This window comes from Brassica napus, chromosome A1, assembly GCF_020379485.1.
Source record: "Brassica napus cultivar Da-Ae chromosome A1, Da-Ae, whole genome shotgun sequence".
Taxonomy (NCBI): domain Eukaryota; kingdom Viridiplantae; phylum Streptophyta; class Magnoliopsida; order Brassicales; family Brassicaceae; genus Brassica; species Brassica napus.
Window position 1 is genome coordinate 22,549,794 of NC_063434.1, and position 121,896 is coordinate 22,671,689.

The following is a 121,896-nucleotide window of genomic DNA, read 5'->3' on the forward strand; positions in this document are numbered from 1 at the left end:
TTATATTTATTTAAATTTTTAAAATTTTTAAAGTATTTTTTATTTATTAAAACTTTTTTTATTAATTATTAAACTATTTATATTTTTGTGATTAAAAACTATGTTTTTAAACTATTTTTAATTTAAACTGTTTTTTTTAATTAAAATTATTAGAACTAATTTTTAAATATGTTTTTTTTTAATTTACAGGTCTAATGATGATCAGATCCGGCCTCGCCAGCGTCGTAGCCGGGGTGGTATGGGGAGCCAGTCTCGGGGTTCTTCCAGCCATGTTCAGGATTCCGTTTCGCCCCACAGCTCATACCAAACATCTCCCTCTCCATTACTCGCTCCTGCTGCTCCCTCTCCCGCTGCTGCACCCGCTCCTGGTCCCGCTGCTGCACCTGGTCCTCTGGGAGTGATGAGGGTTGCGGAGTTGGTTCGACAGCCCGGTCGTGACCATCTTCCCTATCTCACTGAGTATCCACATGGACATGGTCAAACATGGTAATTTAAACTTTTATTTTTTAAACTATTTTTAATTTTTAAACTATTTTTTTATTAATAATTTATTTTTTTTGTTAGGTTCAACCGATCCGGGAACGGGATCAGCGCATGGATCAACCGTATGATGTACTCGGCCCTCGACAGCGGACATCCGACTTTCACTCACTTCCCTGTCGAGAAGCAGCATCTGTGGTTTCAGCAGTTTGCGGTAAGTATTCTAATTTTTAAATTATATTTTTTATATTATTAAAACTATTTTTTGTAATTATTAAACTATTTTCTATATTTATTAGACATTTTAAATATTATTAAAACTTATTTTTGTAATTATTAAACTAATTTATATATTTATTAGACATTTTAAATATTATTAAAACTTATTTTTGTAATTATTAAATTATTTTTTTAATTATTAAACTATTTTTTATTTATTAAAACGACGATTTTTGTAATTTTTAAACTATTATATTTTTGTGCTTAAAAACTATTTTTAAACTATTTCAGCAAGAATTCAACTGGAATGCCGATGATACGCTCTCTATCTATCACCATTTTGTCCATAAAGTTATGGACAACTATGGGAAGCAGATGTACGAGTGGAAGAAGAAGTGGGAAGTAAACAAGGTAGTTTTTAATTTATTAACAATTTTTAATTTATTAAACTATTTTTAAAATTATTAAACTTTTTTTTTTTAAATTAAAAGGTCCCAAAGTCGATGAACAGCACGGTCTGGAAGGAGTTGTGTGCGCATTGGGATAAAGAAGAGACGAAAGAAACTTCTTCCACCAACTCCAACAACCGCAGGAGCGACCGTAAAGGAAAGGGCATCTACAAGCATAACTTGGGTGCTCAATCTATTGCCACTCTGGCGGATCGCATGGTAAGCTCAACCGCTTTTTCTTCAATTATTTAAGTTTCAGAATTTTATTTTTTTTGCATTTTCAAATCTCTAATGTTTGTCTAATTTATTTTTTTTCAAGGCGGAAGAAAATGAAGGCCACCCAGTTGATGATCTCGCCCTTATGAAAAGGGCGTATACCAACAAGAAGACCGGCCAGATTGATGATGGTCTTGTGAGGGACGTGGTCGACCTGGTCCAGACTCAGGTGTATGACGAAGTGTCTCAGCTTCAAACCGATGATGACGATTCGACGGCCTCGACCAACTTGTCTCGGGTTCGAATCAACGAAATCGTTGAATCGGTAAGTTTTTTTTTTTAAAAGTTCAATTTAATTATTTCTTGATTTTTATTTTATCATCAATTTAAATTATCTTAACTTCGTTTTATTTATATTTCAGTCGGTTCCAAAGAAAAAGGGACGTTTGGTCGGTTTGGGTCGTCGCTCCCGGTCGGCTGCTCCTTCTTCTGCACCACATGCGTATGTTGATCCAGAAGTTCTTACGGCTCAGCTGAAGGACAAGGATGATCGGATATCTGCGTTGGAGGCTCAGATGGCAGCTCAACAGGCGGGCTATGAGACCCAGAAGAGGCTGAACGAGCAGATGATGGACATGATGAAGAGGATGTACCCGAACGAGACGTTCCCGAACATTCAAGACCCGTAGTTTTTTTTTTTCCAAAAACTCTGAATGTTTTATTTAAATTTGAATATTATCTACTATGTTTTATTTTATGTTTTATTCAATTTTAATTTTAAATTTTAAAAATTTTAATTTTTTTCCAAAAAAAAATAATTTTTAAAAAAATAAATTTTTAAAAAAAATAATTTTTTTCAAAATTCCGAGGGAATGGAGGTCCTCGGATAATTCCGAGGAACTTTTATCCCTCGGTAAATTCCGACGAACATTAAGTTCCTCGGAATTGTCTGAGGGAAAGGATTCCTCGGAATTTTCCGAGAAACTCAATTCCCTCGGAAAATTCCGAGGGAAGAAAGTTCCTCGGAATTTTCCGAGGAACAAATGTTCCTCGGAATTTTCCGAGGAACAAATGTTCCTCGGAATTTTCCGAGGAACTTTCTTCCCTCGGAATTTTCCGATAAATATTCCGAGAAATATTTCGTCGAAACTTCCGAGGATTGGACCATCGGAATTCCTTCGGTATTTTCCGAGGAACCTTCCGACGAACATTGTGTCCTCGGAGTTTCCTCGGAATTTTGTTTCCTCGGAATTCCGTCGGAAAATTCCGACGGAATTCCGAGGAATTATGAATTTCCGAGGAGTTATTTCCGAGGACTTTTTTCGTCGGTATGTCCTCGGAATAACGTTATTCCGACGACATACCGACGATTTTTTCCCTCAGTATCCCGATGTTTTCTTGTAGTGGGCTAGCTTTTGCAAATTAGTTAGAAGATTTTAAAATCCCGAGAGAAAATTTCCTCCGATCAGAGATCATCTATGTACCAAGGACGCAAAGTTCAAAGGCGGATAGCCTAGCACACAGTGTAAAAAAGCAATTGTTTTTCGTCGTTCACATGAATGCATATCAGCTAGTTTGGTTCACAAAGTCAGTATGAATTTGTATTAGTTGATGACAAAAAAAATAGAAATTTATAATTTTTTCTCTATTTATAAAGGAAAAGATAACATTCTTTTATTTTTTAATCTATATGTAGAGATTGTTATTATAAAAAAAATACATTGAAGCATATCTCACCTCTATTATAGAGTTCTTCTATTTTAGAGGTGAAAATAACAAAATACATTGGAGATGGTCTAAGTATAAACCAAATTAACCATGGAGCAAGTTTATTTAAGGAAAAATTGGAAAAATGAGACACTTTGAACTTTTATTTGTCACAATAGGACTTCTGATATTTTGTGCAATTCTAGACAATTTTTACCCTTCTTTTATGGGAAATGAGAGACTTGTAAGATTTGTAAGATTTCTTCTTCTCCCAATATATATTGGGAGAGGCATGAGAGACTTGTAAGATTTCTTCTTCTCCCAATATCTATGTACTTTCAACTCCACTTCGACCCCGCCTTTCTTCGTCCTTTCTTTGTCTAGCTGCAGTGAAGAGTGGCGTTTTGTGGTAGACAAAGAAAGGCGGGGTCGAATGGTAACATTAGAAACTACTACTCCATTGGAAAAGCTTAAGATGATGGTGTGTGAGGATAATGGGATGGACCATAATGTTGTTAGTGCCGAGTTCAGTTATTCATTGTTAAACTCTCCAACAAGCTAGTCATTAACAGTCAGAGGCTAAAACTCACATGAGGAAGATCTCATGTCCCAAAACATGGTCAAGATGGCTGGAAGTACCAACAAGGCAATGTGGCTCAGAGTGTTTTACTAACTCCACCAATGCAGCAGCAATATTATATGCACCCAGCACCACTTAACCAAGACAAACTTTATTACCCATCAATGGACCCACAATGGGTGGTTCAAGCACCAGCGAGAACAACAGAGCTTACGTGATGCCACCACGACAGCCATAACACTCCACCACCATATTGACAAAACATATGTTGTTTATCATACTTAAATGTTTTTTTTGGCGTTGAAATATCAGTTTAAACAAAGAAGATCAATCATACCATTTGATTAGTTTCACTTTCAACAAGTTTCACTTTTTATTTGCAGTAATAAGAAACAAAAACAAACAAAAAATGTGATTTTGCTCTATACTAAAGTTGTTACAGCTTACATGACTGTTTTTCCTTACTTGGAAGATAAGAAACCAGAAACCAAGTTAACATCATCATCCTCCTCAGAATCCATATCAGAAACCTGATCCAAAAATCTATGGTGATGATGAGATGCAAGCTCCAATCAGGTGGTAACATCTTCTGTAATGTTTCTGTGAGCTCACCACCAGAACATTCGATCTTGCACAGACATTTAGACAAGTGAACCGCAGTTCCCATATCAACGGTCAAGCCTGCTTCCACCATTTACTTACTCGGCGTTTCCCGCTTTAGAGAATTCTCCAACGATAACACTATAAGTAACCAAACTCATCTCAGTTCCTTCTTCTACCAACTGCATAAGCATGAATAAGGCTGCATGAAACAAATACTTTTGATTCAAGCAATGATAATTGACTAAAGCAGAACCTGAAGAAGAAATACAACATATTTTGTAAAATAAAGAAGGAGATACCTAGTGTATGATCCAGAGGTGATAGTAACGATTGTCCTCGGTAAGCTTAGCCATAATAAAATTACTTGCCCGAATCTGCTTCTCCAAGGTTCCAGACTCAACCCATAGTAGGTATTGTATTATCCAGAGGTGATATTATCTTAATCCCAGCTTTAGACGCCTCAATGAATGACCTGTCTCAAAAGAAAGGAATGTCTTAACGGTTGGTCACAGCTGAAGTCAGTATCCCCAAAACCAAAACCAAAAGATGCAATGCCATATATATATTCTAGAACATGACAAAAAATTAGATGTCCCAGACTAACACTAATACTTCAAACTGAGTCATCGCTAATATTAAGAAACCTCTTTGCACCTGTTGAGCATGTAAACAATGCACGAACATGTAAAATAACTTGCTCTCTTAAATTTAATCAGAAAAAAGTTGAGCATGTAAACAATGCACGAACATGATCAGATACATATTAGATGTTAGTGTTTCAGTGTGCTACAGTAAATAGTGTTAAGGAATCAGGCCATCGAAGCTCTTAGTCTCTAACAACCTCATAGAGTTTACTGTGAAAAATACAGAATAAAAAAAACTTAATTGATGGTGGCACCACAATCGATCCCGCACAGAACTATAAACTTGAGATTTTGATGAAATTGATGATACATAGTGTGAAGGGACCCTTAGACGAAACTCCTTGAGAACGAAGAAGACTGTCTGACGAAACCCGTAGAGGAAGAACAAATCATCAATTTTTTGAGATTCGTGTCTGAGAACAAAGAGGAGAAAGACAAAAACTAGATTAGATACGAAAATAACGATGATTTCCGATGAAAAAAACAAAAACTCTCCACTCACCCTAAATCACGATTGCCATTGATACAGGTCGAAGGTATGACGGAGAAGAAGAGTAACGTCAGAAAAAAAAATTAGGGAAAACGACATGAATTTTTTTACCTCTTTGGATTTTTTTTTTCTGTTTTTACTTTTTTTTTTATTTATAAAAACTTAAATCAATTACGAAATATTAAAATTAATTTGGTTAATTGAAGGGTGTAATGGTATTAAAGAAAATATAAATCTTATTTATCTAAATAATCATCTACAAGTTTTATTGTGACAAATTTAAGATGAAAGTGTCTCATTTTTCCAATTTTCCCTTTATTTAAACTTGTAAAGATAACACCTTCTTGAACATGCAGTTATTATTTTTGTTTCCTACGGTCAAAATCACCTAATTTACACGCATTACGAAACAGACTAATCCATATTTTACATGATTCAGTACAAATATGTTGATTCAAATAAGCTTTGAAACTTGAAAAACAGTAATAACAAACTTTTGACACAATCCCCCAATCTGAGATTTAAAGAAAGATTTTTAAAACCAATACATTCAAACCCAGTGCTGACCGTATCATTTTTCCCCCTTAATTGCATTGATTACACCAATTAACATAAGAAAGGAAATCTCCGTTGAAGCTTGAATTTCTGACCCTAATTAATTCTCTGATATTAATAAATCACATATTCAAACGTTGCATTTTCCAAAATAAACCCCATTCATATACATACAGGCATACATAATTCGTAAAAAAAAAAAAAAAAAAAAATTCAAAGAAAGCAAAAAAGATTTTTTTTTGTGCGACAGAAAGCAAAAAAGATAAAACTACAGTGTGCGTCAAATCATTCCCATCTTTTATTTTTGTCGCACAAAAAGACTTCCGAATCTGAAACAAAAAAAAAATATAATTGCAGACAGTGAGAGAGAGAGAGAAAGAGCTGTTGAGTGTAAAATAGAGAAGATAATGGGATGACTTTCACCATTACTTCCCACCTCTTGCTTCTTGGTATCTTCTTCTTCTTCTTCTTCTTCTTCTTCTTCTTCTTCTTCTTCTTCTTCTTCTTCTTCTTCTTCTTCTTCTTCTTCTTCTTCATCTCTGTTATCTTCTTCTTTTTTTTGTTTCTGCTCTCAAAGTCTTAACCTTTATTGATTTCTCAGAGTGTTAATTGGATTAAGTTTCACTGCTTTGTATATAAGCTACATTGTTATTGTTGGCCTTAAATACTCTCAGTAGAAAGATTCTCTCTTGTGTGTAAAGTAATTTAGGTTTGGTTTCTCTGTCTTTTCTTCAGGGGGATTCAATATTTTATCTTCCCAAAGACCAGACGAGAAGTTAGAGAGATCCAGCGTTTGACATATTACTCCAGAGGTTTGTCTTTCTTCTGTTTAGGCTTTAAACACACTGTTCCTCTAAATTGAATAGACAGAACACTGCTTCAACTCTGAACAAGTTTGATTTGTAGATTTGCTTATAGTGTGGCTTTGTCTCAGTTTTGTAGGTGAAGAAAGCCTAACACTGAGAGAGGTGGTTGATTCTTAAATCTAGACCACTCTTTGAGATGGCTACCGTGTTGCACTCCGAGTCCAGGCGCTTATACTCATGGTGGTGGGATAGTCACATCCCCAAAAACTCTAAATGGATCCACCAGAATCTTGCAGGTAACGTGCTGCTGCTGTTTGTGTTCCTTTGTGTTGGTTATATTTAACTGAGTAATGTTGTGTGCAGATATGGATTCTAAAGTCAAGGCCATGATTAAACTCATCGAAGAAGACGCAGATTCCTTTGCGAGAAGGGCAGAGATGTACTACAAGAAACGTCCAGAGCTTATGAAACTGGTTGAAGAATTCTACAGAGCTTACCGTGCGTTAGCAGAGAGGTACGATCACGCGACTGTGGAGCTTCGCCACGCGCATAAAACCATGGCCGAGGCGTTTCCTAACCAAGTGCCGTTCGACTTGATTGAAGATTCTGCTTCTTCCTCTTGTTCTGAGCCACGTACTCCTGAGAAAACTCCTCCTGGAATCCAGCCTTTTTATGACTCGGACAGTGCCGCCACGAGTAGAAGAGGGTTAAGTCATGTTGGAAGTTCTGAAACAGAAGTTGAGAGTTTGAAGAGAACGTTGGTTGAGCTTGGGGCTGAGAAGGAAGCCTTGAGTCATCAGTATCAGCTGAGCTTGAACAAATTATCCAGACTAGAGAAAGACCTTAAAGATGCTCAAAAGGATGTTAATGGTCTTGATGAGCGTGCTAGCAAAGCTGAGATTGAGAGTAGGATACTTGCAGAAGGCCTTGAAAAGCTTGAAGCCGAGAGGGATAATGCGCTTCTTCGTTATAATCAGTCCATGAGGAAGATAGCAGATCTGGAGGAATCATATGCTCATGCGCAAGAAGATGTGATGGGGCTTACCAACCGAGCAACTGAAGCAGAGACAGAAGCGGAGACTCTTAAGCAAGTGCAAAGTAGATTGCAATCCGAGAAGGAGGCTGGCTTAGCCAGATACAATCAATGCCTTGTGATGATATCTACTCTAGAGAAGAAGGTTAAAGACGCTGAGGAGAATGCTCTGATGCTAAGCAATCAATCTCTAAAAGCAGAAGATGAGATTAAAGCATTGAGACAAGAACTTCTGAAAGTAAATGAAGTAAAGGAAGGTCTGAGTCTTCGGTACCAGCAGTGTTTGGAAACTATATCAAAGCTAGAGAGAGAAGTTATTAATGCGCAAGAGAATGCTAAAAGACTGAGTAGCGAAGTCGTAGCTGGAGCTGCAAAGCTGAAGACTGTGGAGGAGCAGTGTACTGTTTTGGAGAGCTCAAATGAAACTTTAAAGCTAGAAGCAGATGGTCTAACACACAGATTAGCAGCTAAGGATCAAGAACTTATCCAGAAGCAAAACGAGCTTCAGAAGTTTCAAGCTCTGATCCAAGATGAGCACTCTCGGTTCTTGGAAATCGAAACCAGCCTTAGAAGTTTGAAACGTTTGCATTCTCAGTCCCAAGAGGAGCAGAAGGTTCTCACTTCTGAAATTCAAAGCAGAGTTGACATATTGAGGGAGTTAGAGACTCGTAATCATGAGTTGGAAGGCGAGATCAGCTCAGTTAAAGAAGAAAACCGAAACTTAAGCGACTCTTCTATGATCTCCCTAGAGACTCAGAGATGCGAGATCTCCACCTTGAAAGAGGTGAAAGGAAAACTCGAGGAAGAAGTTGCTAGACAAATAAACCAAAGCAGTGCCCTTCAAGAAGAGATCCATCGTCTGAAGGATGAAATAAACAGCTTGAACAGAAGGTATCAAACGATAATGGAGCAAGTGAAACTCGCAGGATTGGATCCTGAATCCCTCGCCTGCTCTGTGAGGAATCTACAAGACGAGAACTCAAAGCTTACCGAGCTGTGGAGCCACCAGAGAGGTGATAAAGATGCTCTTACGGAGAAGCTGCTTGAAATGGATAACATTCTTAGAAAGAATGTTGGTCTAGAGAAACTACTGCTGGAATCAAACACCAAGCTAGATGGTTCTAGGGAGAAGACAAAGGATCTGCAAGAAAGATGTGAGTCTTTACGAGGAGAGAAGTCTGAGTTTACTGCCGAGAGAGCTAATCTGTTTTCTCAATTGCAAATCATGACTGAGAATATGCAGAAGCTCTTGGAGAAGAACTCGTCACTGGAGGCATCACTTTCTGGTGCAAACATTGAGCTTCAGTGTGCAAGGGAGAAGTCCAAATGCTTTGAAGAGTTTTTCCAGTTGCTCAAAAAAGATAAGGCCGAGCTTACAAAGGAAAGAGAAACTCTCATCTCTCAGCTAAATAGTAATAAGGAGAAGCTAGGAGTTTTGGAGAAGAACTTCACAGAGTTGCAAGGAAGATATGCCGATCTACAGAGGGATAAACAGTACAAGAATCTTCAAGTGGAAGAGCTAAGAGTCTCACTCGCCACTGAGAAGCAAGAGCGTGCTAGCTACGAAAGGTCGACTGACACAAGATTGGCAGATCTTCAGAGCAACGTGAGCTTTCTTCGAGAAGAGTGTCGCTCCAGGAAAAAGGAGTTTGAAGAAGAGCTTGACAAAGCAGTAGATGCACAAGTAGAGATCTTCATCTTGCAAAAGTTTATAGAAGACTTGGAGCAGAAGAACTTTTCCCTCCTGGTTGAGTGCCAGAAACACGCGGAGGCATCAACATTTTCTGAGAAACTCATTACTGAGCTTGAAAGCGAGAATCTTGAGCAACAGATGGAAACAGAGTTCTTGCTGCATGAGGTTGATAACTGCAGGGGCGCAATCTATCAAGTGTTCAAGGCACTTCAGCTTGAAGCAGCTGACCAGAAAACTGCAAAAGAGCGAGTTCCAGTTTCACGCATCTTGGGTGGAATCAGTGAACTAAAACGCTCACTTTCCATCTCTGAATATGAGAAGCAGCGGCTTGTCATTGAGAACTCTGTGCTCTTATCTCTACTTGGAGAGTTCCAATCAGATGGCATGAAGGTGGAATCAGAGAAACAAAATGCAGAGAAAGATCTGGAGACGATAGTACACCGCTATGGAATGCTGAAGAAGGACATGCTCGAGCTATTGGAGATGAACCGGAAGTTGAAATCAGAACTGATCGACAGAGAGAAGCGGGAGCTGGATCTAAGAGCTGAACTACAAACTGAGCATTTAAAGTTTGAGAGTTTGCATGAGTCATACACGGCTCTGAATCAAGAATACTCCAAAGCTCTCGACGAAAACAAAACTTTGGATCTGACATTCTCAGAGATTAAAGGTGAAATGCATAAACTACTGGGGGAGAACGATGCAATTCTTCAGGAAGCTGTTTCCTTGAACAACATGTCTGTGGTTTACAAGTCATTTGGGTTTGAAAAGGCTGAACAGGTTGAAGCTTTTGCTGAAAACTTGAGAAGATTACAAGATGTTAATAGGAACCTGAAGCAGAAGGTTGAGAGATTGGAAGAGAAGTTAAGAGGGAAAGAGGTGGACAGTCAGGATCTTAACAGAAAGCTTGAAAAGTTAGAGGAAACCAATGAGCTAAACGATCTCTTAGAACATCAGATTTCAGATAAAGAGGCAATCTTGAGACAGAAGGAGATGGACCTACTAGAAGCAGAAGACATGCTCAAGGCTACACGTAACGCAAATGCGGAACTGTGCCAAGAAGTTGAAGAGCTGAAGAAAGACTGTAAAGAATCAAGACAACTGAGGGGAAACTTAGAGAGGCGTATCTTTGAACTGTCTGACTTTAGTGGAAGACAAGATGAAGAGATTAAAGAGCTTAGCAGTTTGAAGGAGAATTTGGAGTCAGAGGTAGAGTTGCTACACAAGGAAATCCAAGAACATCGAGTTCGAGAGGAGTTCCTGAGTTCGGAGCTGCAGGAGAGAAGCAATGAGTTTGAACTTTGGGATGCGGAAGCAACATCGTTTTACTTTGATCTACAGATCTCAGCTGTCCGTGAAGTCTTGCTTGAGAACAAAGTTAAGGAACTCACTGGAGTTTGTGAAAGCCTCAAAGATGAAGCTGTTTCAAAGACCACAGAGATAAAACGGATTAAAGAAACTGTTGGATTCTTGGAATATGAAGTGACTGAGCTAAAGAATCAATTGTCTGTATATGATCCTGTGGTAGCATCTCTAGCAGATGATGTAAAATCCCTAGAGAAAAATGCCCTGGTGCTGATGAAACTCCCTACGCTATCTGATCGTTGCAGAGAGGTAAACACATTCGTGTTCTTCTAAATGACATGTTACCTCTAGTGATTAACTTATATGCTTTTATGTTCCTCATTAATTAAATCTTCTAATTTCCTCAGGATGATGAGTATCCAGAAGCGGTAGTCTCTCAAGAACCTAAAGGACATAGCAGTACCGACCAAGAAAATGGAATTGTGCTATTGCATGACATGAAGAAAAGAATTAAAATCATCGAGCAAGCAGTTGTTGGGGAGAAGAAGAGGCTTGGGAAGCAGAGAAGACGAAGCTCTTCGCACAGAAGCAAAGACCGTAAGCTCTTTGAAGAGATTGAACTTGAAGACAAATTCTCTGGCGAAAGCAGACGCCAGCCTAGATCACCTGCAATGACTGATGCTAGAAATGGTTCAATGATGAAAGACATTCCTCTTGATCATGTTGCTAACTCTCCCTTCTATGGAAGGAGCCGGAGGGGTAGTCGTGGCTCCAGTGACCAGATGCTTGAGCTATGGGAAGAACCTGCTGAACCAGAGTCTACCATCAAGTCTCTGATGAACAATAAAACCTCGAAAAAGCCGATGATTCCGCGTCTTCATCGCAGAAGCAGGAATCCGTCTATTGAATCTGAGAAAGCTGTTGACAAGTTAGAGTTATCTAGAAACACTGAGGACAATGCAAAAATCATGGAGAGGCTTTTGTCTGATTCCAGAAGATTGGCAAGCCTTAGAATCAGTCTAAGAGATCTGAAAAGCAAGCTGGATGTGAATGAGAAACAAGGCAACAAGTTCACTAACCCCGATTTTGCTAGAGTGAGGAAACAGCTGAAAGAGATAGAAGAAGCCATCCTTCAGCTTGTGAACACAAACGAGATTCTTTCCAAGGAAATTGAGGAGACGGGAGACGCCAGAGATATCTACAGAAAGGTTGTAATGGAGAAGTCGAGAGTTGGATCGGAGAAGATAGAGCAGATGCAGCAAGAAATGCAGAGCATTGAGCGAACAGTGCTGAAGCTTGAAGACCGAGTAGCCAAAAGTAAAGGAAAGACAAAGTTCTCAGAGAGTAGGACAGTGATACTCTTGAGAGACATTATCCACAAGGGCGGGAAAAGGACAGCGAGAAAGAAGAAAAACCGTTTCTGTGGCTGCATGAGATCTTCTTCGGCAAAGGAAGACTAGGGTGGACGATAACGTAACATCATCTAAGTTTACTATCTTTTTTCACTTTGATCATCGAACTGACTCTAGAAGAACTTTGTGACAAGGGTTCTGAAATAATAGAGTAAAACTTGTAGCTTATGCTTAACTGTATGTACCTGGTTTGACTCCTATGTTTCCAACTTAGCATTTCTCAGTCCATTCTTGGATGCTTTATAAACTACAATGTAATAAGTATCTTACAAGAACATGTTGCTCATGTTATGAAACAGTGATCGGCTTGAAATCATCTAGAACCCATTACAAAGATACAAACAGTTGGTTGATAGAATGGTTTTTATTTCACTGATGTGGGTTAAGAGAAGGAAAAGCTGGAATAGACCGTACTATCAGCTTCCTGCCATTACTTCTCTTCACTAGCATTGAACCTGATTCCGAGGAGCCGAGCTGAGGAGGAGAGACTCTCTTACTGTTGGGAGAGATGGCTTTGATGGTAGTTATAGGGGTATTACTAAGAATCTCAGGTATAACCTCTGGTTCCTCTTCGGTCACAGTTTCAACAGGCTTCTTCTCATTCTTTGACTGTGTTAAATCATTGTCTGCGCCAAGGAAAAACTGTGTCCGAGGCAGCCTGTTCTTAGACAAAAATGGCTGCAAATAAAAAAAACAGTAAATCAGGAGCTGTCTTGTTTGTTTGTATGTTGTTTGAAACTTTACTAAACTTACCTGTACGGTGGCAGTGGTGTTGAAGGTTGATCCGAACTTGGGTTCTGCTCGATTTCTTGGATGTTTGCTGTTCTTTATTCATATGTCTCGTGATCCGCCTCTTGTTTGCTCTCCATGATAGCATGCAAATACACTGAGATTGTAATCATGTCAAATCATGAAACTTCCGGATAATAATTTTTTACAGAAAATGAAGCCGAAGAAGAAGCTAACCATCCTTTCTTCCGAATGCATTCTTACATCCTTCGCATCTACAGTTTATGGAACAGCCAACTCCACTCTATAAGATCATCAGGGACAAAGTATCTGAATCAGACCATGGAAGATAACCTACGCAGATGAATAGATGATGAAAGAAAAACCTGGAAGCATTCACAGTATTTCTTGAGACAGTTTGATTTCTTGCAGTTACAGCCTCGTTTGTGTCGTGCAGAAGCTCGAGTCTTACTTGCATCGTCCTGCCTAAGAATACAGTTTCATACCTCAGATAAATAGAAGACAGAGTTAGAAGAGGAATAGGAAGATGGAAATGAGAGCTCTTACACTAGTCTCCATGATGGAGTCTGAGATTCTGATGACTTTAGGAGCAAATGCAAGGGGATTTCTGGATTCAATCTGTTTACGAGTAGCCAAGACAGTGTCTTCATGGATAGGTTTATTGAAGCAATCTATGCATGAACATGGCTCTATGCAATACACTCCAGCAGCAAAGCATTCACAGTAACTGGCAGAGAGAAAAGAGTCTCGAACAATATTGAATAATCATAGAAGAAAAGCAGAAAACAAAAATTCAGATGATATATCGGATTTTGATTGTCTTATACTGAAAATGAAACTACAAGAATTTTTAATGATTTAGAGTGGTGTCTTTTTCAGCCTTATTACATCATATACTAATATTTATTTTAATATTTAGTCAATGCAAATTTTTATTACAAGTTATGCTTTCTTATAAAATACTGTGCACACAACCAAGATTCGTAGACATGTTTTCGTTATGCACATATATTTTTATGGCTACAATAATCAAAAGAAAATCCAAAAGCATAAAATATTGATAACTTTATTACTTATAAATTACATGATGAAAAGATCTATCTAGAACGTTTTATATTAACTGAACAACTAAAGATATATAGACCATGAAAACCAAAATAGATAGATGATAACAAATGCAAACCAAGATATATAGAAGGCAACAAATGCACAAAATCCTATAATGACTATAAAAGTATCACTAAATGACCATAAAACATTTAAATACGACAAAAATAACATAGCAATCAATACAAACATTAAAAGATGAGCATAAGAAAGTGTATGAAGTTGTTATTGATTTGATTGGCTTGGTTCAATTTTAATTTTTTTTGTATTTTCTTCTACTTTTTTTTTTGTTATGTTCAGTTTAGATATTAAAATCTGGATATTTTATCTAAACTTATGTACAAAGTAGATAATAACTTTACATCAAAAAAAAGTAGATAATAACTCGCATATGCACTTTGATTATTAAAATATAAGGCAAATCAAAACTTATGTGGCAAACAAATTCTTATTCATAAAATAAATCTCATGCACAATGTATCTAAAAAATCATAATATATAATTAAAAAAAAAAATCCATTTTTTAATGTTTTCATAAACTGAAATATCAAGCAAAATCCAGCACGGGCCCATGTCTAGTTAATGTAATAAGTAAAACTATATGAGGTTATGTTGGAATATACTGATAATAACGGTTAATCTAAGTAATTTTCTAAAGATCCATCTTTACTTTAACCTAATAAGGGATAAAATACCATCTCTCTTTCTTTCTTTTTCCGTACCTCTTCCTCCCGTCTTTCTTCTAAAACAATACGAACTCAGCCAGCGCCAAGCCATGACATCACGACGCACTGCTTCACGATCGATGACGTCAAATCATCGAAACTCATTGCCTATACCTGATGACCTCGCTGTGGAGATATTCTCGAGGCTGCCTTCGAAGGCGATAGGGAGATGTCGTTGCGCATGCAAGCTCTTGTCCTCCATGCTTCGACGTCAAGATTTCACAGACTTGTTCTTGACAAAATCTTCTGCTCGCCCTCAGATTCTCTTTGCATGCCAAGATTACCATAGTAACTATATCTTCTTCTCCTCATCACCTCATCCGGAAGAAGAGAACTCCTCGTATGTTGTAGCCGCCAAATCATCTTGCAAGTTTCCACAGTTCCTACAAGTTATTTGGTTGTACGAATGGCTTCTTGTATTATGGAGCTAAGCCGGTTTGGAAGGGGAGGATAAATCCAGTGATATATAACCCCCTCACGGGACAGTCTTTGACCTTTCCACGATTGAAGTTGAGTAAAAGGTTCGCAGTAGTGGAAAGCTATCTTGGATATGACCCCCTTTCTAAAGAGTTCAAGGTATTGTCAATGGAACGCTCGTGGATCTCTGTGAACCACCAAGTTCTGACATTAGGAACCAAGAAATTGTCATGGAGGTCGGTCCAGTGTTCCACTCCACACATGTCTTCAAGTAAATGGATATCCATCAGTGGTGTTCTTTACTACGCAGCTTCAGCCAACAGCTCTTACGCGGATTCCATGGTAGCTTGTTTTGATTTGAGGGATGAGAAGTTCAGCTTTGTGAATTTCAGTAGAGCAATGCATGGTTCAACAGTTCTGGTTAATTACAATGGGAAACTGGGTTTGCTTATGTCTGGAGATCCTCCTGGTGTTAATATTAGTCGAGCAAGTGAAAGTTTTGAGCTGTGGGTTCTACAAGACGCTGAATGGTCCAAGCATGTATATGTATTACCTCCTTCGTGGAAGGATGTAGTTACGGAAACCATGCGCATTGCTGGAATAATAGTTGGTACAAATGAAATCGTCTTGGTACCTGGGCTCCAAAATGTGCCTTCCTATGTCCTCTACTTTAATGTGGAGAGAAATACAATAACAAAAGTTAGAATCCAAGGAATGGAAACGTTTCAGGGTAAGAGATTCAACACCTATCTCAACTATGTTGAGAATGTGAAGCTTCTTTAAGTACGAATTCAACAACTATTTTCAAGCTTTATGAAAATTTTAACGGCTTTGTAATTTGAGTAAAGAATCATGGCATCTTTCTTGGATTTTTTATGGTTAGATAAATCGAGTTTCTTAAAAATAATCTTTTTTTTGAGAAAAAAAATATATCAATAGAGAAAATATAATATAAAAATGAAGACAAAACTTTGACATTTTTCTCCTATGTGTCCACCAAAGTGTTAGACAATGGAAGGGTACAAACAAACAAGAACGTCTCAAATAATGGCTCACGAATACAAGTGAAATCTTAATCAGTCTTTGATTCTTGCTTCGATTCAATGTTCAGAAAATCCGACAAGAATGCAATTTTTTTGATGATAAGTGGTGTTTCTAATAAGTGTGTGGTTTTTTGGGTAACGAACCAGTTTTGAGATTCTCCGAATAACGCAAATATCTTTTGTTCAGCTGATTTATCAGTTACAGAGTGATGGACACTAGTATACAATCATGTGAACAAAAGAGAGTCGATACCTACTACAACTACTTCATCAGAAAAAAAATCAAGAGACAATAATAAGAAGCAGACATTCAGAAGAGGTCGTTGTCATAGTTTTCTTTGAGAGTGAACTCAGCTGAATCGAACCACCAAGCCAGAGCATAGAGCCATGCCGGATTGGGGAGCGCCATGGAATTGTTGAGCTCTTCAGGCAATCAGTCGGGCGATGAAATCTCTTCTGGTTCTTCACAAGTGAAATTCTCCTTAGCATCCATCTAGAACCAAAGAAAACACAAAAATATATTCAGTCTGATTCATGGAAGCAGAATCTCTCATGACACAAGAAATCTATGCATTCTGTTTGTTTAATAAACTATGTGTTTGGCCTAGCGCATGGGGGCATAAATATTAAAAGATATTTTCTGTTTTTGAATTTTTAGTTTTTCATTAAAATATATTTTTCTGATAACAACACAGTGTATATATATATGTATATATATATATATATATATATATATATATATATATGTTTGTGACACAAGAAATCTATGCATTCTGTTTGTTTAATAAACTATGTGTTTGGCCTAGCGCATGGGGGCATAAATATTAAAAGATATTTTCTGTTTTTGAATTTTTAGTTTTTTATTAAAAGATATTTTTCTGATAACAACACATTATATATATATATATATATGAACTACATTTTTATTTTTAAATATTTTTTTTAGATTTTAGATAATTTTTATTGTTATTAATTTTAATAACTTATCCAATCAAATAGGTTTTAAATTCGTTTTTAGTTTTTGGCTAATTTATATATTTTATTAAGTAAGGGTATAAACGATATTAACCGCTCTAACTTTTAACGTGAGAGATTGGATGCAAAAATTTATTTTGCAAATAATAGTATAGATAGCTTTAAAAAAAAAGTTTATTCGCTTAAACTTTCAAAATTTTAATATCTAATTATAGATGATAAAGCCAATTGAAATGAAGATTAGGAAAGCTTAATAGTCGAACTCTATAAAGTGAGTAACAATAGAGAAAACATATGTATTTTATTGATTTCATTAATAATGTGTGACTAGGATAAGATCTGCACTTTGCGCAGAGTGAGTTTATTTGTATATATTATCAATAATTTTTTTATATTTGATCATCTTATTTATACATATACAATATTATTTATTGTTATTATATAATTTCTTTCTGATGGACCGGATCAATTTTTATTAAATATTGTGGAACTAAAGTATAATTAATATATCATGGGTTGATCGAATTGGACATTAAACAAATTATAACACAAAAATTTTATTTTTTTCACCGAACACATTTTTGAAAAAAAAATGAAAAGTACTGTTTCCATAGTTGAATTATTTTGTTTTTTATCTTCCATATGGTTTTGAAAGGTTTCAGATCAACCATCGAATTGATACATGTCATTTTAATGTTTTTATTTGTATGCTTAAGGAAAACTTACATTTTGTAATTTAAAATCATTTTAAAAAATTTAAAATCTAACATATAAGAAAAAAAATATAACATATAAGAAAAATATAACATATTGTATAAGATTTCCTCACTTTTGTAATTTCAAGTCGTTTTAATTTTTTTAAAAAAATATAACATATAAGGTTTCCTCGTTTTTGTAATTTAAAGTCATTTAAAAAAAATTCAAAATATAACATATAAAAAAAATTTAATTTTTTTATTATATGGTTAATGTTATTATTTAATTTTTTAATAATATAAAATTAAACAAAAATGAATAAGTATGCAAAAATTGTTATCAAATATTTATTATTCATAGTCATTAATTGCATATATATCTTAATCATATTAGGTAATTTTGTAGCTTTTATTTAAGGAACGAATACACATTTTTATATTTTGGGTTAATATAATATTCCATAGTAATTGGATTTGGATCAATATTTTTTTAATTGATTCTTAAGATGTCACGTAAGCTAAATTGTCATCCTAATTAAGTGATACAGTAGGGTCTCTTTTTAATTAGTAAAAACTTAAGGTTACAATTTTTTTAATGATTTTCGATTAATATATAGGAGATTCCTTAGTTTCATAATCTAAGACCAGACTAAAAATTGCTAAATCTACCTTTTATTTCCAGCGCTCTAGTCTCTAGAGTAGTTAGACGCCTAGTTAAAGCCTAAAAGCTCTCTTAAATATCTTATGCACAAGAATTACGAACTTGTGTGTATTTTTAGTGCTTTAGCCCTCCACATATTTTCTGTAAGTTGGGTGAAAATTTGGCTACAAATTGTGTGTATATTACGCTAGAAAGGTTGTATATGTTGACTAACATTCTTATTACACACAACCAAGGTGAAACACAAACGCAAACAAAAACAGTTGTGGTGTAGACCAACTAGAAGTTGACATCAAAACAATTCAAATATTCAATTAAAAAAAATTTAGTGGTGCGGAGTGAGGGAAGGAAAAGTTGGAATTGAAGACAGTAAGAGCTTCCTTCCACCGTTTCTTCTCCAAGGAGTCGTCTCTGTTGAATCCATATGTGGCAGAGAAACCCTTTTGCTGTTTGGAGATAAGGCATTAATGTTGGTTACTGGAGAGTGGATAAAATTCTCAATATCCTCTGCTCTTTCCTCTGCAATTGTCTCAATCCTTGAATGAGACATCAAACCCATGTCCTGTTTTCTGAAAGATTGGCTATTGTACAAGGAAGCTCCATGCAGATGTTGCTGAGACTGTTGAGAAGGCAGCATGTTGTTGGATGAGATTGGAAGTTGAGCCAATGGTTGTCTGAACAAGAAACAAAGGTTAATAGAAGAGCCAAGATCATGAGGAGCTTTCTTAATTGGTTTTCTTACCTTAATGGCATTGGTGTTGAAGGTGGAAGTGGTATTGTTGTTCCGCTTTTGCCAGATGTTTCATTTTCTTGATCTTGTTCTGTATCCATACCAGCAAATGAAGACCCTGCAGATATTGTGTAAGTTGTATTCATGTCAAATCAAAAGACCAAGTGACTTGACTTGAGATATACATATAGTGAATTATGAGAAAGATGGCATAGAAACACTAACCATCTTTTCTGCCAAATGCATTCTTACATCCTTCACATCTACAATTAATGGAACAGCCAACTCCACTCTATATGAACATCAGAGAGACAAGTATATAAGAATCGTACACACATATGTAGGCGTGTTCAATTTTAGGTTCGGTTTTTTCGGTTTATAAATATTAGCTGCCATATTGGAACCATATCTAATATGATTTCATGCAGGTTAAAGATGATGTAAGAAAAAAAGTACCTGATAACATTCACAATACTTCTTCAGACAGTTTGATTTCTTGCAGTTACAACCTCTTTTGTGTCGCGCGGAGGCCGGAGTTTTACTTGCATCTTCTCCAACTTCAATTGTAGAATCAGAGTTTCTGATGACTTTAGGAGCAAATGCAAGGGGATTTCTAGATTCAATCTGTTTGCGAGTAGCCAAAACAGTGTCTTCATGGATAGGTTTGTTGAAGCAATCTATGCATGAACATGGCTCTATGCAATACACTCCAGCAGCAAAGCATTCACAGTAACTGCAGCAGAGAACCATTCAAAAGAGACTCAACCAAAAAAAAGATTTTAGCAAAGCAAAAAAAAAGATTAAAGAGATAAAAATTTAGCTTACAGCTTCAAACACTTTGATTTTTTGCAGTTGCACCGTTTACATGATGACTCTCCTTCTCCTGCCTGTTCAGACTTGCGCCTGCACATTCTAATGCACATAGATTGTTAAGAAAATGGAATGTGATTTTGACTTGTGGCAAGTCTCTCAGGATAACAACTTGCCTTTTCTTCTTGGGGCTGCTTTGACTCACTTCTACCAAAGCTAAAGACACTGGAGCCTCTTCTAAGCCTTCTTCACCTGCAGCTTCTTCCCTGGTCTCATTTTCTCTGACAATGTCGTCAGAGGGAAGAACAGGAGTCTTCGTAGAACTTTGCAAACCAACTTTAACGTTTCCGGTAAATGAGTATTCTTTACTAACATTGTTGTTGTCCTTAGAAGACATTGCAATAGCGTTAAGATGGAGACCAATGCTAGGCACTACACATCTCGGTGTTTGATTATTGTTCCGCGGCATCTCAAAGTCCAGACAGCGTCTTCTCACGCCACGATGCAAGATCGAAAGAGCCTGTCACACACACACATAGAGAATAATCTCAGAGACAAAAGATTAATCAAGAACTAAAGATAATAATTTCAAAAGCTTTTTTACTCACATCAGAGGACTCAGGTTCATTGCTTTGTGAAACAGGCGGCAATGCAGGCTTTGAACCGCTACATAAACGCGTTTTGGAGTCTGATGATCGCTGCAAGAAGCATCTGAAAGCCTCTGAATCATTAGGTGAGCCATAAATCAACATGTCAGAAGAATCAGAGATCAGAGTTTCCCAATCTGGAGTATCACTCTTCCGCTTGACGTTGTCGTCACACATCTTCTGCAGATCCGTTTCACCATCTTCACAAGAACCATCATTGGTAACTCTAGGTGTAGTAGTAGTAAGGCAGTCATTATTGAGGATTTGTGGCGGTTCCTTTTCAGGTAAAGCTTCTTCTACAACTTTGTTGGAAGGATCAGAGGAGTTACTATGACTGCAAACGAAAAACATTCCAAATAAGAAGAGATTTATTTTTTAAGTAAAGAAGAACAAGAAGAAGGAGAGGAGAGTTAACCTTCTGAAACGAGATCCTTTGTGAGAAGCCACGTGAGGGGTAGTGAACACAGGAGGAGGAGATGTGAAACTCAGAGAGCTAAACGTCTGAGCATTGGAGATTGATTTGACTGTTGTGATTGGAGACAAACTGTTTATGTAATTGAACACTGGAGAGTTCTGCATTCCGACAAACAAACAAAAAACAACTTTGATCGATCAGTGATGAACACAATTCAACTCAATTATTATAAAAGAACAGTTACATCATCAGATCCATCAAAACTCTGGAAATTCCAAAAAGACAGAACCCAAAATGGGAAAGTTGAGATTACTGAAATCAATCTTATGAATCAGAAATAAATTTAAATTGAATCTTTGAGTAGAATTAAACTAATTGAGAGATGGGTATTGCACAGATTTAGAAAATGAAAACACTTTCCTCAAATAAACAAAAACTGCATCACAGAGTAAGAAAGAAACAAGGGATGATGAGTGTTGGAGAAAAAGACCTCGACTTTGAGTTTAGAAACCGGAGTCTCGATCTGGGTTACTGTCTTTTGAGGTGTATCCATTTTCTAAACAGTCTGCACTTTCTCTCTCTCTACTTAGGGTTGAATAAGAAGACGAAGAAGGATGAGATTTCAAAGAAGGAGAGAGAAGCGGGAAGATGAGAGGATTTTTCTCGTGAGGGAGGATAGTCCAAACCAAATCCAACAAAGGCTAACCACAACTACAACAAAAGGGTCACTATTTGACCCCAACAACACTTGTCTACGTATCTCTTTTATTGACTCACTTACTTTCTGTCTGTAAAAACATACGTTGTAAATATCGTAATCTTTGCTTTTAATAAAGTAACGGACATCAACCTTGATCTTTTTTTTGGAGAAGAAGATACACACACAAAAAAAGTAACTACACTAGAGTTCCTTCCTTCGCTGCTTCTGTTTTGTCTGCATTCAAAAAGGTTATTTAAGAGAGAAAAAAAAAGAAAAAAATCTTTTTCTTTTTCTTTAATTCTGTTTTTTTTATCTATGTGGTTTACTGACTATGTTGACTACTTGTCACGCTTGATCTACGAGTTTTTCTCTACCTTACTTTTGTTTGACCATATCAACAGTGATTTGTTAAGATAGAATGGAGAATTAGGATGTGAAAAAAAAAAGCTCAAATAACAAAATAAAAACGAATTAATAGATTTGATTTTTTGATATCATGCAAAAAATTATGCAGACATAAAGAGAGAATGCAATTACTTTTTTGTCAACAAAGAGAGAATGAAATAAAATTATCTATTCATTGATTTCACAATAATTTATATATTTATAAAGATAATATTAACTGTTAAAGATCTATAAAATGATTAGACTCCATGAAAAAGAGGGAAGAGACTTGTAAAAAATTATCATCATTTGACTTTGTCACTTTATGTTATTTTAAGTTGATTTCAAAAAAGAATGTAACTATATCAACATCCCACAATTAACATTTCAATTGTGAAATTCAGTTCATCCAGACTGCTCCATAAATAATTAATGGATGAAAAAAAACATTTTATATTTATAATCAACAAAAAAGTCATCGGATACCATAATACTAATAATTATAAAAAAAAATTATAATGATAAACATTGGAAACTGCATGGAAGAGAACACGTTACGAATTACAACTTACAATGCTTTTAGCCTGGAGATTTGTAATTAATACACTAAATCTGCTAATCACGAGAAAGCACTTATGAGTAATCATGGCACTATTAAATTGAAATTAATTGGTCAATTATTCGTAGTAATAATGATAAATTGATAATCATGTACTAGTATGATTTTAGTAGCAGTAATTTGTTAATGTAACGTTCGGAGAAAATCAAGCCTCTTAAACTGCATGGAATGACAATACATCTCTCCCGTATTTTAATCCATATTTCAATTTAGAATCTCTTATATATTAATAAATATTTCTTCTGTTTCATATTAAATGTCGTTTTAGCTTTTAAATTTTGTTTCATTATAAGTGTCGTTTTACATTTTCAATGTAAATATTAAATGTTTTTTTCCATTTTCTATCCTTACTCTTAGCTCATTAATTAATAAAATCATACAAAATCATACTCCCTCCGTTTTTTAATATAAGTCGTTTTACAGCTATGCACGTAGATTAAGAAAACCATTAATTTCTTATATTTTCTAAACAAAAACATCATTAATTATTTACCTAACCACAATTCAACCAATAGAAAAATATAAGATATATTACCATTGGTCATACAACATTAATTATTAATAAATTTTACATAGAAAACCGAAAACGACATATAATTTGGAACAAAAAAGTTTCTCTAAAACGACTTATAATAAAAAACGGAGGGAGTATATTAAATAGAGGTAAAACAGAACATTTAATCATTTTCTTAATTCTTGTGCAAAAACCTTAAATGACACTTATAATGAAACGGAAGGATAAATATATATTACTCCTTACGTTCCTTAAAGATAGATTTTTTTAACTTTTTATATACGCAACTATACGTTTTCACTTGGTAATGAAGAATTCTCAAGTGAAAACGTATAGCTGCGTAGAATTTTATCTCAAATGATTATAAAATTCTTCATTACCAAGTGAAAACGTATAGTTGCGTAGAATTTTATCTCAATTGATTATCTCAAATGTAGTTTTTCATTATCATTTTTTATGTTTTAGAACTACATAGATAAAATTCTTCACTACCAAGTGAAAACGTAAAATTTTATCTCAAATGATTATAATATCTATGTAGTTCTAAAACATAAAAAAAATCAAAATTGATCTATGTGTTTTTCTTATTCAATTGTGCTAAGTTAGTATTTGGAGGTTATTTATGTACATTGACAAAATTTATTTCAAAATATATAGTGACTGAATACCAAAGTACATTTACTAAAAATATGTTATTATTAGGAGTTCTGGCCCTTTTTGGGCCGAAAGCTCAAGAATTTGAAAGTAACAAAATGTAGTGAAAATAATTTGAGAGGATTGATCCTGTAACCTCTCCAAATATCGGTAAGCCATTAACCAATTGAGCTATAAGAAACTTTGTTAAAAATGAACAAAAATTTAGTTGTCCTAAACAAGACCTAAAGCACATATTTTCATAGTTTCCCCTCAGAACGGATACTGATTATTAGGAACAATTTTGTTTTTATCCCTTTCTTATTATTTGAGGAGCATTTTTATTAATTAACCTCATTCTCATGTGTGATTAACACAATTGCCATTACTTAGGTGTCATCATGATAACTCTCCTCACACTATTTTTTAAAAAAGCCTTCATTGCCTAGATAAATTACATGTAATGCCATTGGACATTATTTCATATATTTTGCACATTAAACTTTTAATGAAAGTTTGTTACATTACAACAAATGGTGTTATTATGATGTACAGACTAGGAAGTATTGTTTTTAGAAACAAATCATATGAATATGCAACTTCTATGTCTATATGAAAGGCTAGAAAATTGATCCATGTATTTTATATTTAGTATTTAACGTTTTATATTATAAATCTAAAAATTATATTTACTTTGTAGCTACATCTATATGAATATGTAGAGTCTGATTGGTAATGGCTGTACCTTTAAAATTTTTGTTGTAGAAAAAAATCTGTAGATTTTTTGCTGTGGCATTAGATTTTATTGCTGTAGAATTTTATAGAAAGCACTGAAAAATTGCTTTAGATATTTGGCTCTGCAGAGCACTTGTACAGCTGTAAGTTATTTCAAGAGTTGTGGTTTCAAAAAAAAAATTAAAGTTTGATTGCTCTGAATTTAGTGCTTTAGAAATAAATATGACTCTGGACAGCACCTACAGCAACTACCAATCACCCCTGTAACTTCTACGTTTATATGAAAAACTAAACTATAACATGAGTTTTGTATGCATGCATATTTATATAGGAATAGCAACATATATCGGAGACAACATATTCATTAATTTTTTGTGCATATTAATCCTGAAGTTTTGGTATTAAACGTTTTATATTATAAATCAAAAGAATATATTTACCTTGTATCTACTTTTATATGAATATAAAAATTCTACTTCTATAATTTTTTTAGGAATGAGTAAATTATTTCCATTAATATCAATGATTCGATTATTCAAAAGTTACATAATTCAAGTAAATAAATAGGGAATCAACCCAAGAATTTAAATTTCAGTAAATAAGTAGAGAATCAACCCAAGATATTAAATAATTACGGTTTTGATGGCATTTGAATATCAAATCCAATAGATCTTGATTTCTATATTTAATTGATTCTTTTTGCTAATTTAAATTTGACCGTAATTTATGCAATAGCCAAAAAATAGAAAACTGATATCTGCAATCTTCATAACGCATTTTGGTTTCGGTTAATATAGGAAAGTTACTATAAATTTATTTTAAATTCTCATGGCTAATTAAAAATCACACGCGAAATTTTAGGGATTTACTTAAGAAACATTATTAAACAAGTTTTTTTAAAAAAATTTAAAAAATCTAACCAATTACACAAGTTTTAAATTACTCATATAGATTTACTTCCACAAAATTTACTTCAATTACACCTAACCAATTACACAAGTTTTTTTTAAAAAAAAAATCAAAGCTTATCTTCTATAAACATGCACAATGTCTTTCAATCTTTCGTTATATAACATGAAATATTTGTGACTATAAATTTTGCCTTTCTAATATTCATAGACTAAAAGTTTTAATCTCTATTTAGTCCGCAATTTATTTAAATGCTTGGCTTGGTTTCCTATTTATTTACTTGAATTTAAATTCTTCGATTGATTCCTATTTATTTACTTGAATTATATAACTTTTGAATAATCGAATCGCTAATTAATGAAAATAACTTACTAATTTAATTTATTTCTTTCGCTAATTTAAATTTGACCGTAATTTATGCAATAGCCAATAAATAGAAAACTGATATATGCAAACACATTTTATTTCGATTAATATAGGAAAGTTACTATAAATTTATTTAAATTCACATGGCTAATTAAAAATCACACATGAAATTTGAGGGATTTACTTGAGAAACATTATTAAACAAGTTAAAAAAAAAATCTAACCAATTACACAAGTTGTAAATTATTATTATAGATTTACTTTCATAAAATTTACTCCAATTACACAAGTTAAAAAAAAATCAAAATTTATCTTCTATAAACATGCACAATGTCCTTCAATCTTTCATTATATAACATGAAATATTTGTGATTATAACTTTTACCTTTCTAATATTTATAGATTAAAAATTATAATCTCTATTTAATCTATTCACTCCGCGCATGGCGCGGGTACCACCTAATTCTGACTATTTGAAGTGGTATTAAGTCCGTTTTAAACATATTAGGAAACTCAAAGATTGGACTGCTACAATACATTCACTTTAGATAGTTGGATTTTGGTTCAGAACTCAGAATATCCTATTTAGCCTAAATATATAACTCTTGAATTATACTACAGGATTATAAATAGTTGACTGAATGTTAACTAGTTGATGTTAGATGCATATATGACCCGATCGAGGTATTTTTACTTTGTCGATGTTAAATAAATAAAAATGTATTTATTTTCTCATTGTGGAAGGATACTTTGTAAAATGAGATTACAACTGGTTGTGGTTTTCAAAAAGAAAATCAGGGTTAATAAACCATTCGGAGGAAATTTTACCACTAACAATCAAAATCATGAAATACAAATTCTATTTTTCCCTCTAGAAAAAAACAATCTAATATCAAAACAAAATAGGGAAATCTGTTTTTTTTAGAGCAAAAAAAAGGAAACTATGTCCCTTTAGACTAATCTGTACTACTTTATGTCCTATTAGACTAATTTTTTCGAAAATGGCAGTAATGCCCTTAAAATTGTAATTTTTTAAAAAAGATAAATAATGAGTTCGACAATCGGGATCGATCGATCCAGATTTACAAGTTACAGTGGATCGATCGATCCCGATAATTATTCAGAACAAAAAAAAACGCGAAATATATACTGATCGACCTGGTCCATTTCACTCGATCGGCGAAGGTCGATTCCGTACAGATCGACCGATCCACTAAGAATAGATCGATCGATCCCGTGCCCAGGAAAGAATCCCAAATCGATTTTTTTGGTTTTGTATGATTATATCCGGGTTGATTCCCACTTGATTTGAACCGACCAAGCATGATTTCAACTTTTTAAGCTCGATTTCTCTGGGACAAAACCCTTAATTTCCCATTCACGAACAAAGGGAGAGAAAATCAAATTCTCACCCAAAGTTCATTAACCCTAACTCACTCAATTCTCTGATTTGGACGATTATTTGGCCTAACTCATACGATTTCGTGAGCTTTTTACGAATCTATCACTCTTTAGTTCGTTCTGCAAAGGTATGAAACTCTATCTCCACTTCTTTTTAGAGTTTGAAAATAGAAAGGTAAAAGGTAAATTTTTTGAGTTAGTTAAGATATTTAGACTTCAATCATGTGTTAAGGTGATGATTAGAGAAGATTTTGTACACAATCATGGTTTAAATCATATTTTTGGGATAGATTTAGGGATTTTAGGTTTTTGTTATTAATAGATATATGTTGTATTGTTTTCAAATTTCAGGTATGGAGTTGGAGTTGCCTAATCGTTTATACGGTGAGGGATTGGAACCTCAGGTTAAGAAGATTAATAACAGCTGCCGACTAAAACTTCTCGAGTTGCTAAAAGAAAAAATGGAACCAGAATTCGATGAAGTTATGAAAGATCCCATTTTTTCACAGATTATGGTTATCCAGAAGAATGATCTGAAGTTTTCGGCGAGGTTGGTACACTCTTTCTTGTGTAAGGAGTTGATGACAAGCAAGAGACATGAGAAGTGGTTCACTTTCGCTAGGAGACCTCTGCGTTTTGGATTGCAAGAGTATCATGCTGTCACTGGTCTGAAAGTGAAGCGAGAGAATAACAGTGGGCTAGTGACATGGAAAGACGATAATGGTTTTTGGAGCAAGCAGATAAAGACGAATGGAAAAATAAATTTGCAGATCATAAAAAAGAAGCATTTGGAAGAGAGCAATACCTGGACTTGGGTTGATAGGGTGAGACTGATATATCTTTGCGTTATTATGGGTGTGGTGATGGGAAAGGATGAGAAGGTGAATATCCCGCATCTGTACATGAAGTTGGTGATGGATTTGGAGAAGCTTCGGAATTACCCATGGGGTCTGTATTCGTTTGATTTCCTTCTGAAGCAAATTGATAAAACAAGGCATAAATTAGAGCAGAAAGAGGGGTATCTGATGGAAGGATTCTTGTTTGGTTTCTAAATTTGGATAATGGAAGCTGTTCCTGCTTTAGGAGAGATTTGTGGCACAAAAGTCAGTAAAAATTTTACAGGTCCACTGTGTGGTAATTGGAGAGGATGTGCAAAATGTTCTTATGAAGATATCATTGGCGTTGAGAACTTATTCCCAGAAAACGTATGCAAATTTATTTTCAAATTAAAGTATTTATTGTCTTGTTCACTTTACTAATGATTTGATTGATGTAGGGGATTTTGCATTCATTCATGGAATCCCACATAGATGGAGTGGTCCTTTTGGCAACTGATTTTGTACAGAAGGATGAGAAGAAAGATGAAAGAGTAGATCGTATTTTAGATATGATCAATAGTAAACATGATTGGAACAATCATGTTTGGGGAGTAAAAGAAGCTACGAACTCTGAATTTGAGGAATCTGGCGAAGAGAAAGGAGAGGATCAAACAGCTGATACTGAGAGAGGTGAAAATAGTCATGTTGCAGGGAATGTTGATGGCACAGCTGATGTTTCGGGAAGAAACAAGAGAAAGCATGCAGACCGAGGAGCAGAGTCAAGGAAAAAGAATGTTTTGTGCCACCTAGCTGCTTCATCAAAAGGAAATATTGACACAGATATGAAAAATTTCTTGGAGGATCTGGTACAAGCTTCTTTTACTGCTTTTGGGGAGAAATTCTGTCAGCAGTTCTCGGACAGGTTGGGTAAGATTGAGACTGAGGTTACACAACTCAGGACAGCTTCAGAGAGAACTGAGCAATTTGAGACCGTTGTAACCGACAGATTGGGGAAAATTGAGGCTGAGGTTACACAGCTCAGGACAAGTTTAGTGGTGACTGAATTGGTGGGAATGAGTGATCAAGCAAGCGGTCCTAGCTTGACCAAAATCAACAGTGGTCCTAGCACCAGCAAAAAAGGCACTGCTCCAACAAAGAAAAAGGTAACTACTAAGAGAAAGAGTTAAAAGATGTTGAAAGCTTGGAACTAGGCGATGGAATGTAGGTCTTTGAAGCTAGGTTGTTAGAACTTGGAATGAGGCGGTAATATGTATTTGAAACTTGTCGTTTATGTAATCACTATATTTAATGTAATATGTATTTGGAAGTTTGTATGTTTATTATGGATTTCAAACTTGGCGTTTATGTCTATTCTCTATTTTGAACATGAAACTTGTATGTGTAATTTGTAATTGTACGTGTTTGTCAACAGGCTGTAAAAAACCAAGAGTTAAAGACTGCTGATTCGTGTGTCAATTTACCTCGTGCAAAAGTTACTCAATCATCAGCTAGTGATCTTCGTATGGGTACACAAGAGTTTTTGGAAAGTTGCATGAAGAACCTTCCATTAGACACATTTGTGAAAGGTTTGAATCCTTCTCAAGCTAAAGTCGAAGATTCATTGGATTGGTTGGAACTTCCTAAATCATTGAAGAAGCCAACAGATTCATTGGAACTTCAAAAATCATTGAAGAAGCCAGCGGTCCGATTAGATGACCGAGATATAGAGCTAGACGGCGAAAATTTCCCTGATCGCTGCTTGGTGTTTGTGCATCCTTCAGATTTTAAGAAGATGCAGGACTGGCAAGATACACGAACGTATGTTATTCCTTTGTATATATCATTCGGTTGATTTTCTTAATAATTGACATCTCTACCATTGTATTTTGTTTACAGAGCTATACAGATTGGTCCTTCTATGTTAGACGGTGATCTAGCCAGACGTATTATGTCTGCCAGCAGTTGGCTTAAAAACTACGTAAGCATTCGACTGGTTATTTCTATAAAATGTTACCTATTATATTACTGTATACATTACAGATTTGTCTTCGTTTTTGTAGGAAATTGATGCTATAATGTATGTTTTCCGGGAAAGAACAACATTGAAACGATGGAACGTAGATCGTGTTGCTTTCATGACATGCGTCTTCAGCGACCTCATTGCTAAGGATTACCAGAATTTCTGTAAGGGAATTAAAAAATACACTATGGATCCATTACTACTGCAATACGGTAAAGGTGAACTGCCTTCCCATGGAAGAACACAAATGTTGTGGAATGTCGATGTGGATCGGATGTACGTTCCTGTCTGGGTCAATTGCAACCATTGGATTGCTTTATGCATCAGTTTTGTGACTAGGAATATCCAGGTGTTTGACTGCGGGGGTAAAAAAAAAATCAAGGAAGTGGAAGCTTTCGCGCAGCTTATTCCTCGGATTGTCAAGGCCGTGCAGTCATTGACAATACAGAAGCATCTCCACATCACTCCGTACAATGTTTCCTATGTACCTATGAGTGGTCTTAACCGACTTCAATGTCATTGTGGTGTGTACACTATAAAACACATCGAATGCCACGTGCTTGGGTTGGACATATTTATGGTGAATGATGAGAACATCTGGGGAGCTCGGATAAAGATTATGTGGGATCTATGGGAAGCAGCTAATGATCTAGAACTGATTGAGAGGATGTCAAAGTATGAACCTATTAAGTGTAGTAAGCCTGCCGAGTATGTTGAGATTGATGATTTATGATTTATTGTTGGTTATGCTTTTTTAAACTTATTTTGTAATGATTTTAGGAGTTTGTGTTTTAATGGTTTTTTTCTATATACAGTACTTGATCTTACAAAATGAAAGACAACATTAACAATTGCGAATCCGGTAAATCTAAGTAGATCGATCGATCTGTTCCATTACGCTCGTTCGGCAAAGCTCGATCACATTCGGATCGATCGATCTGTCTCTCGAATCGATCGATCCCGAACCCTGAGCATTATGCAGAACAAACAAAAAACGCGCAGCATCTTTTGATCGACCTGTTCCAGTACGCTCGTTCGGCAAAGCTCGATGGCTTTCAGATCGATCGATCTGTATTTTGGATCGATCGATCCCGCACCCTGATAAGTCTATTTTATGGTTTTCATCGGTTAAATCCGGTTTAATACCCACTTAAATTGAACCGGAATAACACGATTTTACTCATAAAATCGTGATTGTGAGATCAAAACCTCACTTTTATCTTCTTTCCCAATTTTTTCTTGAGAGAATGGAATCAAAACCCCCTTCATAAATCATATCTCTCTCGATTTAACTCCGATTTGGACGATTCTTGAGCCTAACCCACACGATTTCGTGAGATAATTCCGAATCTACCACTCTTTCGGTCGATCTGTGAAGGTATGAAACTCTATCTCCACTTTTAGGGTTACTTATTTTATAAAAAAATTCCGAAAATTGGGAATTAATAGAGTGAGATTACTGATGCTGTAATGTTAGTTGTTGAGTTGCATAGGTGTTGAATCATTGTCCATGTCAATTTACTCAGTTTTACATTTGAGAACTCATTTGTTAAGGTTTGTGTGCAGAAAATGGTGAAAAAAGGAATACCGAAAAAGACCAAGGAAACAGCTGCTTCGACCTCAGCGCAGCCCGAAAGTGATGAGCCTCGGGAAGCAGCCCCTTGGCCTCGTGACCCATTGACTCCATTCTCTAAACTCCCTACAATTCATAACCGACAAATCTCAAGTAAGAAGGAGTTGAGAGAACTTGCATCCTACGCACACCGCGATTACTATGCTGGTTGGAGTGATTACCACTGCATTCTCTACAATGGTTTGCAGCGGATGAGATTTAAACCAACAAAGTTCATCTGCGATTACACTACAAAGGAGTTGGGAATTGTGCGGGATGTCAAAAAGATGTGGAAAAACATGGGACTTGGGACTCTTGGCTACAATCCACAACCATTATATCCAGACTTGGTTATACAGTTTCTCTCTTCAGTTGAGTTGCACTACAAGTCCGAGGTAAACAAAGTTGCTAGCGAAGGTAAACTTACATTCCTATGTAGAGGACTGCTTTATGAGATGTTTATACACGAGCTGTGTATACTATTCGGATTTGAGACCCGACATGAGGCATGCTCTTTACCCAAGTTCCCTTGTGCTTACTTGTTGTGGAGCCAGATTGCAGACAGTTCTTATGTATCTCGGGAAGCTAAACTTGCAATGCTCAGAAACCCGGTCTTGCGAGTGGTAGCAAAATATCTGGGTCATCTTCTACTAGGAAAATCAGAAGCAGGATCAGTTACTGAAGATGAAGCGCAGCTTATTCACTACGGGCTGCCATTAGCTCTCAGGCCGACGTATGGTGTTGTAGATGAACCTCCAGCAGAGCTTTCGGTAAACATGGGAGCATTGTTTGCTCAGATGTTGTTTGAAAGGAAGTTTAGGGGTCTTCGTCCTCTTGACAGGAAGCCTTTGGATGAGTCTATTGGCAGTCTACTTACTCGGATCTTCATGCACCATGGTATTGATCTTTCGGATACTCCTTGTGTGGATACGGTTGACAGATTTGATGCCCAGTTCTTCCTAAACACCAAGATCCTTCATTCTGGTACAATTTACCGTTTTACCATGCCTGATGGGACAATCCTTCACTGCAAGCTTCCACAACCCGCTATCACATCTCTGACGTCTGTGGAGAACATGGAATTCATGCCTCCTGCTGAAGTTCTTTACACGCCTCCTCCACCAGCTTCAAAACGTCGTCGTGGTTCTTCTTCTTCTGGTCCTGCACAGACACAATGTGAGGATGACACCATTCCGGATATCTCAGTCGATCATACTCCAAACCCTTCTATGGAGTATTTGTTACCACCATATACTGGTCAGTTTGATTCTGGAGCACCACCATTAGATGGTACACAGCAGCAGCAGTTCGCATGGACTGCCGATACATTAATCAAGCTCTCAACGATGATGCAGACTGTGTGGGGTGCACTCGCAAAGATTAGATGTCCACCTACTCCTTCCTGCTGCCGCGCTCCAAAGACTTCAGAGGCAGCTGATATGACTAGAGACGACGCAGAAAATGAACCATCTGATGAAGCAACCGATGAAGAGCGAGGTTCACGCCTCCATAGGAGCAGACGAGCACCAGGACAGAGTAGGAGCTGCAGTCCTGACGACCACCAATGATCAGTATCAGTTATATCTTTCCATTGTATTCCACCGGTTTTTTAAGTTTTCTGCGCATTTCGAATTCGGATCTCGATTGTTTGCATGTTTTATTAGTCCAGTTTGGATTATAACTTTGATTAATTATATAACCTATGGTAAGTTATCATTCTATTAAGTATAGTCATGTAGGAGAGGATAAATGGAGGTTTTTATCATATTCTCTCTATTTTGCTGAGTTAAATTCGGTTCAAATAAGATGTATCAGAGTATGGGATCGATCGTTCCAAACAGGCAACCGATCGATTCATATTGCCGATCGATCGGTCCATATTTTCGATCGATCGGTCGGGACGAGATCGAGCTTTGCCGATCGAGAGAACTATACCAGGTCGATCAAAAGATTGTCCGTGTTTTTGTTTGTTTTGCATATTGATCAGGATCGACCAATGGATCGACCGTTCAATATACAGATCGATCGATCCACACTTAGTGGACATCACAGTTTGTTTAAGGGATTGATTGAATCAGATCTCCTAACCAAGTTAATACGGCATGAAGATTAAACAAAGTCCTCCCAAACTGAAACAAAGTTACTAATATTCAAGCAAATATAATCTGAAAAACTGAAACAAAGTTGTCACAAACAGAAACAAAGTTACTAGAAATCAAGCAAAAGAAGTTTGTTAAAATTTCACTAAATTGTGAAGAACACAGCAAACAAATCCACTATATTGGCATCTTGCAAGTTGCTCTATTATGACCACCAAGACCACATCTACTGCACTTACGAGACTGACCCCCCTGTGATCCTTGTGATGATCGGATTTTGTCTTCAACAGTTTCATATCTGCGTTTTCTATTTCTTCCAAGAGATCTTCTTGTCTCAGGCGGTAGCACTTCAGAATTTTCCACAACTTGTGGGACAGACCAACCATCTTCAGGAACTGAAATGGGATTTATGCTTTCTTGATAAGCTTCTCTCCAAGCTCCCGTGGTATACAAAAAATCAGTCAATGTATATGGTTCTCTACCAACAAAGAAACCAGCTTTTATTGCGTGTCTACAAGGGATTTTCGAGAGGTCGTACTTCCCACAAGAACAAGTCCGTTTGTCCAAATCAACAAAGCAGTCAATTGTATCGCCTTTAACAAGCAGCTGGCTATCGGTTACAGGGTAAACTGCGAAAGTTTTCCCCTTTCCAATTCTCCTATCAATCTTTTCCTCCACATCTATGGTCAAACGGTGGGTGTGCTTTGAAATCAACTTCTTACGCTTAAAAAACCAACGTGTCAGCATTTCTCTAATACTGTCCAACAAAGGAATTACGGGAAACTCTCTCGGCGAACGCAACGCAGAATTTATCGACTCTGCAGGATTGTTTGTCCTAATGTCATACCTGTATCCATGAAATTGACATCTAGCCCACTTTCTGACATCTGCTTCCATAAGATACGTTCCAATTGCTGGACTGATATTGCAAACATGAGCAAACGTCTTCTTGAAATCAACCACTCTATAAGCCTTTGAAGCCTTAGAAATCAACCCAGCTAATGCCTTCCCCTTGAAATATGATATCACATTATTCAACAAATGATGAATACAGATACCATGTCTCGCTAGGGGATACACTTTCTCCACTGCCTTCGCTATTGACACTTGTCTATCCGAAATAAAAGCCAAACCATTATCATCAGCAACAACAACTTTTAATTCTCTCATAAACCATTCCCAAGACTGCTCATTCTCAGAGTCTACTATCCCAAATGCAATAGGATATAAATTTGAATTTCCATCTATAGCAGTTGCAACCAGTAGCACCCCTTTGAATTTACTCTTCAAGAATGTTCCATCGACAACAATGACACGCCTCATGACTGTGTTAAAGCCTCTGATCGATTGACCAAACGCTATAAACAGATATCGAAATCTACCATCGACGTCAGTCTTGTAAGAGGAATGTGTACCCGGATTGGCCTCTCGCAGCATGTGCAAATATTTTGGTATTTTCCCATAACTTTCCTCTGGAATACCTCTAACAGCGTTGACTGCATATTCACGGGAATCCCATGCTAAAGATTCAGAGATCTCACATCCATAATCATTGCGCATAATCTGAACAATATCTTTCGCTTTAGGCCCTTCCTTGATACCTTCATATTTATGCATTATCAGATTGCCTATCGTTTTCGCTGAAGCTGTCCTTCCGGCACTGGTTTTGTTTGAAGGTGCGCAGGAATGTACACCGACATACTTCTTAATAATAAAATATGTGGAGCCCTTCAAACACTCAGCTCGAGCACCCCAAAAGCACACCTTATCAGCGCATCTAATACACCAAACTGATTTATTGGAGTTGGTAACTGTGTAGTGAAAGTTATGCTTCATTGCACATAACTCAAACCTCGCTTTCAAAACTGTTTTGTTGAGGAAAAGATCTCCCGTCTTAACCAATTCGACCACCTGACTCTTTGCCAATTTTTCTCTGTTTTCTTTTTCAGCATTGATCTTCTCAGCATCATCATCATCTCCTTCAACCTCGTCTTGCTTCATTTTTCCTTTCTTCTTCTCGTTATGCTTGTCAGCATCATAATCATCTCCATCAACTTCACTTTGCTTCATCTTCCCTTTCTTCTTCTCGTTATGCTTAGCCCCCTTAACAGTATTTGAAGCGGTCCCAATGTCACAAGGATTTCGCTTGTTCTCTTCACTAGTACTTGCATCAGTTGGCATCTTATTAAGATCAATGTCGATCTTATTTGGATTTCCTTGCTTTGCTTTATAGCTGACACACAATTGAGTTGACTGATGCTTCTTACAAAACCCTAGAAAATTTTGAACTTGCCTTGAGTTTCCAATGATCACTGGTGGACAATTTGATGAATTGATCAATCCAATAGGAAGGTAACTCAACTCCAAATCAGCATCTGTTTCTTCAAAACCAAAATCCTCTATAACAATTTTCTGTAACTCTTCCAGAGAAGACTTCAATTCCAAAGCAAGTAACCTTCCCCCTTTCTTTTTATCAACATTAAAACTCCAACCTGAAGATACAACCAATTCCCAAACACCACATGAAGCATAGACATGAATCATGGTAGAAATAATGTGAAAATTTTGTGAAAATTTTGTGAACAATCAATGGAATATAGAAGACGGCTAAGAAGGTTGCCAAGGTATTTTTTGTCGTTTTTTTTTTGTTCTTTTTCGTTTTTTTTTTTTTTTTTAAAAATCGATTTTTAAAAAAAAAAATAAAAGTGAATATTCTCAAATATTTTGTTTCCATATTTTTAGGAACTGATTTCTTATCCGTAGAATACAACTAATATGTAGAAATCAATTTCTACAGTTTTTTAGAATTATAGTAATGTTTAGAATTTGATTTCTACATGTTTTAGATTTATAGTAAATCTGTAGAAGTCGATTTCTACATGTTTTAGAATTAGATTAATGTGTAGATTTTGATTTCTAAGAATTTTAGAATGGTAGGTTAAGCGCGGAATGTGTATTCTACATATTTGTAGAATACTCCTATTTACGTAGATCACGTATTCTAAACATTGTAGATTCAATGAAAAAAGTAGATTTCGTTTTCTACTTCGTAGAATGTCATTTCTACTTTTTTTAGAACATAATCTGAAATTTATAATTATAACTTTTTTATAACTGGAAAATATACCATTAAGTTCATATAGGTATTTTAACAAATGTTACTATTTTTCCAAATTTTTTTTGTTTGTAAAACTATTTATTAAAATTATTTTCATAAATATTAAAGGGTATTATAGGAAAATATGACACAAAATATAGATTAGTCTAAAGGGACATAGTTACTATTTTTTTGCTCTAAAAAAACAGTTTTCCCAACAAAATATTGCACCAGGAAAAAAAAAATCCACTAGGAATAACAAATTTATTTAATTTTCATATTACAGTCATCTCTGTCTCATTCATCTTCATCCCATATCTCATTTATTACTTTTGTGTTTACTATTTGGAGCCACTATAGTTGGTTCTATTCAGTAAGTTTTTAAGTTAATAATTTCGACGTAAGTTTATAACTAATAAGAGAATTTCTAATTCAACATTTTTTTCTTTTTTTTTTTGTGTTCACCCAACTTTATTTTTACTTTAAAATAAAGTTTAGAGTAGAAAAATGCTTTAATCTCATTCCACACTTTATTTTATAATAGAGTAAAAATAAATTTGTATATATTTTTTTTTAATTATATTTTTCACTTCAAAATGAAATTGGATTAGAACAAAACATATTTTATTATGAAGTTACTACATTTTGAAAGAAAATGTAGAATTTTACATTAGAGATGATCAAACAACTTGCAAAGGTGCAAACTATATCATTTTCACGGACGCATAGGTGTAAAAGAGTAGTTGAAATGTTAATGTCACATTCACTAATTATGAGCATACATGTTGACTCGTGAATACAATTATTACGCACCTACTGTGAATAAGTGCGTATATGCTGAAATATATTGCAAAGAAAACATATTAGCTATTTGCTGTAAAGAAAACATATTAGCATTGTTGTAAAGGAAACATATTAGCTATTTATCTCTTCTAGCCAGAAAAAAATGTCTTACCCGTGACGCCATAAAGTGAATGCTCCAAATATTCGTTGCAGTGGTTCCTTTCATTGCCACATAATTACGTGAACGTGGTATAAAGAAAAGGAAATATAAGACACAAGTGATACTTTGTTGGAATTTAAATCGTAAACTGGAATCTCATATCAACAACAAAAGCAAGAGATCTATTGATACAAGAAGCGATTAACTGTTTTTTTTTGCTTAGAACATCTCCAAAAACGAACTCTATTTTGAAAATTTACAAAACTTTATATTTGAAGTTTAAATGTGTTATTCTCCAAAAGCAAAACTTCAAACATAATTTCAAAATTATTTTTATTTTCTAATATGATCCTTATATTTCTCATAACTAATTTAAATTCATAAAACTTATGTAAATAACTAGCACATATATAAACATATTACAAAAATATTAATTAATAAAATATTATATTAAAATATAACATTTTAAGCAAAATAACTTAATTAATATTAAACTTCAAGCAAAATATCATATTATTCCATAAAGTGATTTTCGTAATGCATATAAGATCTACTAGTGCATTTCGAAGTAAAAATGGCTCTCCTCATTTTTAATTTGTAGATTAGAGATTAAAAAAGAGTTTTTTTTGTTGAGTTTTTTTTGTATATTTTTGTTATCTAAATCTAGTTTTAAATATTTTAAATCTTATTTTAAAGTTTTATTTAATTTTATGTGTAAATCTTAGATTTTGTAAACAAAACTTAAGATATTTATGAGATATAATTTTTATAAGGATTAAAACAATATACAAAAAAATATTTATATGAATCATAAATGTTATGTGTAGTTTGTAGGGACCAAAATGAAAATAAAAATATGAAGTTTTGAGTAGTGAAACTTCAAATATAGAGTTTCACTCTTCAAATTTGAAGTTTTGAAGTTCTTTTTTGGAAAGCAAAAACTTCATATTTGAAGTTATAGAGTGTCTTTTAGAAATGTTCTTAATGAAGCACAGGACCGTCTCAAATTAATTTTAGACCATGTTCAAAAAATTATTAATCGTACATTTTATCAAATAATTTTAAAATTTAATAACTTTATCTAATTTTTTTAATTATAAGTTCTAAATTTAGTATTATATCTAAAATTTAAAGTTTTTTACCATAATTTATCTATACATTTTTTGAAAAAAATAAACATTTTATTTTTATATTTTGCGTCATGTTCGATCGCTCCACTTGAGCATATTTTTTTGTTTGACTATACAGTATCAATGATACTTTAATATTTTTCCTCGCAACTTAACTATACGAAGTCGATTGGAAAATTATAACCAAAATAGTGATATTCATATGAAAGAGGAAAAAAGCCTATTAAAGTTTATATTTATTGTGGGGCTAATTTGCGTACTAACCATAAATCAAGACTAAATTAAATAAGTAACCTTGATTTTGACGTTATTTAGCGTCAGACCTTTCATACATACATTATCCGGTTTTGACCTTTACTTTAACAGGTAACCAGTTACAAGTGATAGTACATGACGTTTTGTGTTGTGTGTTGTGATGAGAACCACATACTGAAACATAAAAAAAAAATTAACAAGAATGGAAGGGAAATGTTTTTACAGTTTACATTTTTGATAGTAAATAATTTTAATGGTAATATTTTTGAATTTCTATGATGACATCGAAGTGTGTACTTCTTACCCAACCTAAACCTGAAACCAACATAAACTAAACTGAAAAAACAGTATTTTTCATTCCATTTGTATAGTATAAAAACAAATAAAGCCATTCTATACAGAATAGCCGACATATTCTATTCCATATTACAAATTTGTTTAGGGAATACTAAACCCTAACTGGAAATACTAAACCCTAACCTCTGATTTGTAAACCATACACACATTTTAATGATGTAGGTTAATGATTAGAAATGTGTGTTATAGAGTTACATACATATTTGCACATTACGAGAACACTTCTAGACTATATACAATGTACTATTTAAAATGATACTATGTGTATACTAGAGCCAAAATTGAGCAACATGAAATACAAAGTTAATAGGGATGGTAATAGAACACTTAGCAGTAAACACTAAATCCAAGTTAAGAAAATATAAATCCAATCCATAGGCAAACCCAAATCTTCAGAAAATTAAATCCACATGCTATAATACTGGAGACATGTATTTACATTCCGCATGAACCACATAAAATACAAAGCTAATGAGGATGGTAATAGAAAACTTGATAGTAAACACTAAACCCAAGTTAGAGAAATATAAACCCCAATACATAGGCAACCCAAATCTTTGTGAAATTAAATCCACCTGCCATAATACTAGAGACATGTATTTACATTTCTCATGAGCAACATGAAATACAAAGCTAATGGGGCTGATAATTAAACACTAAACCCAAGTTAGGAAAATATAAACCCCAATCCACCATAGGCAACCCAAATCTTTAGGAAACTAAATCCACTTGACATCAAAGCCTGTCTCAAACAATCTACTTGGAAGGTCTAATTTTTCCATACCAAGCCTGAAGAATGAAAAATAAGAGAGGCGAAGAGTGAGGACAGTTCACACTGTAATATTAAATATAGAATTATGAGTCAAATCGAATAACAATGACAAACGAATGGAAAGGTATATGATGTAAAAGTATGATTCCATGTAAAATGGAATAATGCAAACCTTATACTATTCCACTTGACATGACATATATCAACGAGATATACTGATACGGACATATGATGAAACATCTATGTATTGTTGATGCTATTCCACAAAATAATAGATATTTCTACACCATGAACAATGCACCGCAGAGACGAAAACCCCAATTCAAGCAGAACATCAGAGAGGATCCCAAAATAAAATCAGATAAGCAGAGAAGAAGTTTTAGTAACCAAAATCGACGGAAAAACACTGAGAACTTACAGGACTGTCAAAGATCTCAGAAGAATCGAGTTGGTGAAGTTGGAGAGGTCGGCTGTGTTACTACCCGCCGCCGAAACCGTAATGCAAAACCCAACCGCCGAACCCTAACGGCGAACACGATTAAAAGGGAGGACGACCGAGATGAAAATTGGATTGCATGCAGAGGCGAGGCGTTGGAGCAGATCGGAGGCCTTTCGACTTCGAGAAATTGCCGAAGAAAGTGAGAAGAAGAAGATGTGATTCGGATGAAGACACGATTTACATTTGTGCAGTTAAATTTTTTTTAATTAATTTTTGTAGCAGGTGCAGCCGGTTAATTAAAAAGGTAATACTGTATTATTATGTATATATGACACTGTGTATCTGTTCATTAGATAAAATAGTTACTTTGTTAATTATCGTTTTTTTCGTTGCCATACACCCCAATTTCCTTTTATTGTATATCCTCCATGGAGATTTGATGGGAATTGATACGGATAGAACCAAAAGCAATTCTTCTGGCTAAAGGTGCCCCCATGCGAGAATCATAATGTCGACCATTCTACATTCATGTTGCTGCTTCTCTGTCACGTGCCACATGACACATCACGTGACATCAAAAACATAAACTATGCATCTTTCATGAGTCTTTCTTTTTATAATACGCCATAACATTATTATTAATATTTTTGTTACTTGTGTACCTATTATTGTCAGTCCTTTTAAATATTATTTCGAGTCCATTGTATACTGTAGTACTATACTAAATCAGGTCTGTATTAATAAGAAATTGGGATATTGAAAAGCTGTTCCCTGAACTGTTTGTGCATGTCAGGTTGTTTATTAACGGAATATTCAGAATTTAGTTAGGAAAATAAATGCTAATCTATCTTATTAAAACTCAAGTACAAAATTGGAGTGTTTGGAGACTTGAATAGGACTTTTAAAAATTTTTGAGTGTTTGGAAACATGGATTGCAGTCTTTTAAAAAAAAATATTTTTGTTTGAAAACAAGAATAGTAGTATTAAGAAAAAAAGTAATGGGCTTATGTTTTTTTAAAAAATTGAAAGTTATCTAGGCCACTTTTAAAATATACCAAAATGGGTCAATCTAATTCCCTAAAAAAAATTTTCTAAACTAACCATAAAACAAAATTTAAACTTTATATACATATTTCAAATCAAAATAATAATTCAAATTTGATTTATATCAAAAATTGATTCAAAAATATACATATATTCAAAAATGGATTTTTACTAAACTATTTTTCAATAACCATTATAAAAAAATATTGTCAATATATATAAGAAAAATATAATACAAAGCCCAATTTGAAATACCAACTCAAATTATGGTTTTCATATTTCATATTAAGTTTTAAAAATATAATATATGTAATTATTTATATGATGGTATGTATAAAATACTATTAATTATATGATTACTTATATGATGGTACATATAAAATACGATTAATTATATGATGATAAAATACGATATATAATAATGACTAGGGATGGGCTTTTGGATACCCATACGAGTTTAGTTCTGATCGGTTTGTATTTTGGGTTTTCGGGGTCAAAGATTTCAGCCTTATTAGAATGTTTCTAAATTTTGGTTTGAGTTCGATTTGGATCTTTGCGGGTTTGGTTTGGGTTTGGATAACTAATTTAAATTATTTTTAAAGTCTTAAATCATTATATATTTTAAATTTCTCAAAATGTATAAATAAAATAATATATTACGTATAAATTTGAATAACATATGTCATAATACTTAAACTTAACATATCAATTGGCTTGATTTAAAATTTTGGATACGAAATCAATAATTATTTTAAGTATTTTTGGTGATTTGAGTATACTTTAACTATTTCAGATATTTACTTTTGACTATCTATATATATTTTCAAGTATTTAAACCAATTTAAAAGTATCATTTTTGATGTTTTATATACGTTAAATCTAAAAATAATTAATATATATAAGTATATAAATCTATTTTTAGATAAATTCGGATACCTAAATACTTCGGTTCGGATCAGATTCGGTTCTCTAAATAACAAAATTTTGAATAATTAGAATATTTAATCAATTTATGTTTGGGTTTGGTACTATATCTTTGGATCGGTATCGGTTATGTTCTTCGGATTCATTTTTCCAAATCTTAATAATTACATGAAAAACAAATATCAACATATTTTTCAAAATATACACCCGCGCGCCTGCGCGGATCAAAATCTAGTTAATTAATTAAAGATCCTGTTGCTTACTACAAATGGCCACAAGAAAAGCCAACGTACCAAAGTCATCATTTAGCCTTTGCTTTTGTACCATAGAATCTCCATTATTTTTGCTATCTGTCATCCATTTATACATTTAATTTGTTTACATCCAAACATTATGTAATTTAAATGAAGAAGCTGTACCTTTTTTAATAATCACTTTTTCGAAAATTTTCAAAATCAGGACTAACCTATAACTTCTTTGTAATGAAAATCACTTCACTACTGGAGATTCTATGGTACAAACCTGCTTCTATCAGTTTGTTAAAATCAGTAAATTACATAATCGCTTTAAATGAGCGTTTGCTTTCTGAACCAAGAGCTTTTTAAGAACTTGATAAACATGTTTTAGTAATGCCATTGCTATATGCAATGTGCAAAGTCACATACTACAAGTACAAGGGTTGTTGTTTGGGATCATTAATTAATTTAAACCCTATTTGCTAGAATAATTTTACTACTATTATTCCATATATATGTCAACTCGTTTGCTAGGTTAACCCTTTACCATTACATAATGATTTCTGACCAAAATAGCTATATAGAAAAATATATTTTCCAATTATATATCTATATCATTCATATTTGAAATCTAAGCATTTTGTAGAATGTCAACAACGAATATTTCAAGAAGAAAGTGCACAACTCAGAACAAACGTTTAAAACAAATTTTTTTTTAAAATAAAGAAAACTCAGAACAAACGGTGTTCTGATTCTATCGATTTTGCGCTCTTGTTGTTTGGCGTTTCTTGAGCCATAATGATCTGACTGAACAAGTATGAAACGACAAATGCATTTCTTTCATCTTATTGTATATACATTATTGCTTGTCCATATCTTTATTTATTTATATATATATGCATTTTTTTCCCGAATATTGACTATTTTGTAATTGACTTTGGACGTTGCAACTCTCTGCTGGTTAAACAATTGAAATGGATGTCTTAAATCCTTTGACTTGTATATTCTTTTTAACGACTTGACTTTTGTGTATATCAATTATACTCAAACTAGATCAAGATAAAACATACTCCCTCCGTTTTTTAATATAAGTCGTTTTAGAGAAACTTTTTTGTTCCAAATTATATGTCGTTTTCGGTTTTCTATGTAAAATTTATTAATAATTAATGGTATATGACCAATGATAATATATCTTCTATTTTTCTGTTGGTTGAATTGTGGTTAGGTAAATAATTAATGATGTTTTTGTTTAGAAAATATAAGAAATTAATGGTTTTCTTAATCTACGTGCATAAATGTAAAACGACTTATATTAAAAAACAGAGGGAGTATTAAACAAAATATATTTAATTTGTAACTGAATATTAAATAAATAGATTCTTATATTACATAATCTAACAATTGTGAAATTATATATGAAAAAAATATGTTTTTAATTTGTAAAATTGTTTGTTTTTAATTTGTAAAAGAAAATTATGAACAAAAATATATAAAAAGGAGTTAGAAAGAAAACATTTAAATGGCTGTAAACAGTTTTATAATTTATGTGACTCAACACATGAAAATAGTTACTCCACCCATCACAAATCTTTGAGCTACAATAACTTCACTTGTATATGTATATAATCAAAAGCCTATATAAAAACTATAGACTCAAAACTATATAGGGAAATATGAAGATGTAAGATGTTCGCCCTGAATTAGTCGCTGACCTAGTTGATGAAGCATACGTTGTGGTGAGTGGTGAAGACCATGTGGAGTCAAGGTGATGAGCTGGAGTCATGTAGACTTGGAGAGCAAGAGAGTACCATGGAGATATGGAAAGAAGAATAAACTTGAGGAGTAAGTTTATGACTTAAAGAAAGATGAATAAGTGCATTTCAAGAAAAAGAAAATTGCACTTATTGTTATGGAAGATGTCCATACATGTTGCCTCGGAGACTAGAGTTTCGGGAACATAGAAAATAATTATAAGATATCTATGGGGTCGTCTATATAGAGAGAGAGAGAGACAAAGACTGATCTTATAGAGAAAGAGAGAAGCTCTTTGAAGTGTTATGGGTCGTGCTGAAGCAGTGGCTGAAGTACTTGACGGTAGAAAGACATAAGCGGGTAGTTTAGGAATCTTTCAGTAGCGTGTGTTAGAGTGATAACACTAGACGTGTAAAAGCTGAATTAAGCAGATCTTGTAATAGATTGTTTAAGGAGATTCGAATAAAGCATTGGTGTTTGCTTGTGTATTTTGTCGTTTAATTTACCTTCTGTATTACTCAATTGTGGTGTCATCTTGTACTAACAAACTATAAGAAAAAACTATAACAAAAAATAATGATAGTGGATCATTAGCTTGTCAAAGGTCTATTTGTATAATAAGATGCCCTTATGCATACAGTCTATAACCTTTTTGGTCTAAAAGAAAAAATATTAGAGATTATAAATAAAAAAGAGAAATAAGAATTCATCGATTCCAGATTTCTGATCTAAGTTTTTCAGAAAAAATAGTTTCTACATAGATAAATTTTACAGTTTTTTGCATGTCCCTATTCGTTTATGTTTGGATGCAAACTGCAAGAAAGATGTTTGGTAGCACTATATCTCCATACTGGACGGACACCGTAGTGTCTTTACTGCAGCTTGCTCGGATTCAGCTGGACTCTGTGCTACAAAAGATGGTGTTTCAGACAGTTATCTATTCTATCTGGAGAGAACGGAATTCAAGAAGGCATGGAGGTGTATGAGTCACAACGGCTAAGATCTCTCAAAGTATCGACAAGCTACTTAGGAACCGGATTTCATCTCTTCGCTACAACTGTGACCATCCATTGAAAGGGCTAATGGAAAGATGGTTTGAAGTCACTTAAATTTAGTTGGAAAGAGACTATTCATTTTTTAATTTGTTCCTAGTAGTTTAGATCGTATACTCTTACTACTTGTAAATGTGGTAGTTTGATCAATAAATTTGATATTTAATTAAAAAAAGAAGAATTTTACACTAATTCTCATCTCATCTAGTAATTTTGTTTTCATGCGTATCTCTAGTTACATCCTTAGATTTTTTTTTTTTATGTTTGAACTCGAAATAACTAAAATCTAATTTTGTAAGAAAAAGAGTACAAAGTCTCATATTTAATCCATTAATATTCATGAACATATTTTATTTCCAATATTAAACAGAGTTACAAAGTTCGAAAAATTAAAAGTAAACATAATTATTAAGCTATTATTGGTAACTTGTAAATCTGATTTTTCATTTCAAATACAACATTAAGTGTTTGACGAAATGCATATAGTCAGGTCCTGCGTTTACTCTTGTACCTATAGTCATTTCATTAATCCATAATATATTATACATCTACTAATGGCTTATATTGTAATTGTTCTAGCAAATGTTGGTCTATTAAAAAAACGAATGAAGAAACATGTGGTGATGACACCTTGTCAATAATGGCAAACTTGTAAATATGGTACAAAATAAATGTTATTTTCTTAAAATATTTCCCTATTAATAAGTAAAGGATAGCAAATAAAGCTAATTTTAACTTTACCTATATTCATATTTTTTGCATGTGTCATACATATACAAATAATTAAAAACCATTAAGCAATTATAATTATTTTACATTACAAAAATAAATTCGTAATTATTTAAAAATAATATCCGCATGGATATACAAATCAAAGTCGAGTTATATTTAAATAAAATATTTATATAGTAGAGTTAAATATTATTCTATTTCCAATTCATTTTGGACTAAAAAACGAAGGAATGAATCAAATGAATTCACTACTCATATTTGGAGTAGTTTTACTTTTATTTTGTTATGAAGTGAAAATATAACAGAATTAAAAAGAAGTTTTGATTTCAAAATTAATTTTGAAAGGATAAATAAAATGGGGCTGGAATACTCTGTAGGATATTTGTCATATCTTCACTTACCCGTTAATATTCGTGTACAAATAAGATCCATTTAATAATTTGGGCTTTAAGAAAACATCACATGGGGTACAACAAAGTTGGAATCAAATTATATGGGCCTCTAGATTCTCAACGTATGGACAAACATGCCAGATGTGTATTGATAATAATACATATTAACCATACATTAATTTGGAACAAAACTTGGGTTCACCCCTATGGTGAATCCTTTAAATTCACCTCACTATTGATTACTAATCAAATTGTCATGTAGGATTATTTAAAAAAGGTATTAAAAGTAAAGAAAAAACAAAGAAAATAGTTTTAATAAGAAACGGAAGACGTCGACTTAACGACGTTCATCAAAACACACCTCGCCAGCTGCTGCTTCTTCAAACTCAGAGCCTTCTTCACAATCCCTAAAACATACAGATTGTAGTGTTTATGTTCGAGATCTGTGTTTTGCGTCGGTATGTTGCGTTACTCTCTTTTATTCTTTTTCAAATTTTAGAATCATGTTTTTACATCAGGTCAATTCCCTAAAACAACATAATTAACCTCAAGTATAAAGAAGATGGAGAAGAAGAGCATCTAGTTAGAAGATATGTTTTTATTGGAATTGAAATTTTGATTAAATGTACAGACGAAGTGGATCTAAGAGAAGTTCCCAAGAAGAAGAACAAAGAAGAGTAGCAGAGAACAAGCTACAAAGAAGGTAGAAGAAGAAGAGACTTGAGGCGCAAGAAACGGAAGAGTGAAGAAGAAGATTACTCTCTTTCTCTCTCTACAAGAACAAGAAAAGAAACGAGGGAGTAAAGAGACTGTGTCTGCTTGCTTAATAATGAAACACAAGACAAAACAGAGTGAGTGTGAGAAGAAAAACAGAGACTGAGTGAACAAGAGAAAAACAGTGAGCGTACAGCTAGAATTAAGAAGAATGCTTTCACATCTCTGTTTATAAGACATTATAAATGTGTACTGTATTTTTTATAAGGCAATATAATGTATTTTATAGAAGTTTCACATCAAGATGTAAGGATTCATCGAGGAAGAAGGTGAGAGAGAATAGCTATTTCTGGTTTGGTATTCATGGCGACGCACTACAAAGATAAGGACCAGGATCACGGCTATAAGTGATTCAACGTCGACAAAGTGAAGAGCAGTAAGCCAGTGCTTCATTGTGAGGGGAGAATAATTTTTTTTTTTTTGCTCTGGTTTGTTCTTCGTTGGTCACTAGAGGAAGAGAACATCTATGAAAGAAAAGGGAGAACATATAGAGTTAAGAAAATTGCAGCTAAAAAGAAAAGGGAGAACTAATATATTCAATACAAGAACAGAGCAGTCTATGAAGTGTTGGGGCATTGTGTGTGCTTTGCTAAAGGTTCAGCAGAGACGTTGAAGCTGAATATGACCTTGATTTTTGAAGATAATAATAAGTGTAAAAACAAGAATATGCTAGAAACACCAAAAGTAAGAACGGAAACAAAACATAATTAATATCTGCTTTCATATTTAAAATAACAGAGTTTTACGGTGATCCACCACAACTCTTGTCAAATCCCTACAAAATATGAGACATACACAAATTAAAAAATGATAGATAATTCAAATATAAATGGTATAGAGAATGAAGTATTAACCTGGAGCAGTTGTGAAAAAGAAGTTTCATTGTCTAAGGTGAGACTAGTGGCAGCAACAGGTAACTGAGTATCAAGAGGAAGACTTGAATTCTGAAATATGTAGATTGACTAAGTCCCAAAATTCGATGAAGATTAGACAAACAAACAAAAACTATATATCAAATACCTGAAATGACAACTTTTTTTTGGCTGTAGCATTATTGGATGATTTTGATATACCACGATTTTTTGTTTCAAGCACACTCATATATCGATCATGGCGTCCGACTTTTTGGTTCTTTGGTCGTCCAGGAGGCTTTTTTCTTTTTATTCCACGTGCGTTTAGAACTTCTTCTTCATCTTCTTCTTCCACAAGTCCAAAATCTGAAGAGTGGACCATCCATTTATTAGCTTTCACAAGTTCCTTTTTCTTTTCCACCAACTTTTCAAGCAACTGAGAGGCAGCTTCATCTGCACACAACGTCAGGTCTACATGTTCAGCAGCAACAGACGCAATCTCACGGAAAGTACGACATATATGACTATATCGCTTTCCGATCAATTGCTTCACTGTATCATTAGGTGTCGCTGAATGATAAAAGGATATGGTTCGTGCTTTAGCCTCTTTACTCCATCGATTCAGAATGTAAGTAGGTGGAATTCTCCTAACATCCTTCTTGGCCAACACTTTTAATGCATGACGACATAAGATTCCACCAAAAGAAAACTTCATGCAACTACAATGTATCGTTTCGTTTGCAGCAAGATAGTTAACCAAATGATTTCTTCCAACACCACGAAAAGATACATTGTATTCAGCACTCACCATCTCAGACTTATTAACCCTTTTGGCAACATAATCACCTATTGCTATGTATTCCTTCTGGAACAAGGTAAAGACTTCTGGTGTATACACGTCCAATGCATGTTGTAACATTTCTACAGGAGCTGATAATACCGGCGAGGTATGCATCATACTGAAGTCAGCAGTTAATTATTTAAAGCGCCGATCATCCAACACTCTCTCATAGTGTTTAAAGAAGCGCAACAAGTTATAACCGCTCTTCAAGTAATTTTTCAAAATATTATTCATACTTTCACTACGCTGTGTGCTCATCATATCGGCTGTAAAAGTTTGACGACCATATACCCTTGCCCATTTTTTCTCTCAGCTCAAACAAATCCTTCAGCCATTTATTCTCTGTCAATCCATGCTTCTCGAGCATTTCACTCCATGCCGATAACCATTCTACTTCATTCTCATGGTCATATACACATTTTCCAAAGTCTGTGGCAAAATTGTTTGGTCCATGAAATACACAACTCAACCTCTTTACAGCATTTTGGTAAATATGCCAAACACATAACCTATGTTTTCTTTCAGGGAAGACTTTTCCTATTGCATCTGCCATTGCTGCACATTGGTCAGTAAGAATGGTTTGCGGCTGTTTTCCAGACATTGCTCCAAGAAAAGTCTGAAAAAGCCACTCAAAAGATTCGGTCGTTTCATCATATAAGAGAGCAGCACCAAACACAATAGTTTGCTTATGATGATTGACCCCGACAAATGGAGCAAACGGTCTATCATATTTGTTGGTCTTGTAAGTTGTATCAAAGCAAACGACATCTCCAAAAAAATTGTAATCACTAATTGACCGATCATATGCCCATAAAATATTAGTGATCATATCGTCTTAATCAAGTTGCATTGAGTAAAAAAAAGATGAATCATCCTCTTTCTTTTTCTGAAAGTACTCCAAAACCGCTCCAGCATCTTCCTTTTCCATTGCTGCCATTCGCTTACGGTATATGTAATTGCGCATGTCTTTATCTATAAAACCCAGATTTGCTTGCCCCCCAACTTCTCTGCTCATCATTTCAATGGTTGCTTTTGCTGAAATTCCTGACATATCGGCATCATCGGCATGTTGTTTTTGAGAGATAGAGATTGCTCGGTTACTCTTCATCAAATGCTTCATAGGTGTCCTCACTAAATCATGGTTATGATTCGGCTCAAAAGTCATATCTTATATCTTCCGTTACTCTGAAGGTAGCAAGACATGCGAGCTTTACAACCACACCTTGTGGTTGGTCGTGAATATGATTTCCTGACCTTAGGTTCCTATCTAAGCCCCTCTTTTGAGCATACATAAACCATCCTTACTAGCTTTTTGTTTTTTCTCGTAGTCCGTTGTCTCCTTACGTCAAAACCATGATTGCCTCCGTACTTTCTATAAGCATTATATGCAGACTCATCAGAACTAAAATCCATTCCACTACAGAGTTCATATTTATTTTGATTTTCATTGTTTGCCTCTAAAGCATCAGCATCTTCAGTCTGAATATAATCATCCTTGTTGCCTATGCCCGTTTCTTCATCGAAATCACCGACTGAAACATCGTCATCACTGAATGAGGCATCTTCCTCAGCTAAAAAATCATCCAAATTCTGACTTAAGAAACTGGTTTCACCTGAGATTTGAGTACTAAATTCATCTTGAGTAGCGGAAACAGTTTCTTGATCACTTGAATGACTATTCTCCATTGCAACTATATAGCAAAATACAAACACCAGTCAGAGATTATCTTAGATAACATAGAAAAATTAAAATTTATTTTAATGGAGATTCTAAATAATTGATGTTTTAAAACATATCAATTTAATGCCAATCATCAAGTTTTATCATATATCACGACCTGGCCTTATTTCAATCATAAACCACATCAATTTAATGTCTTCCCACGACCATAATGTGTACAAGAGCAATGTATTCCTAAAAAGTAAGAGAATCAGTAGCTACAATTTAGTATATTAGTTCCAATTTGTCAACCTAGTATGTTTAGTTCTTTTTCCTTTCAAAGCTAAATAGTTAAATAAGTTTGAATAATGCTTAACTCCAATTTTTTTTAACAAATATCACAAAATACAAACACACTGGCAGTAAGCTACAAAGCATCCGTGACCTCCTATATTCCTTTTTTTTTTCTCCTATTGCCATGATCATACATAGATTTGATTAAAAAAGACATAACAACTCTAAGCTTAAAACTATATGATCCTGAGATATATAACAACCAATAACTATACTTGAGGTTAATTATGTTGTTTTAGGGAATTGACCTAATCGAAAAGCATCGATTCTGAAATTTGAATAAGGATAAAAGAGAGTAACGCGACGTACGGTTCAAAACACAGATCGTGAACCTTTGTTTGAAAGCTACAATCTGTGTTTTTTTAGGGACTGAGAATTGAGTTTGAAGAAGCAGCAGCCGGCAAGGTGGGTTTTGATGAATGTCGTTAAGTCGACGTTTTTCTTTTTTTTTTAAGCTATTTTCTTTTTTTTTCTTTACTTTTAATACCTTTTTTTAAATAATCCTACATGGCAATTTGATTGGTAATCAATAGTGAAGTGAATTTAGAGGATTCACCATAGGGGTGAACCCAAGTTTTATTCTCTTGTGTTGGATCTTCCATCAAATTCTTCGTCAGAATCAATTGTCCTTTTCACGTGGTTATATCCGATTCGTGTACACATTAGGAGTTGCAAAGTGATTTAACCTAATATATATAAAACACATGAATCAAATTATTAACTGTAAAATGAATTTAAATTAAATATCTATATATACATTATACGTAAAATAGTATGGAATTTATCTGGATGAATAGTTATCATCTTGAGATATATTGTTAAGTTCATATTGAAAATGAGAATGAACCGACTACTATAAAAAATACTTTGTACTTTGACCTCTTTATTTATGGTTAGGAAAAAACATTTATAGGCGTATTAGTTATTAAATCAAAAAGTTGAAAATGAATTTGTAAAACATGAAGCTAATTCGGGGAAAAAGATTAAAAAAAAAATGTCGCATAAAATCAGAGCCTCCGGTAGCACAGCCGAAGCAACAATAGGTTTTTTCTTCCCACGCCCGCCGCCGCCTAGTTGACATCTTTCAATTTGTGTAAGACGAAACTGATTCGTGGAAAATGGTATAAGTAGTGGAAATGGAAAAGAAACAATAAGTAGAACTGGAAACATTCATACACCGATTTCGCTCGACAATTTATTTACTGAATCTCATACTTTGCTGTTTACGAGAAAGAAATCATATCTCTCAAAAAGCAGTACAATACAAATAAAAGTGGTTTTAATCGAACAAAAAATCGTCTAATACCATTAAAAGACAATATTCTATTGCAGTGAACAGTCCAAGCTAAAACAAGCCATACATCTACTATCTTAGCAAATTTTGTATCTTACACAACTGAAAAAGTCATTCCATGAAATAATGTTAACCCGTATTAAAAGATAAAAAACAAAAAAATGAAAAAAATTTCAAAAAAGAAATTGTAGTAACCCTAAAGAAAATCTTCAAAACGAAAAAGGTACAACAAAAGAAATTGAGAAGTCAAGAAGAATCGCCGAGTTCTCCTCCACCAGCCCCTAAAAATTGATATGGTCATCTGGGGGAGCACGTCAGTGCAGGTGGAGCCCGAAAATGCCAAAGAGCTCTTAAATTGCATTTATCTTCAAGAATTAGAGTAAGTTGTGCTACGGTTGTTTCCCGAAAAAAAGAGAGATGTGGAAAACATAATAGATCCGTACTTAGACCGCGACAAGCCTGTTTAAAGAATTAGGGATAATTGTTGGACTCAAATACCGAATACACTAAGGGCATGATTAACCCGGTTTCTTAGCCAGAGTTCTTAACTCATGATTTGACATTTTTTTGTTTTTTTTCACTTTTCGGCTAAAAGACAATTCTTATATCTCTTATTTAATAGACCGTTTTTAGCTTTTCTTAGTTAAAATCTAAGAAAAGCTAAGAACCGTCTATTAGGCGAATCTAAAAATCCCAGTCAAGAGATCGGAGTTAATCATGGTCTAAGAATATTTCTAAAAGCATGAGAGGACAAGCACATAGGAGGTCAGCTTCGGTGTCGACTTAACCGGGTTTGGATGCTGATGACCTTCGAGGTCGCGTCGAACTAATGCAAGATGATAAGACCAAATCAATGGAATATGCCTTGTAGATCTCAAATAATTACGGTAACAGAAAGCACCCTAAGATCATTGGAATCGTACTGAATAGATAAAGAAGAAGATTTTGGTGCAACAATATTTATAAAAAGATGAGAAAATGGGAGAAGAAGACATCCGTATTCCAGCATACACACATACATTCGACCCAGGGGCGGATCTATGGTGTGATGAACGGGGGCACGTGCCCCCGACTACTTTATAATATTTATTCAACAACCAAGGGAACAACTCTTTTTTGTAGACTAGTTGGTGAAGAAGCCCCACCAATGACTTATTCTTCCAAGGTTCGATACCATTCATCTTAATAATTATTTTTTTGTTTTCTCCACTTTGTTGTACAGTTAATTTGCTGTTTGACACGTTTACAGTCTACTTTTACTGTATCTTTCTTTACAAGTTATAACTTATATGCGGCATTTTTCCTTCTTCCTTTTGTTTATTTGTTTTTCATAGTTTGTATATTATATTTTATATATTCATCTTTAGATTTCAAGTCTGGCGCCACATTTTAAGTATATTTTTATAATAACAAACATTCACAACTGCTAGTAAATAAATAAAACCAATTAATACTAAAATAATAAATTTATCTATTCATTTTTATTTCATATTTTAGAGTTTAGTTTATATAAATATGATGATAAAATAGTTTATTTACAATTTTGACATATTGTTATATATATATATATATATATGTAAACTTCATGATTACTTTTCTATATATTTTCAAATTATTTTTGTGTAAGAGAATTATTATGATTAATACCATTTGTGAAGAAGTGTAAGAATTATTAAAGTTACTTTATAAAAAAGTTCATGTGTTCAAAAAGTTAGTGTAAATTATTTTCACAGATTATAGTTAGCTTACAATATTTTTAACATATTATTATTTAATTGTACTATATATAAAATAATTTAAAATATATTGATTAATTATGTGCCCCCGTCAAATATCCGGTCTGGATCCGCCACTGATTCGACCTCGAGTTCTCTGACTAAAAACACTTTGACCTAGTTTTGTTAACTTGTTCTTAATTTAAGGTTCACCCTTGTTTCGATCATTATTGTTGTGATCTAATATCATAAATACAACTAGATTTTAACCCGCACACCCGTGCGGATAACATTTCATTTATAAATATAAAATTTTATATTATTTTATATATAATAATTTATGATAATATATTGCTGTCATTTTTAAAATAACTAAATAGATGATATATAGTTCTAAATATTAAAATTTAACATATGTTAACAATTTTATTTTTTGTAAAAATTATTACATAATTTATGAATATTAATCATTTTAAAAGGTGAATGATATTTTAGTTATTTTAAACGGTGAATAATATTTTATTTATTTATCTTACTGAAAGTTTTTTCTTCAAAATATATTGGTTTAACAATTCAACATAATTTTAATATGTTTGCAAAAAAACAATATAATTTTAATATGTAATTCATTAATTACTTCTATTTTAATATAATGTAAAATATACTTATAAAATTTATATTATTAGCAAAAAATTCATTATTTTGTTTATAATAAAAATTTAATTTATAATAATATTATACTACTAATTTCGAAATTAATCAGTGCATTAATTAAAAAAATATTTAAATTTAAAAAAAAAAGTTTGTTAGATTTTTTCTCAACAAATTTTGTATTCCTAAAACTAAATTTAAATTTATAGTTAACATGAATTTGTTATTAATATCCTTAAAATTATCTAGAAATGTTATACCTTAAATAAACTAATGTAAACAATAAAAAAAATTATTTGAATATATGGACCTAGACTTCTAGTATGACTATTTTGTAGTAGATAAAAATGGTATTTTTATTTTAATAGAAAAGAATTATTTTAGGGAAAATCGTATTTTAAACCCTCAGAATGTCACATTCTCGCACTTTAAACACTAAACGTTTTTGACTAGCACTTTAAACTTTAAAAGTGACATTTTTATTATAACAAACCTCCAATGAGGTTTACTTGTTTACCAAGTCAACGAGATGACATGTACTATTCATTTTGTGATGACGTGTCGTTTTTTAAAAAATAAAAAATAAATAAAATACATAGAAATTTGAAAAAATCGACTTTTTTCAAAAATTCAAAAATTCAAAAATATAAAAATAACATTTCAAAATTAAAAATGAAATAAAATATTTTTAAAAAAATTAATCCAATTATAAACCAACAAATATATATAACATAATAACTTGAATGGTGATACTAGATTCAGTTTTTTTGGTTTATGATTTTTTTTGAATTTTTTATTTATTAATACTTAACTTATTAAATTTTTGTGAAACTAGAAAATATCTCATAGACCACTTAAAATGTTTTTGACCTTAACTAAAATACTGTAAGTTAGTTTGAAATATAATTAAGAGATAGAGAGGTATGCATTTAGATTTGTATATGTTAGGTTTTGGTATGAGTGGAGCTTCTTAGATAAGTAACATACATTTTAGTTTCTTTAAAGTTTGATTAGTTATTTATTTAATTTCAAAGTTATTTACTATTTTAAGAACTTCACTTATAAGTTAATTTCTTTTTAAACAAACTTAAAATTACTAAAAGAAATATCATTTTAATAAATAATACCAATAATAGGATTAATTTTGAAAATTTAACAAGTTAAGTATTAATAAATCAAAAAATTTAAAAAAAAATCAAAAACCAAAAATCAGAATCTAGAATCACCATTCAAGGTATTATATTATATATACTTATTGGTTTATAATTGGATTAATTTTTAAAAATATTTATTTTATTTTTAATTTTGAAACTTTATTTTTTTATAGTTTTTTTAATTTTAGATTTTTTGATTTTTTTTGATTTTTTTTTTGATTTTTTTTATTTTTTTTTAAATTTTCAATGTATTTTATTTTTTTATTTAAAAAAAAAACTGACATGTCATCTCAAAATGAACAGTACATGTCAGCTAGTTGACTTGGAGATTTGTTATGATAAAAATGTCACTTTCAAAGTTTAAACTACTAATCAAAAACGTTCAGTGCGAGAATGTGACACTCTCAGAGTTTAAAATGCGATTTTCCCATTTATTTTTGTCAATTTGAATCTGATTTCATTATTTTATCATAAAGATATTGTATATCAGTTGATTTTTTCTAAATTTACAAATATAAACACTGCCAAATTTTAAGTATGCATTTTGAGATCTACATCTTATAAGAAACATGCATCCTTTATAGGGTCCTTTTAGAGCCCATTTTAATATTTAGGTGTTTCTTAAAAAAAAGTTAAAAATTCATCTACCTGAGGCAGGTGCTCTTAGTACATCTGTCATGACTCATTACTATATGAATTATTAGTAATCATCATCGTGATTGCGAATAAAAATCTATAAAGAGAATCCATTGAGTGTTGTTGTTTTAAATTGAAATCTTATCTGTAAAGCATAGTAAATGGAAGACGCGACAAAGTCATAAATTCGAAAATAGGCATGAGAAAGATGTCAACCTTATCTCTTTCTTTTCACGACAAACACACAACGAAGTGACGAACCAGCGAATACTAGATGGTACCTAACCTTGTACGTATCGTACTCTTTTACTTCTTCTCTATACTTCTTTCTTTGTTTATTTTCATTAATTAAATTATTATACGCGAAGCAAACGTGGACCTACATATCTTTTTTTTTTTTTGATAACTCTGGTATTTGGGCAGCTACATTCCCAACTATTCCTCCGAAACGGGTCCAGCGCCCCAACGGAAAGGAAGTTAAATCTGTTGTGCCCAAGACTCGAATCCAGGTGGCGGGCAGTACAGCTGTACCTCCTTTACCACCAAGCTACGAGCGCTTGATTACAACTTTGAATTCTCCACAAATCCTTCAATCATGCTTTTTTATCTTTTTGATTAAATTATTAAGTAATACCTTTAAGTTTACTAATACATACTAATAGACTACAAGGTGTTTTTCCACGATGCGTGATTAAACATTTTCATAATTTTTGAAAAGTTCTGTGTACATTATATTCATTATACTAAAATAAATCGTAAAATAATTTAATATTATATTTTTAATTCTATAATTAAGAAAAATTATTTGATTAATATTTAATGATGTAATTTATGTTTTTAACTTTTTACTAAAATACTTTTTCAGATAATAATACAATATATATATATACATAGAAATTATCTTTTTTTTATTATATTTTTAGATTTTAGATGATTCAATATTCTATTTTTAATTATATAATTAAGAATTTTATTTGATTAATATTTAGTTATATAATTTATGTTTTTAAATTTTTACAAAAAGGCTTTTTGAGATAACAATACAATATATACAAAAATTATCTCCTTTTTAAATTATATTTTCAGATTTTGGATAACTCTTACTATCATTAATTTTTATCAATTATCTAATCAAATAAATTAAAATTTCGTTTTTATTTTTAATTTAGTTATACATTTTATTTGATTAATATTTAGTTATATACTTCATGTTTTTAAATTTATACTAAAAGACATTTTCAGATAACAATACAATATATACAGAAATTATCTCTTTTTTAAAATTATATTTTCAGATTTTGGATAATTCTTGCAATTATTAATTTTAATAAATTATCTAATCAAATAAATTAAAATTTCGTTTTTATTTTTTAATTTTGTTATACATTTTATTTGATTAATATTTAGTTATATAATTCATGTTTTTAAATTTTTACAAAAAAACTTTTTCAGATAACAATACAATATATAGAAAAATTCTCCTTTTTAAATTATATTTTTAGATTTTGGATAACTCTTGTTATTATTAATTTTAATCAATTATCTAATCAAATAAATTAAAATTTTGTTTTTATTTTTAATTTAGTTATACATTTTATTTGATTAATATTTAGTTATATAGTTCATGTTTTTAAATTTTTACTAAAAGATTTTTTCAGATAACAATACAATATATACATAAATTATCTCTTTTTTAAAATTATATTTTCTGATTTTGGATAATTCTTACTATTATTAATTTTAATCAATTATCTAATCAAATAAATTAAAATTTCGTTTTTATTTTTTAATTTAGTTATACATTTTATTTGATTAATATTTAGTTATATATATAATTCATGTTTTAACTTTTTACTAAAAGACTTTTTCAGATAAGAATACAATATATACTAGATAATTCTTACTATAATTAATTTTAATCAATTATCTAATCAAATAAATTCAAATTCCGTTTTTATTTTTTAATTTATTTATACATTTTATTCATTAAGGATATAAACGTTATTAACCGCTCTAACTTTAATGTAAGAGCTCCGTTCCGAAAATTTACTTCGCAAATAATAGTATAGATAGTTTACCAAAATTTGTTATATCGTATATAATTAAAATACGTATATGATTCTACAGATTTAAATTATAACATAACGGGTAGTATAACACATGTATTAATCAGAAAATGCATCTAAAACAAATCAATGACGGCAGGGAAAATGAAAATAATTCTCGTTTCGTCCAAAAAATATTAGTAGCACGGTATTACGGAATTTACTTTTATAAGGGCATCTCCAACTCTACTCCATTTTCAACTTCAAACATCATTATGGAGTAAAATCTTCTTCATCCCCACTCCATTTTCAACTCCAAAATAGAGTAATGGCTAGGGTTACTCCATTTATGGAGTAATCTTAGAGCATCTCCAATGTATTACTCCATTTTTTACTCCAAAATGGTGCAACACCAAAATGGAGTAAGGTTTTACTCCAATGTATTACTCCATTTTCTACTCCAAAAATAATATTTCTTAAATAATTTCATTTTTATTTTATTAATAATTACAAATAAAATCTTATACTTATAAAAATTTACCAATTAACCCCAATTATTTTATGTTTACGATAATAATTAAAATATAAATTATTTGAATTAAATATTTATTATTAAAAAGTACAAGAAATCATTAAAAAAGACAACATATATATAGGTTCAACAATGAGCATTAGAATATTTTTCCCACAAATGATCAACTAATGCATTTCGTAATGAAAAATGAGCTTCTTTATTTTTGATATTCCTAAATCGAGCAAGAAAATTTTGAAATCGGACATTTTCATCTTCTGCAATTTCGATATCTGGAGGTGGAGCTTCTCTTCCAAGTTCAATTGGTGCATCAAGTTCACGCTCATCTTCAATTATCATGTTATGTAAAATTATACATGTAGTCATAATGTCATGTAACACATTTTTTTTCCAAAAACGAACAGGTCCTTTGACAATAGCAAAGCGCGACTGTAGAACTCCAAATGCACGTTCAACATCTTTCCTGCATGCTTCTTGTTGCGTTGCAAAATATTTATTTTTAGGACTCCCTGGCTCTTGAATAGTTTGTACTATGGTCGACCATTTTGGATAAATACCATCCGCTAAATAGTAACCCATATAATATTCTTTGTCTTGAATAAAATAATGAGCAGGAGGAGCAATACCTTGAGCAAGATTGGAAAAAAGATGAGAAGAGTCCAACACGTTGATATCGTTATTAGTGCCTGGCATTCCGAAATATGCATGCCATATCCAAAGATCATAATCTGCGACAGCTTCAAGAATTATAGTTGGTGATCCACTACGACCCGCATATTGTCCCGCCCAACCGGTAGGACAATTCTTCCACTTCCAGTGCATGCAATCTAAACTGCCAAGCATTCCAGGAAATCCTCGTTTTTCACCAATATAAAGAAGTCTGGCAATATCACTAGACGTTGGTGACCGTAGGTATTTTTTCCGAAAATATATTGACGATGGCTCGACAAAATCTTTTCATACTTTCAATTGCCGTTGATTCGCCTATCTTGACGTATTCGTCTGTGGCATCAGCAGGAAGACCATAAGCTAGCATCCGGAACACTGCCGTTACTTTTTGAAGAGAAGATAATCCAAGTCTACCCATTGTATCTCTCCGTTGTATGAAATAGTTGTCATAACTTTCAACAGCATCAACAATACGAAGGAATAAAGATCGTGACATACGATATCTCCTGCGAAACATATCGTCGTTGTAGGTTGGAGTCTCCGAAAAATAATCACTAAATAGTCGAAAGTGTGCGCTTTCTCGATCACGGTAAATGAAAGAACGCCCCGGGACTGAACCACCGTGAGTAACCGAATTGTCTTGTTGGTTGAGAAGAAACTGAATGGCTGAATTGTTGTTTGATATAGCAAGACATATGGCTTCTTCTTCGTCGTCGATGCTATTAATGATCTCCATACTTTCATCATCATCGGAAGAGGACGACGAACCAAGAAGATTTGCTATATTTTTAAAATTAAGATTCATTTTGAGAAAGAATATTTAGAGAAAACCGTATGAATTGTTGGTGCTTACTAGTATTATTTGTGTTGGTATTTATAGAGTTTTCGTTACATCGTTAAAGATGTTTTAAATTTATTTATTTAATTTTGGTTGATTTTGCATGGCATAGAAACCATGTTTTAGTGATTAATATATTTTGACTTACTTTGCATGGCATGGAAACCATGTTTTGTATGACATTTTTGACCGACTGACTTTGAATAAATCTTTTGACCTTTGCATGTTAAAGAAACCATATTTTGAAAAACCAACAAAATTTATTCACGAATTTGTAAACTTGTGCATGGCACAGAAAAAGAAAGTTTTACCTTTGCATGGCATAGAAAAAGAAAGTTTGACGTTTGCATAACATATAAATCACATTTTGAAAACTAACAAAAATTTGTCACGATTGCATAACATAGAAAAAGATATTTTGACCACAAATAAATCACATTTTGGAAACTGGCAAAATTTATTTACGTTAGCATGGCTTAGAGATCTTTTTCATCTATAAATATTGGTGGCTTCTTGCACCATATACAATATTTTAAAATATATACACTACTAATAAAATGTCTATTCGATCTTCTGGATATTCTCAAGAAGAAGATAAACTTTTATGTGAAGTTTGTATGGAAATTTCTCAAGATCCAATTAAAGGTGCATACCAGTCATCTGATGTGTTTTGGTCCCGTGTGATGAAAGGTTACGAAAATGGAAGGAAGACAACTTGGTGTGAGCGTACAAAAAGATCTGTGCAATCTCGAATTCAAACTATTGAGAAAGCAACAAAAAAATTGCATGCATGCATCAGACAATGCGAAAATCGACGTCCTAGTGGTGCTTCGAATAATGATATTGTAAGTATTACTATATCATTTATAATTTTGTTAATGATTTTTAAATTATTGATTTTTGTTCTTAATGATATGCAGTTTAATCAAGCAAAGATAATGTTAAGTGAAGATCCACAATTCAAAACGGGTTGGAAATTTGATCATGTTTGGAATATGATTAAAAACTTTGAAAAATTTATGGATGGTGCCACCTCTCCTAATGATCATGTCATTAATTCTCCAACACAAGTATCTCCAGGTTTATCTTCGTTTTCTCCAAACTTAGACGATGACGATGAAATTATGAGTGGATCTTCCTCTCAACGTCCAAGTGGAGTGAAAAAGTCAAAAATGAAAAGGAAGCTTGATGATCAATCGTCAACTGTTATAAAAACTTTAGAAGAAGGAAATAAACAACTCTTGGAACAATTAAAGAAGACAAGTGCAGAGAGGATTTACCATATGGAGACTCAAAAGCAAAATCTTGCAGTCAAAGAAGAAAACAAAGTTTTGCTTTGTGATTTGAGTTCCATACAAGATCCAAATGTTCGTGCGTATATTCAAGCTCAACAAATACAAATAATATCAAAGCGAAATGCTGAATCACAAGATCAACAAGCTCTTTCTCAGACTTCTCCGTTTGGGCAATATTTCACCGACCTTAGCGGATCCGGAACGGATTTTCCAGATTATTAAATTACTTATTTTATGTTATTTTTATTTTTATTTTAATTATTTATGTTTTCTGTTATTTTATGCATTTATTTAAAATTATTAAATAATCTTTTGTGGAATATACTATTTTCATGTTATTGTATCATTTTAAATATTATTTAAGTAAAAAATAGAAACATTAAAGATTCAAAGGACCATTTTATAAATAAAAAAAGTTCAACTCCAAAATGGAGTAATAGGTAAGATTACTCCATAAATGGAGTAACCCTAGCCATTACTCCATTTTCAACTCCAAAATGGAGTGGGGTTGGAGAAGATTTTACTCCATAATGATGTTTGGAGTTGAAAATGGAGTAGGGTTGGAGATGCTCCTACTACTCCATATCTCACTTCATAATGAAATTTACTCTATAAATGGAGTAATCTTTTTTTTGGTTGTTCATCACTCCATTATGGAGTGGAAAATGGAGTAGGGTTGGAGCAATTTTACTCCATTTTCACTTTTACTCCATTTTGGAGAAAAAAATGGAGTTATACATTGGAGATGCTCTTACCCATTACTCCATTTTGGAGTTGAACTTTTTTTATTTATAAAATGGTCTTTTGAATCTTTAATGTTTTTATTTCTTACTTAAATAATATTTAAAATGATACAATAACATAAAAATAGTATATTCCACAAAGGATTATTTAATAATTTTAAATAAATGCATAAAATAACAGAAAACCTAAATAATTAAATAAAAATAAAAAAAAACATAAAATAAGTAATTTAATAATCTGGAAAATCCATTCCGGATCCGCTAAGGTCGGTGAAATATTGCCCAAACAGAGAAGTCTGAGAAAGAGCTTGTTGATCTTGTGATTCAACATTTCACTTTGATATTATTTGTATTTGTTGAGCTTGAATATACGCATGAACATTTGGATCTTGTATGGATGAGCGTGAACTCGATGCACCAATTGAATTTGGAAGAGAAGCTCCACCTCCGGGTATCAAAATTGCAGAAGATGAAAATGTCCGATTTCAAAATTTTCTTGCTTGATTTAGAAATATCAAAGATAAAGAAGCTCATTTTTCATTACAAAATGCATTAGTTGATCATTTATGGAAAAACTATTCTAATGCTCATTGTTAAACCCACATATATGTTGTCTTTTTTAATGATTTCTTGTACTTTTTAATAATAAATATTTGATTCAAATAATTTATATTTTAATTATTTATCGTAAATATAAAATAGTTGGGGTTAATTGGTAAATTTTTATAAGTATAAGATTTTATTTGCAATTATTAATAAAATAAAAATGAAATCATTTAAGAAATATTATTTTTTGAGTAGAAAATGGAGTAATACATTGGAGTAAAATCTTACTCCATTTTGGTGTTGCACCATTTTGGAGTAAAAAATAGGGTAATACATTGGAGATGCTCGAACACGTGTGTTCTGTTCTGAATTTAAGAATCCTCAAACATCTCGGTTAGGTACCGCGAAAATTCATCGATACAGATTATCTAGTGTAACTAGTTAACTCTAACATGAATTAAGTATGTCTATCAATCTTTTCACATGTATATTTTTTTTTTGCAAACCATGCATAATTAGAAGAGAAGATCCAAATTTTTTTGTTTTGTTTTATTTTATTTTTGAATTCAAGAAGTTCTCCGCACAAACCTATAATTTTTTTCGGCCATGAACAAGAGCCGGTTGTTTAATCTCCTCCCCGTAGCTTCCGAGACTCAAACATAATATATCTACCTTTAGAAAAGAAAGATTTACCAGTTGAATTAGCAACTCCGAATTCCATTTTTTTATTACTTGTAAATCATGCTTATATGTCAATTTCATTTCTGTCGGATTAGAACCACAAATGGAAATTAAAATTGAGTTGATTACTAAATTTTTCTAAAATATTAGTTTTTCTTATTGATTTATCTACATAGAAAAGCAAAAATATATCAATTACAAAGAAACAATTTGTTTTTAATTGCATCAATAGCCATTTTTATTTTGTGACTGTAATTGTTTAATGCCAAATTTAGACATTACTCAGAAAAAAAACAATAAATAGACTTTAGTAGTTTCGAATTAGTTTTTTTTACCACACAACTGTTAAAATATTCTTTTTACATTAGAATATTAAATGAAAATTGTATATTTTTGTTGGAATTTACGTACTGTTAAAATCTGAATGTGTTAAAAAGATATAAAATATATAAATTGAATATAAATGATGTTCAATGTTGTATGACTTGTAAATTCTGTTATTTATATGTTTTACTCTACTGGAAACGATCTGCTCATAAAATTATTCAAAATTTAATTAAAAAGTTGGGTTCAAACATTTAAGGAAGATCCGTTTAATGAATATTTCACAAGAGTGATAGTTAATATATATTTGTTTCTGTAAAAATGTTTATATATATATATATATATATATATATTAATTCTTTCGTTTTTTTCAGAAACATGCTGAAAAATCAGAGGATGATGAAAATCTTAATCGGAACCAAAAGAGAGATAAAATCGAAGACGACTACCGCCAAAGTGAACTCGTCAACTATGGATTCATTATTCGCGTTATCATTACGCAAATCATTATACTAATTAAATTTCTCTTCATTTGCGTCATCCGTTATAACATCATAATGATCATCATATTCATGGTTATGCAGGTCATATAAAGGCGTCATCGGTAGGTTGTTCAGATACCCCGACTTCATTTATACATGAATCTTATTACAATTTGGTTCTTCTCAACCGATTATTCAACCCCTAGATGTAACTTTAATAGAAAATAACCAAACTATTCCAGAAGCTTTGATCAAAAGTAATGGATAAAGTTAACTTGGTATGTTTGAGATGCTAATAAAGGTTCGAAAATTTTGTACTTTCATGTATCATTGACATCAACAAATACAAATTTGTTATACCGAACACCTCTATAGACGACGGGTTTGAACCAATCACATTTAAAGATTAACTCATTTCATCCTCACTAATCCAAAAAATTCTACTTCGATAATCACTTGCAAGATCTCATAGAAATCTATTTCACTTTTCTCACATATTTTGTAGCCAATTGTTACCCAACGTCTCTTATACTTGTAAGCATGAAAATTAAAACCTCTTGTTGATCTTTGCAATCGGATCTTGAACCAATTCATGAAACCATAGAGGATAAAATAGATTGTCCTAATCAACCTTCAAATTATAAAAAATTCTTGGATTTACATTATTATTACATTTTTTTGGTAAAATTTGCTATGAGGTCAAAATTTTACCAAAATTACATGGGTATTTAACCACTTAATAATGTGTTGATCTTTTTGTTTGTTGAGCTAAACAGTGGATATTCATTCAATATCTTTTTCAACTTTGATAACAAATGAGCTGCATAATAACATTAGTTTACTGTATGCAATGTTACGTGAAATTTTTTAACAAATAAATATTTTACATTTCAAATTAACGCATTTTCTCACAATTAATAGAATAAATGTGTGGGCGCTGTGACAATTTTGGGGACTCGGCCACCAAAAAAAATGTTAAGTTCTCACTTAAACATCTAATTTGAGAGAAGAGGTTTGGAAAACCTTCAAATGCATATGGTTTCGTGATAGCACCATCATCATATTTTCAAGGAGCTATTTTTTGTGTACATGTCTTTGGTCTAATGTAGTATGATATAAAATGAGATATTTCCTCTTTTAAACTTTCAGCATGATTGAGTCTTTCACCTCTGCAAGATTTTTGTTTTTCTTTTCAAATGTTTATGAAGCGCCCAAATAGATACATTTATCAAAATTGAAAATGTCTACATAGTAATGCCTTGTGGGTGGTGATGGATCGGGAGATGTCCCATGACGTTAAAAAACCTGAGAAATATTGTTATGAGTATTGTTACATAATATAATCAGAATATTGAATATTGTTACGAATTGTTACATAATTTGTTGTATGATATTTTTGGTTTGTACATATATTCATGTAGTAAAATCTTTGAAAAACACACTAATGTCTTGTATAGAAAAATTAAACAGATTAGTTGTTAGTAAGTTAAGATAATAAGTAAATAGTGATATCACATTACAATATAAAATTATCTACCTGCAATTGTTTCATGGATATTTGTTGGAAGCAGCTCTGTAAATGTAAATGAAAGTTGTTGTTGCATAAAAACATGAAAATCATCACTCTTTATTCGTAAATTTTTTGGACATAATTCAACAAATCTTGAGAGATTTGAAACATACTATCATGAAACTTCGCTTCAGATGCCACTTAGTTGAACAACACTACCTTTGCTTCTGATGACTATTTAAAAATATGAACTAGATTTTTTTCGTTGTTTTTGACATGTATCTCACACTTTGAACAAATAGCAGGTAAGTCTAACCTTAACTTTTTGCTATCATTTGTCTTTCTTTGGACATTCAATTTGTATGCATGAAGTTATCAAAAATATTATTTTTTATATGCATCATATCCAAATTGTATCGCAAAAGAAGATTTTTCAGCATTGAAGTTCCCAAAACATATTCTTATTGTGTTAGTTGTGATGATCCCCAAACCAGTAAGCATATTTTCAGAAATATGCTGATTACCCTCACGACGAACTTTTTAAGCATCATAGCAATCAATTATCTTTTCAAATTTTCCTCCACTTAAATATGCATGAAGAGTGTCTCTTCCAATTACTTTGTACCTAAACAATGTTTTTTTTCTTTGGTAAGTGGTTAAGGGGAGGAAATCGACGATAACAATCAAAACAACATGTATTTCTATTGTACTTCAATTAAAAAGCATATGACTTCTAAGACAATATGTATGAGATAAATGTATTGTCCATCATGATATCATCTTGACAATTTTTGATGTACACATTTATCATTTCCAAAAGTAACCCGAGAGTATAAACCAACTATTAAATCTTATAGTAAAAACATCACACAAATTGCTCTGTTTCAAATACTCTTTAAACAACTCAATTCGTGCATCCATGCAAATTTTAGGTAAATTATGATCAATTTTAATATTCATCATCCTAGTTGCTAAAGAAAATCTAGAAAGAATTTCTCAACAACCGACATAGATAGACCGATTCACAACATCAAACTTTTCATAAAAAAATTTGGCATCCAAACTAGGTTCTTCAACATTACCAACTTCATTAGCTTCTAAAAATACATTTGTAGCCATGTCGTAAACTATGTCATGATCTGCCCTCTCTTTTTTATGATGATAACTACTTTTTATTATGCAAGTCGATTCTTCAATATTACCAACAACCTCAAAATTAATATTAATACTACTAATTCCATTCTCACCATAATTCTCATTATATCCAAGAAAACATAGTATTTGGCGGGGTAAAATCCTACATTTACTAAATAATTCAACATAATATCATTACGGATAAATTTTGTATTTTTACAATTTTAATAAATATATAATATTAACGGGTTTTTATGTGACTTATATATTTTTAGCCTGATATATGAATATTTTTATTGGTAACAATAAAGAATCGATAGAATTGAAATAAATGGAATGATAAGAATGAAATGCAATAAAAAATGAAATGAAATTCATTCCATTCATTCATAACCAAATTTGTTTTGGAATCATTCCTCTTCATTGTATTTATCTATTTTTTTTTGTAGAATTGATGGAATGAATGACTATTTCATTTTATTCATGTCAATTGAAAAATTTTGTTTTGGAATTAATGAAATAATGCATTCCACGTCATTCCATTCTAAAAATCAACAATTTAGTTACAGTTTTAGATTATTGAGATACCAACACCACAAAAGGTACATGTCAAGAGAGATTAAAGAAAAAATGAGTATTTTCTCACAGTAAAAATGGTCGAAACCAACCACCAAAAAAGCAATACGAAGAACACGAGAAATCATTTACAAGTAGAAAGAATGAAGATAGGCGGGACAAAAAAATGCTGCTAATATAAAATTTTCTTCTAGATTCGTACAAATAAGAAGAAATTCTCATTTGAAAAAGCTACAAAGAAAAATATCTTATCATTCATGATAATATATATTACCTTCCACTACATGACTTATCTGGACTAAAAAATCAATAATTTTCAAAAAAAAAAACAAATAAATATATATTTCCACAAAAGTGGTCTACTCTACACGTACATGTAATTGTCTTTGTATTTTGTCTTTCAAAGTAAAGGTAATATTTTTGCCTTATGGGGCCAATATATTTCTCTGAGTAGAAACAAATAGCAAATACATACGTCTCCTTAAAACCAGCTTTGTCATCAAATCAAAAGCCATTCTTTCTTTCCGTCTTTCACGCTCCGCCTCTCCTTCATCGTTTCATAGATTCTTTTTCCTTTTTTTTTCTCCTTCCTCAGATCTCTTTTCCTTCAAAACAATCCTCTGTTTTGATCTCTCTGAGGTTGTTTTCTTTGGAGGAAGAAAGAAATCTCTTCTTCTAGCGATCTCGTCGATGTTTTTTTTTCTTCTTTGCATGGTCTAGTGGATGATTGATAACGTTTGATCGCTGAAATTTTGGTGACGTTTCTGGGTTTATGATATTGTAGAAAATTTAGTTAAAAAAATATATATATCTTCTGGGTCAATGATAATAGTGGTCGACGAGTCGGTTTCTTAGGGTTTACTTTTTTCTAATTGTCTTTGTAGAATTGTTGTTTTATTCATTTCTAATTGAATTTTCAACGCTATTATTGAAGAGAATTTCAGCTTGTGGAATTTATTATCGATTGAGAAAAAAAGTCTTTTCAAATATATATTAGAATCTAGATGTCAGAAGAACATGTCCAGAAACTTGAGGTTGGTGTAATAGTTTAAACAGATTCTTTCAAAAAAATAAATTAGTTCAGGTTTTCTGCACAATACTATTGTTTAACATATTTGCGAAATTCTCTAAAATAAAAAAAACAATTTGATAATGATGAAAATTTTCTGTCAGAATCTTGTTTGGTGATTGTTTGAGTTGTGCTGTGTGTGTCTCATTATCTGTGTGTCTGAGATTACTTTAGAAGAAAGTAAACGAAAAAAAAAATGGAACCACCAACAAATGAGACAGAAGCTACACCGGAAAACAACCTCAGAAGCAGAGGAGGAGGAGCTGCTGTTGGGAACAACAGCAAGAAAGACATGATTTTCCGAGCCGACAAGATCGATCTGAAGAATCTAGACATTCAGCTGGAGAAACATCTGAGTAGGGTTTGGTCAAGAAACATCGAGAAGAACCCAAAGCCCAAGGAAGAGTGGGAGATCGACTTGGCTAAACTGGAGATGAGGAATGTCATTGCTCGTGGTGCATATGGTATTGTCTACAAAGGCATCTACGATGGTCAAGACGTTGCAGTGAAGGTGCTTGATTGGGGAGAAGATGGTTACGCGACTGCTGCTGAGACTTCAGCTCTACGTGCTTCATTCCGACAAGAAGTTGCGGTTTGGCACAAACTTGACCATCCCAATGTCACAAAGTTTGTTGGAGCATCGATGGGGACAACGAATCTGAAGATACCATCGTCAGCTGAGAATGAGAACTCGTTGCCTCAGAGAGCATGTTGTGTGGTTGTGGAGTATCTTCCTGGAGGAACTCTTAAACAGTTCTTGTTCCGTAACAGGAGAAGGAAACTCGCTTTTAAAGTTGTTGTTCAGCTCGCTCTTGATCTCTCCCGAGGGTAATAATGTACTTAAACACACACACAACTCTTTTTTTTTTCAATTCTTTTCATGAGTCTGATTTAAAGAATGTTCTTATGCACAGGCTAAGTTATTTGCATTCAGAGAGAATCGTTCATCGCGATGTGAAAACAGAGAACATGCTATTGGATTATCAGAGGAATTTAAAGATAGCTGATTTTGGAGTGGCTAGAGTTGAAGCTCAGAATCCAAAGGACATGACTGGGGAGACTGGTACTCTTGGATACATGGCTCCAGAGGTATAATACAAAACAGAAAGAAACATTACATCTTCTTTCTCTTTTGGGTTTTTCTTGAATCTGATTGTGTGATTGTGGGGTTAGGTTCTTGATGGTAAGCCATACAACAGAAGATGCGATGTATACAGCTTTGGGATATGCTTGTGGGAGATTTACTGTTGTGATATGCCTTATCCTGATCTCAGCTTTGCTGATGTTTCTTCTGCTGTTGTTCGTCAGGTTAGTGAAACTTCATACAAATCCGGTTATGGTTTGATTTTTATGGTTTTCTATCGGAGTTTACTGGTTTTTGGTTTAATCGGTTTAATTACCCATATGTAAGTCGGTTTCGGGGTTTAGTGGTTTTTGGTTTAATCGGTTTAGAGTTGGATTAAAGTCGGTTAACGTACAGATTATACAAATATACATGTTTCTAATATAATACAAAAATTCTGGTTTTATTTATTCGGTTTAGTGTGTGTGTGTTTGGTTAACCTACGCTAAAATCTTTATTCGGTTTTTTGGATTTCAAAATTATAAAATTAATTTGGTTTGGTTCGGGTTTTTAGTCTAAGATGATTTGGTTTTTGAAACAGAATCTGAGACCGGACATACCGAGATGTTGCCCAACATCATTATCAAGCATCATGAAGAAATGCTGGGAAGCGAATCCGGAGAAACGACCGGAGATGGAGGAAGTCGTGAAGATGCTTGAAGGTGTCGATACTTCCAAAGGCGGCGGAATGATCCCCGAAGATCAGAGACCTGGCTGTTTCTGTTTTGTCTCCGGTCGTGGTCCCTAAATTTACCGTTTCACCCCTCTCTTCTTTACTTTTCACATTGAATTTTGGAGCAGTGCTCTGTTTTCTTCTTCTTTGATTTGTCAGGATTTAAAAAAAAAGGGTTTTCGTTATCAAAAATAATATATACTTTCTGTCATTGTGAATACTAATAGTGGCGTTTGCTTTCAATATACAAATGGAAATATCAAATAACATTTTTTCATAAGACGTTGATAACTTTTGTGTCCCTCAAATCCTATCTCCGACGAGGAGGAAGACTTCGTTATCCCTTCGTTGGCAGGTTGGGTCCAGACCCACAACTGGGCGACGTCTCAACCACGTTATAAGCATTCACCTCAGAGCTACAACGCAATGGTTGACGTCTTGGGGAAGTGCAGAAACTTATGTGGAGAGTGCTCGGCGAGATGAAGGGAAAGTCATCATCATCATCGCTTGTCACGCTCGATACGATGAGTAAAGTTATGAGGAGATTAGCGAAAGCAGGCAAGTAAGTATACCGAAGCTGTTGATGTATATTCTATCTAAGACTGGTAGGTTTAAGGATGCAGCTGAGATATTTGAGGACATGACAGAATCAAGGAGTTAGTCGTGATGTTTTTGGTCTACAATACAATGATTTCAGCTGCGGTTCATCACTCGCGAGATGAGACGGCTCTGCGTTTGCTTAAAAGAATGGAAGAAGAGGAGGAGGAGGAGGAGGAGGAGGAGGAGGGGGGATCATGTAGTCCAAACGTTGAGACGTATGCTCCGTTGCCAGAAGAAAAAGATGAAGCTACTTGGAGTTGTGCTGCAGCACATGGTGAGAAACGATGTTAGTACCATGTGGCGACCAGGGCAGGCTTATTCTCAATGGTGTTATGGACCCTGGAGCAAAAAAAAAAATTCATTTTCTAAACTATTATTTAAAAAAAAATCTGATAGATATATGTTTTTTTCAAAATACCAGAAATATTTTTAAAATAAATTTATGGAAAGAAAAAAAATACTTTCATATAAAAAAATTTGTGCTATTTTCTTATTTTTAATATAAACATATATGTATTTTTTTTTAAAATCGGATCCTTATGTATTAAGAAATAGGAAGACAACAGATTGGCGCCCATGACAATCGCTCCGCTCGTCCCCTATCTAAGCCGGCCCTGGTGGCGACTACTTGTCATTAGAGGGTTGTGTATGAGCGAGAAAGTGGAAGTAGCTTGCGTGTTCTTTGAGGAAAGGTATGGTTCCTAGAGATAGCACTTGCAAAATGTTGGTGGAGAAGAATGGTATGGGAGAAGCAAAACTCAAGATTCAGAGTTTGGTTCAGTTCAAAGTGATATGACCAAGCCACAAAGTCCTTCACCTGTTTCCTAGGATTTAGAGTACGGCTCAAAAGTTTTGTTTCTCATATATACTCTGTTTAAAATGTTTACATTTTATTGAAAATGAAATGAAATCAAAGAATCGTTTCTGGCATAAAAATATATATATATAGTTTAGCCTTTAAAATGAAATTTCGATAGTCAGAGGTGTTTCTTGCAAATATTTTGTTCTGTATTTCAAGTAATTATTAAATAAAATATTTTGTTTTTAGAATAAAGCAGAAAAGGGTTAAATTAAACCCTTTGTTTCTTCTTCTTCTACTTAGCGCCGTCGTTCAATCTCTCTAAAACCCCTTCTCAAGCGAGAAGTTCTTCAATCTTCTTCGTGTGGCGTCCTTATTAAACCGTAAGTGATTTTTCTCTTACTTGAAAGCTTTATGTCAATCTAGGAGTATAGCGTCTTAGTAAAATCTCAAAATTGACGATGTTCTACTGTAATAGACCTTACCTCCTAGGTTAAGAGAAGAGTAAAGCTACAATCTTTCTTCCTCAGTTTGTGTGATATTCAAAGGTTATGGAGTCTTTTCTTCGATGACATAGAAACCCTAGTTTCAGAAACTCTAATTTAATTGGTTTTTGTTCTTGTTGTTCCTGTAATGATTAATTTTGGAGCAGATGTCATTTGAAGATGATTTTGTGGAAGATGATGAGATGAACATGATTGATGAAGACCAAGCATCTGACTCCGAAGCTGAATCTCTTTCCGATTCAGATGACAACGACACCACTGAGAAGTTATCCGAGCCGACAAAGACAGCTGTATACAACAGAGACGGGCTTCTTGATAAGCTTCAAGACATTAGCTGGCCAGAAGACGTTGACTGGACTCACAAGCTCACCGTCGAGATCGAGCAAGGACAAGCCGTCGACGTGAACGACGACCTCGCTAGAGAGATGGCTTTCTACACTCAAGCCCTCGAAGGAACGAGGCAGGCCTTTGAGAAGCTCCAGGAGATGGGACTACCCTTTCTAAGGCCGGCTGATTACTACGCGGAGATGGTGAAGTCAGACACGCACATGGAGAAGGTGAAGTCTAAGCTTCTGTACGAGAAGAAGCAGATGGAGGAGGCGGAAGAGAGGAGGAAAGCTAGGGATAACAAGAAGATGGCTAAAGAAGTGCAGTCTCAGAAGATGAAGGAGAGGGCCAAGCAGAAGAAGGATGAGATTGAGTCTGTTAAGAAGTGGAGGAAACAGAGGCAGCAGAGTGGGTTTAGTGAGAAAGGTGGGGCGGGGGAGCTTGATCTTGAGTTTGGGAATGGGAAGAGTTTCCAGAGAGGAGGTGGTGGTAAGAAGAGGCCTGGTGTGTCTCCTGGTGATAGGTCAGGAGGGAAAGGGAAGGCTACTTCGAGGATGAACAATAAGAAGAGGGAGTTTAGGGACTCCAAGTTTGGTCATGGTGGTAGGAAAGGGTTGAGCAAGCAGAACACTGCAGAGACGACTAATGATTTCAAAGGCGGGTTTCGTGGAGGCAAAGCTGGTGGAAACAAGAGACAGAAGAGATAGAACAAGGTTTGTTCATCTATAAACCCATAAACTATTTTGTTCATCTTTGGATTATTATGTATTGAGAGAATGTTTTTTTTTCTTGGTTTGTAAGACGGGTTTTAGGACCAATATCTTTAGTGGCAATGTTGTACTAATGATTACTATTAACAAAGGTCCATTTGTTTCAAAGATAACAAGATGTTTCTTCTTTGAATCAATCTTTTAAATTTATCATCCAACAATAATAAGACTTTGTAAGTACTCCACAAGTGATTTTAAAAGGTTCAAGTACCAATGGATTAAAAGTTTACTCAAGCAATCTCTTAGAAAAATCCTTCTCTCGTTCATTGGGCATGATAAATTCTGTTTTGTAATCTCTTTCACCAAACATGGTTTGCTTGGTAATGTCCTACGCACTGTAGTCCAATTATGGGAGACTGAAACACATGATTTGGAGGAGAACTTGGAAGATTAAGGTTCTTTCTTTTAGTGTCTGTCTTCTCTGTTTTAAGTTTTTTTCATAGCTTCTCAAACTAAAAAGTAAGCATATATACGCAACCCTCTTCCTCTACCATTTGTATGAATCTTGGGAAGTTTATAACCATAGGGTTTCTAAATAATATTCAAACCTAAAGAAAATTGCAACAAGAACTTTAAAACTTTTCTTAAAGGAACACATTTAAACATTATCACTAGTTTTTGCAATAAATTACTGACAAGTTTCCCCCCTTTTCGTGGTGTTTGATTTGAGATTTATATTGGAAAAGGATTTACATGCAATACATGAGGTGGAACTGTAATGTAAATAGTTGTTTTAGGGAATTTGAAAATACGTTATACTACTAATATATAATTTAACTGATAACTAACAGATTTAAATTGTTATTGAAACATACGTTATGACTTCTGAGCATAGAAGCATGACGCACACACTTAAAAGATAAAATAAAATAAAATGCGAGTGTCTTAGTCATGCTATTCGAAGTGCAACAAAACCTGGTGACAAGACACGTAGTAACATCATAGAGAATCCTTGTGGTTGTGGTACTTATCTCCCGTACCACGTTCCACCCAAGTGTTATCCATATCTTCTAATGTTTGTATTTTTCTTAAACATCAAATTGTAACATTAACTTGTAAACACATTTTTAACACACAAAAAAAAAACTTGATGAACACATAACTATAAGAAGCAGACTGTAAATTAAAATTGATTATCATCTTAGATGTTTAAAACATGCATGTTTCGCAACATCCAAACCAATTCTATAAAATTTGTATATGCTAATAAAATCCATTTTGTATCTCTTCACAAACTTATAGTTTTATGTTTTCACCCATTTTTTTAGTGTTTGGATAAACGTCTGAGTGTGCCCAATCATGGTTTTGGTGCATAGGAACACTCGTCACCATGCATGTCAATCTCTCTTTCCTATATAAACCAAAACCATCCATCCTTTTCTTTCAAGAAGAAATACATCAACAACAAAAAAATGGCGATCAACAAATTAACCATAACACTTTTCCTTCTTATATCCTTAGCTGTTTTCCACTGCTTGGCCTTCCGTGTGGAGGTCCAAGAGTTCGAACCACCACGACAAGAGGGACAAGAAGGTCCCGGTGGGGGCTCCGGCGAGGGATGGGATGAAGAGGCGACAAAGAATCCTTACCACTTTGGGCAGTGGAGTTTCAAGAATTTCTTTCAGTCGAAGGATGGTTTTGTGAAAATGTTACCCAAGTTCACTAAACGCTCATCGACTCTCTTCCGTGGAATAGAAAACTATCGCTTCTTGTTCCAGGAGATGCAACCTAACACTTTCCTTGTTCCTCACCATTTAGATGCCGATTACGTGTTTCTAGTCGTACAAGGTTATATCCATTCTTTTCAATCTTGAAACACTTTCATTTTTTTGGTACATACACTTCTAGTAGTACTAACGTTATACTAAAAATAACTTAATTTGATTAAAATCATATTAGGGAAGGGAGTGATTGGTTTTGTGACGGATACGGCAAATGAATCCTTTCAGATTACGAAAGGTGATGTAGTGAGAGTCCCATCCAGCGTCACACACTTTTTCGCGAACACCAACGGCACCGTTCCTCTCCGTCTCGCCAAGATCGCCGTCCCCGCCAACGTTCCTGGACACTTCCAGGTCCTTTATTTAATTTTGTTACATCTTAATTATACTCTTCTTTTTGGCACTTAATTAATTTTAGTATGTTATTCGTTAACGTCGTTTAACCTCGATATTATTATTTTTCAGGTTTTCTTCCCTGCTCATTCCGGCTTTCACCAATCCTATTTTAATGGGTTTAGTAAAGATGTACTCACGGCCAGTTTCAACGTACTCTTCTTAACTTCCTTTCATCTCTTAATATGTTATATAACATATATATGAATGAGTCTAGGGAAGTTTTGTGAATTTCACGAGATGATGAGATATATGATTACAAGTTTTGTATTATGGAATCTATAGATACCGGAAGAATTGCTAGGAAGATTGATTAGGGGACCACAACAAGAAGTGGGACAAGGGATTATACGTAGAGTTTCCCCAGAACAGATCAAGGAACTTACCGAACACGAACACGCTACTTCTCCTTCAAACAAACACAAAGACAAAAAGGATAAGCACAAAGACAAAGACAGGAGCACGTTCGGGAGCCCTTTCAATCTCCTTACACAAGATGCAATCTACTCCAACAACTTTGGCCGTTACCACGAGGCACATCCCAAAAGGTTTAGTCAACTCCAAGACCTTGACATCGCTGTCGGTTGGGTTAACATGACACAGGTTTTGCACTCAATAATTTTCATATATAGATCCCACGTTTTGATTGATCAGCCACTAATCTAATAATTGGGTCGTGTAAATATGCAGGGGTCATTGTTCCTTCCTCAATATAATTCAGAGACAACCTTTGTAACGTTTGTTGAGAATGGTTGCGCCCGCTACGAGATGGCTAGTCCTTACACATTCCAAGGAGAGCAACAACAGCCCTGGTTTGGACCAGGACAAGAAGAAGAAGTAGAAGAAGAAATGAGTGGACAAGTACACAAGATTGTATCACGCGTGTGTAAAGGCGAAGTTTTTATCCTTCCGGCAGGTCATCCATTCGCTATACTCTCACAGGATGAAAACTTTGTCGCGGTAGGGTTTGGTATTCATGCGTCCAACAGCACAAGAACGTTCCTTGCAGGTCAAGAAATAGAGTTTTTAATTGATATTTTTTTCTACAGTTCGTAGTGTCTCACTCTGAAAGACCACTGTTTGTTTGGGTTTTATAGGGCAAGATAATATGCTGAGCAATATCAACACGGTGGCGACGAGGCTGAGCTTTGGTCTGGGAAGCAAATTGGCGGAGAAGTTGTTCACGAGCCAAAACTATTCCCACTTTGCACCTACGACTCCTAGCCATCAGTTTCCAGAGAAACCCAAGCCATCCTTTCAATCAATCTTCAACCTAGCCGGTTTTTGAGAATGCAAAAAAAAAAGGTCAAGTGCATGTCTGACGGTGTAATAAAATACGGTGGCGTTCTGTAACTTCTGTCTTACAGAGTTTCTAGAGTTGTACGTACATGTTTGTAACGGATTTCCTCTGTTTTATCAATAAATAAAACCTCCGTATCTGTGTTGATTGTTGGTTGGGTGGATCTTTTCTATAAGAACTCCAGATTGAGAATTTATTTTATGAAAACCAATAATCTGAAAATGTTACTTGGTAAAATATATGACTGAGAGACTAAATTATGCGCTACTAAGCAAGTTAAGCACTGAATGCCAATCTTTGCATAAAGACGATAAAATGAAAAGGTTGGACAAAAGAGGTGGCGGGTCTACTACAGTGAATGCCCATTTTATATGGAGGTTACTTTTCTTGTGATATGAACTATAATATCCTCTGACGGCTAATTGAACGTATTGAATTTACCCGATTAGTAAAAAGATCAACAATACAAGTAGGCATGCGGGTTAACCAGGTCGGTTACCGAAGTTATGGTTCGTTTTCGGCTAATTCAGTTTCTTAATTTTGTTAACCAGACTGAAATGAAGTTTTGGTTTTGTTGTTAAATTTTGGATCAAGATCTGGTTACCAGTTCAGTTTTGTTAACCGAAGTTATGGTTCGGTTTCGATTAATTTTCATCTTCACTTCAGGATATACCATTTGTTTGTTTTTAATATTTACAAATATTATAAATACTGCTTACTTTAATTTTTTTGATAATTATAATTTTTTTTATAACTTCTTCATTTAATCTAGCTTACATAATTACACAATTTTTATATCATTTTTTTCTTCTTAATTTTATATAAGTGAATTTAATATATTTTAACAAAAATAAATAGATAAAAAATTATCTAAAAGAATAATTTCAAATATATACATATTATGCTTAAATATAATTTAAAATATCATCATAATTTTATGTTTAATTAAACCAAATCTATATTAAAATATTGGTAAGAGGATAATAAATTCTAAAACATTAACTAAAAATATTTTTAAATATAATTTAAAATTAAAATTTTATTATTGTACATGGTATTAAAAAATATCGTTAAAAAGATCTCCAGTCTGACGTAGGCAACATCTTTGTTGAGAAATTTAAAGAAAAAAAGACTAAATATGTCAATGTTCTTTCATAGGAAAAATGATCGATTTTTGAGTTTCTCAAACTTAAAAGTCCAACTAGATTTTGACCCGCGCTTTCAAGCGCGGGTTCTTTTGTTATAAAATTTTTTGATATGAATTAGTATTTTGTGATTATTTTATATTATTATGTTATAAAGTCGAATTATATAAAATAATTATTTTAATATATATATATAATTCATGAATTATTTTATTTAGAATTCTGTATAAATCTTACGTAATTCTCTCTTATGCATGGGCATTTTACATGAACCCCGAAAAATCAAACCAAAATCAACTCGAAAATACTAATTCACATCGGGTCCATAAAAAATACATATTTTTTTGGAAATGTGGTTCTCTGTTCGCGTCTGAGACATACCCGAAACCCGTTTGAGAGCCAAAGTACCCAAAATGTTTGTGTATATTAGATATATTTGTGTATTTTGGATATGTTTTTGGTATACATATATTTTTTGAGTTTTTGGTTTGAATTTCCAGTTATAGTTTTGGATTTCGAGTAAAAATTCAAAATTTAAAAATATATTTCTGGATATTCAGATACAATTTTGGGTATTATTTGGTTTCTTGGGTCAGATTTTGGGTAAAATTTTAGGTCTTTTGAGTATTTTTTAAATTTTCGGGTTTTTGTTTAGATTTTTGGATATTTTTCGTGTTTCGAGTATTTTTATGTTTATTGAGTATAATTTGAGTCTTAAATATCTGAACATATTCATACCCGTTACGTACAAAAAAATAACAAATATTTTATAGGTATTTGAATTATGTAGCCAAAACCATCCAGATCCGAAAGAAATCGATCTGACCCAAATATGTTTCTTCTAAATACTTTATTAGGTCCAAGAACTACAGACCTAGCAAAATTCATTGATTCGTTTTATAAAATTTTGGGTGGAAAATATTCTTGAGGTTTGATCAATAATGTTTAATAAGACATGGTTCATTTATATTTCAAAAGTTTATCTCGTAAGAAAATTTTGATCTAATGGAAGATGATGGTATATATGATAATGACCTTTACGTATTGAAACTTCGGTGCTGTACATATCAAATGTATATACGTTAAATTGAAGGAAGATGATTTAAGCAAAATAACCATTTGAAACATTCCATATATTATAGTCATGATCTTATTAAACTGGGTGAGATTTATTTAAACGTTAGAGGATATTATATGGTTGCTATATAATAGGGGTTAGTTTAAAATATTTTAGTTGTATATTATAGGTTGGACTAAAAAATAAATAGGTGCAACAAGCTTTTGTAAGTAAACTCCTTCCCTTTTAATAGTATTGATAGTTCCTATATTAACTCGTTTGACACTAAATAGAACTCAGACCATCTTTATCGGTGTCCTTAGACAGAGTCCTAAGCTATATTGGGCTGAGAAATAAATGAAAAATGCAGAAATTACAAAGAAACGGAAGTCATTTGTCCTTAATTAAGAAGTTTTTTGAGATGGTCCTTAGTGACAGCTGGCGAGTTTTTTTCTTCCTCCTCCTCTGATGATTGAACAATGGCGTTCTATCTACCCATTTTTTGAAACCCTTAAACCCTTCTAAAATCATTTAGTGAAACAGAAGTAAGAGAGAATCATCTTATTCCACGAAAAGATTCGATTCAGGTATTAAACTCTCTTACGGAACCAAGCCATAGGGTTGATGAATTGCATTCTGCTTTGCTTAAGAACAGTAGCTCACAACTTCTAGTCAATGATTCATACGATATTGGTGTTTGGAGTGCTCCAAAGGTTGAACAAGCATACATTTTAGATATGGATTTGGTGGAGAAGTTGGCTCAAAAGTCAGTGGGGGCTATTAATTTAGTTGCACACCAGCTGTTTGATCAAATGTGTTTAAGAGGAAGAAGAGAGAATCAGCAGAAGATCGTGAGTAAAATGCTAAAGACATTGGAGAATGCAAAAGGTGTTGATGGGAAAGGGACTCGGGTTTATCTCTTTGTGTTAGAGTGTGGGAACCGGGTGGTGTCTTCGTTAAGCTAGCTAAGTGGAATAGATTGGAGACTTGTCATGTATATGGTTGGCTGATGAGAGTGATAGGTGTTGGTGATGTCAAGTTTGTCAAGAACCAGAATGCAAGCTTGCTATCTGTTGTGGGTGTGATGAACCTTGCTGGTCACGAAGTGCTAGAAATGCAGGAATGTTTTTATAAAACATGGAAGGATAAGTACAAGAAGATAGAGCACAAGGAATGTTCCAAGAGTTGGTTCGTTTTATTTTCAAAATCAAATGTAATACAAGTTCTGCTTCTTCACAAATTTCACTTTCTTCAACAAATGAATTTCACCTTCTTCAACAAATGAATTTACCCTAGGGACCAACATTAAGTCCCACCAATAATCTTAATTTTCATTAAAAGTCCTTAACATTGTCCTAAGCTAAAAATAATAATAAAAAACACCAAGGACCAAAAAAATAGGGACATGGATAATCATGCTCTCATTAACTCGTTTGACTAATAAAAAGCCATCTCAAAATATTATTAAGATCTTTTCCAAAAAAAATATATATTATTAAGAATAATACAATAATTATAGAATGAAACAAGGAAAAAAAAAAGACAAAGAAGGCAAGCGGCCAATTAGGGTTCAAAATAAAGAAACTTCTCCATCACTACTGGTGCTACCGTTCCATATACCTATCTCAATGACCTCATACTCATCCTCGCCTCTAATCACGACGGTGTGCAACGCATTCACTGGGGAATTGTTGGGAGCAGTAAACTCATCCGCAGGAACACTTGAGTCACAAGAAAACCTAGTTTGGCACAGAGGGCAACTGACATTTTTTGGGTCGACGCAATCTACATGAAACAAATGAAAACAGTGTGGTATAACCCTCACAGTCTCATTTACGTGAAACTCATTCAAACAGGCAGAGCATTGTTGAGAGATGTTCTCTTCTTCTTCTCCTTCTTCGCTGGTTCTGAACTCTGGTGAGTAAAACATGAAATGGGCATCATCATAGTCGTTGCTTAACCCTCCAGATGAGGAGACTCCGTCATGAATGTCGTTTCTGCGCCAACATTTGTCAACGACAACGTAACAGGTTGCAAGTGAGAAAGCTGCTGCCAAGAATCCTATCACACCGGCGGCTACAATCTGAAAGTCCATAACTATACAAACAAACAAGCTTTGGTGGAGGGAGGGAGGGAGAATAATGAATGAATATTTTTATTTCAGAGGATGTTTACATTTATAGTAAACGATAATTGACAGAAACGGGAATAAAATATTTCAGAGAAGCAATTAGAATAACAGATTTGAGTGATTTGTGTAAGTTAGATCATTCTATACATATTGACATTCCTCAAGCGTAAATAAATTTTAATTTCATGTACAGAATTGAAGGATGGAACATAAACTAATTTGACTTTAAATTCAAAATCCGAAAGGGGAAGGGGGGGGGGGGGGGGGGGGGGGGGGGGGGGGGACTTGGGAATTGGTTTAGAACCATAACCGAAGATAACCGAAAACCAGAAAGATCGGTTCGGTTAGGCGTGCTCCTTGTTGTGCAAGACATGATGTCTTTGATCAAAATCCGTATTCCTCTCTCTCTCTCTGCTCTGCTCTTATTGATGGCGAAAAATCTAAGATATGTCCTTGTTTTTGTTTTGGGTTTGCTGTCTTTGATCAGAATCCGTATTCCGTGAATATCCTGATGGCTGGCTACGACAACGAGAGTGGCGCATCCCTTTACTACATCGACTACATTGCAACCCTTCACAAAGTTGACAAGGGAGCTTTCGGTTACGGCTCCTACTTCTCCCTCTCCACCATGGACAGGCACTACCGCAGCGACATGTCTGTTGAAGAAGCCATTGAGCTGGTCGACAAATGCATACTTGAGATCCGATCAAGACTGGTCGTTGCGCCTCCAAACTTTGTGATCAAGATTGTTGACAAAGACGGAGCTCGTGACTACGCTTGGCGTCAGTCCGTTCAGGACGTCACAACTGCTGCTGTCTAAGTTAGTTTGATTTATGCTGTGTGGTGACATTTGCTTTTTATTGGGATACTGTTTTTGACTTCTTTATTTAGTTTGAAAATCAACATTAAGCATCAAGCAAATGATATATTTCTTCAGACAGTACAAAGTATTATCCAACTCAAAACAATGACAATGTCTCGAAACAAATATACACCAAGCATAAATCAAATCACATGCGGAATACAAAAAGGGAAGCAAATGAACAACGGAATCAGTAGAACTTGAGAGCTACGAGGCTGATGCCGAAGAAGAGAAGAGATGGTGAGAGAGCATAGGCGGATGAAGGAGTGACAGAAGGCCGACTGGTGCTTCCTCCGTTGTCAGCCGTAGGAGCAGCACCGTCCGCGGTTGGTGTAAAAGGTCTGGTTGTATCGGACTGTGGCGTCTGAGCTGCCGGAGTCGGCTCTGGAACTAGCGGAGTTGTTGCTGGACCTGGAGACATCGCTGGTCCAAATGTACTAGCAGGTCCTGTCCCAAACAAAAGCTCTAATCTGTTAATCTTCCAAGCAAACTAATCATGTGATTTAATCGAGATGATGATGTAAATAATTGTTTTTACCAGGAGCAGCAGCTGGAGCAATATTGGCTGTTCCAAAAATATAAGAAAATCAGAAATAAAATATTAGATAATTGATTTAATCAGGTACATGAAAATGTAATGTTATAGAGATGAATTATTGTATATGCCTTTGCATTGAAGAGGGACTCTAGGCATGTTACAAGCACGTGGAAGAGAGACGGCGGTTGTACGGTTAATCGGAATATTAAAAGGAACGCTTCCGGTGACAATAAGACAGAGACATCCCATTCCTCCGGTAGTTAAAGACCTCAATGAGTTACAACAATCAGACGAAGGTGAAGTTCCATTAGTACTGCTGTTGGTTAAAATGCTCATACAAGGACCTACGGTCGTCATCATAGACGGAGTACATTGGCTAAGCGGCGGTTGCTGGCTGCGAACCGGAAAAGCTAGCACCGCGATTAAGGCCACTAACACAATCGTTATTCCTGAGATCTTGGACATTGTAGATCAATTAAAGCTTGTTTGTTGTTCTTGTGTTTGAAGGAGTGTTGCTATGAAGTAGTAAGCAATTGTGGTTTTATAGGTAGACAAAAGTGGAGGGAACGAGGCAAGTGTGTATAGGTCAACTACTATAACTAATTGTGTTCTTTTTTCGTTACTAGGGTCGTTTGTGGTAGTGACTTGCCAATGAGGTGCATACACGTGCATAGAGAATTGTGGTAAATAGCTATCTAATTACTTAATTGGTGTTTGATTGTGTTAGATGAACCACTAATCCATGGTTGGTTCTGTTTTTGTAACTAATCAAGAGATTCCATTTTAACTTATGCCCATTAATTTATTGTTGAATAATGACAAAATGATCCTAAGTCTCAACTGAGATTTATCGACACGTGTTAGTCAAGTCAAACAAATGGGTCAATCTAAAAAAAAACCTCTATATTGTTTATTGTAATAAGCAGAACTCTTAAAACCTCAATCAAGAAGTAGTTCAACAACCCAGCCAAAGACCACCGTCACAAAGGCGACCGATCCCAAAACAAACTGAATGAGTTCTGTTCACTAACACAACACACTTCGTGTCCGAACAGAGCAAAATAAACTGTTAGAAAAGTAGGGGAAAAAGTTGGTCACCAATATTAAAGCCACATTTTATCATTTTTAACTTCTTCAGAACTTATTTATATCCTTCATGTAATCCCCCAAAGAATCCATAAATCAAATATAACAAACACAACAAAACAAAACTCAAAAAGGATTATATTCTCTCCAAACACGAGGAAACATGAAAATGGGAAGAGTTCTAGTGTTGCTTACAGTTTTTATGGCTGTGATGTCTTCTACAAGAGTCTCTGCTCAGTCCAGTTGCACAACCGCGTTGATCAGTATGTCTCCCTGCCTCAACTACATAACCGGAAACACTACTTCTCCTTCTCAGCAATGCTGTAGTCAGCTAGGTAATGTAGTCAGGTCTTCTCCTGACTGTTTGTGTCAAGCCCTCAACGGTGGAGGCTCTCAGCTTGGGATCAACGTTAACCAAACACAGGCTCTTGCCTTGCCTCGGGTTTGTAATGTTCAAACTCCTCCTGTCAGTGGCTGTAGCAACGGTACGAAAATTTCAAGAAAATCAAGATTGTTCCAAATCCCCAAAAGTTTTGAATCTTATGAAGTATTATAACATTTTTTAGGTGGTGGTTCTACTGCTGACTCTCCTACAGATTCACCAAACTCTTCAGGTAAATGAAATTAAAAAAAAAAACATGCAATGAAGACACACCAATCTCCGTATATACTATGTTATCTAATGCACTCATTTTGGGAATAGGACCAGTAAATGGATCAAAAACTGTGCCAGTAGGAGAAGGAGATGGATCATCTTCAGATGGAAGCTCTATCAAGATCTCATATCGTCTTCTTACCTTCCTTTCCGTGGCTTCCTACATCGCAATCTTCTTGAAATACTGATTTCTTCTCATCCATGTTTTTCCTGAAACCGATGAAGCTTTTATGCCCCACTCAGATTGCATTTTTTATTTCCCTATTTATTCACATTTCGTTGAGATGTGTAATGTATTCTATCCTCTATGAATTCCTGCTTTAAGGGTATCATGCTCGATCTCTTTACCTTTAATAATAAGCATTATTTTCCAAAACACAAATTTGAAAAACAGAACATTAACTCTCGAGATGTAATCAAAATGTTTTGGGTTCAAAACTCAAGAGCCAGAGATAGTAGATGGTAAAAGTAACTAAAAAGTATCCCAAATGAACGAAGAATTTGTTTCAACTTTCGTATGAATTATAGCATCCCCAACTCAACCATATTCTATTTATGCCTTTAAAATATAGTTCGAATAAAAGAACTCTAACTATATTCTATTTTTTACTTTATAATAAAGTAAAAAATAAGTTTACTCTATAAATAAAATATTTTATTTATTTTTATTTATTATTCTATATTTTATTCAAAATAGAGTAGGGATAGGCGTTCGGATACCCATTTGAGGTTCGGTTCCGGTTTAGTCGGGTTTTGGATTTTCAGGTTTAAAGATTTCAACTCTATTCGGGTATTTCTAAATTCGGGTTCGGGTTTGATCCGAATCTTTGCGGGTTCAGATAACCCATTTAATTTTTTTTTTAAAATTTAAATTCATTGTATACTTTAAATTTCTCAAAATCTATAAACAAAATAATATATCATATATATATTTGAATTGCATATGTCAAAATACATGAAATCAACATATAAATTGGTTTAGTTTGAATATTTGGATTAAAAATCAATATATATTTTAAGTATTTTTGGTGTTTTTAAGTATACTTTAGCTTTTTTATACACGTACTTTTGACTATTTGTATATATTTTGAAGTATTTTGGACAAGTTAAAAATATCTTATATATTTTGAATGTTTTTAATATACATTAAATCTAAAAGAAAATTAATATATATATAGGGAAATAAATCTATTTCGGATATATTCTGGTATCCGAAATACTTCGGTTCGGTCAAGTTCGGTTTCAGTTTTTTAAATACCAAAATTTTGAACCGATTCGGATATTTAATAAATTTCGGTTCGGATTCGGTTCGGTTTTTCAGTTCCGGGTTTTTTGTCCAACCTTAAAATAGAGTATCATTAGAGTAAATATCAATTCTATTATAGAATTATTAAAAAGTAAAATAATCTTTGAAAATGTTTTAGAGATCTTATAATAAGTTTGAACAGAAATAGGCCCAAATAATTAATGGGTATTTATGGCCTATTAGAATCATCTCTTGTTTATTCATATCGTCGTATAGTTAGATTATTTAAAAACAAATTAAACCGTTATTAACTGACAATACAAGTTACATAACCATATAACCATGGAATCACCGAAATTATTCCTTCGGTCGTGTAATCTCTCAGACGCCGAAGACGTTCTTAAATGGGCCGGTGACGATGACGTCACACGTTACCTCCGTTGGGACTCCGTTAAATCTATAGAAGAAGCCCAACAACACATCGTCCAGAAGGCTATATGACTATATCACACCCATGGCGCCGTTCCATCTCTTTGCTTGAGGACGGTCGTCCAATCGGTTGTGTCTCCATCAGGCCTGATTCCGGAGATGGTAGTTGCCGGGCTAACCTCGAATAGGCAGTCTCCAAAGAGTTTTGGGGGCGGGGGATAGCCACTGCAGCGGTAAGGATGGCAGTGGACCAATCTTTCGAGGTTTTTTCCGGCGGTGGTGAGGATACAAGCGGTGGTGGAAGTGGAGAATATAGCATCTCAGAAGGTTTTGGAGAAAGTTGGGTTTGAAAAAGAGGGTTTGCTTAAAAAGTATGGTTTTTGCAAAGGAGTCGTTAGAGATATGTTTTTGTATAGTTTTGTTAAGTATGATAAGTAATATAATAATTAAAGGGAAATAATGGGAATTAATTTGAGCATAAGATCTTGTTTTAGTTGAAATGATATTTTAAGTTTGCAAAGAAAAAGATGATGGAGACAGGTTTACGAGTGATGTTACGGCGAACTTCACCATGTCTCAGGAAGTGGAAGGCTAATAAAACCACTTCAAAAATTCCATGATAAGGATTCGAAAACAGTAAGAGGAAGGGGTCGTCAAAGCCGCGGATACTACCATCCATCTTTTTAGTAATTTCATCTTTCTCTTGTTTCACTAAGCTTATGTATCACAGATCTCCTCTTTTGTAACCTAATGCTTGGTTGATTATGAGACATGTCTCATCGTATTTTTTCAAATTTTCTGGTTGAAAAACTATACAATGTATGTTTCTTTTGTTTTAAATTTGAAAGCTTTTTTACAAAAAAAAAAGAAAAAGATGTTTACGGCAACGAGTGATGGTCCCGTCTGTCTATATGTCCTTATCATGTCATAAGTTGTTTTAAGTCGTGCCATATGAATTATGATCTATGGTGACTCTTCTCTTTAGTTCATTGTACTGAAGAAACTAATATACGAAGATATATAATCTATTACAGAATAGAAAGTGTTTGGCTTATATTATAGATGGGTGTTATGGATTAAAACAAGACGTCGTCATCGTAGTCAGTCGATATGTATATAAATATTTAGGAAGAATACGGAAAAAAGAGTGTGTGAAAAATCTTTGAGAAGTATCAGAGATCACGCATGCGACTTGAACAGAAGCCATGCATAGTGTCGTCAAAATGATAAATGTAATACTACATTTCTTGTCTTATCAAATCTTAAATGTGTCAACTTCTTATTCAACCACTTTCGTATATACATATTATTAGAACATTTTCCATCTACTATCTAGTACATCATCTTTAAACTTTGCATAAACTTGTTGATCAAACAAAACAAAAAACTTTGCATAAACTCGAATTGTTTTTTACATATTCGTTTGCTAGTATCTCTGACTTGAGGTTTGTACTAAGTGATCAGCTGCTATGCATATTATTAGCATCATGTAGGGATTATATGATTCAAGGTTTTAATTGGAAATGGAACAAGTCTTTATAGATTGGTCGCCAATTGTTTTTTATTTAAATCTTTTTATGACTTTCTCAGTTTCATAACAATAGTTGGTACTTAACATCCCTGCAATATCTGAAATTGAACAAAACAGCTAGTCACTCTTCTTGATTTGTGCTTGTCATCAATTCTAAACACCGATATTGAAGCATCGTGAGACATCATCACATCGATATTAAATTGTTAATGGACACGCACACATACATCACGACTTAATTTTGTTACAAACGCATTTTTCAAAGAGAAAATGATAAACACGATTTGAATAAATCCTGGCCAAGGAACCCAACAAAACCACTTCTCGGCTGAAATAGTATTGAGAGAGTTAATGAACGAGGAAGTCCAAATGTATTCGCCTTGTGTGCTCGCTCATCTTCCACAAATATTATGATTTCACTCTTCTCTTATTAAAATTTATTTTTACTTTCTGCGTAAAAGATAGATGATGCGACAGAGAAGCAGTGAATGCTGATGTTAGTTTATGTGGTCCCCGTTTAGTCCACGTGGAAGAACCTCTCTTGGTGCTTTCGGAGGGTTATTTGCTGGGACCTATCTATAATTCTTAAAAGAGTGGACCCTGTCCTGACAACAACAGAAAGATTAGATTCTGATCTCACGGACGGTCACGATGATATATATGATGGATTGTGTTCACAAGTCATGACACGACTCATGAGGCTTCATTAGTTCTCACTTCTCTATTGTGAATTTACACTATTAAAGTCAAATTGATGATTATCATGTTTTTGCAAAAACAAAAACAATGCTTAAATCCATTCATGATTTCTTGTCCCTGTTTTTGATTGGCAATTCAGTTATTTTATTAATTTTGTTATATCAAGTTATATAATGGAGAACACGACATGTATACTAGCAACAGTAATCAATCCGAAAAGATAATATAAACATGTAAGCATATGCGGCAATGTTTCTAATTAATAGAAGTATTGATATTGTAGACTGTAGACACTTCTGACATGGTTTTTTTAAAAACTAACTACACTCTCTCTTAATATTTTTACCAATCATGAAATCATAATCGCTTAAGGATCTGTGATTTAAAAAAGGTATGTTTCTTGAAATTGATATACTAATATGTCCATGAACTTCATGTAAAGTTCGACAAAGGAATAATGTCAAAACGTTTCCGTGTCATAGCAAGTGTGTGATAAAACTATAAATTATTTATCAGTGTGTACAAATGTCCACCTTGCAAAGAGGCTAGCCAGCTAGGAAAGCAAAAGAGATCACTTAAGATTGTGAAATATATTCGTACGTATGATCGTATCTCATTCCATTCCGATGCTGAGTGACCAAGTCCACCCACATTCCCATGCTAACAATATCACCATCATAATCATCACCTAAAAGGTACCAAAAATCATTACACGAAAGGAAAATTTGCATCAAAGATTTTGATTTACAAGATGAAACATCATCTCGATTTGTCTCCCGTTGAGAAAACCACTTGCTTGTTTCATTGATATAATTACTCCTTTCCTGGTTTCGATTTTGTTTGATTTTACTAAAACCCCATACATATTCTTAAGTTATACAACTAACGTTTTGTACCAATGGAACCTAAACACATCGTAATGTAGCGGCCGGTGAAACAAAACCATATATCCATTTCTATTCACTATGTGATTCTTTAGGTTTAATAATAACAAATATATGCAGTTTTAATCAATATAGCATGTTGCTAGTTACATTGTTTGAAATCATCTCAAAATCAAAAGGCCTTGATTAATAGGAAGGAGGTAACACCTATCTGGTTATACTGCGCTCAGACCTGTTTTTATATTTTATATATAAAAGAAAAAAACAATTCCGAAGGGGATCTGATCAACTCGCCGCTGGCTTACCGGAAAACGACGGTGGTGATAGTTTTTTTTTTGGACAAATGATGCTAGGTTACAAGCATGTTTTTAATTAAACAAGTAAATGAAATATGCAAGTAATGAAGTGCAAAACGAGAGTTGCCAACTTCTTCTTTTTTATTTAATTGATAAAGTTCTCTTTTCCACCAATAAGCAGAAAAGATTATGAAAAGAAAACTAAAAAGAAAAAAATCCAAAGGAAATAATGAAAGACGAAAGGGCCAGTAGAAAACGACGTGAGTGGTACCTTGGCACACCAAAAAGCAGAAAATAGATTCATAAATAATGGCAGACAAAATAATAATAATGTAATAAATTAATAAAATTAATGGTGCGAATTTGGGAAACTGCACGAAGTTAAAAGCTTCGAGTGGTTTTCATCTTAATTTCCTCACCCACTGATTTCCATTGTACCTCCCTCTCTATATACTTAGCTTATATATACATTATACATGCTACACAGACTTAGCTATACAAAATAAATACTGATAGATGCATAAAGAGAGTATATATTACTCATACAGGCGTTAGTAAGTGGTGTGTGTGCGTGTCTTAGTGCTCTGTTTCTGGTATGCAACTTCATGGCGAGTTTTGAGGGTTTTTAGATACGGGAGAGAATCAGTGGGGCTGTTTTGTTCTCTTCTTTTCCCTCAGGCCATCGAAACTATAACCCACTAAAGTCACAAACATTAAAAAAAGCAAAAGCAAACGGATCATTTTCTCTCTTTTTATTTATTTTTATTATATTTTCCTGTTTTTGTTTGCTTCTTCTTCCTCCAAACTCTAGCTGAACGTTTCACGTTTACATGCGAGAAAGTCGGGAGTGAAAAAATCCTTTTTTTTTGTTTTCCTTCAAATAACAAAGCTCTCATCTTTTCAGTTACTTTCATTTTGTTTTCTCTTGTACTCTACTTTTCTCTTCACTGTACACTTCATTTTTTTCTCAGCATCATGGAGGCAACAGAACTGCATCACCTTTATTTTCTCTGAAACTTTTCTGATCGTTGAGGTTAGTTTTCATGAAAATATTCTCTTTTTGCAAATTACTAAGACAACTCAGTTCAAAGTTTTGATTTTTTTCTTCTTGAGCAGTGAATTATGCTAAAGAAGAGATCGAGAAGCAAGCAAGCATTAATGGCGGATACGAACCAGAAACAGAGCAAACCCACGCCCAAAACGTTTCCACGCCTCTTCACAGCTTTCACCAGCTTCAAAAGCTTCACTGAAAACGACGCCGTCGCGAGCCCAACCTCAATCCTCGACACCAAACCTTTCTCTGCTTTGAAAAACCCTTTTGTATCCGATAACCCGAAAACCCACGAACCCGAGACCCGACTCAAGCTCGAACCCACAAGAATCGGACTCGCCATTGTCCAAGATGAAAACCCGGTACCCGAATTATTCTCCCGACCAAGATCCGGAACAGTTCTATTCGGGTCACAACTCAGGATCCGGGTCCCGGACTCTCCACGATCCTCGTCGGATTTCGGGACCAAAACGAAAAATTCTCCGGTTTCTCCTCCGCCGGAAGAGACAAAGAAAGCGGGTATCGGGTCGACCCGAATCTTCACGGGCTACTTCTCGACCAGCGAGATGGAACTATCGGAGGACTACACGTGCGTGACGTGTCACGGGCCTAACCCGAAAACGATCCATATATTCGATAACTGTATCGTTGAGAGTCAACCCGGCGTCGTTTTCTTTCGAAGCTCCGACCCGGTTAACGATTCGGATTGTATACCACCCGACAGCTTTCTCAGCAGCTGCTGTAACTGTAAGAAGAATCTTGGACCTCGTGATGACATTTTCATGTACAGGTAAAACTCATATTTTTTACACTTCTTTCATAGTATTACATAAAAATGAATTTAAACTATATAATATTTTTGTATTTGAATTTTACAAAGGTAATTAACAAATTTGTGGTGACTTAATTTTGCAGGGGAGATAGAGCCTTCTGTAGCAGCGAATGCAGGTCTTTGGAGATGATGTCGGAAGAAACTGACAATTAAATAAGCTTACTGATATTAAAAAGATGTCATGATAATGACTAAAATAAATAAGAAATTGTAGTGTTAAGAAAATAATTATGTTTAGATATAAATTTTGTTTAATTGCTTTTCTTGTTTGCTCCGGGCAGAGTTGGTATCTGTATCTATCAGTCAATATATGTGTATTATGTATTATGCGTCTACATGATGCATAGTCATATATATCTTTTACTTTAATCGTTACTTTTAAACATGCAATAATAGTAGAGAGCACAATAAACTAATGCAGCAGTTCAGTAGGCGATGTTCATGACAGAGATGTAATGTAAACATATTTCCTTATGAAAAAACCCATTTCATGTTTCAAACTCTATGTTAAATCTTCTTAGAGCATCTCCAATGGTGCATCAAAATAAGGGAAAACATCAAAAAATGAGGGAAACTCATCTTCAATAGTATATCATTTTGAGGGGAAAAATGAGTATATGAACAGTATTTCATCAAATTTGAGGAAACACTATTCACAACCTCATTTTGATGTCAAACTTTTTTTATTTACATAATGATCCTTTATTTTATGACAATCTTTATTTTATCATAAACAAAACATTAACACTAAACATAACTTTTATAACTTTATACCCAATATGTATATACTGATTAAACTTCTTAAAGTAGAATTACCAATAATTAATTATTAAAGTATAAATTATAATTTATAATTTTATAAATTATACTATATAATTTAAAAAATAAAATAGAAAACAATACCATTGAGATACATAACTAATACAAAGTTAAAAAAAGCACAACAAACTTAATACAACATTTAACAACTCTAAACATAAGACAAACTTAATACAATATTGATGAAAATAACTTAATAATCAGGTAGGTTATTTCCAGATCCACCAAGATCAATAAAATATTGACTGAATGTGGTAGATGCATGAGGAGTTCCTTGATCTTGGTGTTGTGTAGCTCTTTTCTGTAAAATCCGTGTTTGTTCAGCTTGAACATATGCACGAATATTTAAATCTTGAATGGAAGCTAAATCTCGAAGATCAGCATTTTGTTATTGTGCGGTCATGAGGCCACATCCAATCTAACATCATTTTCTATTCCAAACATCATTTCAGAATAAAATATATTTCAATTTCATTCTATTTTGAGATTACTCCATAAAAGAAGTAACTCTAACCATTACTTCATTTTAGAGTTAAACTTTTTTATTTATATGATAGTCTTTTGATTTTTGAATATTTTATTTCATACTTACATATTTAAAAATAATACAATAACATGAAAAGAAATATGATTTTAATAAATGATTATTTAATAATTTTACATAAAAAAGCATAAAATAATAAAAATACCAAAACTAAACATAAAAATATAAAATATAAAATAAATAAACATAAGTGATCTAATAATCCAGTAAATCATTTATGGAACAGAAAAAAATCGGTGAAGTATTATCCAAATGATGAAAATGACCGTTTTAATTTTTTGCTCGATTTAAAAAAAACAAAGATAAAAAAGCTCACTATTCATTATGAATGCATTAGTTGATCATTTTGCAAAAATAATATTCCAGTGCTCATTATTGAACCAAAATATGCTATCTTATATATATATATATGATTATTATAATTTAAATTTTATTGTTTAAGTTAAATAAATTATATTTTTTTTATGATAGTTGTATAAACATAAGATATTTGGGGTTAATTGATAATTTTTATTAGTAAAAAGAGTTACTAATAATTATTAATTAAATAAAAGTGAAATCATTTTGGAATATTCTTTTGAAATAAAAAAATATAGCAATACATTGGATTAAAACCCAATTTCATTTTGGTGTTGCACCATTTTGAGAGAAAAAAATAGAGTAATACATTAAAGATGCTTTAAGACCATCTCAAATCAACATCTATAGTTTACTAGGTGATTTTCTAGTGCTCATGCACGGATATAAATATTTCAAGAGTAAATATATTACAATAATTGATTGCTATTTACTTTTAATTTTAAATTAATTTGTAATTTGTATGCATCATTTATATTAATAATATTAGATTACTTTAATTATACATATGATTTTATATATGTTATATCTAATCAGTTTTGTTATTTTTATAGTCGATTTAGTCATCATTTGGATAAATTGGATTGCATATCTGAATTCAAGTGCAATATTTTTTTATTCTAAATATATTAAAACTTTGATTAATTTCTTATTTCCATTTAGGGGGTTGTTGTCTTAGATATGTAAATATATTTTATTAAGATTATGTATAACTTAAGATATATTGTGCTTAGAATGAAATAAAAATAAACTAAAGTGTCTGATTCCAAATTAAATAAATTAATATAACGATAATATCCTAAAGTCTTATGCATATATATAAATTTTATAAAAGAACTAAATTGTAACAATTGTTTAATATTTTATTTTCATTTTTAATATGTTTTGAGTTGTCCTATGATTAATATTTATAAAATTACTATTCTTATAAAATTATATATTCTTATTGTAGTTAAATCTATGATTTTAGATATAAGTTAGATTAGTCGAGTCGCTCATGTTGTGAGTATACTGAGTTACATATATTCTTTCAAATTCAAATGAATTATAATTATTTTTTATTATAATTAAGTGCAATCAAATAAATTTCATTTACCATTTAAATGTTCATGTATTTTCATAATATTTATCAATTGAAAGTTACATGTATAAGTAGCTGATACATTTTTGGAAGCTCATGAAGACGTACCAATATTTAAAATAAATAAAATGTTTTATAAATTCTAAATAACTTTATGCCTTTGATTTATTGAATGAAAATTGAAATTTATTTTAAATAATCTTAAAAATGAAAATTCAGATTTGCTTTGGTGTTTTGATTATGGTTATATTAAGTTCCACAAACATAAAAAAAAAAATTAAAAGCAAATTTAATATTAAGAAAACAAATAACTTTAATAATGATAAAATATAATATACCTACCTCACTAAACTATTTTGTAACTATTTGATCAAACGATGTTTATTTTAAACTATTTTGTAACTATCTGAACTTTAACTTTTTTCTACAAAATAAGTAAATATCTATACTATAACTAGCTATATATATAGTTTGTTAGGTTGGTTTATACAAAGATATCAAAATTCAACATATAAAAGCCATCTAGGAGATATGGAAGTAACGGAGTAGACAAGTGTATAAATGGTCTTACTTGTTCGTCTAATGTTATTCTCTATGGATTCCTGGCATGGTTTAAAAACAAATCCTCGGCTGTGATGAAATTGGGCATTGCAATTGGTGATGATCTGCTTACTCTTTGGCTTGGTACCTGGTGTATCAATGGGGGGTTTAGCACGTTGCCTTTTCAAATCAGCTGCACGTTACCCTCCTCTTCTTTGATTCACTTCTTTGTCCTTTTCTTTTATGTTATTTTCAATTTCAGCAAATCATTTGTAATGTATTTTTTTCTCTTTTAGTGAAACTTTTTAACAAAAAGATGTAAAAGACAATAACATGTGACAATAAGTGACTGTATTTGTGTTTGAAAAACATTTGAGTATATTAAAGGGCTATTTAATCGGAAGTTATGTTTGTAAATTAACAAGCTACATATTAGAGAGTGGTGTTTTTACTTTCTAAACTTCTATTTTCTATAACAGAGAATGTGGTACAACTTTTAAAGAGAATTTTAGAACCCTTAATCTTTTTTCAGTAAAATACTAATAACATAAGGCTTACAGTCTTACTACTTGATTATCGAGGATGAAGATATCAAATTTGCACCCGATACTAACTGTCAAAGAGTCAAAGACTCAAAGGTAATGAGTTTTTACTGTTGAAATGTATCCACTGTAGAAAATGACGTAGTTGTTATAAAACTAAAACAGGGGTATTTAGGTAAAAAGAAGGAACTCCCTTATCTCTCACTTATTTTTTCTGATCGTCGCCTTTGCACCCATTCATAAAGAAAAGAAAAGAAAAGAAAAGAAAAGAAGAAGAGGAAGACGCAATCTTTTTGTTCTTTTATGGTTTTGGTTCCTTTGAAATCGATCTGTAATCTCATTCTGACTTTTATCTAGAAACCCGACCCGGAAAGCCATGAGAGTCCATCCAATTCTTAACAACAACACATTGATCCACCACCATCATCACCACAACCCGACCCGAGAACCCGGAAAGAATCTCCGTCGCTTACCGCACATCTTCAACCGCGTTCTCGAGCTCCCGTTGAGGTCCGAAGCAGACGTCGCCGTGGAAGAGAACCCCGATTGCTTCAGATTCGTGGCGGAGACGGACGGTCTTCGCGGCGGCGGAGGGGAGATGACGGCGTATATGGTGGAGATCCATCCGGGTATTACCAAGATCGTCGTTAGGACAAATGGGTTGTCTTTGGGTTTGTCGTTGGATGAGTTGGAGCTCGATGTCTGGCGTTTTAGGCTTCCGGAGACGACGAGGCCTGAGCTTGTTACGGTCGCTTGTGTTGATGGGGCTTTGGTTGTTACGGTTCCTAAGATGGTTTCAGAGGAAGATGATGATGGTGGTTTTGGACAAGGTGTGGGAAGTGGGAGGCTACTTCTTGTTTTGTAAAATCGAGCAATGTCTGTTTTGGATTAAGACAGCTTATGTAACGATGGAATTCTAAATATGAATATGTTTTCATTTGAATCTTTGTGAGTTTCTTGATCAAGAAGACAAGTCCTCGTTTTGTTTCATATGAACCTTTCATACAGATTCAGGGACTGTAGCTTAAGATCAACCTTGTCTTTCTTTCAGACAATACTTTTAGTTAACTGCCAACAATGTCGCTTTTCAATGAAATGCTTCATCATTGTTCTGTTATACTTTGGAAAACGAATAGCAAGGAAGATAACCAGTTGCGAGATAACGTTTTGTGTGATTCACCATGTATGGATAAAGATCACATTGTGTATATACATACAACCAAAGCTAAAACATGAATGCACAACAACTAACCAAAACTTGAACAAGACTTGGTGTTATGCAGACTAGCTACATTATTAAGCAGAGAGTCATGAAGAACCAGTCTCCATCAAAAGAGCAATAGTTGTCGCTTACAACTAACTGAAAGTTTCCAAAGTACATCCAACCTTAAAGCATACATAAGCATAAAAACCCCAAAAGCCTAGGAAAGGTTTCAACAAGTCTGCCACAAAAAAAAAAAAAGAAGCCGCTACTTAATAATAATACAACAAGACTCTGGCTAAAAGGTAAGACTGCCAGATTTTGATTTCTTTTAGAGGAAGAAGCCTTTGAGTGGATTGAACTTAGAGAGGATCTCTTCCTCACGCTTCAGAGCATTCTCCTTCTTGCACTCCCACTCAGGCTTCTTCGAGTTCGCCGCTTGAACTTCCTGCACCACTTTAGGAATCGAGTTCGCCACCATCTTCTGTCCGTAGCTCAGATCAACCTTCTCCTTCTCCTTGCTACCTATGTACTTCTTCAGCTCATTCCTTCTCGCTTGAAGCTGAGCCATCTGTTCATCAATCTGGCGGATCGCCTCAGAGTTCTCGTCGACTTCTATCTGGATACTCCCTAGCTTGTGCTTCAGATCGCTGTACTCGTACTTAAGCGAAGCTACTTTGGCTTTGTTGAGCTCCAGCGCAGAGAAGAACCTGTCTGCTTCTTCGATCACAGCTTTGTTCTCCTGAAACACTTCGCTGAACGTTGGAATCTCTTCCATGAGCTTCAGCCTCACTATCTCTTCAGCGGAGAGGTTAGGATCTTTCCTCAGCTTAGTCGCTAACGCCGCTATCTCCGCAGCGTCCTTGGAGGTGAACAGAGTAGGGAAGTCCTTCTCTAGAAGAGACGAGATCTTCATACGAGCTTCAGCCCATTCGTACTCTCTCATTGGAGAGCTTGCCCTTACAAGAACAGAGGACTCTGTTCCAGCATCTTCTGGACCTTGGTGAAGAAGGTTTTCAAGAGAGTTGAGGTAGCTGTCGAACTCTATCGGGTCGACATCGATAGGCTCGTGAGAGACAGCGAGGACACCGTTCATCGGAGAGACGTAGATGTGAGGGATGGAAACGTCTTCCTCCTCAACGTTAACTCTGCGTTTCTTTCTCCTGCCACTAGTGTTTGGTGCACTAGCGGGTCCACCTCCTCCCTCCTCCTCGCTCTGGAGGTTTAACTCCACTGCACCACCGCTCTGCTGGTTCGAAGAGCGTCTCGAAGATTGCCGAGATGGTTTCGGTTTGGTCGAGGATTGAGGTCCAGTGGTAGTGCCAGGAGTTTTTGCGCCTTTCTTCTTCTTGGTGGCTTTAGGTTTCTCTACAACGGATTCAAACGTGGGCATAGGGTTCCTCTTCCTCTGGCTGTATCTGGAGTTTCCTTCTTTATCACTTGGAGCAGCTCCTTCGGTCTTTACTTCCTTTGGTGTCTCCTCAAAGAGAGACGCAGCATCAACTAACAAAAGGAAAAGAAACCAGCTTAGATCAAACCAAGACACCAGAGTTATCATCAATGACTTTACCTTTGTCAGCAGGCTGGAAGAGAGCAGGGATCTTCCAGCTAAAGGAAGCAAAGAAGGCATCAGCATCCATCTCAGGGAAACTCATTTGGATATAACGAGCGAGAGCCGGTTTGCTGGCGAAAGACTTTGGGACATTCCTCTGCTGAAGCCGCTGAGGGAGAATCAAGAACCTGTCTTGATGGAAGCCAAGAGCAGTCACTCTCCTCCCGACTCTCCAAGTCCAAACATCACCGGGGCTAGGCCAGTCAACAGGGGCGTAGGGAGGACCTTGACCGGTTGAAACAGGCGGGATGGGTGGGAGTTGGTTGAGATCGGTTTCACCAGGAGCGAAAGAGGTGTTGTCTACGCTCCTCCTCTTTCCGTTTTCCTTGGGCTCTTGAATGGCCTCTTCTCTGTTGAAACCGTTTTCCCAGAAGTCGTCGAGCTCTTGCTGAGTGGCTTCGGGTTGGTTACCGTTAGGTTCGTTTTCGTGATAAGTTGAGAGCGGGACAGGCTCGGTGTCTTGGTAGGTACTCACTGGAACTGGTTCATTATCAAACCTGCATGTAAAAATTAGCACTAACACATTACACACAATAGACACGCACACAATAGTCAACCCTAAGGACACAACTTTGGCTCAAATCTAATCTTTTAAACTCTTCAAGAACTGTTGGTTCTCATGTCTTGAGCTTCACATTTCAAAGAGGGGGAAGACTGGTCCCAATTGCCGACAAAATTCAGTTCAAAGATACACATTAAATAAAACGAAACAGAGAGAGATAATGGAGAAGACAAAATTACCCAGGAGGAGACTGACCGATGTCTTGCTGCATATTTGTCGGAGAATAAAACGGAGAAGACATGCTGCTACTCAAACCCTAATTTAGCCCTGCACAAACACCAACCCTCAGTCAAGCGAAATACATGATGAAAATCATCGAAAGTTATAAAAGCTTTCGTGTGATTGAGGAAGTAAAACAAACGGTTTTTACAGGCACAGATCTGAAGGCTTCTCAATCTCTCTCCTTCTCTCCTTTTGCTCTTTGATGGATTTATTTTTAACTCTCTCTCTCTCTCTTTGGAGATGTGGTTAGTCTTCAAGCTGAAGTGGATCGAATCAAATTATGATAATTGACAATTATACCCTTGATATAGTTCCCTTTCTTTTTCTTTTTTTTTTTTTACTGTAATGGACCAAGTTTTGGTCAAGTTTAACTTTTTGTTACCGGTTTACTTTATTCACACTCGCGCGGATTAAAACGATATCTCATACTTATAATTAATGTAATTTTGTATTTACACATCAAAATGCAAAACATCTTGTTCAATTAGTATCTAATCTACACTTAATAAATTAGATATTAATATTGTTATGTATTAAGAGATTTTCCAGTAGATTCACTACGTGGATGCTCTTTCCCACTTAAATAGAAATACATATGGATATGTCAATCCTTTGGAAAAAAAGTAAATTAAAATATAATTTGCAAAATAAAAGGCCATTTTTTTTCTTCCAATCAAATTATAGATACCTTAAGTCACATCCAATGTTCAAAACTAATGTTGTGTGTTTTTGTTAGTTTTATTGATTTTTCCAAAATTCAAAGAGCTACATGTTGACCACAAAATTATTAGAAAATATTTGAAATAACTAAAATGATCAAATTGATATCTCATTGAGTCATATTTGAATCTGGAGAGTTTTATGCTCATCGTTGAGGCTGCAGCACCTTGTTGGCATTACATAGACAAGTGTTGGGTGGTACACAATGAATTCTGCTTATTCAGAGTCGGAGCAGCTTAGTGATAAAGGTGCCTATATACATTTCACCTATAATTAAGAGCAAGTATAAGCAAGACAGACTCTAATGATGTTACATATCCAAGAAAATTGGCTAGGAGTCTCACACACTATACTAAAAAAAAGCTGACGCATCAAGTCATGTTTATTCACTACAATGATGATTTTGAATCTACTGATGTTTCTTATCCAGAGGCTTTCTCGCAACGATCACTTGCATATTCCAAGCTCTCTTCTCAGAAAAAAGTTAATTTCCTACGGGGTTACAGCTAATCATCTTGTTGCTAAGACCAATTGGAGACTGCAAATTTTGAGCTTCGTATAACTTTGACTAGAATCCTCATCTATGATACCCCCTATCTAAGCCGGCCCTGGCTTTGATGCCAACTAATTTCTTGGAGATTAGCATGGCAATTTTTCTTATAAAGATTGAGGAAAAACTTGTCCGAAAGGGGTAATGATAGGTGGATGTGTAAGGAGTGACTAAAGAGATTTTTGGAGGTATAGAGGATGAGCCGGCAAAAGAGAACAGATACAATGAATTACTCTTGATGAATGTACGTGAATGGAATAGATGACATGAAATCGTTTTGATGAATTGTTAGGCTTTGCCATGTCAACGGTTTCTTCACAAAATGATTCAAACCCTCTTCCATCACAACGTATGTTATTGAACTAACGAGATGATGTATTGGCTAGTTTAAAATGCCGAAAGGCAACTCAAGGCGAGAAAGTGGTCGACAAGCGGTCGTGTATGCTTCATCAAAAAGGTAAGCAAAACTCTATGTACTCATGATAAGAACTGATAGCTTTAAAGAGACACCAGAAAGCGGTCGTTTATGCTAGAAACCAGAAACACCAAATCCACTTTAATTTAATCCAAAACTTCAAAATATTTGCAAAATATAAAGTTTAATTAGCAAGAACACCAAGTAAAATACCAACTAAAAATACCAAATTCAAAACCAAACCAAAACAAGAATTCCTAAAACTCTATTAGTCAGATTCAAAACCATAATTAATTCTCTTCAAACTCCGACTTTTTGTCGTAGCCAAGGTCTTCCTTGTCTAAACACCCTTCATGTCATCATCTTCATCAACCAAGGTTAATTGAGAAGGATATACTCTTCTCCACAGAAAATATTGATACTACATCGGTTGGAATCAAAACGGGTTTATGTACTATTTTCAAACAAACCAATTGGTTTATATACTTGCAACAAAGCCTCACCACGAGTGCTTTAGGAAGAAGAAAAAAAACACAAAAGCGAGCGAAGGCGAGCACATTGTGTACCTCGCCTGGCCGTGGGTGGTGAGGTGATGAGGCCATTGGTATGTAAATCTTTTGTCTCAAAGTGGCAAACAAACACGTTCTAGTATAAGGCTGAACTGAAATCAATAAAATATTTATAAATGAACGCCAAAGCTAACAAGTGAGCAAAAGATGCAAGAAGATAGAGTGCCAAAGAGTTCCTTTTTGAGAACTGAGATATTGTTCAAGATGATAATTAAATTTCATGGCTTAGCAGAAACTGCGACGATTATACAAAAATATAATGAGACACAGAGACGGGGGAATAAATATCAGGAGAGATCACTTGTGTCACAAGGTAACTCACCTCGTCTTCCACCCACGACCTCGGTTTCTACAAAGACTGCTAAAATCAGTACACTCTATCTCCCACCCGTCCCATTCTTCAAACGCGGAGTTCATGTCATCAATCTCTTGTTGTAACTGGGCGTGATAATCCTCCCACGTTTCACTATCACCTCCTCCGCTACGTTCATCCCATCTTCTACGAGGACTTTTACCAAAAACATCTGATTCAATACCTTGCTGGATTTGAACCAAACTTGGAACATAATTGAAAATATGAGGACGTAATAAATACGTTGCTTTAAAAGCGATTTCTGTGTAATATTTATCTTCCTCTCCCAAAGTGCACACCACGTTCCTGTCCTCCCTAAAATATGAACTACAACACAAGGCCACTTTCTTATGCTCGTCAATTAAAAGACTCGTGTAAACATCAAAACCATAGTCCACTTCAAAGGATTTGCTCCATGACAAATCTGCTTCACAATTAGTATTGGTCACCCACATCTCCATCGTTGATGAACCTATTATACAACGCAACACTGAGAGTTCTTCTCTAACAACTGATAGAGCCGTATATATACAGTCATGAGACGGGAGAGGAAAACACAAACGTATAAATCTCTCTCTCGTAAAATCAAAACTGAGCAAGTAGTCGGAGTCTTTGTCATCATAAGCATTCCAGTAAGCATTTCCCTTCAAAGCCACGCCATGGGATCTTATTACAAAGCAGTTGGGAGCATTAACAACTCTCCACGCATTAGAGTTGAAGTCGTAGATTTCAAATCCATCAACTAGGTCGCCTCCTGTTTTGTCAAATCCCCAAAACATCAAGATTTTGTAGCTTCGGAAAAATTGATTATTTTCGTATCCTAAAGCAAATTTGGTCTTTCTCCCATTAAATTGTCCAAACCGTGGTATCCACCGTCGGAAACACAGGCAACCATCGTTTTGTTTGATCCACGTAGTTTCCCCTAAACAAGGATTCCAAACCACAAGTTCATCCTCCCCGGTGGTGCATAACAACAAACCATCGCAGTGAAAAACTGTGTCTATATAAACCTTTTCTGAATTATTCGAATAATTTAGGCTAAGTTCATCGCTAAATTCAATAGACGGAGGAACAGCGTTCAGATCTACGCTCGTCGGATAAAGCCTACATCCCTCCAATATGAGAACATGAAGCTGCTTTGGAACGTTACAAAGGTGCTTCTCGATGAACCTGTTGTCTTTGAATAAAGCGTTCCATTTTTTGCAAGTAGATCTCAGCCGTTTCAGAGATGTGGCCGGAATCCTAGAGAGTATTTCTTCTACCAAATCTGCCGGAAGATTCGACATCCTTGTTTCCCTCTCTTTTGGAAGCTATCCCTGCCCAAGGGAAAATGAAGGGTTTGAAGGAAGACGAGAACAACTCAATGGGGGCTATCTAGAGAAATAGAAATTAGGGTTTTGAGTTTTAAAGTTTCCACTGAACCAACCTTATTTTTTTATACGGACAAAAAAAAAATGATTTCCCCTATATTTTTTTCCTTTCCTCTTGTTTATCACTAATCATTAAGCCGACAATATTTTTTTCATATATTCCACATTGATATAATGTTTCCTTTCCTCTTGTTTATTAATCATTAAATCGACAATAATTTGCTCACTCGGCGGTTCTCTTAAGCCACCACCGCTTCCAGATTAGCTAGCCATTGCTTCTGTCCTAGTATGAAAAAAAAAACAGTCCAAGGAATCAGCAATTGCTTTTGCTTGATATTAGAAAGTTGAAGAAGAGAGAACAAATCAATCGTTGTCTACTTGTCTTGTTGTATACCTCAGACTTTTGACCCTCGATCAAGTTTTCAAACCAAAGATCTTTCGAAAACAAAACCAGTGTTGTTGGCATGTTGCTATGTAGACTAATTTCAGATTATCGTTGGCCAGAGACAGATGTGGGTATAGACAACAAAAAGGAGACGAACATCCAAAAAATATCAGAATTTTGGTCGTACTCGCCGCTTATATCGTACCAATCCAAAAACATCAAAATTTTGTAGCAGCGGCAAGATTGGTTGTTTCCGTATCCTAAAGTAAACATAGCCTTTCGACGGAAACACTTGCAACCATCGTTGTGTTTGATCCACCTTGTTTCCCCTAAACAAGGGCTCCAAACTACGAGTTCACCCTCCGTGGTGGTGCATAACAACAAACCATCGCAGTGAATAACTCTAACTGTATCGGCAACTTTTGAATTGTTAAAATGCTTTAGGCTAAGTGCATCGCTAAATTCAATAGATGGAGGAACAAAGTTCAGATCTACACTCGTCAAATAAAGCCTACGTTCTTTCAACATGAGAACTTGAGATTGCTTTGGAGCATTACCAAGGGTTCTCGGTGAATCTTTGGTCTTGGAATAAAGTGTTCCATAGTTTGCAAATAGATCTACATGTGGCCACTGGTGGGATTTACATGGAGTGATCACCAGCCTTCCTGGATGCCTCAGCGGGCTCTCCGGCTAAGCTCTGGTGGAAGGTCATTGGCGTTAGTCAGATCCTCTCGAAGCTCTGGATACCACGATCATCAAAAAAAAAGATTTACATCGCCTCAGAGATGCGGCTGGAACCATAGATAGTATTTCTTCTACTAACTCTACGGGAAGATGAGACATCGTCATTGTTTCTCTTGTGGATTCGATCCCAAAGGAAGAATAAGGGTTTTGTATCTCCCAAGGAAGACCAGAACAACCCAAAGGGAAGAGAGCTATCTAAGGAGAAATTAGGGTTTTGAGTTTTTCACACTTGTGGATGAACCTATATTGTATATTGTCTTGTATACTCATTTTGTTTCATATTAAATGTCACTTTAGATTTAGGCACACAGATTAAGAAAAAATTTAATTTTGCATATTTTATATATAAAAACATCATTACCTATACACCTAAACATATTTCAACTAATAGAAAAATAAACTGGAAAATAAAATTAATAAATTATGCAAGCTAAAACGATACTTATTTTGCAACGAAACATTTTTTCTATAACGACACTCAATATGAAACGAATGGAGTATTACACATGTAACGATTAAACTCCTTTTCCGCTGGGGATTCAGTTTATTGAATTTTTCTTTCCAGTTTACTTTTTTTTTAAAGGAAATTGAAACATGTGTAAACATCAATTTTTGTATTGACTATAAAACCCAATGTTTTAAAAACTAGACCAGACATTAATCGACATTGTAATTCGGTCAATGGTCAGGCATTTCCAACCAGAGTTTAAATTTTTTATTTAAATAAATAGTATATATTTAACTATATAATCTCATATATATTAACTGATAAGCATTACAATATTTGAGGTAACCACGTATCATCACTACGAAGATTCTTACAATCCTTAAAAAATTAGGTTGGTCCATCTAAACTTATATTATATTTTTTTAAATAACTATTAAATTGATTAATATTGTACAAAAAATATTATTCTTTAAATAAAAGTTACAGAATTACCTAATATGATTAACATATAAATGACAATTAATGTTTGTCCAAAAAAAATGACAATTAATGATTTTGAATAATAAAGATTTGATAACATTTTTTTTATTCAAATATGACTCAAAATTTGAAGTCAAACACAAAAATGACTCATGCTTTTTTTTGAAACTTTAATTTGCCACATTCATTCTAGAAGTTTGAGTTATTTACGAAAATGTCATTGTTAATTTTTTTTCTTTTATTAAAAAATGAGTGTTTTACACATTCATCCTCATCTTCCTCATTTATTTACAACATTGTCATTGTCATCAAAACACCAACCATCATGAACAACCAAGCTCTAAATACACCTAAAATCAACATATATACATCTTCATATTCTCATTTTTACACACATAAATCATTTTCCTTTCACTTTATCTCTTATTTCATCCAAAAAATTATAACTTTTTTATTCCAAAAACTATAAGCTTATTAGAATTACTCAAGTTCATGATTCATAGTCAAGAACGAGTAAGTAACTTCCATTAAGAAGTTATGTGTACTTGTAAAACTAAACATGAATTTCACTGGATCTAAAAATGACATAATAAAATATAACAATGTATTAGTTAGGGATAAAAATAAAATTTCTTAATTTTCATAATCTGTGTGAAAAAACTAGAACGACATATAAATGTAACGGATGGAGTAATATTTTGTATTATTTTTTCTTTTCCTAATAAGTAATATTTTATATTAATTATTATTTCAACTTCAAAACAAAATAATTAAGTATAGTGAAATTAAAAACTAAAAGATCACTAGTCAAGTTTTTCTAAAAACTAAAACTACAACAAAATCAAAAACCAAATATTTAAAATAATGTTTTATTAATTTTCAAACCAAAAAATAAAAACTAAAACCACCATTTGTGTTTCCCTAAAAGCTAAAATGTACTACAAAATCAAAAACTAAAAGTTCAAATTCAAAACCTAAAAACCAAAAACTAAAATCTAAAATCTAAAATCTAAAAACCATCCAAACAATAATCACCTTAGTTTAGTCTGGTTTGTGTTTTGTAAAGTTGAGATGTTGATTGTTTTTGGTTTTTGGTTTTAGTTTTTCAAAATTCTGTTTTATGCCATTCAAGATTTTGACAAAGTAGTTTTCCTACAAAATAGGGAATCTGGTTTTTGAGTTCTTAATAATTTTTCAATAGGAAACCAGAATCTGTTTTTTGTGATGATTGTTTTAGTAGTTTTTAGTTTTAGTTGTTTTTAAATTTTGATTTTTAAATTTTATATTTTTTTTTTATTTCCAGGCTTTTGGTTTTGATTTTCAACTTTTGGTTTTGATTTTTGGTTTTGCTGTATTTTTTAGTTTTTCAAAAAAACAAATTAGTACATTACTTTAAAATAATACAGCAAAATATTTAGAATTTACCATTGAAATTTATAAAAATATTGTGATTATTGTTTTAAAATAAAATACAGTAAATGTTTTCAAGTATTATACTTTTTATTAAAAGAATACATCATATTCAAATATAAATCATAAAATATATATAAATTACATAAAAATAAAAATATTTAAAAATTTGAAACTACTAAGAAAATTTTCTTATATAAATTAATTTTAATTCTTAGAACTTGAATAGCAAAATTTTTTCTCATATAAATAATTATTTTCTGCATGTTTGTTAGTTATATGATCTTGATTGGATGAAAAATGTTTTTCAAAAAACTAATAATTATTAAAATATGGAAAATATATATATTTTACAATTTTGTCAAAATTTGTATTTTGATAAATAATATAATTTACTAAAAGGATAAATTATAAAAAAAAATATTATGAATAGTAAAAATTGTTTATAAAATAAGAATACGTTCACTTTGGAACATCTCTATAATATTATTTGAGAAGTCATTTTCATACGTGTCGCTTTCACGTTAATTCTTAAAGTGGTCAATTACAAACATAACCTTAATGAATTATAAATTATACATAATTGACATTATTAAGATTATTTATATTTTCTTTTTGATTGATAAATTTCTAATTGGGCTTTTCACTTTATTTCCTTTTTCTTTTAATTTTCCTTACAAAACTCATATAAATAATAAAAAGGAAATATCTATAATAATTATAACATTTATATATATAATAACTAATTTTAGTTTTAGTTTTATTTCTTTTCATATTTTCAAAAACAACATAAGTAAAAAAGTAAATATCTATAAGTTTTAAAATATATAGTTTTTTAGACACAAAACATAGGTTCATAAAAATAGTATAGATCATTTTCTTTGAAAAGAAAACAATAGATTTTCATACCTCAAACTTAAAACTAAAGTATATGCAACAAAATTAATCAATTTAAACGTAATTAGAATAAACAATATTTTTTTTTAATTTAGACAAATATATAAAACTAAATATACTTAAACAATGAGCAAGTGAATTGATCATGATTCATATACTCAAAATCAAAACCCATTTAAGTCAGCGACATATTATTACTTAAAATAGTGTTATATTTATTTTGTATCCATGTAAATTACAAACGATTCAAAACTAATAATCAAGTAACAATATATTAATGAGTTATTACGATTTAGTTTGGTTAAAAATATTTATTTACATGTATAAATTTCAAAATATTACTTATTATGTTCACTTATGCAACTTCGGACTAACAATACTGTTTTATTTGTTTCCTAAAATAACATATATTAAATTAGGCATAATTTTATGAAAATATATTATGAATAAAAGACAATAAATCAAATTAAATGCAGCTAATAAATTTAATCAGATTTAAATTTTTCAGAACACTAAACATTAATCTATAGTTGAGATGAAAACAAAAAATCTCATAAATCCGAAAAATAATTGATCAAATTATGTGTAAGCAAAATAAGGTATTTTTTAAACCCATTTTCCATACATATAAATTACAAAAAAAAATTAAAACTTAATAAAAAATATCTTACAAATATTTTAAATTATATTTTTAAAATACTCATTTCCGTGCATGAGCACGGGAGAATCACCTAGTATACATTTAATCAATGTTGATACATGCTACATTAATATTAACAAAAAGCTAAGAAAAATAAGAAGCTACTCTAAAATATAATCATATAATATCTGTAAATTATACCCAAAAAAATTAAAAATTAAAAACCAAAAATTAAAAATAAAAATCTAAAAACTAAAAGCCAAAAACCAAAAACTAAAACCAAAATAAAATAATATATTTTTTAAATTGAATGGCTATTTTTAATACAGTATAACGTATTAACTAACATTATTCAATAATTTTATTTATAGAAATTAATAACTAAATGTTTAAAATTAACGAATATTGTTAGATTTCAGAGTTTAGGTATTGCTAATTAAAAAACAGTAAATGTAAAAAATAATCATTGCCAATTCAATAAAAGTCAAATTGATAAGACTCAAAACGAACTTAGCTAACTTTGATTTGTGCATGACTCAATTTAGTTCGGTTTGTGAACCTGCAAAAATAATAACTTATCATGTTCTTTCTAAACTATAGTTGTCTAAATGATTTTCAATTTTCCAGATATATCTTTTGAAGTGTGACATTATCAAAAGATAAAACAACACAACATGCTCTTGTCTTGATAAAGCAGCATAAAAGAAGATAAAAAGTAATAACAAAGATTTTAGGTATAGGGCATTGCTTGATGATGACTAGTCTTCTTCTTGAGTTTCCTCTGCTTAAGCTTCACTTTAACATTAACACCATTATCAATAATAGCTTGAAGAACAACCTGAAGCTTACCTTCCACTTTATCTCCTTTCCTAGGCGTATATATAACGTCATGTATGTCATCTTCCAAACTTCTCTGAGCAAGAACTGTCCCAACCGCAGCGCAAGCCACTGCGTTCCTAGTCGAACCAAGATCGAACTTCATGTCTTTTGAAATGGAATGAGCCACAGTAACAACTTTACTAGTCACCCTGTGAATCACACATGCTCGAACGGAGGCCTTTGAGATGTAAATGTCTAAGCAAAACGGGTAGTGATAAGGAGCAGTGAGCTGGTTAAACGTAAGCGTTCGCTCTCTCTTCTTCGCAGCTGCATTAACATGATCCGTTTCACCAGTGATGGTGTTGATCCTTGGCGCATCTCTCTTCTTGTATTCCTCGCGAACTTCTTGATTACTCTTTGCTGCCTCCTTCTTCATCTTTGTTTCTTCTTGGTTGTTCTGGTGATGGTTCTTGCGGTGGAAGTCATAGTTGTATTCCTCGAACTCCTTTGACCCTCGATCAAGCTTGTAGAAAAGATCACCGCGGATTCTCATATTGTCGATTTCATCGTGATCAAGATCAGGCACGACGGTTTCTCCTCCTTGTGTAGTAAAGGAAGAGCTTTTTGCAGACTCTGCTTGAAACTCTCTCCAGACTTGAGATATAGATGATGAGACATCCCAAGCAGCATCATCCACAGTTTCTATAGAACAACCACTCAAACCTGAATCCTTTCCAGTTTCGCTGCTGGAAAATCTAGACGACAAAGGATGTAATGCTACTCGAAAATGGGAGGCCAGATTCGGCAAACGGAGAAAGCTTCCTCTGAGAATCGTCAAAGCCATTGTAAGTAATAGAGACCAATTCTGAACGTAGAGGCAAGGCTTCACAGAGACAAATTGTCGAACAGGTGGTGTGCAAGGACAATGCGTCGAACACGTGGTGTGCACGGTTAGGTTGGGAAAGAGATTACCTCAAACCGCTTATAAGACTGATCGGTCCTGCTGCTTTGTAGAGTATTAACAAAGATATTCAAACCAAAGATCTTTCTAGCGAACCAGTGTGGTTACGATGTGAAGAACCCTACTTTAGATGTCTGTCACTGTCTGAATGAAAAACGAAGGTTTGTGACAAAGAGAAGTTGTCATATAATTTTAACAGAAAGATAAGAGTGCTGACAGAATATTAGGCATTACAAAAGCTTAAGAGAAGAAACAGAGACAATGTTTTTAACACACAATAGAAGATAGCTAACTTACTAAAACCAGTTAGGCTTCGAAAATATTACAGACAAAACGACAACGTAAACAGACAGACAAAGATGCAGATACAGAGTAGTTGTCACAGTATCAGTGGTTGTTGGTCATTACCATTCTTCCTTCTTGATTTGTCATCATCACACACACTCTAAATTCAGTAGTAAGCTTGCTGATGGTGGGCGTGTTGGTGGTGCTGCTGAGGGTAGTGCGGGTGGTAAACCTGAGGAGCTGGAGCTGGGACAGGGACAGGGCCGTTGCAATAACCGTTGTAAGCTGGGTAACCGATAGGTGAGGCTTGGTATGAGGCGGGGATAAGCTCAGGAGAGTATGGATAAGGTGGGCTCCTGTTGCTGTAGACAGTAGTCGGTGGTGATGGGTAAGCCGCTGCAGGTGAAGCGTACTGAGGGGAGTGAGACGGTGATCTGATGAACGGGAAGGAAGAGACGTACGCGTTTGTGATACGCCCGGCTTTCGCTGGTGGCATTGGACCGTTGTAGCTGGCTCTGGTTCTCTTGTTGGCCGGCACAGCTGCTGGTTTTCTCTTCTCGGTTTTGGTCTTCTCTAGCTGTTCCAACCGCTTCTTGAGGTTCTCCGGAGGGAACTCTTCCTCGAGTTTGTACTCTTCTATGCATTTCAAGACCGCCTTAAGAGCTGACTGCTCCTTGCGCGCCACAAGATGCTAACATGACAAAGATAATAAATTTAAACTTGCGAATAAAAGATGTTCAAGGTGAGATAAACGAGTAGATTACCGAAGCTCGGCCAGTATTGCTGGGGTCTTCCGCGACTGTCTTCTTTGCATCCCTTAGATAGGCTTTGAGCAAAGGAACAGGTGGGAACTTATCCACAAGGCCAACTTCATAAGTAAAATGAACTGCATCAAGCTGTTGTCCTCTGCTGATCAACTCTTCAATCATATCTGTTCAAGCATAACAACTCAAACCATTATTCATAACCTCAAGATCATCAGTATCTAATCTGGCTTACATCTAAACTCACACCTTATGTCACTAAAGTTTCAGACTTCGCCAATAATATCACAAGAAGATAGGAGCTTAGGCTTACCAGGCATTTGATCACCCAAACCAACTAAAACAGCAAGCTTTGGCATCTGTTTGCGCCACGCGGATCCAACGACAAGCTTTCTGTACAGACCAAGATCTTCACTTTTAACAATCCCAAACGTCACAAGATGCTGAAGAAACGTATGGACATCAGGAGTCTTGACATTCTCCACCCTTCCTCTCTCCTCCAAGCTCGCCTTCCACGTCTCCGCAATCTCCTTAGCTTTCTCCTTAACGCTCGGAGTAACAAGCAGCCTCGTCTTCCCAATCACTGGATCCACCATCACAGGTGCTAAGCTCTCCAGAATCACCACACAAGCCCATCCAAAATCATTAGTCATCTTCTCTCCGGAGCCTCTCTTATCCACCGGGAAAACCTCAGATATCGCCTCAAGCACCAACATCGCCGGATCCACACAATCAACCAACGCAGCCGGAATCTGAGACCGGAGCCCCTCAAGCTCCTTCTTCCTCGCCGTCACGAAACTCCAGAACCCCCTCGCGTCCATCTTCAAACAGAGAGACTTCAAAGTAGAGAGAAGCCCTTCCTCATCGTCAACCTCGCCGCCGCCGCCGCCGTCATCTCCTCCGTCTCTCGCTTTCTCAAGCGACTCCAGAGCAGCTCTAGCTCGCTCCCCGACTTTCCCAGCGACGATCTCCACGCTCCGCTCGATCGTAGCCTCCCTGCGCTTCAGCGACTCGAGGGAGCTCTGAGTCTGGCTATCCAGGGCTCCGATCATCTCCTTTAACGCCTCCGATTTCTTCATCAGGTTCTCCTCAAGCGTGGTGAAGTGATCGGAGAGCTCTTTCCACAGAAGCGTGCAGCTCGTCATCAGCGACGTCTGCTTCTGAAACTCCTCGAAACTCGGCTGAGCTAACTCGGTCAGCTCGCCTGGATCGGAGACCGACCCCATCGTCGGCGTCTTGAAATCGGAAAGCTAACGAACTTCAAACTCAATCGAGAGAGAGAGAGAGAGAGAGAGATGGTGACGAAAGTGTTTCTTTGGAGTGAGATTGCAGAAAACCCTAGAAATGGCAAAAAGTTATCGATGACGTGGACAAGTCACAGGAGCGACACGTCTCCACTCCGTCTAGATTGCGCCGGGGGATGATGAATATGGTGTGCTATTGTGAACGGAAGATGCGTAGCTTTGAGTGATGATGACGTGTGATAAGGGGCGTGTTTGGGGTGGTGGTAATAAGTATCCTAAGCTTCGCTTTATCGTATAGATCGCTTAAAGAAACCAAAATTAAAGGTGAAAGAGATACGTGGGCCATCCCCACTGACCACCACATGCGTTGAGTCGGAAACCAGTGAAGCATTGCCGGTTAAATTTCTAAAATAGACTATAAAGTATAGGAACAAAGATATATTGTTTATATAAATTTAAATTTTCCGTAGTATAATGTAAGAAGAACACATGTGTTTGTGAAGATGATCTTTGAAAGGCTGTAATGAATCAGTCACGCGTGATAATATATACTTGGACCGAATATTTATGTCTTCAAAAACGTGATAATTAAGCAAGCCACAAAGAGAGACTCGCGTTAGTCATTACATATTTTTTAAGCTAATAAATTTATTAGTTTTGCTAATTTTCCTTGTGATATCAAACAGAAGCATAGGATAAAAAGTAATTTGAAGTTGAATTATTAAAGCTACTTAGAATTGACGTATGCTAAAACTTTTTCTGTGGATATGTACAAAATGTAAAACGAGACAATGACATTTAACCCATAATTGAAACATCCTTGCTCCTTTCGTCCTTTTGATAAATATCACTTAATTATACAGATTACAGAGACAAACACACATTTAGTATGAGATGAAAAATGAAGTTGACGGCAAACAATTTAATCTAATTCAGTGAGTCCACAATGGACGGCTACAAATTAACCGCCGTTTGCTTTACAGAAAAAGCAAGGAGAAAATTTTGAAAATGTTAAAAGGGAGAAATCAAATTCAAAAGGACTAATGATTTAAATCCATGCACTGACTTGACATTAGTCTAGCTAATCTTATAGTAACATGATTAAGACATTTGCACAATTTCTAGCCTTTTTATATATGTTTCGTTAGTATGTTTAAATATCATATGCATTTAAACTCTTACCCACTACACAAAGTACTTTGTCCTATCTATTTATATCCTGCTACTTGTTATGATGGTGGGCAGTGGGCACACTATGATCCTATGTACACGTTAAATAACATTTAGAATCCGCAGCCTTAAAATAAAACAATCAATCAAATGGTGAAAATCTAATATTCATCGATACAGATTTTGATATATATGATAACGTTATTGAGATATATCATTTGTCATTAACATAGTATACATGTACATTTCTTAGAGAAATCTTCTAATACACATAAGATGTCATGAATATAGTCGACTAGTGAATACAGGAAAGAAAGTTTGGTCAGAAGCTCTATGATTCAACGGATTAGATGAAATTAGCACACAAAAGTAGAGTAAAAAATCATTAAAACGCTTTTAAACCTAACTTGTCAATTAAACAGAGACATAAATAAAGTGAAAAGGAGAAACAAGATTCATATATTCTAGTGGCCAAAACCACCCACATGGTACAAGGCTTCTTCTTGTCTGCTTTTTAATTTCATCCCAATTCATGAAAAATTTAAACACAAAGAAGTTATTATTACCTAGCTAGGTACCACAACTGTTGTTGCCAATCACAAGTACCAAAATACAAAGCAGTGGGATGAAAACTAACACTGTGCCAAATACGTATACAAAAGGAACTAAGACACCATTGTTTGGTTCAACACCCACATTTGATAGCTGGTCCGTCTATTTCTTTCTCCATTTTAGCAGAGAAACGCCTGCAACCATAGGTTTATGAATATGTATAGATGTTGCTTTTTATTAGGGATCCAATGAAACTGAAGGAAGAATGTGCCTGACAATGGCAGGTGTGATAATAGACTATTGTTAAATGCAAGACTCTTACTTAGGAATACCTTGTGGGGAATCCTTATAGTGTTAGCAAAACAAAGAGAGGGGTGTGGACCTTGAACTTTCTTCTAAGAGATACAAGGAAAATACTAAGAGTGCAGGGAGTCATCTCTAAGGCTCTGGTTACAAGAAAGACTTTAGAGAACCACGTCGAAAGCTTTTACATCCAAAGAAGCTTATTATGTGACACGAAAGAGCACTCTAAATAGATAAGTTGCTATTATAGTGTTTGACACTGATTAGATTGGTCACCTACGCAGCCATTTATTCATCATCGCAAACTAGTTGACAACCTCCATCTAGTTATCAAGCTAGAACAAATTTAGATGGAAGTGTGTATAGTCACAACGAAATGTCAAACCTTACATTATATGCATCACCTGAAGAGTTAAGTAAATGAAGTCGGACAACTTAACATGCTGGATTCATGAATCACGAATCACAAGCACAACAGGGTGCGAGAGTAAAGAATGTTTTTTTTTTTTAGCGACATTTTTTTTGAGCAACAAGAGTAAAGAATGTTAAACACACATTATTTGCTGATAATAGAACCGCTGATTTAAGGGTCACTACAAAAAGGAGCTGCATATTTGATACCCTATTTTAAAACAGACTGTTTAAAATATATATATATATATATATAGCATCGAATATCAGCGCCCTAATTTTAAACAACTGCAAAAAAAAAACTACCATTATGATGTGCTAAGTATAAGAAATAAGCCTGCAAAATGGCAAGGACTTATAACAATTTGATATGATGTAGAACAACTTTGACCAAAAGAAAAAAGATATGATGCAGAACAAAGATTAAAACAAATGAGATGCAACAGAGCAGTCCTAGGTTTGACGGAGATAACAGCTAAGTTGGATAATACCTAACATCAAACTAAAATTTCCCACTTGAATAATCTAAAATTAGGGTTTAGGATTATCTGATGGAAACAACATTCTCTGGATTAACAGTAACTGTTGCCATTATTACCGTTAATTACCGACAAGGCTTTAAAACGGAGTCGTTTTAAGACATTTAACCTTTCTAGAAAACTAGCAAGTCTTTCAGCAAGTTTCTGAGTTTGATAAAGGACTTCTCCAAAAATGAAGTCATACAAAACACTCTTTCAACAACATATATTAATCATAAAGATGAGCCCAGCAATCTTCTAAAGAGTGAATCTGGGAGCTTTTTCTTGTGATTGCTCAGCTCTCAGCCCTCAGGACCGTGACAAGACTCCTTTTGAACTGCAAACTCCCAAAAAGCAATAACACCTCAAACGATATATACATTCTTCATCCTAAGGATCCACAAAGAGTATATGCTTCTAAGCATTCTTCTAAGTGCCTATAACAAGAATGTGGTGGAGGATAAGTCAAACCTTGGTATGGTGCCACCACGGCGAGGATCATTCTCCGTTGCTTGTCTTAGAGCCCTGGCAAAGGCCTTAAATGTCGCCTCTATTATGTGATGCGAGTTTCTACCAGCAAGCTGTTGTAACAAAACGACTATATTCAAAAGGTTTCCAAGCAGATACCATAAGTGAATCATGAACCCGTAACGATTATGTTTGCTATTCGAAAATTTTGGAGAGACAGTACCTGACGGATGTGAAGTGTCATACCGGAAGTATTAACCAGCGACTGGAAGAAGTGCTCCACCAACTACAAATGAAAAGGGTTTACAAATTTATAACTAATACATGAAATAAATAAATAAAAAAATAACTAAAAGAGAAGGATTGAAGAACCTGAGTGTCATAGTTCCCAACTCTCTGTGTCGGAATCTCCAAGTTGTAACCAAGATATGGTCTACCAGACAAGTCCTGCAAAAATGTGGTTTTTGTTTCATTATAAGCAATAAGCAAGTCTGAGATTATATGAGAGGATAAAACACAGAGAGTTTTAATTACGAGGGAAACATGAATAAGGGCTTCATCTAGAGGAGCTGTGAAGTCACCAAACCGATTAATCCCTTTACGCTCACCAAGTGCCTTTAAAAGAGCCTAGAGGTTGCAATACAGGGCACAAGAGAATGTTGCTGTCTAATAAACAATGGCAGAACAAAAGAGGGTAAGTAAGTAAGTTAAACACTCACGGTTCCAATGGCAAGAGCAATATCTTCGTTAGTGTGATGGTCATCGATGTGAACGTCACCAGTAGCTCTCACGTGAACATCAAACAACCCATGTGAAGCAAGTTGCTAAACCAAGAAACACAAAACACCAATCAAGATTCAAAATAACGAAGCAAACAAATTAAAAAAGGTCAAAAACACTTTATACGTCGAGCATATGGTCAAGGAAAGGGATTCCAGTGGAAGAATCAGCAAGTCCAGTGCCGTCCAAGTTGATCTTCACTGACACATTCGTCTCCTTTGTTACTCTCTTCACTTCTCCAACTCTATCTGCCCCGAAACAAAACAAAAGGACAAGACTTTGAGTCAGAGAATGAAAAAAAAACGAAACTTGATGTGAGATTCTACACCAAAACTGACCTGATTCGTTAGAAGTCGCAGGAGAAACGTTGTTGCTGGGTGAAGAAGCGCAGGAGATTGATTGACGAGGCTGAGATTGAGTTTCCATCCGCAAGTATCGGGGACGCGAAGAAGAAGAAGAAACGATCGATGATCTCCGAGGAAGAGAAACTGTAAAGCCGAGCTTAGGTCTCAGAATCTGAGCGGAGGAAGACAGCTCCATTTGTTGGCAGGCAGCGGAAGGACCAGGCGACTACTTTCTTTTTTTCGAATCGGCGAAAACGACGACGCTTCAAGTTCAACTCCCCTTGAGAGCAAATTCAATTAGATTATTACTTAACCGGACCGGTACATTAGAACCGACGATCATTCGTGTGACGCGTACAAATATCACTACAGATACAAATTTAAAAAGAAAAAATCACTTGAGCAATTGAAAAATGATGAAAATCTCAATTTCAGTTACCGAAAAGATTTTAAATGTAAGACTGTTTGATTTGATAATACCAACGATGGACCGCATTTCGGTCTGGAGAAAACAAACCGAACCAGGAAGAGACTCTGTCTGGTTCAGAGTTTTAAAGCCAAGCAGAATGTCTTTACCCTTCTGATTAGAATTTCTCAAAAAGCTTCAGTTTCAATTGAAAAAACAAAAATGGGCATATGGATCCAAAATACTAGTACTACTCTTCAAGCAGCATCGCCAGCCTTTGTCTGCAAACAAATACATAACACTCACTGAGTTTCCAACAGAGAAAACAATGAAAAGCTCACGTATTCTCAAACACATATACTTATCTAGTTTTATTTTTGTAAGAAGTGATACTTGTAATTATAGTTTTGTCTATAAATCACAAAGTCTATTTTATAATAAAATTTCTTGAAGAGTAAAAAAAAAAGGCAAAAGAACTGTGTTAGAAAATTAATGTGATTTTCTTATTAAATGTAAACTAAATTTTTTAATAAAAGAAAAGCGATTTTCCTATATTGTTGACCATCTAGAAAGGAGGTGAACAACCGACAATACCATAGTTCTAAAATTTATAGGTGTCTTCTATAGTCAGATAAAAATTAGAGATGTATAGTAGATATATAGAAAGTTTTCAATTTGGTCGAACGTACATCTACATAACAATGATAGTATGTATCATTTTATTTCAATGAATTATGAAGCTCATCTAGTATTTGTATAGTATTTGTATATGGACTCCGTATCTCATTTTTCCTTGTGAAGATTGAGAAAGATATTGGTCTACTTTGATCCAAAAAAAAGTTTGGTCTACATCCAGCATGAAGATCAACTAGTTGCTTGTGGAGTATGGAAGTATGAAGTACTTTTCTTGAATCGCCTGTATTTCACTTTTTATATTTTGTTACCAAAGAGCTTTATGAATATCAAATGTTCCACTGGCGACCAAACATCGATCTCTTTCAGCGATTATCTTAATGTTACTGATATAAACATGGAAAAATAATTAAAAACCTTGAAAAAGTAAATAACAACTTCACGCATCCTACCAAAGCATACTCGTTTTTGGTGCAATCAAGAAAACTTCACCATATTACTATTAGTTATGTCTCACTTAGATCTAATTGTCACATAATTACATGTGTTAAGTATTTATCTTTTAGAAGATGATTTCTCTCTCGTCTGCCAAACTGTAATATCTCTCTTTATTAAGTACATGTAACACTTTGCTTTTTGCTGCATTGTTTTTAACAAAAGCAATAAAAACAGTGTCAGCTACGGCAATTTTTAATAAATTCTCGAACCATGGACATTCTCGGCACTGGAATTAACATTTTAATCGATGTAATCCGCACCTTCGACGGTTAATGTGGCCTTATGCCAGTAGAAAGGTCTGGTTTCATTTGGTTATCAAACTAAGAAATTATCATTCATAACATTCTTTTTGGCTTGTGCTCAACTTTTTCTCTCTAAACGAATAAGATATGCAAAATGAAATGAACCGCAACTTTCCAAAGTCCAACTAACGTCAATACAACCCAACCGACACAAGCCAACAATCTTCACGACAATTCATCTTCTTCTATTCACTCTCTCCTTTTCCCCATCAACCTTTAGCTTTTTATGTCTACCAATTATAAAAAAAGTATATCTTTGCTCATATCTAAATTATTATTTTCCTAATAATGCAACCTATATAATGATATTTAAGTGTATATATACGACCTCAAAAGAGAACCGTACATACATATTATATAGTTGCGAGGTAGAACAAAGAACATGAACCTTATGGGAAAGAGAATCTCTGTGTATTTATATTATTATGTACAAGTGAGAGAAAACATATATATGAATCATGTCGCTAACAAGTTTCTCATTTGTTTCGTCCTTGAGCATGAACATTCCATATATAAACTCGCTGAACCAAGACGAAAGCTACGTATCAATAATGAATGGAGTTTTTATTGTTTGGGTAAGTGTGTGGGTGAGACTCCACGAGTATAGACCACAGAACATGAACATCTTCGTATGGACATGACTTCACGTCCTCGTATAATATGTATAATCCTCTGCCTGCACATTATCAATATTTCTACATAAACACAATGAAATGCACACACGTATATAGATAGATCTAGACATATAAGTTCAAATTGTAAACAAAACTCATTTTCATAGTTTTCTTCCATAAAATCATAAAGGGAGTACTCGTAACTCGGCCATCAAATATATGTTATAGATGTTAACACATACATAATGCAGGAAGAAAGATATAGAATGTGTATAGAGAGAAAGAGCGAAAGAGAGAGATCATACTCTTCTTTTGAGCAGAATTGACGCGAACCCATAGTTTCTTCAAGGGAGAGAAGAAGGAACTGAGCCACCTCATTTCTCATACAGTGCCTGAGGCTCTTGCAAGTATGAAATATTAATTACACTATCTTTATATATAGGTACATATATATATGTACATAAATAACATGTATGGACCTTTCAGTAAAAAAAACATATATGGACCCAAATGAAGAAACTACCCAATAACAGTGCTCCACCTTGGATAATGGAGAATGGAGGTAGCCACATCAATGTGTTTTATATGTTCCTTTTTTAAGTATGCCCCAAGCCACCATCTCCATCTCCCTTTCCTTTCTTTTTTATCTCACCATACAAATTTCTTATTAAATAAGTCTCTCAAAACTTTTAACCGTGACACATGGATCCCAGCTTGATAAAATATAGTAGTTTATTAGATTTCTGTTCATGAGTTTTGATGAAGTATAACGCAATATAGATGAAGAATGATGAAACTGTGACTTAATGTTTTATCGTGATGGGGTCTCTTTGGTATTAGGTGTTTGTCAAACATCTTTCTCTATCCTTTTTAAAGCTCACTTGTACCTCAAGAACTATCCCATTTCACCTATCATGTTTTCTCTTCACACTTCTTTTATATCATATATTCATATATCGTATGAATGAATTTGCCACCTTCTATGTTTTCATGTTATGCTTCATTACTTATGTGCCTGCCTATACGCTTATTGTAACGTATTAGCATAAGTAGAACATTCTTTTCTCTATAGATTTTTTGACTACTTTTTCTTTTAGCTAATTATTAATATATACAGATATGTTTGTCTTAATTTTATGTTTCTTAGGTAAATAACCATGTTTTGGCCGACAAAAACAAAAGCCAGATCTTATCAAAGAAAACAAAACAAAAGCCTGTTTTCATTTTCATTTTTTATATGATGGTATTCATATCAGAAATCATATTTTCATTAAAAAAAATCAGAAAATCATATAACCAGAGAGAACATATATATAGTGTATGTATGTTTTCCAGTGATTCGGATCCAGAGATGAAAGATATATAAAATTAATTGTTTGGTATTTGGCTCGAAGGAACCATGGACTCTAATTCAAAACTTACTGGTGAACTAAGAAAAAAACTTCTTGGTGAACCCAAAAATAAAATTCAGGTATATGATCTAAGAATGGAAAACATGACATTTGACAAGATCACTATTTTTGATATATCATTTTGAATCATAAATTTGTCAAATCAAATTCACTTTCATAAAATTACATAACTGTTGCAGCTAAATTACTGCTAATAACATTTCCAATGGTGCATCTAAATGAGGAAAATATTAAAAAATGAGGAAAACTATTTTTAATGGTACTTCATTTTAAGTGGAAAATGAGGATATGATGATGTAATAGTACTATTCACAAACTTATTTTGATGTTAAATTTTTTTATTTACATAATAACCCCTAAAATTTTGACAAAAGATTACTTTTAAAACTTTTTATTTAATATATATACATAATGATTAAACTTTAAACATGATTCTAAATAACAAGTTAGTTAAATAATTAATTATAAAAATTATAACTCAATAATCATATATATAATAAAATAAAAATATAAACATAACATTAAGAATACATAAGTATGACCAAAATTAAAAAAAAAGTATACAAATAATTTTAACACAACAGATAACAATACCTGACATAAAATAGTACTGTTTAAATAAATATTCTATTTTTTATATGGGGTTATGTAATTTTACTAATGTGATAAATTTTTTATTTTAATATATTTAAATTTTAGTTGAAATTTTAATATTTTAAAAGTAGTGAATATAATTTTAAAAAATATCAAATAAAATATTTTATTAGAAATAAATAAAAAGTTAAAATTAATATATTAAATTGTGAGGAAAAAAATGAAGAA

General features: G+C 33.8%; 18 protein-coding genes, 2 long non-coding RNA genes and 3 pseudogenes across 25 annotated transcripts; 11 read left to right on the plus strand and 12 right to left on the minus strand.

Annotated features, from left to right (window-relative positions):
* The first annotated feature begins 6,236 nt into the window (after positions 1–6,236).
* LOC106454063 (protein NETWORKED 1A-like) lies at positions 6,237–12,420 on the plus strand. Its single transcript, XM_048737112.1, has 5 exons — positions 6,237–6,392; positions 6,679–6,755; positions 6,878–7,045; positions 7,113–11,089; positions 11,188–12,420. The coding sequence occupies exons 3-5, from the start codon at positions 6,946–6,948 to the stop codon at positions 12,238–12,240; spliced, it is 5,130 nt and encodes a 1,709-aa protein (XP_048593069.1). The 5' UTR covers positions 6,237–6,392; positions 6,679–6,755; positions 6,878–6,945; the 3' UTR covers positions 12,241–12,420.
* Positions 12,421–12,555: 135 nt separating this feature from the next.
* On the plus strand, positions 12,556–16,810 carry LOC106365255 (annotated as a pseudogene).
* A 1,956-nt stretch (positions 16,811–18,766) lies between these two features.
* LOC106454039 (protein tesmin/TSO1-like CXC 3) lies at positions 18,767–21,973 on the minus strand. The gene is made up of 9 exons (XM_013896229.3): positions 21,658–21,973; positions 21,168–21,325; positions 20,714–21,086; positions 20,282–20,625; positions 20,121–20,198; positions 19,752–20,028; positions 19,521–19,587; positions 19,308–19,413; positions 18,767–19,239 (listed from the first exon to the last, which is right to left on the minus strand). Exons 1-9 carry the CDS (start codon positions 21,718–21,720, stop codon positions 18,891–18,893), a joined length of 1,815 nt encoding a protein of 604 aa, XP_013751683.1. The 5' UTR covers positions 21,721–21,973; the 3' UTR covers positions 18,767–18,890.
* Positions 21,974–30,186: 8,213 nt separating this feature from the next.
* On the plus strand, positions 30,187–30,439 carry LOC125576628. Its single transcript, XR_007315056.1, has 2 exons — positions 30,187–30,224; positions 30,307–30,439. It is a non-coding gene; the product is annotated as an uncharacterized LOC125576628 (long non-coding RNA).
* Positions 30,440–34,154: 3,715 nt separating this feature from the next.
* LOC106365237 lies at positions 34,155–35,978 on the minus strand. The gene has a single exon (XM_013804688.1). It carries the CDS (start codon positions 35,976–35,978, stop codon positions 34,155–34,157), a length of 1,824 nt encoding a protein of 607 aa, XP_013660142.1.
* Positions 35,979–48,618: 12,640 nt separating this feature from the next.
* Positions 48,619–49,646, minus strand: LOC125577181 (protein FAR1-RELATED SEQUENCE 3-like). Its single transcript, XM_048738269.1, has 3 exons — positions 48,897–49,646; positions 48,731–48,820; positions 48,619–48,651 (listed from the first exon to the last, which is right to left on the minus strand). The coding sequence occupies exons 1-3, from the start codon at positions 49,644–49,646 to the stop codon at positions 48,619–48,621; spliced, it is 873 nt and encodes a 290-aa protein (XP_048594226.1).
* Positions 49,647–59,675: 10,029 nt separating this feature from the next.
* On the minus strand, positions 59,676–61,083 carry LOC106365227 (annotated as a pseudogene).
* A 7,597-nt stretch (positions 61,084–68,680) lies between these two features.
* On the plus strand, positions 68,681–71,549 carry LOC106454026 (serine/threonine-protein kinase STY13). Its single transcript, XM_013896211.3, has 4 exons — positions 68,681–70,304; positions 70,391–70,565; positions 70,650–70,784; positions 71,141–71,549. Exons 1-4 carry the CDS (start codon positions 69,673–69,675, stop codon positions 71,345–71,347), a joined length of 1,149 nt encoding a protein of 382 aa, XP_013751665.1. The 5' UTR covers positions 68,681–69,672; the 3' UTR covers positions 71,348–71,549.
* Positions 71,550–72,906: 1,357 nt separating this feature from the next.
* LOC106454016 (probable rRNA-processing protein EBP2 homolog) lies at positions 72,907–74,407 on the plus strand. Of its 2 annotated transcripts, XM_048737129.1 has the most exons (3): positions 72,959–73,054; positions 73,150–73,219; positions 73,324–74,407. In XM_048737129.1, the coding sequence occupies exon 3, from the start codon at positions 73,324–73,326 to the stop codon at positions 74,209–74,211; it is 888 nt and encodes a 295-aa protein (XP_048593086.1). In that variant the 5' UTR covers positions 72,959–73,054; positions 73,150–73,219; the 3' UTR covers positions 74,212–74,407. The 2 variants fall into 2 exon arrangements, with proteins under 2 accessions (XP_013751658.1, XP_048593086.1); XM_013896204.3 differs by lacking the exon at positions 73,150–73,219 and having other exon boundaries at positions 72,907–73,054.
* Positions 74,408–75,649: 1,242 nt separating this feature from the next.
* Positions 75,650–77,832, plus strand: LOC106454009 (vicilin-like seed storage protein At3g22640). The gene is made up of 6 exons (XM_013896196.3): positions 75,650–76,062; positions 76,174–76,349; positions 76,461–76,541; positions 76,674–76,991; positions 77,079–77,397; positions 77,486–77,832. Exons 1-6 carry the CDS (start codon positions 75,687–75,689, stop codon positions 77,674–77,676), a joined length of 1,461 nt encoding a protein of 486 aa, XP_013751650.2. The 5' UTR covers positions 75,650–75,686; the 3' UTR covers positions 77,677–77,832.
* A 3,628-nt stretch (positions 77,833–81,460) lies between these two features.
* Positions 81,461–81,985, minus strand: LOC106365208 (RING-H2 finger protein ATL16-like). The gene has a single exon (XM_013804662.1). It carries the CDS (start codon positions 81,983–81,985, stop codon positions 81,461–81,463), a length of 525 nt encoding a protein of 174 aa, XP_013660116.1.
* A 358-nt stretch (positions 81,986–82,343) lies between these two features.
* Positions 82,344–83,012, plus strand: LOC106365197 (proteasome subunit beta type-2-A-like; the record flags this gene model as incomplete). The annotated part of the gene is made up of 1 exon (XM_048738296.1): positions 82,344–83,012. A coding segment is annotated over one exon (498 nt), but the record flags the coding sequence as incomplete, so codon positions are not given.
* LOC106378902 (non-specific lipid transfer protein GPI-anchored 20-like) lies at positions 82,927–83,949 on the minus strand. The gene is made up of 3 exons (XM_013818956.3): positions 83,550–83,949; positions 83,422–83,448; positions 82,927–83,330 (listed from the first exon to the last, which is right to left on the minus strand). Exons 1-3 carry the CDS (start codon positions 83,884–83,886, stop codon positions 83,074–83,076), a joined length of 621 nt encoding a protein of 206 aa, XP_013674410.1. The 5' UTR covers positions 83,887–83,949; the 3' UTR covers positions 82,927–83,073.
* A 630-nt stretch (positions 83,950–84,579) lies between these two features.
* LOC106378897 (non-specific lipid transfer protein GPI-anchored 5-like) lies at positions 84,580–85,538 on the plus strand. The gene is made up of 3 exons (XM_013818949.3): positions 84,580–84,992; positions 85,074–85,121; positions 85,211–85,538. Exons 1-3 carry the CDS (start codon positions 84,671–84,673, stop codon positions 85,348–85,350), a joined length of 510 nt encoding a protein of 169 aa, XP_013674403.1. The 5' UTR covers positions 84,580–84,670; the 3' UTR covers positions 85,351–85,538.
* Positions 85,539–86,394: 856 nt separating this feature from the next.
* LOC106378890 lies at positions 86,395–87,739 on the plus strand (annotated as a pseudogene).
* Positions 87,740–90,659: 2,920 nt separating this feature from the next.
* Positions 90,660–92,499, plus strand: LOC106453995 (FCS-Like Zinc finger 8). Its single transcript, XM_013896189.3, has 4 exons — positions 90,660–90,840; positions 91,219–91,280; positions 91,364–92,088; positions 92,214–92,499. Exons 3-4 carry the CDS (start codon positions 91,370–91,372, stop codon positions 92,281–92,283), a joined length of 789 nt encoding a protein of 262 aa, XP_013751643.1. The 5' UTR covers positions 90,660–90,840; positions 91,219–91,280; positions 91,364–91,369; the 3' UTR covers positions 92,284–92,499.
* A 3,701-nt stretch (positions 92,500–96,200) lies between these two features.
* On the plus strand, positions 96,201–96,958 carry LOC106453984. Its single transcript, XM_013896175.3, has one exon. The coding sequence runs from the start codon at positions 96,390–96,392 to the stop codon at positions 96,876–96,878; it is 489 nt and encodes a 162-aa protein (XP_013751629.1). The 5' UTR covers positions 96,201–96,389; the 3' UTR covers positions 96,879–96,958.
* Positions 96,959–97,324: 366 nt separating this feature from the next.
* LOC106453972 lies at positions 97,325–99,892 on the minus strand. Of its 2 annotated transcripts, none has more exons than XM_013896161.3 (4): positions 99,759–99,892; positions 99,568–99,655; positions 98,785–99,323; positions 97,325–98,717 (listed from the first exon to the last, which is right to left on the minus strand). In XM_013896161.3, the coding sequence occupies exons 2-4, from the start codon at positions 99,627–99,629 to the stop codon at positions 97,546–97,548; spliced, it is 1,773 nt and encodes a 590-aa protein (XP_013751615.2). In that variant the 5' UTR covers positions 99,630–99,655; positions 99,759–99,892; the 3' UTR covers positions 97,325–97,545. The 2 variants fall into 2 exon arrangements, with proteins under 2 accessions (XP_013751615.2, XP_013751622.2); XM_013896168.3 differs by having other exon boundaries at positions 99,750–99,839.
* A 196-nt stretch (positions 99,893–100,088) lies between these two features.
* On the minus strand, positions 100,089–104,592 carry LOC106365189 (putative F-box/kelch-repeat protein At3g22730). Its single transcript, XM_013804640.3, has one exon. The coding sequence runs from the start codon at positions 103,500–103,502 to the stop codon at positions 102,183–102,185; it is 1,320 nt and encodes a 439-aa protein (XP_013660094.1). The 5' UTR covers positions 103,503–104,592; the 3' UTR covers positions 100,089–102,182.
* Positions 104,593–109,199: 4,607 nt separating this feature from the next.
* On the minus strand, positions 109,200–110,392 carry LOC111210546. Its single transcript, XM_022711026.2, has one exon. It carries the CDS (start codon positions 110,251–110,253, stop codon positions 109,321–109,323), a length of 933 nt encoding a protein of 310 aa, XP_022566747.1. The 5' UTR covers positions 110,254–110,392; the 3' UTR covers positions 109,200–109,320.
* Positions 110,393–110,532: 140 nt separating this feature from the next.
* On the minus strand, positions 110,533–112,894 carry LOC111210545 (FRIGIDA-like protein 4a). The gene is made up of 3 exons (XM_022711025.2): positions 111,733–112,894; positions 111,420–111,586; positions 110,533–111,346 (listed from the first exon to the last, which is right to left on the minus strand). The coding sequence occupies exons 1-3, from the start codon at positions 112,643–112,645 to the stop codon at positions 110,822–110,824; spliced, it is 1,605 nt and encodes a 534-aa protein (XP_022566746.1). The 5' UTR covers positions 112,646–112,894; the 3' UTR covers positions 110,533–110,821.
* A 2,757-nt stretch (positions 112,895–115,651) lies between these two features.
* On the minus strand, positions 115,652–117,465 carry LOC106453935 (imidazoleglycerol-phosphate dehydratase 1, chloroplastic-like). 3 transcript variants are annotated; one of them, XM_013896128.3, is made up of 8 exons: positions 117,204–117,465; positions 116,992–117,113; positions 116,805–116,909; positions 116,620–116,712; positions 116,458–116,532; positions 116,309–116,371; positions 116,089–116,198; positions 115,652–115,954 (listed from the first exon to the last, which is right to left on the minus strand). In XM_013896128.3, exons 1-8 carry the CDS (start codon positions 117,403–117,405, stop codon positions 115,927–115,929), a joined length of 798 nt encoding a protein of 265 aa, XP_013751582.1. In that variant the 5' UTR covers positions 117,406–117,465; the 3' UTR covers positions 115,652–115,926. The 3 variants fall into 3 exon arrangements, with proteins under 3 accessions (XP_013751582.1, XP_022566748.1, XP_022566749.1); XM_022711027.2 differs by having other exon boundaries at positions 115,652–116,007; XM_022711028.2 differs by lacking the exon at positions 116,620–116,712.
* A 1,972-nt stretch (positions 117,466–119,437) lies between these two features.
* Positions 119,438–120,205, minus strand: LOC106378865. Of its 2 annotated transcripts, XR_001275901.3 has the most exons (3): positions 120,142–120,205; positions 119,968–120,054; positions 119,438–119,724 (listed from the first exon to the last, which is right to left on the minus strand). It is a non-coding gene; the product is annotated as an uncharacterized LOC106378865 (long non-coding RNA). The 2 variants fall into 2 exon arrangements; XR_001275900.3 differs by having other exon boundaries at positions 119,968–120,154.
* Positions 120,206–121,896: the final 1,691 nt, after the last annotated feature.

Coding starts and splice junctions, on each gene's coding strand:
- LOC106454063 (XM_048737112.1), top strand. CDS start 6,946: ATGGCTACCGTGTTGCACTCCGAGTCCAGGCGCTTATACTCATGGTGG. Junction 7,046..7,112: donor GATCCACCAGAATCTTGCAG/GTAACGTGCTGC, acceptor TGTTGTGTGCAG/ATATGGATTCTAAAGTCAAG. Junction 11,090..11,187: donor TATCTGATCGTTGCAGAGAG/GTAAACACATTC, acceptor TAATTTCCTCAG/GATGATGAGTATCCAGAAGC.
- LOC106454039 (XM_013896229.3), bottom strand. CDS start 21,720: ATGGATACACCTCAAAAGACAGTAACCCAGATCGAGACTCCGGTTTCT. Junction 20,626..20,713: donor ATGAACCTGAGTCCTCTGAT/GTGAGTAAAAAA, acceptor TGTGTGTGACAG/GCTCTTTCGATCTTGCATCG. Junction 20,199..20,281: donor AGCAGCCCCAAGAAGAAAAG/GCAAGTTGTTAT, acceptor TAGAATGTGCAG/GCGCAAGTCTGAACAGGCAG.
- LOC106365237 (XM_013804688.1), bottom strand. CDS start 35,978: ATGAAGCAAGACGAGGTTGAAGGAGATGATGATGATGCTGAGAAGATC.
- LOC125577181 (XM_048738269.1), bottom strand. CDS start 49,646: ATGTTACAACATGCATTGGACGTGTATACACCAGAAGTCTTTACCTTG. Junction 48,821..48,896: donor AAAAAAAGTTGTCATTTCAG/GTATTTGATATA, acceptor TACATATTTCAG/AATTCAAGTCTTCCTCTTGA. Junction 48,652..48,730: donor CTTTTTCACAACTGCTCCAG/GTTAATACTTCA, acceptor CATATTTTGTAG/GGATTTGACAAGAGTTGTGG.
- LOC106454026 (XM_013896211.3), top strand. CDS start 69,673: ATGGAACCACCAACAAATGAGACAGAAGCTACACCGGAAAACAACCTC. Junction 70,305..70,390: donor GCTCTTGATCTCTCCCGAGG/GTAATAATGTAC, acceptor TCTTATGCACAG/GCTAAGTTATTTGCATTCAG. Junction 70,566..70,649: donor TTGGATACATGGCTCCAGAG/GTATAATACAAA, acceptor TTGTGGGGTTAG/GTTCTTGATGGTAAGCCATA.
- LOC106454016 (XM_013896204.3), top strand. CDS start 73,324: ATGTCATTTGAAGATGATTTTGTGGAAGATGATGAGATGAACATGATT.
- LOC106454009 (XM_013896196.3), top strand. CDS start 75,687: ATGGCGATCAACAAATTAACCATAACACTTTTCCTTCTTATATCCTTA. Junction 76,542..76,673: donor TACTCACGGCCAGTTTCAAC/GTACTCTTCTTA, acceptor TGGAATCTATAG/ATACCGGAAGAATTGCTAGG. Junction 76,992..77,078: donor GTTGGGTTAACATGACACAG/GTTTTGCACTCA, acceptor GTAAATATGCAG/GGGTCATTGTTCCTTCCTCA.
- LOC106365208 (XM_013804662.1), bottom strand. CDS start 81,985: ATGGACTTTCAGATTGTAGCCGCCGGTGTGATAGGATTCTTGGCAGCA.
- LOC106378902 (XM_013818956.3), bottom strand. CDS start 83,886: ATGTCCAAGATCTCAGGAATAACGATTGTGTTAGTGGCCTTAATCGCG. Junction 83,449..83,549: donor AGTCCCTCTTCAATGCAAAG/GCATATACAATA, acceptor TTTTTGGAACAG/CCAATATTGCTCCAGCTGCT. Junction 83,331..83,421: donor TGCTCCAGCTGCTGCTCCTG/GTAAAAACAATT, acceptor TGTTTGGGACAG/GACCTGCTAGTACATTTGGA.
- LOC106378897 (XM_013818949.3), top strand. CDS start 84,671: ATGAAAATGGGAAGAGTTCTAGTGTTGCTTACAGTTTTTATGGCTGTG. Junction 84,993..85,073: donor TGTCAGTGGCTGTAGCAACG/GTACGAAAATTT, acceptor AACATTTTTTAG/GTGGTGGTTCTACTGCTGAC. Junction 85,122..85,210: donor AGATTCACCAAACTCTTCAG/GTAAATGAAATT, acceptor TTTTGGGAATAG/GACCAGTAAATGGATCAAAA.
- LOC106453995 (XM_013896189.3), top strand. CDS start 91,370: ATGCTAAAGAAGAGATCGAGAAGCAAGCAAGCATTAATGGCGGATACG. Junction 92,089..92,213: donor GATGACATTTTCATGTACAG/GTAAAACTCATA, acceptor TTAATTTTGCAG/GGGAGATAGAGCCTTCTGTA.
- LOC106453984 (XM_013896175.3), top strand. CDS start 96,390: ATGAGAGTCCATCCAATTCTTAACAACAACACATTGATCCACCACCAT.
- LOC106453972 (XM_013896161.3), bottom strand. CDS start 99,629: ATGTCTTCTCCGTTTTATTCTCCGACAAATATGCAGCAAGACATCGGT. Junction 99,324..99,567: donor ATCGGTCAGTCTCCTCCTGG/GTAATTTTGTCT, acceptor TTTTACATGCAG/GTTTGATAATGAACCAGTTC. Junction 98,718..98,784: donor CTTCCAGCCTGCTGACAAAG/GTAAAGTCATTG, acceptor TCCTTTTGTTAG/TTGATGCTGCGTCTCTCTTT.
- LOC106365189 (XM_013804640.3), bottom strand. CDS start 103,502: ATGTCGAATCTTCCGGCAGATTTGGTAGAAGAAATACTCTCTAGGATT.
- LOC111210546 (XM_022711026.2), bottom strand. CDS start 110,253: ATGGCTTTGACGATTCTCAGAGGAAGCTTTCTCCGTTTGCCGAATCTG.
- LOC111210545 (XM_022711025.2), bottom strand. CDS start 112,645: ATGGGGTCGGTCTCCGATCCAGGCGAGCTGACCGAGTTAGCTCAGCCG. Junction 111,587..111,732: donor TTTGGGTGATCAAATGCCTG/GTAAGCCTAAGC, acceptor ATGCTTGAACAG/ATATGATTGAAGAGTTGATC. Junction 111,347..111,419: donor GCAATACTGGCCGAGCTTCG/GTAATCTACTCG, acceptor TTGTCATGTTAG/CATCTTGTGGCGCGCAAGGA.
- LOC106453935 (XM_013896128.3), bottom strand. CDS start 117,405: ATGGAGCTGTCTTCCTCCGCTCAGATTCTGAGACCTAAGCTCGGCTTT. Junction 116,713..116,804: donor TTGCTCTTGCCATTGGAACC/GTGAGTGTTTAA, acceptor TGCAACCTCTAG/GCTCTTTTAAAGGCACTTGG. Junction 116,199..116,308: donor TGACACTTCACATCCGTCAG/GTACTGTCTCTC, acceptor TTGTTACAACAG/CTTGCTGGTAGAAACTCGCA.